Genomic DNA, 137,361 nt, shown 5'->3' on the forward strand with positions numbered 1-137,361 from the left:
TCCGCTTTGTCACACTTCAGCCCGCTATGGGGTAACCATTTTTTCGCTCCAGGCAGGGCAGACCATGGTTTTAGGAAATGGGCTGAAAAAGGTTTAAAGACAATAGATCTTATGGGATCAGAGGTGTGTTTTTAATGTCCTTTAAAGAGCTGATTGCCAGGTATGATATCCCAAGTAAACATTGTTTTAAATATCTGCAGGTGAGAAACTTTATTAGATTATCTCAAAATCAGTGTGTGTCAATTCCCCCGTTGTCCACTTTGGAAATCGAAATGAAGAAGGATCCCTTTGAAAAAGGAATGATCTCCAAACTATATAGCATGTTAGCAGAGGGATCCTCCGAGTCTTCCTTATGGAAACTTAAAGCTTGGAGAGAAGATTTACAGGAGAACTTGTCCTCCGAGGTTGGGAAGAGGTGTGTGTCGAAGCACAAACACAAACTACCAATATACGCCTCAAAGTACTGCAATATAACGGGCTGATGAGGACATATGTGACACCAGAAAAACTTAACAAGTATAATGGTGCCATATCAGATTTGTGTGTCAGATGTGGAGAGGAGAAGGGGATGTTCTGCCACTGTGTCTGGAAATGCAATATAGTTCAACAATTCTGGAGGGAGATTAAACAAGCTTTGGAGGCTATTTTTGGTATAAAATTAGCTCTTGACCCTAAACTGTTCATTTTAGGTCTATATCCTGATAGACATCATATGTCCAGAAAAATAATCACTGCCATGGATTTATGTTTACTACTTGCAAAAAGGGTCATAGCACTTTCATGGAAGAGTACTAGTAAACCAAAATTGTTGTTTTGTTTTGGGGTTTCCCCCCTGGTGTTTATTTTTATTTTTTATCTTTTTGTTCTCTCTTCTTTTCTTATACACTCTGTACTTCCCATTAAGTGCTGTTCTGAGACATCCATAAATACCTGACTTGCAAGGAAACGACATGCTGAATGTTGGACAATAATTTAGTTGCCCCTGATGTTTCCTTTGATATGAAAGCATGCTTGTTTCTGTATACTATGGGAAGTTTTTATTTTTTGAAAACCCAATAAAGATAATGTTGGAAAAAATATAATTTTAATATTTCCTTAATAATATTTCCTTAAATATTATTGCACTAAATGTAGGCAGCTAATTACTCAGCATTGACAGTTAGTCACCCAGTAGATTGGTTTGCTCAGCAAATCGTTCTTTAAATATAATTTTATTAATAAAATGTTTTATCTTATGTTGTATTGTGAATGGTGGTTTGAATGTTGTACTTGTACTCGTCGTCTTCTGCCTCATCCGGGACCGGGTCGCGAGGGCAGCAGATTCAGTAGAGACACCCAGTTGTCCCTCTCTCCAGACACCTACTCCAGGTTCTCCAGGGGGAGTCCAAGATGTTTCCAGGCCAGCCTAGAGACATAGTCCCTCCAGCATGTCCTGGGCCACCCCCTGGACCTCCAACCGGTATGACGTGCCAGGAACACCTCCGGAGGAAGGCGTCCAGGAGGCCTCCTCAACTGTATTTATGGGAGGCCCTTGATTTAGATTTACTCAGTAAGGAAGACTTAGAATCATAAAAGTAATTTTCTTTCTGTTAAGCATTATGAACCAACTATTAAAACCGGCAAATTTGTCTCTAAATCAGACTAACAGCAATCAATTTCCAAGTACAATATCATTTTAATATTAACATCAGGTAAAATTAAAAAATGACCGGTTGAAAAAACTCAAAAATGTTAAAAGAAACATACATGTCTTCTTTTTAATGAAGGAGCCATGATTCTATGGCTTAACATATCTTGGCTAAGTCAACATATATATTTTTTACGGTTGATTCTAAAGATCTTTATTGGGATCAAGTTGTTTCAAATTTCTTTTGGCATTCAAGCAATGTAAAAGAAAAACAGATCAAACTGATCAAACAAAAATAAACTCCACATTAAATACACTTGTGAAATTACTTTTTGTATAACTCAACCCCTATTTTGAAAGAACAGCATAGGTTAACAAAAAAAAGAATTTGCTCAATTTTGCGAAAATCAATTATATTAAGGTTTAAAATTTAAAAGGAAGAAAAAAATATAAACACCTCAACTTTACACGTTATGAAATTGTCATTTGGTTTGAAATTTTAAATAATGGTTGAAAACAGCTACCAGCACATCCGCAACAGCCTCCATACTTGTGGAAGTTTATTTTTGGTTCATGCACCACGATGCAGGATGCCACATTTTCGGTCTGGACAACAAAGAGAAGGGTCTGCTGTGAAACCTTTATCTTAATGCTGTAGGGAAAGTCTAAGAAATAAATCAGTTGGATACCATGGAGACTGAATGAGGGCAGGTGGGTTGACATTGCTGTCTGGGGAGTAGCACTGGATTCTTGTTTAGACATCAGTAGATATGACAGGTGCTGCTCCCCTACCAGGCAGGACAAGGAATAAAGTGTCTATCATTGCATTTAAACATTTACTTTTTGCAATGGAATGATTACTTTCTTGAATCGGTTTAATGTGAAACAGAATCAGTCATGGATTAGTTATCGCTAAAAAATGTAAACTATATACAGGGGTTGGACAAAGAAACTTAAACACCTGGTTTTAGACCACAATAATTTATTAGTATGATGTAGGGCCTCCTTTTGCGGCCAATACAGCGTCAATTCGTCTTGGGAATGACATATACAAGTCCTCCACAGTAGTCAGAGGGATTTTAAACCATTCTTCTTGCAGGATAGTGGCCAGGTCACTACGTGATACTGGTGGAGGAAAACGTTTCCTGACTCGCTCCTCCAAAACACCCCAAAGTGGCTCAATAATATTTAGATCTGGTGACTGTGCAGGCCATGGGAGATGTTCAACTTCACTTTCATGTTCATCAAACCAATCTTTCACCAGTCTTGCTGTTTGTATTGGTGCATTGTCATGCTGATACAGGGCACCACCTTCAGGATACAATGTTTGAACCATTGGATGCACATGGTCCTCAAGAATGGTTCGGTAGTCCTTGGCAGTGACGTGCCCATCTAGCACAAGTATTGGGCCAAGGGAATGCCATGATATGGCAGCCCAAACCATCACTGATCCACCCCCATGCTTCACTCTGGGCATGCATCAGTCTGGGTGGTACGCTTCTTTGGGGCTTCTCCACACCGTAACTCTCCCTGATGTGGGGAAAACAGTAAAGGTGGACTCATCAGAAAACAATACATGTTTCACATTGTCCACAGCCCAAGATTTGACATTACCCTGGATACCGTTGCTCTTGATACATCACAAAGACTTGCTGTCTTGGTCACAGATGCGCCAGCAAGACGTGCACCAACTATTTGTGCTCTTTTGAACTCTGGTATGTCACCCATAATGTTGTGTGCATTTCAATATTTTGAGCAAAACTGTGCTCTTACCCTGCTAATTTAACCTTCCCACTCTGCTCTTACTGGTGCAATGTGCAATCAATGAAGACTGGCTACCAGGCTGGTCCAATTTAGCCACGAAACCTCCCACACTAAAATGACAAGTGTTTCAGTTTTATTGTCCAACCCCTGTATATCTAGATTGTTTACCTGTTTTTAAAACTCAGTGGACTCTCTCTGACATCTTAAGTACTCATTTAGAGGAATAGTACTACTGATTTTGCATTGGGTTTGTAGCGAGACATAGCTCTCATGTTACTCCAAGTTCAGTTTTTATTGATTAATCAGTACCTTGTGATGTCTCTTGTCTTTTTTATGTAAAGTTTCTGGATGTTGGTGGTTCCGCATCTGGGAGTGTGGCCTTTTTGTGGTGCAGGCGGTGGCCTTTCAGTGGCATTTTTCCGTTTGCTGTGCTGGTGTCTTTCCGTTGGGCACAGCGGTGGGCTCCGGTGGCTCTTTTGACTGGTTGTGGGAGCAGTCCAGTGCCAGGCTGGGGGATGGGGCTGTAGGGGGCAGTTGGGAATGGGCGGTCTCTTGGTTCTGCACCATGATTCTGGGGGTGTTTGGCCATGTTGGTTGTGCGGCCTTTTTTGCGCAGTGTATTGTTGCTGCGGGTGTTTTGCTAGGCCTGCTGGTCAGCTATTTTTGTCAGATATTTTGCCGCACTCCTGGATGCCTCTACATGCTTCTAGCTGGTTCCTCTTTGCTGGGGTTCAGCAGCTTTTTTGGTCGGTGGGCTTTGGCGGGGGTCTTTCGCAGCTGCCGCTGAGTGTGGGCCTGATACTGTGTGGGTGTGTCTTCATTTGCTTTTCAGGGATGGGGCTTTCTTATGCGGGTGTGCCCTTGTCGGGATGGGATTCTTGTCATCTGTATTAGGGTGCATGTGTTCGATATCTATGTCCTGGTTGGGGGTGGCTCTGTGGGGAAATCCATGTTGGGGTTAATGGGGTTGAGATTGGAGTTCATTGATGGGTGGGTCTGTTTCGTCCTGGGGTGGCTCTGGTTGGCTGCCTAGTTTGGACCGGGTGGTCCTCCCCCTTTTTTTTGTGGCCCTGTCTCTGGATGGGGTCAGGGGTTGTTGGGGGCCGGGGTCAGAGCGGGGGGTCGGGTCCTGGGCCGCATCCCTAGTCTGCAGCTCCCAGGAGCTTTTGCACTGTGGATGCTGGGTGGTTCCCCCTCTGCTCTTCTATGGAGGGGTGCGAGGTAGTCCCGGTGGTGGTCCTCCCTTGGCTCTGAGGGGCCATTGGATGTTTGTGGCTCTGATCTCCTCTATGTCTGCCTCGGGTATTGGGGCACAGGTCTGTGGCTCCTCACACCCACTATTGAATATTCTTATGGAGAAACCTTATGTACAAATCACACATACTGTACATCCACAGGTGTTTGGATTCAGGTGTTTACAGATAGATAGATATATCTTCTGTCTTTCTCTCTTTCTCTTAACTTATTACTCCACCTCTCTCACTTTCTTTCTTCTATTGAGACCTTTCGTTTCCATCTCCACATCCATTGCATTTGAGATAATCCCAAAGCAATTTCTAATGAAGTCTTTTATATATATATCAAGTGGAGCATTATAGATAAAACAATAATGCTCCACTTGTGAAAGTAAATCTGTTGCCAAATCTTTTACCATGTTACATATTCTTCTCTTAACCACTCAGCCGTGCACCACATCTGGAAGCCTGGTCCTTGTGGCTGATTCGGACAGTTGTTTGCATTGAGACTGCCCCCTCAGCAAAGCTGGAGGACAAGGGGTCATAATCATGACCCATAAGGGGTGAAAAGCCCAATTCAGGTCCAAATAAGGCACTTTTTTCTGTTCTAAGTTGTTCTGATACTGAAAACTGACCAGTCAAATCTCAAATCTTAAATCATCTGTTTTTCTTTTTTCTCCTTCCTTCTTAGGTTGAAGAAATATTAGAACGATCACGCCCTAAAGTCCCTTTCTTTAGACCTCTTAGATACTGATAAACTGCTTGATAAGTTTTAGATTTCTAACCAGTTAATTATTAGTTTTTAACTGTTGATTTGCCAGGTTGTTGTGTCTGTCTCTGAAGGTTAGAAATGGTACTACTTCTTCTTTTTTGTCAATTAATAGAAATAAGTACACATATGTACATTAATAATGTTTGTTTCAGTAAGTGGTTAGCTCGCCTTTGTCTAGCCCCTGTGTGTTGATCAGTCTTTTGTGGATTCTAAATAAATTTTAATCTACATTTGGTGAATATGTGCTTTTTTTTTTCTACAGTGCAGCTTTTGTGCCATCTTTGAAACATACATTAGAAGGGAATATTTTTGTGTTATTTAATATTACCTAACATCCTCCAGGCTCCTCAGATGAACTTGAAACAATCACGACAGCAACAACACTCCTTCCCCCAGACAGTGAATATATTTAGGTATCTTTCTGGTACCTTCACTTTTGCTTCTTATTTTTGTGGGTAATATCTGCAAACATTTTGAGGGCACTAGGACCCAGTGGAGGCTGTATCTCTGGTCCTGTTTCTCACAGCCTCCTGCTCTATCTCTGCGGTCACTGTGTGTGAATGCAGAGAGGCAGAGAGTGAGCTGGTGTCTTCTCTGCAAGCATTTACATCAGTTGCATTTCAGAAGAATCCCTGCCACCACAGCCGTGCAGTCGTCCAGGGACCAGGATGCTCAAGGCACATGAAAGGATGGGAAAAGAGGCTGCTTTACACCATGGGAAGAGCCTCAACAGTGTTCACAAGGTACAGTGATTGATTTCCAGTATGAAGCTCAGCAGTGGGAGCAAAATCATTTTCATCCTTAAAGACAGAAGCAGCAGCAGCAGACGGCTGCATCAGGGAAATATTCTGGTTCAGGTACACAGTGCTCTCTTTCCTGCTCTGTTCCCGTCACTGTCTCTGATTCTCCACATATTCTCCTGTATGCTTCCTCCCTTCCCATCTAATCTGCTGATTAGACTGCAACAGATGCATCTTCATTAACCACGATTTGATATTTAAAGATATTTAAATAATGTTGGCCTTCCTTTACTATGTTTATTTTTTAACATTGATTACCATACAAATGAGTAAGCGGTGAGACTGGGACTCAGCTGAACTAGGAGTGATATACAGGCAATGCTCTGGGAAGACAGTGAATCTGAGCGTATAAGAGAGGTTAGGGCTGGATTTCTTTACCCATTTGTTGTACTGTCATTTCAGACAGGATACAGAGCATCCCAGGCTTTACTTATATCCCTAACAGACAAAATGTAAAACAGGAGAGCAGCTCTCAACCATGTATGTTTGTTGTCTGTGCAAACATCCTCAGCATGCTTTAGACTAAATTTACTTACATTAAGTGTCCATAGTGGCCGACATCCTATTCTGGTAGTACATTTACATCAGGACATTTAGACCTAGAAGCTGTTCTGGGGCTTCTGTAATCAGTGGCTATATTTCATTGTGAGAGGTCATATATATGAGGCTTAAGTTATACAACAAGAACAGGAGTAGATATGGAGGAAGGAGGCTATCGCCAGTTTGGTTGCAGGATTAGTTTTGCTGAATTAGCTTGCATTCATGCATTCAGAGGATGTATGCTTGAAAACTGCATACATCACCTCACAGTGTTCAACCACTGTGAATTTATCTAAATTGTTTTCCATAAAGTTTTCCATTAAGCTTAATTTCCATTTAAGAGGATTAGCATCAACATGTTTGCACATATAGTTTATAGGGCTTAGGATTTTCCAGTCCTTGTTGCTAAAAAGGGGCTAAAGTTGTTTCACATACAGGGCCTCACAAAAGTACCCATGTTCCTTGAACTTTTTCATACTTCGTCAGGATACAATCCCAAACTATCATATATTTTATTGGGAATTTATGTGACAGACCAACTCAAAGGATAGCATAATTGTGAAATGGAAGGAAAATTATGCATCTCTTTTAAATTAATAAAATAAAGAAATGTGGCATGCATATGTAATGATAAGTCAGGCATGAAACCAAGGAACACAGCAGACAGGTCAGGGATAAAGCTGTGGAGAGGTTGAAAGCTTTGAACACCTCATAGTGAACTGTTCAGTTATTCACCTGCAAACATAAACATATGACACAACTGCCAAATTATCAAGACATGGCTGTCCATTTAAACTGACAGGCTGGAGGACAGAAGAAGCCCCGGGCAACTCTGTAGGATCTGGAGAGATCCACAGTTCTGGAGGGAGAATGTCTTAGCTGCACTGAGACAGCTGCACTTTCCAAATATAGGGAAAATGGACAAACTTTTAAATCTCTATGTGCAACACTGACAGAGAACTGCCCCAAAAGACTTCAGATTATTTGCAAAATATTTGACAATCATGTGTTCTTCTGCTTCCACTTCACAATGGCGCACTACTTTGTGTTGGTCAATCACACAAAATCCCAATAAGAAACAGATTTTAGTTGTAAAATGACTAAATGTAAAAAAGGTTTAAGGGGTAAGAATACATTAGCAAGGCTGTACAGATTTAAGGATAATACAACTATTATCTCTAATAATATAGGGCAGGTAAAGGCGAGGGCTAATGCATTCATCAAGAGTTGTAATTGTTTATTGTCAAAAACAAACTAAAAACATGTATTTAACAGTTGTATATTTATATCTATTTGGTTGATTATATTTGCTATTAAATAATTTTTTATCACACGTTTTCTGGTCTCCTTCCTGTGTTTAGTATGTATAGTAAGGGTTTCTAATATTATCATGCCTGAATAAGTTTGTATGTTTATTTGTCAGTGTTACATTACAAATAGAGTGAATTTGTTCAGCTCCTCGTCCTTTATGTGTGTCTAATTTATTAGATTTTTCTCAGATCATTTCTTGTTTCTTTTTATGTTTGTCTCACTTTAATCTTTGCAAAAGAATACATTTTCATTGATTGATCAATTGATTATAAACATAAAAAACCATACATTTAAACTAAGACTTACCATTTCTCCTCTGTTCTTCCATTTTTCTGTTAGCGCAATATGTGACTGATGGCCAACTAGAAGAATTAATGAACCTTTTGAAAATCCCAGCCTTATCTTCTGGATGTACAAGACAACATTTGACCTAACTTTCAAACCTCTTGTTTTCTGTACGCACTCCTTGGCTTTGAAGGATGGGTGATGGGCCTGTGACTGACCCCGCCCGCCTGCCCTGTCCTACCCTTCAATGGAGCCGACGTGGAACTCCTCCCACACGCCTCCACAGCCCACATCCAACTTGTCTGCCTCCTCGCTGCCTGAAGGCTGGGCTCTGTCCCAGGCACTAGCCCTCCTAGCAATGCTGCTCATGGATCTGCTGGCTGTGGTGGGCAATGTGGCTGTCATGGCAGTCATTGCCAAGGCCCCGCAGCTCCACAAGTTTGCCTTTGTCTTCCACCTGTGCGTGGTGGACCTCCTGGCAGCCCTGGTGCTGATGCCGCTCGGTATGCTCTCCAGCCGGGCCTTCTTTGGGGAGGCTCTATGCCGGAGCTACGTCTTTCTTAGTGTGTGCCTAGTTAGTGCCGCCATTCTCTCCATCTCCGTCATCAACGTGGAGCGATACTACTACATCATACATCCCATGCGTTATGAGGTGAAGATGACAATTGGTCTGGTGGCTTCGGTGCTGGTGGGAATATGGGTCAAAGCTCTCGCCATGTCTGCTCTGCCGCTGCTTGCTTGGTTCCTGCAAGGTGGAAGAACTCCTCTTCTGGAGAGCAGTGCAGTTGGGGGAGGAGGTGAAGGGGCCATCCCACCTCCCCCCACAGCTCAGGGTCACAGGCGCTGCTCCTTGCACTGGACTGGGGGAGGGTCAAACCGCTTAGCCTTCATGGTCTTGTTCACTCTGGTGTATTTCCTCTGTCCTCTGTTGGTTATTTTAGTTGTCTACTGCAACATGTTCAAAGTGGCTCGGGTGGCTGCCATGCACCACGGGCCGCTTCCTACTTGGATGGACACACCGCGACGGCAGCGATCAGAGTCGCTCAGCAGCAGATCCACCATGGTCACCAGTTCTGGGACGGGAACTGGCACTGACAGAGCTACTCCACATCGACCCTTTGGGGGAGGAAAGGCTGCAGCTGTGTTGGCGGCTGTAGGTGGGCAGTTCCTGTGCTGCTGGCTGCCCTACTTCACTTTCCACCTGTACTCAGCACTGGCTGCCAGTCCACCCGCTGCACTGGCCTCTCTGGAGGAGGTGGTTACCTGGATTGGCTACTTCTGCTTCACCTCCAACCCCTTTTTCTATGGGTGCCTGAACAGACAGATCCGGGAGGAGCTCGGCAAGCATCTGCCTTGCCTGTTTCGCAGAGCAGGGGTCGAAATGGAGGACAGACTGCCGAGTCGTGATGGGTCCATAGAGGAGAATTTTCTTCAGTTTCTTCAGGGCACTGCCTGCAACCTGGACCCTCAAAACTCTCGCAGCACTTCTAGCCCTAAGGGGGGAGATGCCTGCTGTCCTGTTGCTCAGTGCCAACCTACTGAGGTAGCACAACCAATTCCCATTGATTTCCGCATCCCTGGACAGATTGCAGAAGAGACTTCGGAGTTTATTGAGATTGAACAGGCAAAAAACAACCACATATATACAGAAAATTAGGTTTTTTGTAGTTGTCGCTGAAAACTGAAAGCAAAGATGTAAAGGGTTTCAGGAAATTCTCCTTTTTCTACTTTTGCTGAAAGGTTTTCACCATAATTTTTAGCTTTTAGTGACAAACTTACAGTGCCTTACAAAAGTATAAATACCAATTTAACATATTTCATGTTTTCTTGCGTTATAACAGGAAACTTTGCATGCTATCTATCACGATTGCCCCACAAAGTGGTTTGTGAAATGGAAGTGAAAGGATCTAGATTTTTAAAAGTTTTTTACAAATAAAAATAAGAAAAGTTAAGTACCCATTTATATTCCTTTACTCTCATCCTTTACCCCCAAATAAAATGCAGCGCAACCTATTGCCTCCAGAAGTCACCTAATTAAACCTAAACAAATAGAGTACCCGTGTGTATAATTTGATATTTGTATAAATCCAGGTCTTCTGGGAAGGCCTGTTAAAGAGCAAACAGCAACATGAAGACCAAGGAACACAGTAGAAAGGTCGTTATGGAGACGTTCAAAGCAGGGTTAGGTTATAGAACAATATCCCGAGCTTTCAACACCTCATGGAGAACTTTTCAAACAATCATTCACAAATGCAAAGAGTTTGTGAAGCAAACCTACCAATACATGGACAGATTTCTTAAAATTACCGTTATATTTTAAGGCATTGCTCAGTTCTTTTAGCATTTTTGGCCAATGGTATTAGGAGCCACAGTGGAAGGGCTAAAGAGCCACATGTGGCTCCAGAGCCACAGGTTGCAGACCCCTGACCAAATAGAGACAAGCAGCCAAGAGGAACATGGTAACTCTGGAGGAGGTGCAGCAATCCGCAGCTATGGTGGTAGAATCTGTCAACATGAAAGCTCTTAGTGATGCCCTTAAAAACGTTTATGGTGGAGATAAAAAAGAACGTCAACAGAGATCTTATTTGTTGTTTGCCACAAGCCATATGAAGGACACAGCAAACAAGTGGAAGAAGATGTTCTGATCACTTCAGAATTGAACCTTTTGGCTCATATGCAAAGTGGAATGTACAGAGGAAAACTAACACTGGATGTCACCCTGAACACACCATCCCAAAAGGGAAAAAATGGTGGTGCAAGCATCAAGCTGTGGGAATATTTTCAGCAGTGATAGGGAAGGTGGTCAGAGTAAATGGAGCGAGCTTATTCAAGCATAGTCAAAATCTAAAACTGGAAACACCCTAAAATGACTCTAAGCAGTGGTGCAAAAATTTACTCATTTAGGAAAGCTGAATACAAAAGTGTGTCACATGTGAAAACAATGTATCATTTTCCTTCCACTTCACAATAATGCACTACTTTGTGTTGGTCTGTCACATAAAATTCCAGTATAATAAACTAAATCTTGTTGTAACGTGACAAAATGTAACAAGGTTAAAGAGGTATAAATAGTTTTGTAAGACATTGTAAGGGATTTGATTTTAAACTGCTCCTTAGGAAAGGGAAATTCCTATAAAAGTATCGGATCTGCTGCATTTTGGCTTTAAATTCAACAGCTTAGCTCAGTAAAGTAAAAAAAAAAACTTACAGAGTTCACTTTGAAAAAACCCTTTAAACAATTTAAAGTTATAAGTTGTAACAGTTATTAGTGTTCTGATGACATGATGATCATTCGAAACTCTGCAGGCTTTTAAATAAAACACCTTTTTATATTTAGGGAACATGTTTGTCATTTCAGGGGGCAACTATGATGTGTTATTAGATATATAGTGTGTAATAATAATAAAAAACCCACCTCCAAATGCACACATCTTAAAGTCTACTAGGTCCTTGTTTAAAAAAATGTTTTATTTTTGTACATTTGAGCAAGACAGCAATAAAATATAAAAGGTTCTGATAGGTCATTGAGCTTTTTTTCATTAATTGACAATGTCAGTCCTTCAACCCAATCTGGTGCTCTAATTGACGAGATAGAGATGATTTTTTTCGTTTTTTAAATAGGCCCTTCTTTAATTTTCTAAAAAAAAAAAGCAGGTGAGATCCAAAGTGACTCCATTTAGATTAAAAGACAACTTATCTTCAGGGTTATCAAACTCTCTGCCATAAAGTGTATTTACCAGGATATCTGGATATGAATTTTTAAAGCAGTATTACCCAAAGGCACGGCATCACATTCAAATAGGGTTCTGTTTCTTGCATTGTTTAATGTGATAAGCTGTGTTTATTTTTTTGCAAGACTGTAGGTTTATGTTGTGTATGCCACTCAGTGAGTGCAGTTTTTTGTATCGTGAATCTCAGCTTTTGACATTAAACTGATGATGAGCAGGACAGTGTTTTTCATTGTTCTCTTTCCTTTCAACAGAAAATATGTAAACTTTATTTTGACAACCCTTCTCATCAGGGGCTTTCACAGTACCTCAGTGCAGGAAAAAAACTTTTTTTTATAGTTCAGTGTGTTCTGTCAGGTAAAATTTCTGCACCCTGAGTTAATGTTCAGCAAGCCACAGAGCATCTGCTTTTTAAAGCATTCCTTAGGACTAAGGGTGCAGTCTTTAAGTTTCTCAACCTGACAATGTGTTGAACTGGTATTTTATAGCAAACTGTTAAGAATAGGTATGATAAAATATATGTTGACATGACTGACTGACGGAAGTCATCTTTCTTACATGCCGTGGAAACAGGGTTTAAATAGTATTTTCTCAAGGGGTGTTTTAATGATGTTTTAATGAAACTTTCTTTTCATCATGACTAAATAATATCCCAAACTGTGAATGATGTGTTATAAGGTTTGCCTTTGTTCAGAAATCCTTTTTTATGCTGTGACAAAGAAAAAAAAAGAATAACTTCCATTGTTCTGCAATGGTATGAATGTGTTCAGGGGAGAAGGCCAAACCTAGAGTGGAAGAAAGTGTTGTAATAAAGACTTTATATGTTTGTAAAACAATTTGGATTCACTCTCATAATTCTTACATGTTTTTGTGCCACAATCTGCCTAACGTTTTGGTGTTACTGTACAGAGAATGAAAACATTTTCCACACTTAAAGGTTTCTTCTTTTTTCCATTTTGTCATCACACTTAAATGCTCTAGATAGTCAACAAATGTTGCAATATGAGAAGAAGATAACCTGGGTAAACAAAAGAGCAGATATCAACAAAAAGACTTAATATTGTGGCCCACTCGATTCTGCAGGATTGTTCTACTTTAGTCATACTGGGAGGTTTTCAAGCATGAATTTAAGAGCATACCACATGATATCCATTAGATTTAGGTCCAGACTTTATTTTTTGAGCCAATCAAAGGAGAATTTGCTGATGTGTTTCAGATCATTGTCATGCTACATCACCCGAGTGCATTCTTACTAAAGGTAATGAACTGTTGGCTGGACATTCTCCTTCGGTATTTTTCCATCAATTCCTGCAAGTTGTCCAAGTCCTGAAGCAGCAAAGCAGCTTCAGACCATCACACTACCACCACCATGTTTGACTGTAGGTATGATGCTCTATTTCTTAAGCTAATACAAAAAGTATTAGTTTCAAGCCAGATATAACAAAATGCTTCAATCAGAATTGGTATTTGAACAGTGTTCCTCATCATGCTGTTCACATTTTGACATCATGAGACCAAGACATCACATCACAACTGATCAACAGTACCTCGCCGCTGCATGGCTTCCAACAGGATGTTCTCAGATTGAAATGGCTACTCAGCATAGAGTTACACAGAGTGTCATAATCAGGTTACAACAGAGATGCAGGAGACTGGAAGAGTTACAGAAAGGCATAGAAGTGAACGTCCTTTGGCCACATCCCTCACTGATGACCGTTTTATTGTGAGCAGTGCCCTGCAGAACCGGATGATGAATGCCACTCAACTCCAGGCACATTTAAGGGAGGTGAGAGGCAAAGAAGTACCACGTCAGACCATTCGAAACCATTTACATCAGAGTGGTCTGCGTAACTGACAATCTGCAAGGGTACCTGACCACACCACCAGGCACAGACATCATTGTCTTGCATGGACCAGGGAGCATTTACACTGGACATGGGAGCAGTGGGCTTCTGTGCAGTTCTCTGATGAAAGTGGGTTCACGTTGAGCAGAAATGATGATCGCCAATGATGTTGGAGACATCAAGGAGAGCTTTGTGCATCAGCCACTGTTTTCACCAGCCAAGCCTTTGGTGGTGGTGTTACAGTGTGGGCAGGTGTGTCTAGTCAACAGAACTGCGCTACCCTTTGTGAATGGTACAGTGGCAAACCCATACTACCTGAATAACATTAGTCCAGTCATTGTTCCCCTGTTGTGGTATACCCACCTCTGTTGCTGGCTTTTATTTAAATTATTTTTTTGAGATGAGGAAATCATCATTGTATGCGTTTACTTAAATGCCTTACTTTGATGATATGATATCACTGTAGAGTGATCTTTTTACATTTTCAATAAATTTTACCCGAAATCCAAAGATCCCTAACTTTTTGTGAGTAGTGTTATAGGGAATTTCTTGAATCTGCAGGTCAGGCAGTAATCAGACCTGGGTGTGGGTGAACTGAGTTTATCAAATGTGGTTAATCCCACTTAATGATTTAACAAAGGGGGATGATTACTTTCTCAAATTAGGTCAGGTTGGTTTGGATAGCTTATTTTCCCTTGATAAATAATGTCATCATTTGAAAACTGCTTTTTAGATTTACTCAAGGTGTCTTTGTCTGATATTAAAGTTTTATCAATGATTTAAAACATTTAGGAGTTACAAAGCAGCAAAACATCATAAATCTATGAAGATTGGAAAACACTATATTTACATTGACACTGACTTGTTTGCGGGCCCTCAATCTCTGGGCTTCACATAGATATCCCAAAGAAAAGAGACCTGGTGGGAGGACTCAGTTCAAACAATTTGACCTTAAGGTAACATTTAAACTTGAAAGGGCAAAGCAGTGCTGTGACCTTCATCAGAAAAAAATAAATAAAAAAATGTGGAGATGCTCCGTCTAATCAAATCCATCATGCCAGTATCTCATTTGGAAGATGCTGGTGCGTGACAGGCCTCACACCTCAGTGATGGACCTCAGTCAAACCGCCCCCAGCTTCAGCATGCTCTACCATCCCCATGGCAATTATTACCTAGTGACATTTCTCAGCACTGTGGTGGGTGCGAGGAGGAGCAGGCTCATTTGGGAACCTAGTGAAACTCACTTTGGTATGACTTCTTAAAATGTGTTGTGAAAAAACAAAACAGTGATGGCTTTTACTTTATGATGTTATCACAATTTGAAGACTGTGTCTTTCAATTTTTTACTATGAACATTTTCTTTTTCATTTTAGCTGCTTTGTTGACCAATTTTAGACAAATGTTTTTATAGGCACATCAACTTGACTTATGAATCATTTAGACAGACCGTTAAGCTCAAAGGGTCAGCAAGTGTTGGGTCTACACCTATAAGACATACAGCAAAGAAAGAATTTTCAATTGGATTTTCTAACATAATTCTTAAATAATTTGTTCCTGTTTCCTTTATTAAGTTAAAAACAAATACCAATAATTAAACAGTTTGACAAAAGCTATTAGCTGAAAAATTGGCTTGTGGTAAATAATCAACTGAGCGATAATGTGTGTCATATCTATTCTAGATGCTTTTTTACTGTCTCTTCAAGACCCAACATTCAGATGCTTTTTATCTGCTGTGCTCATTGTGGTTCCCTAGATTCACAAAGTTGTAAATATGGCTATTTAACCTTTCCTAGACTGAAAGATGCCAAGGACTTCGTTTTCCATCTGTTCTTGAGTCTTTTCAAGATTCTAGATCAGGGCATGAAGTGTTGCTTTCTGGGGTGCAAGTCAATTAATTTTAGATCTGAAACTTCTTTTGTCATCAGTTTGTGCACTGTCCTCTTTTCTGCAAGCACAAACAGCATTAAAGGCTGTCATGTTAAAAAACTTGAGAGGAAATGTGCTGAGTGCTAAATAAATCTTAAAAGAGATTTCAGAAATCCAGAAAAACTTCTGACTAAAACATTTCAAAGGATTATAAAAAAGTCAGATTCTTTGAAAGCAAAGTAAAGAAAAATTAACAGTATTGGCTATTAGGTTTAATGCAACCAAAACCAAGATTTGAGTCCATGTATTAAAATCAGTTTTCAGGACTGATTGCTTTGTGTTTTCAGAGAATCAAGATCGTGGAGCAAGCCACAGGAGAAAAAATTGCAAAGTCACAGGTGATCAACATAAAGTTCAGAGAGGCTGAAAGAGCATATCTGAGGAAGATTTTTTGTTCTTAATAAACTCAGAACAGCAACAAGCATGGGCAAAGGAGTGGAAATCTCTGAAGCGTAAATTGCCCTCTGTGCCTTTTTACAGACAAAAAATCTAACATAAACAAATAACAGTTTGAAGAAAATTCCTGGTACCACAAATATTGTCAGCTATAAATCACTCCGGGACTTTAATTGGAACTGTGTGCTTTGGTCAGATGAGACTAGGACGAGAAACCCCCCAGGTAGGGGGGATTAGAAACAAAGAAGGAATATGTGGAAAACTACCTGTTAAACATGGTGGAGGATCTGTGATGCTGCAGGCCTTTTTCTTTTCCCAAAGTCCTGTGAATCATCTTAGAGTACATGGTATCATGAACTCTTGGAGGTACCAGGAGACTCTTCTGGCGTCAGAAAATCAGTCGTCGTTGGCTTTTTCAGCAATGTATTATGCAAAGTATGTGAACAAATCAGCACAGAATGATTATTCAGACACAAAATCAACTTACTTCCATGGCAAACTCAGGTCCCATACATAAATCCTACAGGAAACCTGTGAGGTGAGCTGAAGAGAAGAGAGGAAAAAAGAGGACCTATGACTCTGGGTGATCTTGTGCAAAAACATCTCTCTGTATTCTCCAATCTTGAGAAATGTTTCAAGAGACAACTAAGTGCTGTCCTGTGGGGCTTACCAACAACGTGGCACCCATGAATGGAAATTTTGCAATGTGGGACTTTTTTCTCTTTTTTCCACCAGGGGATGCTAACAAGTATAATGTGGCTGTTAATATGTGCATTAAAACAGCTGGAGGCAAACAAAATTAGAGAAACTCTGTTCATGTGGAAACTGATCCTCGCCCAAAAAAGTAGTTACAAGTAATGATGCGTCTTTCCAACCTTAGCTTAGCCATTGTAAAATTAAACTGCTGAAAGTCTTATCTGTTGAGTAAATCTCACTATTAGCGGAGATGTTGGACTTCAGTCTTTAAAGCCCTGAGTCAGGCCTTTACTTTATGACAGTCCTCCAGGTGAACTTTGATAATCAGGAGCAGCAAAATCATGATGATGATGCAAAATGTACAGCATTAAGCTTATTATATGATGTTAACCTATAGTGAGTGGTGTTTTTTTTATTTATATGGGCAATATGGGCAGTTGCCCAGGGCGGCAATAGAAAGGGAAGTATACAAATATCAGATTTAAAAAAAATTACTTATCTGTCAATTGTGTCCTGAACACGTTTTCTAGCACTTCTATGCAAATTTGGTAAGTGGGAAGTTGGCACCCCTGTGTTTTGAGTGAATGTCACCTGCTTGCTGCTGAGAATAGAGAGACTAGCTTACATGCTTTGTGTATGTTTGTGCTACATTTCATCCAACCCCAAAGTCAGATAATTTCCTGCATCTTAACTGGTTGGTGGGCAGCAGAAGTTGGAGCTTGTTCAGGGTGTCATTGGTAGGGATGGGTACCTTTCACATTTGAACTGATACGATACCGATACCTCGTACCTGGGAATCGATACCTCTACTCAACGGTACCAGTTTACGATACTTTTGTGTGTGTTTATGTGGTAATAAATGCTAATTTGTTTAATAATAAAATCTCAAATATTTTTTATTTAACATATTTATTTCTTAATATATAAAATTTAATGCAAATATCAAAACAACATCCAGCTGTTTGTATTGTAACATCTCAGTTGTTTCAAACATTTCTTCAAAATGACAACCCTTAACCTAATACAGTGTTTTGTTCGTAATAATGCACCAATTAAAACCCAGCCGTGTTGGCCATGTTGCTGGCTGCAGACGACGAGTCGCTAACAGATGCAGGTGTGCTAACGGTGCTGAATGCAGGATTTGTAGCTGTAGATCTGAGGCTGATGAAAACTGTGCACTCTTCAGCCTTGAGAAAAATCTTGTGCTAAACCAGGTGCCAGATTAAAAGTATTCCCGCCGCTGGCCTTGCACTTTGCGTCACAAATATTGCAGCGAGCGTAATTTGAATTGCATTGTAAATAGTGGACCATACTTTAGACTGTAACAGCTGCTACTGATGTCATTACGTTCTTGTGCGTGCAATGCTGTGTTCATGTCAGGCTTGGAAAATCGCCTGCTCTTCCACTTCCTCAGTGTCACAATAATGCGTTTAGATATCGAAACATGGTACCGTTTCATTTTATGTGAATCGGTACTCGGTAGTACCGACGGAATTCGATCAGTACCTCAAAAAGTACCGAATTTGGTACCTATCCCTAGTCATTGAAATAAAAACTGGCAATGCAATTAAGATTTTTTTTTTTTATGTAATGCACAATAGTCTCTCACCCGATTACAAATCTTACCGTGTAATATTTTAGAGCTAAATTACCCGACAATAAAAAACAGATAAATTAAATAAAAAAAATTTTTTATGTTCTGTCATCCTCTGCGTAAGCAAACTTTGTGTTACTGTTACTTCAGTGCTTACATTTAGGTGGATGTTTTCAGCATCAGGTTTACAATGAGCATAAAAAAATAGGGACAGCGTTTTTTAAGCAATAGCTATCCTCATCCAAACTCACAAAGCTAATACTTCAGATGTGTTTATTTCACATTTTCTTGTTCATCTACATTTGTTTTGTTAAAAAACAAAATACATAAAAAAACACCTTTAAGGCATGCAGAAGAAACAGTGGTTCACTTCTCATCAGAAGCCAATAATGAAAATCAAGTAAATAATAAAAAAAACGTGGCAGTGAATGAAAACAGGCAATGTTAAATTTGATAACCTTAATATTTATAACATTAATTTTTACCTTTTTTTTAAATATATTTTAATTACCTCCAAATTCACCGAATCTAATTTTCACAGAGGCGAAATTAATCACGTTGGTTTTTACGGCACTCAATCTTACCATGTTCATTATTTCACACCTTCAATTCATTTCAAATTATTTTTGTTACTTTGACCCTTCATACACAATGTGATGAAAAAAGTTTTCATGTTAAAACCCTTGAAGTACCCCGCCTCTCGCCCATAGACTGCTGGAGATGGGCACCAGCTTCCCTGCGACCCACTATGGAATAAGCGGTAGAAAATGACTGACTGACTCTTGAAGTGTACAGAAAAAACTGCGCCCTCTACAGTCACGGTATGGTAAGTTAGGAGGATTAGGTGCTGAAAATTTGTTTTCACCTGTTTTTAACCACAGTTTAGTACTTTCAAAATTAAATAACTATTTTTTATTATTAGTTTCTGACGGGAGTATAGTAAATTAGTCTTTTAAAAAAAAATTAAAATAAATTATTAGAGTAGTTTAAATCACCCCGCCTAAAGTTTTGAACCAAATTACTAGAGCTTGCATCAAAAGTGCCTTAAATTGTAAAACTCCTGCGTGAAGATTTTTCATACTGCGGTGTAGCCTATATTACTATTAAAAAAATAAAATAAAAAATATGAACTAGTGACATGTGGGAATATTTCTAAAATGTCGCTTTTAAATAAGCAAAGAGCAGTTTTAGTTTAATTTTCTTCGACATTAATCAGTTGTGGGGTGGATGTGGGCGTGCATATATTGGGGTTTTGTAGTTACTGTTACTGTAGATAAGACCTTATCTGAGTTGGCAGGACGGTCTGTGTTTGAGGGTGTGTTTAAATCAACCTTTGAACCTCTAAGAGACAACCCGGGGCGGCCCCTTTAAAAACTCTTCATTCTTTCACTGAAAGGAAGCTGAAGTTCCATCCTAACTAAAACGGGGGAAAAAAACAAACAAAACAAAAGCAAAAAAAAAAAAAAGAAAACACGAATCTGCTGCGCTAAGGTGAAAAAGGACTTCTGGTACCTGCTTATTAGCTTGTTCGACTTAACGTTAGTGACGTATTTGTTCTTTGTGGGTCATTTTGGATGATAGTAAAAGGAGGTAATGTTTAAAACTACAGTTCCCAGGCGTCAGAGCAGTGAAAGTTAATGTGTTTGAGGATAGGAAACAAAGTTTAAGTTAAGCTAGCGAGTGTGACGTCAATGTTAGCTTAATGGAAAAAGGCATTTAAGGAAAAACGGTCCAGTTTCTGGAGTATTCAGCTAGCTAGCAATCAGCTAGACTCTATATGTTCAGTTACAATCCGTACAGATAACTATATTAATATTAACACGTCCAAGATGTGTATTTTTTTCTGTTTCTCGTGTTTTCAGGACATTTCCTATTTATTTGAGCCTCTTTGGTCCTCCTTCGCCCTCAGCCAACCTCAACAATGTCAGACGGTACGTCAACAGCCACACATCCTGTCAATAATGTTTAATAAACCACACAACTCAGAGCAAATACATTGTCTTTTTATGCTCCGCTAATGTTCAGAATTTTGCATTCCCCTTTTTTTTTACACGTTTATACATGTTTAGTTAGTTATAGTTCATGACATATTTATCAGGATACTCAGAACTTACAGCCCAGGAAGATAACTCATCATGTTACTAATTAACTAAAGAACACAGGAAAACATGTTAGATTTTCCAGACTTTTTCACTTCTACTTTCTATAGGTCAAATGTCAAAAAATGTAATAGTTTTCACAATGATTTATGTTAAAGTTAAATTCTGTATCTTTGATTTGCCATATCACACCTTGATTTTAACACTTTAGCCATTAGTATTTTGCTTTGATGACTTACTGACTGAATGCTTAATTATTCAAAAGTCAGATTTTGCCGGTTTCACTGTTTAGGGTATAGACAACTGCAAATTCATTTATAACTAGACCAGTACTGACACTGGGTTTAAAAACCCCAACCAAAGCACTAAAACTGCTATTGTTTGGAAGGAAATATAAGTACCAATATTAAAAAATTGAGATTGAAAGAATTAAAATTTTGTTTGTACTGTAGGACATTTCATTGCTTCTTTGACAAGTCTAGATTCTGGATGTAGAAATGAAGCTTATCATAGTTTGTCCAGATGCCACAAACACAGTAAATGACTAACTCTCTTTGAAAATCAGAAACAAATTTTAGCATTGTGTTGTTTAATCATTTGTGCAACCTTCAGAAAAAACTGGATTTAAGCAGATTCACATTAGTATTTTGTACTCAAATGACCAGAATGTGTGTATATATATATTGCAATAATGTACTAATACATTAGTAATGTAAGTGTCTGCTTCATATTAGAGCAGACACAATTATTACAGCACATCATTACATGCATTAAAACTGCAGTTGATCCTGAAATTATTCATATTCCTGACAGATTTGGATTGAAAATTATTTTCATTCAACCTGTTGGTTATATTTCATGTAGAGAACAAAAAAATACAAGCACTTTTTTGCAAAACGCTCGTGCTTGATGTAAAAGGAGTATCATTACAAAAACAATTCTGTTTTTATTTACATTTATGCCCTTCTCAGTAATCAGTGGAAAAGTTTTTAATGCCAATTCAGCAGTCAATTCTCCTCTTATAATTGCTGACCAGCTTTTTGCATGTTTCCACTGGTATTTTAGCTATTTATCTTTTGTTATGAGCTCCAAATCATAGAGGTAAGAAGGCCTATTTGCCATCACCCTAATTGTTAGCTCCTTTAAAAGAATCTCTATCAGACTCAACATTACTTCCAGTCATAAGAAACATGTTAGTAAAATTAAAAGATTGCTTTAAGCCTAAATCTGCCAGGGGTTTAAAGGGCTTAACTCTGTCCATAGGTGCATTGTGTCAAATACTTCAAAACTTACATGCACTGGACTTGTTGAACTTTGATTTCTAAAATAATCTAAAACTCTTACAAACAGGCCTAGTTCAGTTAACAGCCAGTAACAACTGGCAGAAACAGGATTAATAATACCTCAAGGCTATTTAAAAAAAAAAAAAATTAAAATGGCTTCCATTTGGCAAGGTTCAAGCGTTTTCACATTTCAAAAATACTTGTGGAGAGGCAATTTGCAGAAAGAAAGCAAACAGTTTTTTTCCCTCTGCTTGCTTTTGGCCTCTGCAAATAACGCATTGAATTTCACTGGCTGTGCTCTAAAAGAGTTAAAAAGAAGATTCATTAACATGCAGTGATACACACAGTGGTTTCATTCTTAGCAAAAGATTGTGTGCTCACAAATCTGATCCAAGCAAAGAAAGAGCCAGTGGAGGTTCTTGGTGATAAAACTCTTCCAAGTTCCTGTAAATGTGAGTATTTTCTTATTCACTGATATAATTGCACACTTGGATGTATTTGTTTCCTTTTTTATTTTAAATTAAAGCAGGTCTGTGGATTTTGTCTGTTTTTGCTGCTGCACCAGTTGATGAGTGTTGTCTCTGAAAACTAGGTCAGAGTTTAGAAAGGCAGGAGACACCCAAAAATATTTATTTTAGTCTTGACATTATAAATGATTTATTCTTCACCTTGGTCAGACAATAAACCACTAATGTTCATTAGAATCTGGTTTTCTGAAGCTGTTTAATCATTTTATGTTTAACTTTTGTTCATAGAAGTCTATTTGAAATCCACTTAAAATAGTTTATTGGCTGCCTTTTACACATTAATATGGTTGAAAGCATTTGGGTTCGGTTCTAGATGGATCACACGTTGCTGTATTAGTAAATCTCTGCTATGTCTAATTTATATTGCAGCTTCAGAGTTTATATAAAAGTGGATGTCTGAATCTGTGTTAACAGCTTTGCGACTGTGCAAACACAATTTGAACGCTTGGGCTGCTGATGAACAGAGCGTTAAAATAGGTATCATTGCATCTGCTTTCATGCATCAGTGTACAGTAAAAGCCCCCATCCTGGCTGATTTATCCATATTGGAAGCAAGTTGAAGACAAGACAAGTTTGGTTAATGTTTATTATTTTTAGGAGATTTTCTAAGTAAAATTTACTGGAATGCATGTGCTAATGCACAACCAAATACGTTCTCCTGGCTGCATTATGTTTTATACCACTAGATGGGGATCTTTACTGTTTTTCTTTTTATGTCTTGTGCCCCAGATTCTTACGTTAATGATATCATCAAACATTTTTAAGAGCACAGTAATCCCATCGTCACGGAATAGTTTGCATATGTAAAAGTCATCTGTCTTAAGCAACACGTTTTTGAGTGTGCTGTTAAGATTACAGATGATATAATCAGAGGCTGTCATGCGTGGTTTGTTGTTGTGTGAATGACAACTTTATAGTTTATATGATGTTTTTCATTTGTAAACAACAGAGAAATGAGAAAACGCTGTATAGAAATACATTGAAAGAATTCTATTGGGTATAACTGGATTTAAAATAGAGCTGTTTGTGTTTTTGTATAGTGTCCTGAGGTGGAATTATGTAATTACAATGAACTGATTTGATTGATCAGTGAAGTTTGCTTTGTTTTTTGCTCTGACATGCTCTGATTACCCTTTTAAACTAGGAGTTTGATAATTTATGTTTTGTGCCTAGAAAGTTGTGCATGTACTGTAACTTGTCACAGGTTGGGTTACTGTCCCCCTCTGTGCATTGGCTGTCACTATTTATAAAACGCCCTGTCAGGAGGGCCTGTGCTGTGTGTGTTTCGGCTGCCCGTCTCCCCTCAGAATTTTCCAGCAGGAAAGAGATACAGGCCTCACCAGTTAGCTTACTTACTAAGCCGGTTTCTAAGCTTATCCTGTCTGTTCTGTTTGTTTTGTTTGGCTTTTTTTCATCTCCTGCTGTTCATCTCAATCTCCTCTTTAACCCTGGGCTAAATAGGCGCATTGTTATGAGAGCTAGTGGATCTAACTTCTAAGTTTAGACAAGTGGAAACACTTTTGTCCTCTGCTCACCTTGGGTCTGAGCTGCTGGGGTACACTTGGTCACCAGGATTGGTGGCTGTCATGCTAGCAGCACACCATCTTTCACAATGGCCTCTTCTGTGGTTGTATTTCACCACGTTGGCTACTGGAAGCTCATTCCCTGGTTGCTAAGGCAACCAAGAAGGATGGTCCCCCGCAGGATCGGGGAAATCCTTGGGCGGCCTTTTAGTGCATTGCTGTGCTGCACGCCTGCTGACCTGCTCCTTGCTGAAAGGAGGAGGAGCCAACTTTGCAGTAGAGCTGTTACCAGCCGAGCATGGGTCCTGCTACTGCACTGCCCCATCATGAGACAGAGCTCCAGCGTCACAGCGAGCGCTCTCCTCTGCTGGTCAGTTCACAGCTCAGACTCACTCTGCTCCGGTAGTAACCTGAGCTCAGGCGTTAGGATGTCATCTTCCACCTCAAACAGCGATGAACAAGGGAAGGCTAAATCTAAATCTCAGATCCCCAAGAGAGGGAGCCTGCAGAGCAACACCAGCCCTGGTGAGTGTTTATAAAAGTGGGGTCCCATAGAGAGAGATCAGGAAGTATCAGTTGTTACTCTGAGCTGGAGTCAGACAGTTACACAGATGCATGTGTGTGTGTGTGTGTGTGTGTGTGTGTGTGTGTGTGTTGGCATGTAGGATTTCATGCTGTACAGTTTAAAAAATGAGTTTACAAATATAGGATTCCCCTTCATAGCTTAGTGTTAGTTGTTGAATTTAAGGTTAAAACAGTAGTTAAGGTGATTTGTTTTGACTGATGCTGCATGTTTAATATTCAAGATGCATGTGTCTCTGCAAAGGACTGCTGCAGGTCATCGATTGCAAAGACTATCTGAACATAATTTGATATAAAACAGAATATGGATCAATCAATAGGTGCTTGTAATATGACTGATTGATCAGTGTTTATAATAACAGTTTAACAGTTGAATTTATTTTATAGCTATAGTTTGTTGTGCAAAATGGTTGTGTAAAAATTGTTAGATTTTAGTTTAGTTTTGGTCAAATGGTTTCTATTTTAATTACCTAAAATAATCTATCAGTCTCTGAAATTTTTGCTTGAAATATCGTATATCAACTTATTACTTGTTAGCAATTTGAGAAATTGTTTTACAATTTTAGCCAACTAGCCTTACTTTTATTATATTAGTTGTTGTTGGGGCTTGTAGGTCACTCTTGAAAAGCGAAGTTGTACCTTACTTCTGATACTGGCTTTTAGGATGTACAGGTGTTTCTCACTTCAGATTAAGAACCAAGTGAAAATCAACAAGGCTGAACATGTCACACGAAAAAATGAAAAAAAAAAATAGACAAAGGTAGGTAGCAAAGCGGAATAATTCAAACAACATATTTAGAACTACCAAATTTGAGAAGTTGATCAGGGTTTTTTTTATTCAGATGGGCAAAACCTGTATCTGGATCAGTTTTTTGGGGGTCTTACATACTATGTGAGTTCCAGAACATCAGAATCAGCTTTATTGCCAAGTTCGTACATACAAACAAGGAATTTGACTCCGGTACACTTTGCTCTCTTGTTCTGTTTTTGCATTACAGAATATACATATTTACAATGTACAATATACACATATCTAACAGAAAAGGTGCATTTGCAACATCTGTATGCTGTTGTTCTGTACTCTATTGAATGTTCATCAGAGAAACAGCCTGGGGGAAGAAACTGTCTCTGTGGCGGCTGGTTTTAGTAAACAGTGCTCTGTAGCGGCGGCCTGAAGGTAAAACTCTAAACAGTTTATGTGCAGGGTGTGTGGGGTCTGCAGAGATTTTAGCAGCTCTTTTCCTGACCCTAGACCTGTATAAGTCCTGGATGGAGGGAAGGTCAGCTCTGATTATTCTTTCTGCAGTCCTGATTATTCGTTGCAGTCTGGACCTGTCCTGTTTTGTGGATGAGCCAAACCACACTGAGATGGATGAAGACAGGACAGACTGAATGATGGCAGTGTAGAAGATGACCAACAGCTCCTGTGGAAGGTTGAACTTCTTGAGTTGCCTCAGGAAGTACAGTCTCTGCTGGGTCTTCTTTCAAACAGTGTCTATGTGTGAAGACCATCTCAGGTCCTCAGAGATGGTGGTTCCTAAGAACCTGAAGTGGTCCACGACCGATACAGCGTTGTTGAGGATGGTGAGGGGGGTGTATGGGGGTGGTGTTCTCCGAAAGTCCACCACCATTTCCACAGTCTTGAGTGGGTTCAGTTCAAGGTAGTTCTGACCGCACCAGTGTACCAGCCGATCCACCTGCTGTCTGTATGCAGACTCATCACCGTCCTGGATCAGACCAATGACAGTGGTGTCGTCTGCAAACTTAAGGAGTTTCACGGACGAGTCCGATGAGGTGCAGTCATTTGTGTACAGAGAGAAGAGGAGTGGGGATAGAACACACCCCTGGGGGGCACCAGTACTTATTGATCTGGATCGGGAGAAGATGCTCCCCAGTCTCACCTGCTGCTGTCGGTCCGTCAGGAAGTTGTTGATCCACTGACAGGTGGAGGCTGGGACGTTGAGCTGGGTGAGCTTCTGGTGGAGGATGTCTGGTATGATGGTGTTGAAGGCCGAGCTGAAGTCTACAAACAGGATCCTGGCGTACGTCCCTGGATGGTCGAGGTGTTGCAGGATGAAGTGTAGACCTAAGTTAACAGCATCATCTGCCGACCTGTTTGCTCGGTAACCAAACTGCAGGGGGTCCAGCAGGGGGCCTGTGATGTCCTTCAGGTGCTTCAACACCAGCCGCTCAAAGGATTTCATGACCACAGACGTCAGGGCTACAGGCCTGTAGTCATTTAATCCTAGGATGGTGGGTTTCTTGGGAACCGGGATGATGGTGGATTGTTTGAGGCAGGAGAGGAGCTCACATTTCTCCAGTGATTTGTTGAAGATCCTTGTGAAGATCGGAGCAAGTTGATGTGCACAGGCTTTCAGGCATGATGGGGAGACATTATCAGGTCCTCCAGCTTTCTTTGTTTTCATGCGCTGAAAGAGCCTGTTTACCTCTTCCTCGGAGATCTTTAGTGCAGGCAGAGGATCTGAAGGTAGGGGGTTGGTAGCTTTGTGGGAAGAACTTATTCTTGAATGGGATGTGGAGGAGATGATTTGAGGTGTGAATGGCTTCTTGTCATGTCTGCAGTAGAAGCCATTCAGACGGTTGGCCAGTCGAGGATTCGGTTCAAGATGGGTGGAGGGGCCCTTGTAGGCAGTCAGGTTTCTCAGACCAGTCCATACAGGTGAAGTGTTACCAGTAGAAAGGCTGTTCTTAAGCTTCTCAGTGTAGTTTCTCTTAGCTGCTTTAATCTCATTTGTTAGTTTGTTCCTGGCCTGCTTGTACCGCGCCCAATCTCCACTGCTGTGAGGTTCTTCCTTGTCCCTGCGCAGATTCCTGAGATGTGGAGTAAACCATGGCACAATTGTTCCCAAAGGTGCAGAAGGTCTTGGTCTGCACACACATGTCCTCACAGAAACTGATGTATGATGTCACCACATCAGTTAGTTGGTTTAAGTCAGTGGCTGAAGTTTCAAAAACAGTCCAGTCTGTGCATTCAAAGCAGGCCTGTAGCATCTGCTTTGATTCCTCAGTCCACTTCTTAACAGTGTGAACCTTGGGTTTGGAAGCTCTTAGTCTCTGTCTGTAGGTTGGGATGAGGTGGATAAGAGAATGATCTGAAAAACCCAGAGCAGCCCTGGTAACAGCATGATATGAGTCCTTTAAAGCTGTGTAATAATGGCCCAGTGTGTTTTTGTCTCTGGTGGGACACTTAATATGCTGTCTGTATTTGGGGAGTTCATTGGAGAGGTTTGTGCTGTTAAAATCTCCCAGTATTATGATGAAAGAGTCCCACGTCTGTAATCAGCTCAGCGAGATGTTTTTCAGCGGTAGAAGTGCAGCAATGCGGTGGAAAATATGAGCCAATTATTATAAACGAGGAAAACTCTCTCGGTGAATAAAACGGTTTACAGTTTATGGAAAATGCCTCCAGATCAGGGCCACATGTTTTTCCCAGCACTTTTACGTCTCTGCACCAACTTTCATTTGTATAAAAGCAGATTCCGCCTCCTCGCTTCTTCCCCGATAGCTCCACGCTGCGATCCGCTCTGAGCAACTGGAAGTCCGGCATCAGCAGTGCGCGGTCCGGGATGTTTTCACTCAGCCATGTCTCGGTAAAGCAGAGAATCGCTGATCCGCGGAGGTCCGTGTGTTTACCGGTGAGAAGAAGCAGCTAGTCCATCTTGTTACTTAGAGAGCGGACATTTGCCAGGTGGATTGAAGGCAGTGGTGTGCGAAGTCCTCTTTTGCGGAGCTTTACCAGCGCGCCAGCAGGTTTCCCCTCCGACTCTTTCGGCGCAGGATCCCATATATAGCCGCAGCTCCGCTTGCCAGGAGCTCAGTGAACCTCGGATCAATGAAAGATGGTGAAAAAAACCCAAGAGAGGACTCTGATGTTGAGAAGTTCCACAGGATTGTGGCCCGACACCACAGAACTGTGGCTCGAAAAACATAAAAACACACAAAATACAAAAACAAAGAGAGAGCGAAGCTCCGAGGCTGCCATCGTCGGCGCCATCTTGTTTGAACATAGCTGCTTCCTTAGCTTATGGGAGACGGAGTCTTCATCAGGTCCTGATTAGCCAATCAGAAGCAAACTTTGTAATCACGCAGCCTCGCCACCCTAGGCAACCAGTAAAAAAATTTGATTCTTCCGGGATTTTTTAAAACATTTTTTAGACTCAGTGAGAGACCAGGAAGGTAAACAAGCATTGCAGACAAAATACAATCTCCTGGCTGAGGCTATTTCACATTTAAGCTTTCAAACCTGTAACCATTCAATTGAATGAAAAGACAACCTTACATCATAGATTATTTCAAATGCTTTCTGACTTAGCAAAATAAGAGGGTCAAATAAACATTAATAGACTCAGGAGACCATAAATGTGGGATAAGAAGTAGCTATGGCTAATCTAAAAAGTCTGCTATGGATATTTTAAAGGGACTTAGTAAAATTAGTTCTAGTGGACAAAATGTCAGATCTGTGTTTTTGGTCATTTCAGTGTTTTCACAATTTGCATTCATATCTATTTGTTGAATATATTTATTTTGTCCATTTCAACCAACAGTAATGATTAGAAGGCTGTGTATGTTTTGTAAAGTCCAACTATTATGTGATATTTTAACATTTGAATTTTTGCCTTTCCTTATACATTAACAGTCTACTGGGCATTGGGTTTACTGGTCATTAGAACAGTTGGATTAAATTCTATGGCAAATCGTTTCTTTGAGAAAGATTATTCTGTCTCTTACAGATGTAAGGACCTCATTGGGGTGTGATTGTTGCAATGGGTTTCAAATGTTAGAATTAGAACAGTTTAATTTGTGCTATGACAGGTTTTTAATTATGTTTTACCTCTCCGGCAAGATTCCAAGGAGAGACATGCTACATTTTAACATTGATGTTTTTCTACGCTCGACTCACACATTAAGATTTCCGACTTAATGCGAGAGCTTGCATGAGATAGAATACAAGCCAATAATAAAGCATTGTAGCTCAAATATTATGCTTGTGCTATAAACTACCTGGCCTTTTTGGCTTATTTTTATTAGCATAAAGTTTCTCCTTGTGGCTAATATGATATACTACAGATGATTACTTCAAAGACCCTTTCATGTAAATATTAATTTGGCTTGAAGCTTGGTGATGCCTTTCCGCTGGGCAGATTGACTGTTTGGAGGGATGCAACTGAATATCTGAAGCAGTAACTCTCTCCGACAGACATTTTACAATATTTGCTGAGGAAGCCTGAGGTTGGTGCAGTAATAAATAACTTAGAAGTCTCTCCACCAATGCAGTCATTTAAGTCCTCTCAATTAGCCGCTTGGCTGGGTCCTGTGCTTCTCCCAGTCTGTTTTGAGCACCAGATGTAGGCCACTTCTATCAGGCCACATCAGCCTGCTTGCATTCTGACAGCAAATTACTTTTGTAAACAACTGTTGTAAGAGCAAAATTGAGTTGTAAACAAGTCATGATCCCCGAGTCATCAACATCTGCATTGTTTTACTCATAAGGCATTTAGTTCTGCTGTGTTACATTTTTCATGTGTCTTGTAAAAGAGGCTTATATTCATCTACAGACATGGACAATTCTTCTAATACTTAAGCAGTTGCAGGTTCATATGCGTCCTTAAGAAGGCGGTGGTGAGTCTCACATTAAATCATCCTAAAATATTATTAGTAAGTGAGACAGTATGTTTTTGCCATAAAGCTTTCTGAGCATTTACTGGCTGAGTGTGTACATGTCTTGCAGCTGCATTGTCTTTCCTGTTTACCTAAATGGTCGATTTCCAATCAGCATGACGGAGACACTGATGGACAACTTCTCGTTTCTTAGTAAAAAAGTGTTTTTCAAGTAGAATAACTGCACCTGTGATCAGAATGAGAAGTACACATGAGAATGGAAAATGGCAGAAAACAGCCAAATATTACTCAAGATCTATGGTGTTCATTGGTAAAAGTGACAGTAATCAGTTTGTGTAAATCTTTAAGATACTTTAACACTAGAGGGAGACATCTGGCATGAAAGTGTTAAACAAGTAGCTGGTTGTCGGCGTCTCAACTCTCTGCCCGTCCTGCAGTTGGACATGAGCAACGACCAAATCGTTCTGTGTTTGGGTGGAAAATTCCAGGGCTTTCTTCTGCTAATAATAGCTCGGTTGCATCCCATGTAACATGTCTGTTCTGGAAAAGGGATTTTGTAGAGCTGGGAATCAAGGACATGAAATCTCTCACACCACCAACAGCTGGACTTTTTGTTCCTGAGCGCCACTAGTTAGCAGAGCACTACCCTGGGATCCTCTCAAAACAAAGACAAGCACTCTACACACAAACTCACAGCCGGCAGACTCAACATCAAGATGAACAACAGCGCCACATGATTATGATAGGTTGTATTTCACTGATTAGGTACAGTTAAGTACTCTGCTGTGGTCTGTCTCTTCTCCCAGCGTTGCTCCCAGCAGAGATCCTCTTTCATTTAATCCACCTCGTTTGATCAGAGAGGAACCAACGTCAGCTGATGTTTGGTCTCTGGCTTACTTTTTCTTATCTTCTGATCTCAGCAAGTCTATTGTCTACCACATTCGTCTAAAGTGACTGATCTGTACATTTGAATTTTCCGTTGTTTAGTACAGCGCTCTTTGGGGTATGAAGTGACTCTATCCACCACAAGATGTTTTGTACTGACCATGCGTGGTTTCAAAATGTAGTTTTGTAACTCCGATAAATCCATCACTTAAATCCATCACTTTTTACAAATTATACCTTTAATGTGTGGTAGTCATTTCTTTTCAGCCACATTAACTCTGATTCCCCCTAAAAGAATCAGGTGCAACCAGTCGCCTTCAAAGGTCACCTAATTTGTAAATAAAGTTAATATTTTCTTAGTTTGATCAGGGGTCATAATCCGTTGTATCTGATTTCAAGAATCTGTTGTCTCAAATGGAGATTACAACCAGAATCAATGTCACTGGGGTATAATGCAAAGTCTTTTTTAATTACCGTATTTTCCGCACTATAAGGCGCACCGGATTATAAGGCGCACCTTCAATGAATGGCCTATTTTAGAACTGTTTTCATATATAGGGCGCACCGGATTATAAGGCGCATAGAATAGAAGCTACTGCAGTCAAACGTTTGACTGGGGTTGCGTTATGCATCCACTAGATGGAGCTGTGCTAAAGAGAATGTCAACAAAACAGTCAGATAAGTCAGTCAAACTTTATTAATACACTACAAACCAGCGTTCTGATAACTCCATTCACTCTCATGGTAAGGTCTCCTCTACATAGAATTCTATTGAATAGAGCCAACCGCACGTTAGGAATGCATTGGAGTCTATGAAGATGAAGTTGAAATCAAACGTTAGTTAAAACGTGAAAGGGAACTTTTCCCTGATTCAGTAAACACGTAAAAGAAACAATTTGATGCACTAAATCAAACGTTAGTACTGTTAACCTTTCCTGTTTCTGTCCCCTGACCGTAGTCTGATGACACAGGGGAGACGCTTTCTCCAGGGCCGAAGTTACTAGTTTCCTCGGGGTTAACTTCCTCACTCATACGTTGCTGAGTTGAGCATGAAGAAACAGCATCAAAACACTGAGTTGTTGACGAGATTCGGGGTTCTTTTTAATGACTTTGCAGCACGTAAAAACACAGGGCTTACAGACTCATACACCGCTGCTCCGGTCGCCGTCTCTACCCACCCCACACACACAATAATACCGACGTCACTCCTTCACTCTTGATTCTCAGCTACGGCGGCACACAGCGCCACCTCTGTCCGGAGGAGTAATAACAACATCTTCCATACACACACATGAAACATACACCCCACACACTGAGCTTCTAATCACATATAGTTCAGGCAATTCCTGCAACAGTACATTCAAACGTTATACACACACAAGTGGTGTTGGACTAGGAGTAAGCACAGTACAGGTGTTTACCGCTATTACTTCGGCGACGCCCCTGACTACGGTAGCCTTAATGCTGCAAGCGGTGCGGCTTTGTAGTTTACCAGTCGTACTGAAACATTTTGACAGAGCGCCGTGTACAACCAGTATGGATCAACCAATTAACCAATTGATCCATATATAAGGCGCTCCGGATTACAAGGCGCACTGTCATTTTTTGAAAAAATTAAAGGTTTTTAAGTACGCCTTATAGTGCGGAAAATACGGTAATACAAATGAATTATATTAAAGATTAAAGCATTTTATCATTATTAATCTCAAAAATGTTTCAATAAAACTTACCTATGAAGAAAATTAAACTGAACCAAATGAATTTAGGAGTTTAGGAAATGGCACTGGTACAGGGGGTACAAAACAACAAAGGTGTAAACTAACCTGGAACCAGCATAGTTTTATGATTTTGAAATTAAACAAATAATGAACACATAAAAAAAGAATATAGAGAAGCATTTTACCTCATATTGTTTTTGGATGTAATCCTTACTGGGGTTTTGTCTCAGAGATGGGATACTGACCTTTTGCCGCATAAGCATCCTACAAGTATAAGTTACAAGTGCAGTGTTAAATGGTGACGGTCTCAAGTGGCAGAGTAGCTCTGCTATATTCAGACATGATGAGAGCTAAACTGACAGAGTTGACAGTAACAATGGTCAGAATGATAGCAGATACTTGGTATGGGACAGTGAGAGTCATCTATTTTTTCTCATTGAATGTGTGCCTATTATTGCATATTATCATGAATTTAATATAATGAAAGTTGTCCAAACTATTCTGGATGCTGGGAAGTCATTTGTTTGTGAATGCTTGTCCTATTTCTCATGGGAATTCGGCTCCTGGCGTGAAGGTTAGTCTCGTTGAGCAGTGCCACTAGTGTCACTAACAGGGATGCCAGCGTCTTGAAGAAGGGGAGGAACAGTGGTATAGAGTTTCTCCCTGGAGCTGTTGATTGGTGTCTGGGGAAAAGGTGTGCTGACAAGTAATATTAGTGAGTCATGTAGAGGTCACAAATAAAAACATATCTCACTGTGTTGTTGGGTAATGGCATCAAAAAAATTCAACTGGACTTTTAATTTATAAAAATCTCAAGGTTGTGGTTGAAATTGCTAGATTTTCTTTTTATTGTAGTCTAAATGTATTTAAAATCTATTCTTTAAAATACGTTTATCATAAATGGTTTTAAAATATAGATGGCGCAGTTGGTAGCACTGTTGCCTTGCAGCAAGAAGGTCCTGGGTTCGACTCCTGGCTGGGGGTCTTTCTGCATTTGTTTCCTGGTACTCTAACTTTCTCCCACAGTCCAAAAACATAACTGTTAGGTTCTCTCTAATTTGCCCTTAGCTGTGAATGAGTGTGTGCATGGCAGTATGATTGTTGAATGATGCGATATCAGACAATACCAGCTACAATTAACCCTCTTTCTCTGTCCCCCACTATCATGTCCTCATCAGGTTTGGACATCAAGGCCAATGAGAGTCCATTCAACTAGTCATAAATATATTATTAGCATGCACAGATTAAATGCCTGGGAATTAAAAATGTAAGAAGTCATTTTTGCTGTAGCTGTATAAGCCCTGCCTATTAACACTGATGAGAACTTCTGATGTATAACATACATCTCTGGGCTAGCTTGACCTAAAGTGCCTCAGTCTTTTTGTCATCGTTTCCTGTATGGTTGGCTTTCTGTGTAATGGTATTGCGCAAAAAACAGTTTATTTCCTGTATTCAGGACCTGTTGATGTTTTTGTGTGCCTTTCTTGTTACTTGCGTTTTTATCTTTTGTGTGTCTTTTGTTTCTGGATTTGAACAGTGGCTTGGACAAATTCTGTTTTCCATTTTGGTCCTGTTTGGTTTAAATGCTGCTTTCAATGCCACTGACACAGTATTTTATGTACAACCGCTTGGACATATGGTTGAGATTAGAGGGCTTGCCTTGAGCTAATTTAGATAATATTTGAAAGATTGATTTTAGTACATGTACATAATAATTTATCTGTACCAATGTCAATGTGTGGTGTTCCACAGGGTTCTAGGCCTGGTCCTATTCACTTTTTATATGCTTCCTCCTGGAAACATTATTAGACAACATCATATGATAGTTCACTCTTATGCTGATGATACTCAGTTCTACTTGTCTATAAACAATATATTACAAGCTTGTCTGAAAGATATGAAGTCTTAGATGTCCTGCAATTTGTTTCACATCTTAACATATCAAAATGGAGATATGTATATATTTGGTAGTATAAAACTCAGAGAGTAACTTTCTAATTCTATTCTTTCTCTGAACAGTATTACTTTAGTCCCAAATGTTATAGTGATAATCCTCTGTTATTTTTTTTACCAGGACCCATCTTTTAAGTCTTATATGTTAAAAAGTCTGAAGTACAACATTCATTTTCACAAAACATACATTTTAGATAGAGCATTTATTTGACTCATTAATTGTTGCAGTCATAGTTTTAAAATGCTTTATGTATCTTTTACATATTTTGAGTTATATGTGTTTTAAATGTATTGTAATTATCCTGCATTGGCAAATTAATTTATTAATTGTGTTGCTGTGGACCATCTTAATTTGTTGAACGCTTTGTCTTTTAAGCACTTTGAAAAGTCTAATAAATAAAAGCTGACGTGAGTTAAAACAAAGTACTTGGACCTTCCTTGTCATGTGAGAGAAGAAAGAAGCAGCTTTCCGGACAACTTGTGATTAAAGGGGAAACACGGGAGGAAGTATGTAAACTAGCTAACCTCCATGTAAACGTGATTGCACATGAAGCCTCATGAGATTTTCTAAAGAATAGTCATACCTTATGACAAATTTCACAGAGCTGCCATGTGAAAAGGAGAGATATTTTAGACCTTAACAAACCTCAGTTAAAAATCAAAAAGTAATTAGCTGAAATAAATAACATCAAATGCAGTTTTATGTGCAAGATTGGACTCGTGAGATAATTGAAGTCTTGTGTTCATGAAGAAGAGGTGGGAGGAGGAGAAGTGGGAGTGGCTACTTATCCCGGGGCACCCCTCCATTTTACAGCACAATAGAGCTTGATGCAGTCCGCCCCACTCCGTCCCCTTTTTTGCCACGTGGTATGCACCAACCAAGTACTTAAATCCGGGAGCTTGAAGGCTGTGCAGTTCATGCACTGAAAACCGGTGCAATCCAGGAAGCAGCTGTGACACAGAATCAGGGGAAAGAGAAGGGGGGGGGGGAAACTGCCTCAGCAGCCCTCAGAAGGTGGTTACAGCAGGAGAAGCAGCAGAACAGACAAAAGGAGGAGAGCTGTGTGATCCGGTGTCAGAGCAACATTGTGTTCCCAAAGAGTGTACGCTCTCTGTTTGCTGTCATTCTCGCTCTCTCTTCCACTGTACCAGCGGGGGAGGGTACATCGGCCGTCCCAGGCCTAGTTACATGTCCCAGCATCCCGCAAGAGCTCAAACAAGGCCACTGCGTCCATAACGGAGACTGAGTGCAGGACAAGACAGGCAGATAAAGGTACTGTAGCATACAATGAACAATCATAAACAGTACCTTTAAAATGAAGAGCTTGTCTTTGTGAATTTGATGTTAGCAGGAGTTTTAGCAGTTTAGTGTGAGGCATGGATGTTTATCACTTTAAAAATACTGCACAAGCAACCTACATATTATTGATCCTTGTATAAAGTGCAGTTGGCAAATATTTGGGGCATACAGTCCTATTTGTTGTTTGCTTCAGGGCTACAGGCAAATAGATTGCTACCTGAAATTCCTGAGAGTAACCCTTTAGAAAATAATTATTTAAAACCTGTTCATTAGGATCATTATGTATCTAACCTGAAAGACAGACTGCAGTGGTGTATCCACTGCTTTAGCTGCAGCTGAAACTTGCATCTTTATTAACACTGTGCCCCTCAGCCAGCCTGTAGGAATCATAGGGTACTGCCAAGCTCTCACTATTACTCACCTGAATACACTAACCTTCCTAATGCCTCTAATGGTGGTGTGTTAATCAGCTGCCACCTGCCGTGTTTGTTAGGTTATCTGATTTAAACAAAGCAAAGCCCAAATGGCCAATTAGCTTATTAGTTTTCCTTTCTATTTGTCCTAAAATATTTCTGGTTGTTTTATCTGAATGATGAAAACCGACAATGTGTTTATGAGGTGGATGCAAAGTCGAGGTTTATTCTCAGCGGCGGTTGCTAAGGAACACCTGAAGCAAGTGTCGTCATTCTGCCTCTCAGTACTAAAGTCTGAAAAGACTTGCAAAACTTTTACTGGAGTCTCTCTCACCACTCCAAGGAAGTAAACCAAATCAAATGGGCTGAAATCAGTAAGAATCAGCTTTGCTCAAACTATGCTCAACAATTTACAGGTTACATTATACCAGAAAATACCCTCACTGCAGTGTTTTTAAAACTTGAAACGAGCCAAAATGTTGGATTATTTGCCTAAAACAGCTTGAAACTATTACTACCCTAATCTTGTTTTAAATTTCTATTTGACCTTTACATAGGGAAAATTGATGTAAGCAAGTGTAATGTTTTAAACCGTCAGTCAGTCAGTCAGTAATTTTTCTACCGCTTATTCCATAGTGGGTCGCGGGGAAGCTGGTGCCTATCTCCAGCAGTCTATGGGCGAGAGGCAGGGTACACCCTGGACAAGTCGCCAGTCCATCGCAGGGCAACACACAAACAACCATGCACACACTCATTCATACACCTAAGGGCAATTTAGAGAGACCAATTAACCTAACAGGCATGTCTTTGGACTGTGGGAGGAAGCCGGAGTACCCGGTGAGAACCCACGCATGCACGGGGAGAACATGCAAACTCCATGCAGAAAGACCCCCGGTTGGGAATCAAACCCAGGACCTTCTTGCTGCAAGGCAACAGTGCTACCAACTGCGCCACCGTGTTTTAAACCGCTCTAAAAAAATATTTTTAAGTGCTTTGAGTTTGATTTTTGGAGGATTCTGAATGTACAACATTTTGGATCTTGCATCTCCAGAGGAAAAGGATTGCACTGGTCCTTGTAGAGCAGAAGCAGCTCCACAGAAACTTAATGAGCATGTAGGTGGTGTGCAGAATCACAGTAATGTGACACTAGGATGGGCAGCTTTGTCAATGTTACCTGCTTGTATAAGGGATGAGCTCATGATTGTGTCATGATGATGAATGGTTGTGGTATTTCCTTCTAAAATAAGCAGACACACTCACAGTAAACATCACGCTCGGAGCAAAACAAGAGGCTGGGTTGTCAAATCGTGGGTCTGTGCAGATTCACAGAAATTCAAAAATGGAAGATTAAATATTATGTAAAATGATTATAGAAGGTGCTGTTTTGATACATCTGTCATACTATCATTAAAAATTCTGCAACAAGAAGCCTTAAGTTGTAAATTATTTTGAGATTATCCAATATAGTCTCAGTTTTTCATTATATTTAAAACCAACTTATGTCGAGTTTTTCCAAGGTTTAGACTCTTTCTAATTATGTTTTTCTGTCAGTTTTTTATTAAAGTTTTCTGTATAGAAAAGGTATGGTTTGTATTGGATACGTTAGAGTCCTGAAATAAATATATATTTAATTAGCTGTTTTCTGTGTTGGAAATTCTGAGGAAATTACATGACTACTATGTTGGGTTTTACTAGTTAATAGTGTTAACTTCGAGGCACGGTGGTGGCACAGGAGTTAAGCGCTTGTCCCATGTATGGAGGCCTTGTTCCTTGACGCAACTGTCACGGGTTTGAGTCCCAGCCCGTTGATGTTTGCTGCACGTCTCCCCCTCTCTCCACCCCATTTCCTGTCAGCTCACTTTGTCAAAAGACTCCCTGCCATTAGTGTCTCAATTTAGAAACTTCATTTATGCTGCACATAGGTCTCACTAATACAGAATCTATGCAAGAGTTACTTAAATGCAGCGATAACCCAATAATATTATTCAATCTCATGCTATCCTATGCATATGCTCTGTCTACACTGTTGAAGATTTACTCCCATCGACATATTCATTGGTGGTTCCAACAGCAGGGAATCCTGCCCCATTTTCTGATTAATTCAGCTAACAATTATTTGACCACTTGGGGCACCCAGACTGTGTATAGAGCGTTTACCTTTCATCCTTAAATAATCAGGTATTTTTTAAGTATAGAAAAATAGAATACATAAGATGAAAACCAAATTAACATACCCTGTCTTGACCCTCCCTGTAGTACATTGTAAATTTTACACTCTTCATTCCAATACACATGCACTGTACAAAATAGGGATGCATCATAAAATATATATACTTCATAGACCTGACTTGAAGTTTAATAAAATGTGCTTCAGTTCTTCTAGTTTAGACCGACGTAACATTTTTAGATACACCAACATATATAGGTTAAGAATATGTGTGGCAGCTGCTTTGGATTCCACTTCAGTACACTATGTTAGCGCTGTAATGGATATTGAGTTTGTTATTATGTCCCTTCTGCATGCAATATTAAAGTGCCGCACTGTATTAATATAATGTGGACAATGGAGATACCCTCTGCTCAATCCTAACTCTACCACTTTATAAGTAGACAGCAGATGGCAGGGACTAATTGTCGCTGCCTAGGCACAGCACCAATAATGGCTCCAATTATAGAGAAGCAAAAGCACACCACTCCTAAACCCAGAGATTTGAGTGAATTATAGTGGTTGCTCATTAAACAATGGTGCTCCTGTCTTTTAAAATGAACAGCTGGGTTCAAAAACGACACACTTAACAGAGTGTGCCAACGCGTTGCTCTCCTTTATGTTTAGTTCAGTTTGGAGTGTAGATGGAGATGGAAATTTTTCTCTGGCATGTCTATCCTTGTTTCAGAAAGTACATGTGGGTAAAAGTGATTAACTGTCAAGTAGTCATACCTGGGTGTGAAATATGTTTTTTGTACTGCAGTCTTTTTTCAAGCTGCTCATTTTATAAGCATGTTGACTGTATCATGTTTGCAGACACTTAAACTAGAGCTTTATTTTTCATCAATAACATTCTTTTTTTTTGCATCTGTTTTGCTTCCAGGTTGATTTTTGGTTCTTCTTAGTTGTATGTCCAACTCTTGATTGAAAGAAATAAGCTAATATGTTCTAGAAACTGAAAGTTAAGAACAAAGGGAGTTTTTAGCCAAAGATTGTGTAACACTAAGAGCGCTGTGATTCCATTTGCAACCAGTTTCAGTTTCACATAACATTTCATTAAACAAGCCATTGCTCTTAAATTATAAGATGTAAACTTTTGTGTGTTTTGTTTTGTCACCTGAGACTAATCTGTGGTGACTGAGCCAAGGGTGACTCTGCTAAAATAACTTTTCTCTAACTAAAACTCGACACGCTGCAATCTTTGGCAACCTAAACGGCAATTTCTCTCTATTTATACCCTTGGCAGTTTATATTTGTCCCTTATGGTTTCTCTTAATTAGCTGTCTGCTGGCTGTCAACAGACAATAATCCCTGTAAACAGTTATGTTGCTACTGTTTAACTTTCCAATTCAGTAGTAGAAATGTATCAGAAAGACTTAAGCTGCATTTTGTAAACTTCGTCAAAATGCAAAGAACACAAACATCATTTCTCTTATCCTGTGCTAACTCAAAATACTTATCATATAATCATCATCTTAAATATTCCTGTTTTAAATGTGTTTTTATTTTAATATGTTTTATATACTAAAAATAAAAACCTACACAAAGATTTGGATAACTGGCAAGATTACTCTGCAAACAGACAGCAGACAGTGGTCATTTTTTGGCCACACAGCAACATTAGTGGTAAATTTCAAATGCATTCCTGTATTTCTTCAAAATCTGAAAACTAGATTATGATGCAAAATTTTACAAAATGAAATGAAAACTATCTTTTTACTTTTTACCGGGCGTATTCCATAGTGAACTCTTTGAATACCGACAGATTTTTAAATTATGTTGGATGATGATACGTTTTAGAAACTTGCAGTTGCTTCCACATTTACTACACAGGAGATGACAAGCAAGTAATCTCCTGTGAAGGTCAGGGAGAAACATGTGGAGAAGTCTGTATTTTTTTCTGATGTCGTAGCTCTTCCTGTGTTTACTTCAGACCTCTGTGGTGTATCTGGACCCAAGACCCTCAAGCCCCAGAGATCCCTCCCAGGGACGCCAGTTTCTCTTTCCCAGCCCCCAGTCAACCTGCGAGCATCCATGGAGGAAAAGTACAAAGAGCTTGCTGAGGTGAGAACTAAATAAAACCCAAATACAAACATTAAGATTATAACCAAATTTTAAATACCTAATTATATATTTGTTTAAAACAGAGCAGGTTTAGTTTACGTTTATGTAAAATAGGTACTTTTAATTTTTGAATTTTGGTTACACTGCCTTTAAAAATGCTTAATAAGAAAAAAACAACACATTTGCCCTGTTAAGGTGATGGAGAAATATTTTTTTAAATTGACCCTTGTATGCTTTCATATTTTGTCATGTTAAAGCGTGATATTTCAGTGTATTTTATTGGGATTTTAGCTGATAGACCCACACAAGAAAGTTGATAACTGAACTAGAATTACAGCTGCTTGTCTTTTGGAGTTTGTGTCTACCATCTATGCACATCAGCAGACGGAAACATTTACCCATTCTTCTTTGCAAAACAGCTCAAGATCAGTCAGATTGGATGGAGATTGTTAACTTTTCAGTCTTGCCGTAGATTTCCATTGGAGGTCTGAACTTTGACTAGGCCATTTTGACACAGGGATACGGTTTAATCTGAACCATTTCTTAATATCTCTGGCTGTATGTTTAGTGTTGATTTTCTGCTGGAAGGTTAAACGCAGTCCTGTTCTCAAGGTCCGGGACTCGAACCCGGGACAGCCGCATCGAGCACTACAGGTCCTTCTCAAAATATTAGCATATTGTGATAAAGTTCATTATTTTCCATAATGTCATGATGAAAATTTAACATTCATATATTTTAGATTAATTGCACACTAACTGAAATATTTCAGGTCTTTTATTGTCTTAATACGGATGATTTTGGCATACAGCTCATGAAAACCCAAAATTCCTATCTCACAAAATTAGCATATCATTAAAAGGGTCTCTAAACGAGCTATGAACCTAATCATCTGAATCAACGAGTTAACTCTAAACACCTGCAAAAGATTCCTGAGGCCTTTAAAACTCCCAGCCTGGTTCATCACTCAAAACCCCAATCATGGGTAAGACTGCCGACCTGACTGCTGTCCAGAAGGCCACTATTGACACCCTCAAGCAAGAGGGTAAGACACAGAAAGACATTTCTGAACAAATAGGCTGTTCCCAGAGTGCTGTATCAAGGCACCTCAGTGGGAAGTCTGTGGGAAGGAAAAAGTGTGGCAGAAAACGCTGCACAACGAGAAGAGGTGACCGGACCCTGAGGAAGATTGTGGAGAAGGGCCAATTCCAGACCTTGGGGGACCTGCGGAAGCAGTGGACTGAGTCTGGAGTAGAAACATCCAGAGCCACCGTGCACAGGCGTGTGCAGGAAATGGGCTACAGGTGCCGCATTCCCCAGGTCAAGCCACTTTTGAACCAGAAACAGCGGCAGAAGCGCCTGACCTGGGCTACAGAGAAGCAGCACTGGACTGTTGCTCAGTGGTCCAAAGTACTTTTTTCGGATGAAAGCAAATTCTGCATGTCATTCGGAAATCAAGGTGCCAGAGTCTGGAGGAAGACTGGGGAGAAGGAAATGCCAAAATGCCAGACGTCCAGTGTCAAGTACCCACAGTCAGTGATGGTGTGGGGTGCCGTGTCAGCTGCTGGTGTTGGTCCACTGTGTTTTATCAAGGGCAGGGTCAATGCAGCTAGCTATCAGGAGATTTTGGAGCACTTCATGCTTCCATCTGCTGAAAAGCTTTATGGAGATGAAGATTTCACTTTTCAGCACGACCTGGCACCTGCTCACAGTGCCAAAACCACTGGTAAATGGTTTACTGACCATGGTATCACTGTGCTCAATTGGCCTGCCAACTCTCCTGACCTGAACCCCATAGAGAATCTGTGGGATATTGTGAAGAGAACGTTGAGAGACTCAAGACCCAACACTCTGGATGAGCTAAAGGCCGCTATCGAAGCATCCTGGGCCTCCATAAGACCTCAGCAGTGCCACAGGCTGATTGCCTCCATGCCACGCCGCATTGAAGCAGTCATTTCTGCCAAAGGATTCCCGACCAAGTATTGAGTACATAACTGTACATGATTATTTGAAGGCTGACGTTTTTTGTATTAAAAACACTTTTCTTTTATTGGTCAGATGAAATATGCTAATTTTGTGAGATAGGAATTTTGGGTTTTCATGAGCTGTATGCCAAAATCATCCGTATTAAGACAATAAAAGACCTGAAATATTTCAGTTAGTGTGCAATGAATCTAAAATATATGAATGTTAAATTTTCATCATGACATTATGGAAAATAATGAACTTTATCACAATATGCTAATATTTTGAGAAGGACCTGTATAGCCTCTGGTCGCGCGCCTAACTCCTACACCACCAGTGCCGCAACTCTGATCAGCTTTCTTGCTAGAGAAAAAAAACACATTCCCACAGCATGATAGCACCACCTCCAGGTTTTATCATAGGAACAGTGTATTCTCATAGCATTGTGCGTGTAGACCAAGTAAGTCATTCGTGGTTCTATCTGACTAATATCCTCCACATGTTTCCTATGTCCCCTACGTTGCTTGTGATGAACACCAAACTGGCACCTCATATGGCTTTGTTTTAACAATGGCTTTCATCTTGTCACCCTTCCATAAAGACCAGATTGTGAGGTCCCTGACAAATAATTGTCCTGTTGTTTGATTCTCCTATTTGAGCTGTGCTTGATTATATTTAGGGGTATCAGAGCGAAGAGGACTAAATGCAAATGTACTCTCCACTTTTCAAATTTTTTTTGTAGAACATGTTCATGACATGTATTCTTTTCCTTACCCTTCACAAATTATTGGTCTATCATGTAAAATAACCAGAAATTACATTGAAGTTTGTGATTGCTACACGAGAAAATATGAAAAGATTCCAGGAGTATTAATCTGTAAATGTAACAGATGGCACAGTGTTTGTGTAAGCCCTGCTATCTTTCACATGCCACTGCCTGCATTGATATTTACATGGTCTTCTGTTTATGATGCCATAAATTTTCTAACCTTCTACGTTCGAACCAGGAGCTGTTCACACGCAGCATGACAGAGAGCGAGATGCGAAGTGCCCCCTATGAGTTCCCAGAGGACAGTCCCATCGAGCAGCTGGAGGAACGACGGCACCGCCTAGAGAGGCAAATCAGTCAGGACATTAAGTGAGGAAATGCAACTGTTTACATTACCCCAGACAATCAGATCCAGCTGCCCTCTCTTGCTGTGCCTTCCTCTTATACACAGTGTTGCTCTCACCTATGCACACTTTCTTGTCAGCTTTTCAATGTGCTAGTTTTGTGGGCTAACTAATCCCAGCAATCGGCTCACTGATGTAGCCTGCATTTGACACCTGTTCTAGTGGTACACCTTATACTTTACAAACGCCAAGGAGGAGGTTGGTTCTGTCTTAGCTGCCTGGGACAATGCTGACTGCACTTCTAAGCTAATCATAGTGGAAGGGGGGTTATCTTACATGTCCCTGTTTACCAATCAGGGTTTACCATCACTAACTGGTGTTAAAATTCTTTGTGTTGATATGAATGTGCAGCTGTGGGATTGAGAGTGCTTGTTGGAGTGGGCGCCTGTGCTTGTATTCAGTGTCTCTCCCTTTGTTTGCTTAATTTCTTCTCACTACCTCTGGTGCCCATCTTCCCCTGCCTTGCCCACACTATCCTGCGCCTCTGCATATTACCCCAAGGCTTGAGCCAGAGATCTTACTGCGTGCCAAACAGGACTTCATGAAAATCGACAGTGCTGCAGACCTTGAGTGAGTGAGCTCTGCCTCAGTATGCATGTTTTTTATCAGAAGATTATTTCTTTGTTTGTGACTTTATTCATCTGTTTGGCTCACTTGTACTCAGAAATCTGCATACTAACTGCTATTATTTTTTCAAATCACTATATACTCACAGATTCCTATACTATATTATTTAGCTGCTCTGTTTTGGTGTAAGTAAGATTTGTAGAACCCACTGTGGACATTGCCAGCCCATTGAATTGGACTATATCTTCCCCCCTGCTGGTGATTTAATAGATGTACAAATGGGTTCCTTTATAAAAATGGCTAATGCTAACTAGTTCAATTTGTCATTTACAAAATCATTTGTTGGTACCCCTGGTAAAGATGTGTCAAAAGGCTTAAACGAAATGCATCTTTTATAGCAGCAGGACAATATTCACAGTGAAAAATTTTGAAAAATCCAACTTTTAGATTGAGTACATTGGTTTAGGTAGGAAAAATAATTGTTTTTATTTAAACAGACAATCACAGGGTTGGAGGGTGCAGAGAGAGATAAATGGACTGAATTAATGTGGTGCTTTTCTAGTCATACTGACCACTCAAAGCACTTTCATGGAGCCACATTCACCTAGCCACACTCACAAACTCGCACTCATTCATAGACAGATATGTAGAGATTTTGGGGTGGATGCCTTGCCCAGGGGCTCATCGACATGTGGCAGGGGAGGAAGCTGGAATCAACCACAGCTTTCCAATTACTAGATGACCAGTCTTCCTATTGAGCCACAGTTGCTCACAGATCTTTGACCTTTCTACTGTGCGCAATCTCTTTAGATCAGTGGTTCTCATCGGTCAAGCTTCGGGACCCAAACCCAGCAAATCTTTCAGCTTCCCTATTTTATTGAATGAAAAACTGGTGCAGTTTAAACCAGAGATGGTAAAAAAATTAACAAAAATAACTACTTGGAAGAAAACTAAAGCCACCAGCAGGACATGTTGATAGACAGGAAAATATTACCTTTTACTCTCCATTAGCTGTATTGTAATGACAACTAAAACGCATCTGAAACTTCAATCTTTTCATAACGGACACAACGGTGCTTTTAAGCACAAAAGTAAAAATAAAAGACAAAAGATTGGTTTATGAAAGACTCCAAATATGTAGCTTTAGCTTAGTACTAAATGGATAAAAGACAGCAGTCATTTTAGTCACTTTATTAAGCACTTTTTTTATCATAACGCTGATAATAATCAGTAAGAAAAGTTTTTAACTAACCAAGTCAGTGTTTTATACAAAATACATAATAAATAACAAAAAGTCCAAATAGAATTAAAAAAGAGAATCCATTACTTAAACATTCTGCCTCACATTTGCTTTTTGCTATGCTTAATGTAAATAAACTTTGTGGGTCTTCATCTGGGGTGTGAAACACCGGCTGTCAGCTTGCGTTACAGGGCATTATTGCCACCTACTGTTAAGGAGGAACTCTGATGATTTACTTTTCTTTTTTGCCCTGGCAAAGGCTGGGTAAGGGGTGCGCCAGTCAGAACATTGAACGTGTATTGTGACCTTATAACACCTGACAGTGTTAGCTATTAAAAAAACTGGTATAGGCCAAAATCGGAATCGGCAGGTCAGGCTTTTTAAAGATCGGTTATCAGCCAGAAAACTGCAATCGTTGCAACCCTAGTCCTGGGTCCTCTTGTATGCTTTCTTCCCTTCAGCGCACCCCACATGTTTTCTATAGGCTTTAGGTCTGGGGTCTAAGATGAATCTAGAAAAAGGTTGATTTTGTGTCTGGTGAACACATTTCTGTGTTGATTTGGCCACAATGTCTGCAGCTGGAAGACCCATCTCGACCCATTTTCAGTTTTCTCTTAGAGGGTACCAATTTGAAAATCTCTTTGTCTTTTAAAGTGTTCTGGATGCATTTTAACAAGGCTCCCAGGGCCTTTGGCCTTTGAAAGAGAAACAGGCTCACAGCATCATAGATTCTCCACCATACTTCATATTATGCATGAGGTGCTTTCCCACATGATCATCCTTTGTTTTCTGCCTAAAAGTAAGGTATAAATTTAAAAAAATGCTTCAGTTATGTTATTTTAATGAAATTATCAGCGATAACAACAATTGTGGTCCACTGATTTTGTTAAAAGCTAATACTTCTTACTTTTCCTCACTGAATAACTGTACTCTAATTAAAGGTTGGATTTATTAACAGTTCTTATATGTGAGATTATACTACTGTAAAAAAAGAAACATTTTTAAAGGGATTTTAAAGGTTTATGAGGTTTGCTTTAATATATAGTTTTTTATTGTAATTATATTAGTTTCAGATTTCATTTTGTTGTGCTTTGGAATGTAAAAATACTTTATAGCTAAGAGATGTGTCTTTATATCATCACTGAAGTTTGCATCCAGAAGGCTACGTGTTTACTCATCACATAACTCCTGTATCCAGGGCTTTAGCCTGGCCCTTGTCTCACATTTTATCGGACTCAGTCTCCAATAGGGCAAATGGTATAAAACATATAAATGTACAAAATCACTCTGTGACATCTTATTTAAAAAGAAAAAAATCATAGTATGCTCATACTGTTCATGAAGTATAGCCACAAACACCAGAAACGCACAACACTGAAGCACATGATAGATGGAGTGGATAAATCTTTTAAGTTTTTATAGGCATTATGTTTTACAAAGCAAATCTATTGTATTCCTTAAAGATGTAGCTTTGGAAAGAGGAAAAGGCAACTTTCCCAAGTGACAACATCAGAGGAATAACTGGGTGAGCAGATCCCCAGACAACAGGATTCATTGCTTCTGGTATGCGGTAGTCAGTAACTGCCAAAAAATGCCCAAAGAAGGACAGCTTGAGTGAAAGCATCCCCAGGTGGTTAAATCCTGCGTTGCCGGGTAGCTGCAGACTGGTTCCCAAGCTGGTCTATTTCATTGCTGAAAGACTAGTGTTCAGAGTGCTGGATCCCAGATCAATGTGAGGGAAAGTGTGATTTTGATTTACCATGTTTCGTTTTCTATAAACTGAACAATCGTGTTTTTCTGTATTAATTAGCTAAAAAAAAGGAGGTCGCAGGATGAAATGTGAGGAAAGAGGATCCAATGGCATCTATAAGGCATGGTTCTGGGTTTAAAATGTTTGATCCTGGGACTTCAAAACATCATCATTGACCTCAAGCACTCACTCGTGCAGTGAACCCATATTCCCTAATGCCAGGGGCCTTTTTCAAGAGGATAAAGCATTTTGCAGCACTGCATAAGATATTTAGTAATATCTGATCAATAACTGATCACAAACTGATTCAGCTGCTTTGGAAAAACTACTCAGTTCAAAGTAGGCCTCATCCCACCACTCACTGGACTACAACGATCAGCTGCTGGGATATCCCCATGATGAAAAGTTTAGCGGATCAGATCTGCTTTTGTGCCACAAGAAGAGTAACTCATCAAGAAGAAAGTCTTAGTGTTTTGCCCATTTTTTCAGTGTATGTCAGGCTCCGAAAAGACCCATGCTTTGGATCACCAAAACCCTGTCAGACAAGTTTTCTACTGGTCTGAAGTCAGTAAAGTAAATTTTTCAACATACATAGATATAAACTAGTTGGGTACTATGGTTGCACAATATTAGAAAATGATGTCACGGTGGATATTGCAATGATATCAGCTGAGACAAATGCACATGTTCCTCACATTTTCAGCACTCTCTGTAGCCCTTGAGCATCTTGGACACTATGATCTGAGACATGGTGTAGGCATCCACTGCAGTGTAACTCCAACAGGCTGAAAGTCTTAGCATGCAAAATGCATATCCACATCACATTGATATTTTTATGTTTGCAATATATTCTGCAGCACTTGCTTGTGTACATAGCAAAATAGACTATCATTTATTGGCTAAAAATGTCCTGAAATATAGCAGTGACCAGTACATTTCCCTTCTTTTAATAACTAACATACACACAACCGCTTATATCAAAGTTTTTTTTCTTTCTTCCACTTCAACTCTTGCTGGTTTTTGTCTCCGTGCGATCTGTTCCCTTCTTTTATTTTATTTGAAGCTGTGCTCTCTGTGTGCATCAGGTCAATGAAGGAGAAAAGCGTGGACACGGTTGATATGGGCTTTAAGGAGCGGCAAATGCCGATGGAAAAAGAGTACCAGCGCGTCTCAATATCTGGAGAAGAAAAATGCGGGGTGAGAAGCTCAGATCACAACATTGTATAAAAACAATTAATGCTCGCGCAAAGGCAACAATTCAGTCATATTCATTTTTATTTCTGTGTTTGTGCTTCCAGGTGCCGTTCACTGACCTGGTAGATGCTGCCAAATGTGTGGTGAAGGCCTTATTAATCCGGGAGAAATACATCTATCGTTCCATGCAGACCTTTTGTAAGACCACAGCTCACGCCCTGCAGGACCTTGGGACGAACTCTCTGGAGCTGGGAGTTTATGATGACATACTAGAGACCCCTGTAGATGCAGGTACACCATGTACACATCCAGTTCCTGCTCTTCAAGCTGATAGCAACACATATTTTTATATGGTTTTAGCCTAATTATTTATTTAAAAGCTACTTTTGTCAATTCGCAAGTTGGTAAATGTAATACATTTTTAAGTTAAATATAAGTAGGAGCCCAGTGTTAATATAAAGGTAACATTATAAACATTTTACCATTCAGAGGTTTCACTACTACAAAAACGGTTCTGTTCTTCTGGATTGCTGATTAGTAATCCTAAAATCTTAAGGCAACTGGACCTCTCTTCTACTGGTTCTTCGTTCATCCAAATGGTTCCTTCAGTTCTGATCATGATCCAGTCCCAGGTTCATATCTTGTTGTAGTGACAGCCACACTAATAACTAGTTTTAAAGCACCTGTCTTCCCTGACCAAAATGTACACACAATAAGTGAGTAACAACAATCAACCCTTTAGATGGAGAGTGTAGATGGCTGAGAAATGAGAGGGAAAGGCTGGACTCTGTGTTAGGCTGTCTCTACTTAGATACCTGTCACTGTTGTTCATTTCAAAATACTTTTCAAGCCATTCACTCTTCAACCTCTTTTCTCCCAGATGCCCCTGTTCACCCACCCGTCTCCGAGACACACCCATACGACAATCAGGACCCCAAGAATATGCCAGCAGATACAGGATATGGTTGTAAGATGGTTGATGGGGTCATACACGTCTTCAACAAGAAAACAAACATGGACAAGTACGCATTTATATTTACACTTAGATTTATGATATTAACTGTTGTCATGAATTCTTTTTGACTGCATAGGACTGTGAAAAAGTATTTGCCCCCTTGTGGATTTTGTCTGTTTTTGCTTTTTGGTCAAGCAAAGGCAGATCTCGGGTCAAGGATCAAAATCAAATCTTTATCTTTGATTTGAGCAACTCATTTATCATTTGTGGCCAGAGAAACCGCAAAAAATCCAGATGATTTGTTTTTTACTCATTCAAAAGTAAAAGAAAAATTGTCATTTCACAGTGCGATTTTTGTTTTTTTACAAACAAAATAAAGATATTACAGATCCCACATCGGTCCTTAAAGAATCAGTTGTTAGTGAGGGATAATCTCGTTCAGATTTGACAAGTCTCTGTGTTTTATATTTTGAAATAGAGCTTTAAAGCAGCCCTGTACTACTGAATTGAGATCCAGCTTCAGAACTATATTGTTGCAAGAGTTGTGTAAGATACAAATAATAAACCCAAACAATACAAATGTTTTGTAGTCAGATTTCCAGAAAATTACAAAAACTACCAGAAAATGTAGAAATTTGAGTCTGGAAATGAATGAAACCCTGCTAATTGAGATAAAAATTAATAAACATAAATTAGGAGTAATGTGAATGTTGGACAAATACAACATTTAACTTAAAGTTGTTTTACTCTTTTAGAAGCACAGAACTCGACCTACCGTATCCTGACCTGAAGGAGTACATAGCAGACATGAATGTAATGATGTCCCTCATTATCAACGGTCCAGTGTGAGTGTTATTTTAATCTATGCGGTCAACGGATTGATTTATTGTTCTTCTCTTTACATAGTTCAAATGAAACCTGTCTGTTCTGTGCGTTGCTTCCAGGAAATCTTTTTGCTACCGCCGCCTGCAGTACCTGAGCTCCAAATTTCAGATGCACATCTTGCTGAATGAGATGAAGGAGCTGGCAGCTCAGAAGAAGGTTCCTCACAGAGACTTCTACAACATCAGAAAGGCAAGAGCTGCTGCGAAAATATTTTCCCTCTCCTCTAGTATTGATATAAATGGATCTCATAGAGGAATATGTATGTAAATTATATGCATAGTTTTTACTTATCAAAAATAAATGCATTTTTGTGAGTTATAGTGCTTGTTTAAGGGGAGATTTTATTTTCCACTGCCGGCATTTTAAACTAAATATAACTGCGCTGTGTTATACCGACGATCGTATTGGAATGTTTATAACTTTTGAATCTGTCTATATGATTAGGTTGGTCGAATTATTTAACTGTATATGAATCGGATCTAGTTGTGATTTAAAGTGGCAAGAGATAAAAATTTGTTGTGAATTTTTGCTATGTAAATAAACAAAATTTGATTTAACTGAAATGAATTTAAATGTTTTTCCACACTATGCCTCCAGGTGGACACACACATACATGCATCATCCTGCATGAACCAGAAGCATCTTCTGCGATTTATCAAGAAAGCCATGAAGAAATACCCCGACGAGATTGTTCACGTTGAGCGGGGACACGGTCAGACCCTCCGAGATGTTTTTGAGACCATGAACTTGACAGCGTACGACCTGAGTGTAGACACACTCGACATGCACGCGGTGAGCTATCAAGTGTTTTTATGGGTGATGGAATAGAGACAAAACATGCTCCCTGTGACTTATTTACAATTATTAAACATTTTTTTTCTATATTTCTCTGCTTTAAAAGGATCGAAACACATTTCATCGGTTTGATAAGTTCAACTCCAAATACAACCCCATTGGAGAGTCTATCCTCAGGGAGATCTTCATCAAGACGGACAATTATGTGGAAGGAAAATACTTTGCTCATATAGTTAAGGTGGGAAGTGGTTCAGGTATAAAATACCCCCTTTTCCATTGTCTGTAGAAAGCAACAGGCTTTGTAAAGCCCAGGTCGCATTTCGATATAAATTTACCCAGGTAATTTCACTTTCAGGGGTCATACTCTGGAGATGGTCTTTTCAGCTTTCCCCGGGTTTTGTTAAAGGGGTAGGTTGTGTGTGGCGAGGCTTGGTGCCAGCAGCTGCAGTAATGGCAGAGGTTACTACACAAATTAATCATTTTTATACAATTAATTTGTCACAAAAAGTAGTTTTAAGATGTTTTTAAGGGAGAAGGTGGACCTTAAAACTTCATCTGTGCATTCAGTTTATCAAGAATAAGCCTACATTGAAATTTTGTTTATGAGTTTTTGGAACAGCGGAGCTCCGCTTGCAGGCTGGTCTGGCTGCTATAAGCTAAGCTAACGGGTGGCTAACTGGGACTTCCCCACTAACCGCTGCCTGATCTCGGACAGGACTCTGGGATTTTCCGCTACCTGTTATCTGTTCGTGACGACTGAAAGTGAATAAAAAGCGTTTAGTAGGTATGTGGGGAATAATTGCAAGTATCAGAAAATAAAACAGAATATTTTTCGCCAGACATTGGTGACATCTTAAGTTATTGTTGGCACTAATTCTAAACTATTTCACCACAATTCTGTAAGACAAATGTGTTAAAGCAGTACTTTAAAACGTTCTATGTTCATAAAAAATATAGGATTCCTCTATGCATCTTTTACTATATATAAATGTTTGCTTATGATTAGACAGTCAAGGTATCAATTCCCTGCAATTCTGGACTGATTGTCAGTTTTTTTTTAATTCTAATAAATACATTTTAAGTTAAACCATTTTCTTTAGTTATCTGATATGAGTTTACCTGATGTTCCTAAAAGAAAAATACGTGTGTTAATCACTGTTTAGTAGTTATTGTAAATAAACCATGCAGTTGTAAAGCAACAACTCTGCCCAGATGCATGTTGGTAAAATATTTCATGTAAAATATTCCTGCTTATAGATCCAGTGCAGCATAAGGAATAATTGAAGGATTTAATCAACTGTATAACTCTAAAGCTGCTCATCCTCTATTATTTATCAGTTGACACAAAAATATATGTATAAGCTTTTAAATGGAGTAATGCCATCTGCTGGAATGAAGGTGTATTGCAGTTTTTTCACAACCTCCCCATACGCCATTAGGCTGATTGAAATAAATTGTCCGTGGCCTCTCTAGGCAATGGAAAAAGAACATACGAGATTCCCTGGGATTTCTATTACCCGGGTAAAACAAACCCTGGGGCTTTAAATCCTTGAGCGTTCAGTGGAAAAGGGGCGATAGTCTACTCTAACAGGATTCCTGAACACAAACTTAAACCTGCTGTCCTTATTTTTCCAGGAGGTGATGTTTGACTTGGAGGAGAGTAAATACCAGAACTCTGAGTTAAGACTGTCCATCTATGGTCGCTCCAGAGACGAATGGGACAAGCTGGCAGAGTGGGCTGTCAAACATAGAGTGTACTCTGATAATGTGCGCTGGCTTATCCAGGTGCCGCGTCTGTTGTAAGTGTTTCTGCTAATTTGTTATACCTTGAAGCTGAGATGCAAGTAATTTCTTCTGCTTATGAAACTCAAGAAAACATGTACACGATGGTGAAAGTGTTAAAAGTTGTAAAACACGTATTATTGGTAAGGTTCCTACAAAGATTGAAAAATCATCTTAAGATTTAATAAAAACAGACTGTGGCCCAGAGGAACCAAGCTGTAAAGCAACGTGAACAAACTGCCTTAGGGGTCATGGATTAAGACTTACGTGGCAGTTTGTCTGATTAGGAAGAGGAAGTCATGGGAGAAGGTGTCTGAAAGTTGAGGCTTGAAGACCTAATAAAACCCTCAACGTACCACTTCATCCTTTTGTGTGTTGCCAGTTCTGTTAGAAAAGTATTTTTGGTCAAGAAAACAACAAACCATAGATAGACACCCTTCACAGTTCAGCAAAAATTGTCATCATCCATATCCGGCACTGCTATTGTTGTGTCAAAAAAGTTCAATTGAGGTTAATTGTATTTAACTATGTTTAATGCTTTTTTTCTATCTCAGAAACAAAACAGAATCATAATCTGATCATCGCAATGCTTTTATAAATTTCTTTTTTAGTGATGTGTACCACACAAAGAAGCAGCTGGCTAACTTCCAGGAGATGTTGGAGAATGTCTTCATGCCTCTATTTGAGGTCACCATAGATCCTGCCAGTCATCCTGAGCTGCATCTCTTCCTGGAGCATGTGAGTGTGGCCTGAGTCTTGATCTAAACTAACTCGATGATCCACACCTGACGACTCCGGCTGTTTTTGCGTGTTGATAGGTGGTGGGCTTTGACAGCGTGGATGACGAGTCCAAGCCTGAACAACACATTTTTAACCTGGACAGCCCACTGCCCGCTGAATGGACAGAGGAGGACAACCCACCCTACTCCTACTATCTCTACTACACCTACGCCAACATGACTGTGCTGAACCACCTGCGAAGGTAGCAGAACAATAGCGTACAAAACGTTTTGCTTTGAATCAATAATTTAAACCTAATAATTCTCAGATCTGTGAGTCTATATTTGTGTGTGACACAGACGTCGAGGGTTTCATACATTCGTTCTGCGACCTCACTGTGGTGAAGCGGGTCCGATCCATCACCTGGTGTCAGGGTTCATGTTGTCAGAGAATATTTCCCACGGACTGCTGCTCAGAAAGGTCAGGATGGCTCTCATAACCACTGCTATAAAAATATTACTCCTGACCATTCTTAAATGATGTATTTGTACCAATTAAAAAGTATCGATCAGCTAGTTTGACATTAGCCACAGGTCTGATGTGTTTTGTTCTTTGCAACTAATGTTGCAAAAATAAAAATTTAAGAATAAATAGTTGAGCTATTTAAAAGGTATGCACTTACTACGCCACCTTGAACCATTTATAGAGTATTATAGAGTTTTTGTGCTTCTGCTCTTAGTCTGTTTTCCCTAAATATCGGGTAAATAAGTAAATACAACTACTGTTGTGATCTCCATCACCCAGTTCAGACAGGTTGACTAACATGGACCCTGAAGGTTATCTAATTTTTCTTGCAAAAGTATTCATACCCCTTGCACTTTTTCAAATTTCAATGTACTTCTTTGGAACTGTATGTGATAGAGCAAAACAAATCAGCACATAATTGTTCTAATTTGTGGATGGAAAAAAGGCTGCCACAGACATTCTGGTATCCTTAAGCAGAGTTACGCTAGATCAAGGAGACTAATACTTTCACTCTTAGAGAGTTTTTCTAACAAATAAATTATAAATATCTAATTCTATAATGGATTGTAAATTGTTTCCTAAATTTTGTATTTTGAATTTACAGAGTTAACGTTATTCATGCCCCTGGCAGATTTAGGTGTGAAGTAATGTGAATTTTACTTATTGACCGAAAGAAATATTAACATTTTGAAGTGGCCCGGTCAGAGTCCCGACCTGAATCTGATAGAAAACTTGTGGAGGGAGCTAAAGATTAGGGAGATGGCATAGAGGCCTTCCAACTTCAAAGGCCAAAGATAAATCATCAAAATACATACTGGCCAACCAGAAGGGCTTTATTGCTTTAATGCCAGTAAAGGTTTTTCTGTTGATTATTGAAAAGGGTATAAATAACTTTCAGCATGCTACTTTAAAGATGTCACTTTATTGTTCCCGGGGGCACTGTTATCAACACACAGCTGTACTTTTTGCCATCTTTGTCTCATTCTTCATTCCATTTTTAGGCCCCTGTGCTTCAGTATCTTTACTACCTGGCTCAGGTTGGCATTGCCATGTCACCGCTCAGCAACAACAGCCTGTTCCTTAGTTACCACCGCAACCCGCTGATGGAGTATTTGTCCAGAGGTCTCATAATCTCTCTGTCCACCGATGATCCCCTTCAGTTCCACTTCACCAAGGTCCGTTGGACCACACACGTATCACACTCACGCAGTTAAAAGGGAAAACTGTCATTTTTCTTTCCTGTTAAGTGGATGTAAAATATATTATAATGTGGATTTCTATATTTTATTTCCAGGAGCCACTGATGGAAGAGTACAGCATCGCGGCTCAGGTGTGGAAATTGAGCTCATGTGACATGTGTGAGCTGGCTAGAAACAGTGTCCTGATGAGTGGATTTTCACACAAGGTGAAGTGGTTTATCATTCACTTATTAATGGTAATAAAGAAGGTGATAAACAGTTTATCTGGTGCATCACTTGGGGATGCGTGGTGCAGCTTTTCCAGGAGTTTGATTCTTTTAGTGTCAGAAATGATCATACATGAGGGTGGTGTTGCAGTGCTCTACAATATATCTAAAGGACAGGACACTTCTGCATGTAGAGTGCTTTACAAAAGTATTTATACTCCTTTTAGTTTTTCACATTTTCACACTAAAACCACAAACTTCAATCCGTTTTATTGGGGTTTTAGGAGACAAAGTTCTGAATAACTGCAAATTGAAGGGAAAGTAATATGTGATGTTTAGTGTTCTTAGCAATTAATAAAAAAATGTGTGTTATGAATTTGTATTTAATTACATGTACTCTATTACCCCTAAATAAAATTTTTATGCAACCGAGTATTCACTTAATTAGTAAATGTTGTGCAGTTATGTGCAATTTAATTTCATTATAAATCCAAATGTTGTCTGAAGGCCTCAGAGGTTTGTTGGTGAACATTAGTGAACAAACAGCCTCATGAAGACCAAGGAACCCAGCAGACAGGTAAGGGTGGAAGCTGTATTTAAGTTTAAAGCAGGGTTGGGTTATTAAACAATATCCCAAGCTTTGAATGCCTCATGGAGCTTTGTTCAGTCCATCTTCTGAAAATGGATTGAGAATGGCACAACTGAAAACTTACCAAGACGTGGCCATCCACAAAACTGACAGTGCCGAGCAAGGAGAGCCTTAATCAGAGAAGCAGCCTAGAGGTCCATGGTATTTCTGGGGGGCTGCAGACATCCACAGCTCCAATTAGAGAATGTTTTAACAAGAAAACTATTAGTTTTGTGCTTCACAAATCTGCCATCATGGACAGAATGCCATAAGAAGTCCTATAGTTTGTCAGAAGTCATGTAGGGGACTCAGCAAACATCGAAAAAGATCTTGTGGTCAGATAAGATCAAAATCGTATCACATGCAAAACTGTCTGTACTCCAAATATTTCCAATTAATGTTTTTTTTTTTCAACCATAGGTCAAGAGCTACTGGCTTGGCCCCAGTTACTATAAAGAAGGTCCTGAGAGCAACGACATCCGCCGCACCAACGTTCCCGATATCCGTGTTGCATACCGCTTTGAGACGCTCACCGAGGAGCTCAACCTCATCACCCATGCCGTGCGCACAGACGAGCTGGACAGTATCGATGAAGAGGAAACGCTAACCATGGGTCCCGTCTTGGGAGGGCGCTGAAACCACAGCCTCCACGCACCTACCCCGCCTATTTCCATTAGTCCCCTCGACTCTGCTGCCCACTCAGCATACCGCTGAAAACATGTGATGTGAGAGAAAAATCTGCTGCTCTTTACACACCACTGTAGACGTTTGCTGCACTGCTATAGCTGTGTAGCCAATAAACAGCCAAGGTTTCAGTGCTGCCATTATTTTAATTTAGTCAATGTTCAATTTTGTTTGGGTGCAAGAAAATCTAATTGTATGTTTTAAGTTTCCCAATTTTTTTAAACCTTTAGCTTAGTCTCTGTTGCTCTAGCACACGTTTGTTTTTTTTTATTATTGTAATTGAACACAAGATAAACTGTGCTCTGATTATAGATGCAGAGTAGCCATATTTGCAAACCGGGATCCGTGTCAGAGGTTGGTCAATCCTTGAAGAGCAACAAACTCGACAACGTTTTGTGTGCGATGCTTGCTGTAGCTTAAGATCCATTGTTTGTCAAGTTGCACTGTCATAGTCAATCTTGTGGGATTCCAAAAAGCTCAAAAAGTAATATATGAGAAAGAAACATTCCTAAAAGAAGTCATTTATTTGTCATGTTATAGTTTTAATGTAGCACAGATATAAAGAGCACAAAGAAATGTGAATGAATGCTAACTGTTAGCATTGTTGGAGCTCGGTCACATCGGTTTAGTTCGTTGCATGCACCAAGCTCTTCATAAGCACCAAAATAAGACCTTCGCCGTTCCTTTCCATTAGTACTTAGAAGCAGTGCATGTCCAGTTTGTTCTTTCTGTCTCCTTCTTAGTGAATCTCCACCCCAGGCCTGCAGATGGAGCTGAAACCAGCCTGCAGAACGCTCAGTGTGAAGAAGCTTTTCACCTTGGCCTTGATCTCTAGTTCAGCTCAAGTACTTTCCTGCATGCCCGCATGGCAACTTGTTTACATTCGACTGTCATGTAAAGCATCCTAACTCTGCATGGTGAAAACGAGCAGACCGTGCTGGGACATGGTGAAGGTTCTGTAGCCTTATGGTCTCATAGTTATATATCACTCCACATGATCCTGCCTCTCAGCAAACTGTGAGATTCTGGGTTTTTGTAGCGAAAAGTAGAGGAACCAATCAGACAATGTCCGTAGTTTGCAGATGTGTGTGCGTTTCCTCTCTAGGTGAACAAGATAAAAGAAGAGAAACCGTTTTTGTTTTGCACGACTATAGCAGACTAATGAAGGCTGTGCTGAAGTTGTCTACTGATCTCAGAGGACTTTGTGTTAAAGTTCATGTTTTTTAAAGCTGAAATAGAAGAAAGACCATTTCGTAATTCTCAGTATATTGATGTTAAGGAGAACTTTTTCATTACGGTTTTATTATTGTTTTTCTTTAATATTAAGTAATGAAACAGTATTTTCGTGCTTGCTCTTGTTTAGTATCATGTCAGCTAATTATCCACCAATATATACATTTTATGTTTTAGTGACTTACAGTTTCAATGCCAGTAAGACACCAAAGCACATATATAAGTATGCATAAGTTTAGCTGAGTTAAATTGTCCTGATATCGTTGGGTGCAAAGATTTCTTCACCTCTTTATTTGTTTTCTGTCTTGTATTTCTGCCTTTCACTTTAGTTCAGCTTGGCTTATTACTAGTTTAGATGTTTAATAATGATTATGTTCTGTACTTTTTGGAAATGTAGTTTGCCTTTAAAAGATTAGGAGCATATTTTTTAATGTGCTCCCTGTTGTACCGTACCGGCCATATCCTTTGACGCCTGCGGTAAGGATGCATGAAAAGTGTTAAAACAAATTCATGTTTTGTTGCAGGAGCATAACATCACCCTGAAAAATTAACGTTTAATTTGAATGCATTTCATATCCAGTGGTAAAAAACACTTCATGTTCAGCAAAGGTTTTCAACAAAATCACCAATTTGTAATATTATTGGTTCCCCTGATGTCAGTAATCTGTACACCACCTTTTGCCAACAGGACAGGGTTGTAACCTTTTGTACAGAGAGAAGGATGTTTGGCTGTTGCTCTTTAGACAAGCTGCGTAGAACGTCTTGTGCTCGATCTTCTGTAGGATTTCGGCCTGTGGACTGAGATGAGGGTAGGAGAAACACGATTTTGTGTCAGCTGAACCATTTGAGTGTTGATTTGGCCACGTTTTGGATCATTATCCTGTTGAACCCCCCAATGATGACCCATTCTTAGTTTAATGGTAGAGTCCACCTGATTTGTATCAAAAATTTCTAAGAGCAAATGATGTCATGTACTCTAACAAGGTTCCCAGCGCCTTGGAAGAGAAACAAGCCCACAGCATCATAGATCCTCCACCAAAACTAACAGTGGCCATGAGGTGCTTTACGCCAAACCCATCTGGTGTGTTTGTTGCTGAAATCTTGCCCAAGGGTCCAGTTAAAGTCTCAGTAGAATTTTGCAAGCTCCACATTTTTACGTTTGTACAGGTAGGAAGGAAAATACTTTTTTTCTGGTGTCACTACTAAATAATCAGTTCCCGTGGAAATGGTGTCTAATGCTTGTTGGAGACTTGGTGACCCCCCCCCCCCCAAGATGCAACTCTTTGCAGCCAGGATCAATATGGGTTCTGATCCAGCCCAGTTGACATGAGAAATGGGCCTCTGTGTCAAGTCAAAGATATGCTTCAGGGAAACAGAACTTCATATATTAGTAATTAAAACACCATAGAAACTCTGATCACTTAAAAAAAAAAAGTATAAATTAACCAAATGCTTCAGTTACGTTTATTTTAAAGCGGTTGTTGAGGTGTCAACAGTGGTGCCACGGCTAATTTTGTTAAAAGTAATTATTTCTTTTTTTCCCTCACTGAGTAAATTCACTCAAATGAAAGGTTGGATTTTTCTTCATTGTTTTACTGAGGGTTTAGGCTGCTGCAATGAAAGACGAATTCATTGTGAGACTTTTTAGACATCTTTACCAGGGGTGGTCATAAATGTGGCCGGTGTTGCAACCTGAACCGATCAGACTTTTTCACATTCAGCTTCCACCCACTCATCTCTCCCCCTCATGAGATCACTCTGTGTTTATTGTCTTTATCGTGTCCACTTCATTGTTCATCCTACCTCACAAACACAAACTTGTAATATTTGTGCTTCTTTTTTGGGTGACTGATATTGTCCACAGGATGAAAATAACTAATAGTAGCCAAAAAACTCACAATTAACTCACAATTAATTCGTGAAATACAATTATTGAAGGATTATTATGAATAGTAAGATATTTGCTCCAGTAAATGGAGAGAAAAGCATTGTGATGCTATCGTCTCCTCAACACTGTGATTTATGTGAAGCACAAAAATTTAGTAATTATTCCTGGTAAAATCTTTATAATTTACTGTTTGCATTCATAATTTTGTCAGTATTTAGCTTAATTGCTTGCTGTCTTGAAAATATGTTTTGGTTTATCTAAATCTAGTTTTTCTGAATAATCACCTTTTTTTTAAAAAAACATTTAGTTCTGTATTCTGCCTAATTTGACTCCTGTTCATCTCTAGCCTTGTTATTGCTTGAGACGGACTGCCAGCACCTTAGACTGATGAGGTTTGTCTGTGATGATTGTATAAAAAATGAACAATAAAGCATGTTAATTCACACATGTTCCAGATTCTTACTTTAATTTATAAGTTACACAAAGATCACAAACAAAACAAGGTAGACTTCAGTGATTATTTGCAGTTTTGCTGCAGTATAAGCTTGTTATTAAGTTATACAACTTCATACACAGTTTATCATATAAGGTTTTAATGGGATTACATTCTGACTTAAAAATAGTAGTGATATATATATATATATATATATATATATATAATTCACACATGTGCCAGATTCACAAAGTGACTTCAGTGTGTTTACATGTCAATATAAACCTTTATTATTCTGCCGATTGCCTCTTATTAACTTACATTTTACAGTATCTAATAAGTTTTCGTCTTCTTTGCTGGTTGTGACGAGTCTTTAACTTGCATCCTGGGTGTTAAAAAGAACAGTTGTCAGTGCCAATAGAAGCAGTAAAGAATATGATGGGAAGTTAAATCTTATTGAACAGATCTGACACTTACTGCCTAGGTGGATTTGACTGCCTGTAACTGTAGGTAGACACGTCCTCCTTCCTCTGGGCACACCGACTTCAGCTCTTCTCGGCTCATCCCTAGCAGCATGGAGCCGCTCAGGACGCCCAGGCAGCGCACAGTGCTGCCAATAAAGTAACACTGAAGTTAGTTAACTATTTTGCAAAGAAGAAAAGGCAAAACATTCAGTCTCTAAATGTGCAAACCCAAAGGATCTGCAGATGTAACTGCAGCAAAGGGTGGATCTACAGAGTATTGATTTAGGGGGTCTGAATATAAATCTGAATACACTACAAATTTCAAATGTTGCAAACCCTGTATACCTTTGATTCCGCTTTTGAAATTACACACTTTGTGTTCCCCTATCACAAAAAAATTACATGGAAGCTGTGGGTGTAAACTGAAAACTGTTCACTGTTGCAAGTTTCCTAAAATCATTTTCAGTTCTGCATTTTGAAAGTAATTCTTACACTTTTTATAAAACTGAAGGTGAGAAGGTTGTCAAACATTTTATTTGTTAAAGGCAAAAAAAACTTCACTTGTTGCATTTCTAGAACTAGAGCTGCTGTTTGGACCATTCTAAAAATGCTGTCTGGACTGCAAAGATTCATCATTATTACATTTCTATTTAAAATCCGTTTATAGGGCTCTGTGGACAAATCTGTATGGTATAAACAACATTTAGTTGTTTGCTTAAAAAATAAATAAAAATAGCTATTTTAATAATAAAGGACAGCATTATTTACTTTTGAAAACTATTCAAAACACAAACTGGGTGTTATGTAATATCGGTAAATGAATCTGTGACCTGCTCTGTATTATAATGACTATAAATCACTTATGCATTGATAAGAGCAAATCATGTTTTATATCAAGTTTGTAAACTAGTGATAACTTCAGTTTGAACCAAGCTAAATGTTCCTGATAAATGATGTAAAGCATCCATTATTGAGAGATCAGTATTAACTAGGAATTAGAAGTTGCTCTTGCTTACATTTGGTTGAATTCCATGTGTTCGAGCCAGGCTTTCACCTCTGCTGGTTTAGATTTCCTTGTCAGGACAGGAGATGCTTGAATTTCCTTAATAAAAATACAAGAAGAGCAAGTCCTGATTTGATTTCTTTGTGTGCAGAGAGTTTTCTCTTCCTATCATTTCATATTTTCTGAGCAGTGACCACCTCATAAGACTGACTGTCACCATCGTCCAGGACGTTGTGTGGTACGTAACCTTCCTCCCCTCTGTTGTTCCTCACTTTCCACCACTGCTTCGACTTGTCCAGGAGCTGCAGACACACAAAGCCAAAGCGCGTAAAGAAGGATTGGTTGGACTTTTTATGAAAATGTCATTATTTTGGAAATAAGGGAAACAGATACTCACCTCAACTACTTCTCCTTTAGTGACAGTGAGTTCTCTTTGGTTTCTGGATATGAAGTCATACATGACACACATGTCGCATAATTTTACCTCAACAGGGCTGGAAGACAAAGAAAGAAGGAAAACCTTAGAGCAGTGAGAATTAAACCTTTACAAAGTATGATCTACAGTCATATTCAATAAATTAGAACATGCGCTCTAATGAGGCTCATTTGTCAGATTAAAAGTACCTTTTGAAAGCAACAATCTTTAAGCAGATATTAAACAAACTTTACATTAAGCTCAAATTTCTGTATTTTAAAAATTTTTTTTATAGGTCTAATAAAATATTCTAATCTTAAACATATCGTTTTCATTACCTTAAGCTGAAAATCATCCTAACTGACAGAAATAAAGGCTTGAAAACATCAGTTTTTGTGTAATTAATCTATATAAAGTGTTTCATTTAGTGAATTAAGTTACAGAAATAAATGAACCCTTCAATAGTATTCTAATTTATTGAATATGACTAGGTACTTACCGTGGTTTTTGTCGTTCTTCTGGTCTTTTCCACTTGGCATAACTCTGCCCAGGAAATGTCAAACATGAAAAGTTATTTTTGTTTATTTATCTTGACCAAAACAAAGCATCTTGGATTAAAAAATACGCCTAACCGACTGCTGTGTGTTTTGTCCAGCTGATTTTGGAGGCTGATGGCTTGGTAAAGGCCATGGACTCTCCTGTCTGCTCTCTGGTGCTCTTGGTGGAGGCTCTGCGGTCACTTCAGGGGGCTGCCAACCGTCAAAGAACTGCAGGGTGTACGTCGGGATGTCCTCATCCTCCTCTGGCCATTTGGTACTAGTGGATATAAATATAAAACATCCTAAATCTGCTGTTGTAGTGTTTCCTATCTTGCCTTGTACAGCGTATGCATTTTGAAAACAAAATGTGTTGCATGGGTATAAAGAGCCTTTCATTTTAATGACAATGGAAGACATGATGCCATAGGTAAAATAAAGCTACCACATGCTAACACTGTAGTGTACACAATTAGCCTGCCACAGATTTTTTGGGAGTTGCAAAACTCACACCTCATGTGCTTCACTGATACATAACGAAACCCACAACAATGGTCCAATAATAACATATCTTAATCCTACATTAAGCCTTGCAGACACTTTACTCACTTGGGGATGTGGGACGGTTAATACTTAAAGCGAAAGGTAAGGGATGCATTCTAGTTTAATTAATTCAGATGATGAATATTTGACCACCTGTGGGCATTCATAGAGCTAGAAAACCTAATTACCAGGTAGTCACTTGATCTTATATGAAATAAAAAGGCATGGAAAAGTAACTTACCCTATCCCGATGCAGCAGAATACTGTGAATTACACACCATTAATTCATGTACATGTTACATGTCAGAATGGGAGCGTATCAAAAGTGAGACACATATTTCAAAAATGTAACACTTGATGTTCCACAAAATCTCCCATGTTTCCTCAACTTTAGACCCACTTGGCACGTTTTGCAAAACACCTACATGGCAAGATGGGAAATTTTGGCAGCAGCTTGTAAAAATGGAAGACATTTTGTGGAGATTATAGTGTAGTGTCAGACTAAGTGGTGATATTGGATCATTGCTGTTATATTTTTGTCATAGTTGCACTGATTCTGGAGCAGTGGCACTTATTTTTAGTAAATATGATGTATGCAGTAATTGCAACACTCCAAATGTGTACATTACAGTGTTAACTGCATAGGAGGGACATGTGACAGCATTGTTCCTCATTGCATCTTGTCTTCCAACATCATTTAAATGAAAAGCTCATAGGCAATAGTAGGATAGTATAGTAGGAACCTGGGGATGTTCCAGGGGTCTCCTAGAGACTGCCACAGCTCGTCCTCCTCTGAGGATGCCTCTTCACTTAGGAGACGGATACACTGAGGAGTGAGCAGCGGGGCAATGATGGACTGAGGCAGTGCTTCCGAGCAGTGAGAGCATACCTGGTGAAGAAAGAACAGACTGTGCAGCACAACTGAGATTTAAACTATTAGGCTGAATACTACAGGTCCTTCTCAAACAATTAGCATATTGTGATAAAGTTCATTATTTTCCATAATGTCATGATGAAAATTTAACATTCATATATTTTAGATTCATTGCACACTAACTGAAATATTTCAGGTCTTTTATTGTCTTAATACGGATGATTTTGGCATACAGCTCATGAAAACCCAAAATTCCTATCTCACAAAATTAGCATATCATTAAAAGGGTCTCTAAACGAGCTATGAACCTAATCATCTGAATCAACGAGTTAACTCTAAACACCTGCAAAAGATTCCTGAGGCCTTTAAAACTCCCAGCCTGGTTCATCACTCAAAACCCCAATCATGGGTAAGACTGCCGACCTGACTGCTGTCCAGAAGGCCACTATTGACACCCTCAAGCAAGAGGGTAAGACACAGAAAGAAATTTCTGAACGAATAGCCTGTTCCCAGAGTGCTGTATCAAGGCACCTCAGTGGGAAGGAAAAGGTGTGGCAGAAAACGCTGCACAACGAGAAGAGGTGACCGGACCCTGAGGAAGATTGTGAAGAAGGGCCGATTCCAGACCTTGGGGGACCTGCGGAAGCAGTGGACTGAGTCTGGAGTAGAAACATCCAGAGCCACCGTGCACAGGCGTGTGCAGGAAATGGGCTACAGGTGCCGCATTCCCCAGACCTGGGCTACAGAGAAGCAGCACTGGACTGTTGCTCAGTGGTCCAAAGTACTTTTTTCGGATGAAAGCAAATTCTGCATGTCATTCGGAAATCAAGGTGCCAGAGTCTGGAAGAAGACTGGGGAGAAGGAAATGCCAAAATGCCAGAAGTCCAGTGTCAAGTACCCACAGTCAGTGATGGTCTGGGGTACCGTGTCAGCTGCTGGTGTTGGTCCACTGTGTTTTATCAAGGGCAGGGTCAATGCAGCTAGCTATCAGGAGATTTTGGAGCACTTCATGCTTCCATCTGCTGAAAAACTTTATGGAGATGAAGATTTCGTTTTTCAGCACGACCTGGCACCTGCTCACAGTGCCAAAACCACTGGTAAATGGTTTACTGACCATGGTATCACTGTGCTCAATTGGCCTGCCAACTCTCCTGACCTGAACCCCATAGAGAATCTGTGGGATATTGTGAAGAGAACGTTGAGAGACTCAAGACCCAACACTCTGGATGAGCTAAAGGCCGCTATCGAAGCATCCTGGGCCTCCATAAGACCTCAGCAGTGCCACAGGCTGATTGCCTCCATGCCACGCCGCATTGAAGCAGTCATTTCTACAAATGGATTCCCAACCAAGTATTGATTGCATAACTGTACATGATTATTTGAAGGTTGACGTTTTTTGTATTAAAAACACTTTTCTTTTATTGGTTGGATGAAATATGCTAATTTTGTGAGATAGGAATTTTGGGTTTTCATGAGCTGTATGCCAAAATCATCCGTATTAAGACAATAAAAGACCTGAAATATTTCAGTTAGTGTGCAATGAATCTAAAATATATGAATGTTAAATTTTCATCATGACATTATGGAAAATAATGAACTTTATCACAATATGCTAATATTTTGAGAAGGACCTGTAATTGACCCTTTGGTCTTCCTTTTGCTAAAAATTGCAGACACCCTACTGCTAACAGTTGGAGTAGGTTGTCCCAAATGTTTCCACTGAGTAGGGGGAAGGAAAGAGGAGATTTTCAGCAGCATGCTTGGACACTAAGGGGTTTAAGCTGCACTCCAAAAAACACACAAAAATGTAACCATTTTCCCAGTCAATTAATAAAAAAAATGATGCTCCATTAAAAGAAAGGAAATATCTTAATGTTTTGGGTCAATTTCTTTCCTTTTTCTTGCTTCAGAAAATGTTTTTTCCATTCTCAATAAGAACGGGATATGGCTTACTCTTCTTTTCAAAAACACTTGCTTCATTTATTCAGATGAGTGCACCCAAGTCAGCTTTCGGCTAAGTCACTGGATGTCTGTGGTCCTATTTACTACGAAATTAAAAATGAAAGCAAAGTCATGGTTCATAATGGACAAATACTCAGTGTTGTAACCAAAATTTTACATTTTAGGAATATTTCGATATATCTGCATGTTTTCTGAAAATCCTGCTAGAGTTAATATTTCACCCTACCAAAAAATATCTACCTGCTGTTGGGAAATTTTACACCATGTTTGTATTTTGGTTACGAACAAGCCACTAAAAATAATTTTCGCTCCCCTGGGCCATGATTTGGACACCCCTGTTTTATACTATCTCCAGTATCACTGTCAGTAGCAGCAACAAAAAATGAAAAAATAAAGTTTTTCTCAATTTAGTATGTTGTACCATCAGCACATCCAGTTTTATGCATAACTTTGTATTTTTTTAAATCTAATTATTAGTCCTTATCAAACAGAAAAGGAAACAGGATAAAATTGTGAAGTATGTCTCTGTTTAAAAGAAATTGTCAAAAGATACATTAAAAAGCATAAAACCCACTCTTATGTCTAGCTTGATATATTCTGATGTTTAAACCCGAATAATAAAGCATGTTTAAAGAATAACATACTAAGAGTCAGCCTTTTTGGAAAATCTATAACATGTTGCATAATTTTCTGATAAAACATTGGTAAAATATCAAAAGATGAAGATAAGCTGATTCAATAATATAAAACACTTTTTTAAATTACATTTTCATTTATTTCAGGGGAAAAGCTGTCAACCCCAACTTGGTTGCATGTATGAATGTAATCGCCCCCCTTCTAAATCTCATATTGTTGTCAACCGCAGTTTTTTGAAAGTGAAGTTTAATTTCACGTGCCACATTGCTTGATGCCAATTCTGTAAAATCAAGAAATCACTTAAATAAAACCAGTCTAACAGCATGAAGTAGGCTAAAAGTTCTCAAGCAAAACAGAATGCTCCGTACTAAAGAAATTCAAAAACAGATGTGATCCGAAGTTATTGACATTTACTCTGGAGAGAGTTACAAAACCATTTTTAAGGTTTTCGGACTCCAGAGAACAACAGTGAGAGCCATCAACCACAAGTGGGGAAAACATGAAACAGTTGTGGACTTTCCCTGGAGTGGCTGGCCTACCATACATTCTCCACGAGAGCATCAACAACTCATACCGCAGGTCACAAAAGAGCCAAGATCAACAAGTAAAGCCCCGCAGGGCTCTCTTGCCTCAGTCAAAGCTGGTGTTCATGATTCAACAATAGAAACGATGCAGAAATGGCATCAGTGGACATGTTTGAGGACAAAAACCACTGCTGACTAAGAAGAACAAAAGGTCCTGGCTCATCCTGATGATCCCCAAGAGTTTTTGGAAATGATTCTGTGGTGTGAACACACAAAACTGGAACTTTGTAAAAGGTATTTGTCACATCTGATGTAAAACTAAAATCATTTCAGCAAAAGAACATCGCACTGACAGTCAATAATGGCTAGATAGTGTGATGGTCTAGGGCTACTTTGACCATCAAGACCTGGATGGTTTGCTATGATTGATGGATTAGTTCTCCCCTCTACCAAATATTCCTGAAGAATAATCTTCAGTTGTTGGCATTAACCTCAAGTTTACTTGGTTATGCAGAAGGACAATGATCAAAAACACATCAGATTAGGAGTTTAGGAATATAAAGTCACTTACGAATGCTAATGTAGAGAACAAAGAGTGGACAAAGTCAGAAGCAGCGGGATTATTGATCTTTCCGTTAAGCTCTCCCTGTCAAACGTAACACAAGTGTACATTAGAGCATAAGGAGAATGCACACACACATCAGAGATAGTATCTACATGTTAATAAAGACACAAACCAGAAGGTTGAAGCCAGATTTGATTTTATGGAGGCAGTCTGTAAACTCCTGCTCAGGCGGCATCCCATCCACACCTAAATAGATCAAAGAACATACAGTGTTGTGTAGATATACACTCACCGGCCACTTTATTAGGTACACCTTGCTAGTACCGGGTTGGACCCCTTTTTGCCTTCAAAACCGCCTTAATCCTTTGTGGCATAGATTCAACAAGGTACTGGAAACATTCCTCAGAGAGTTTGGTCCATATTGACATGATAGCATCACACAGATGCTGCAGATTTCTCGGCTGCACATCCATGATGCGAATCTCCCGTTCCACCACATCCAAAAGGTGCTCTATTGGATTGAGATCTGGTGACTGTGGAGGCCATTTGAGTACAGTTAACTCATTGTCATGTTCAAGAAACCAGTCTAAGATGATTCCTGCTTTATGACATGGCGCGTTATCCTGCTGGAAGTAACCATCAGAAGATGGGTACACTGTGGTCATAAAGGGATGAACATGGTTAGCAACAATACTCAGGTAGGTTGTGGCATTGACACGATGCTCAATTGGTACTAAGGGGCCCAAAGTGTGCCAAGAAAATATCCCCCACACCATTACACCATCAGCCTGAACCGTTGATACAAGGCAGGATGGATCCATGCGTTCATGTTGCTGACACCAAATTCTGACCCTACCATCTGAATGTTGCAGCAGAAATCGAGACTCATCAAACCAGGCAACGTTTTCCCAATCTTCTATTGTCCAATTTTGGTGAGCCTGTGTGAATTGTAGCCTCAGTTTCCTGATCTTAGCTGACAGGAGTGGCACCCGGTGTGGTTTTCTGCTGCTGTAGCCCATCCGCCTCAAGGTTTGATGTGTTGTACGTTCAGAGATGCTCTTCTGCATGCCTTGGTTGTAACGAGTGGTTATTTGAGTTACTGTTGCCTTTCTATCAGCTCGGACCAGTCTGGCCATTCTCCTCTGACCTCTGGCATCAACAAGGCATTTGCGCCCACAGAACTGCTGCTCACTGGATATTTTCTCTTTTTCGGACCATTCTCTGTAAACCCTAGAGATGGTAGTGCATGAAAATCCCAGTAGATCAACAATTTCTGATACTCAGACCAGCCCGTCTGGCACCAACAACCATGCCACGTTCAAAGTCACTTAAATCAACTTTCTTCCCCATTTTGATGCTCGGTTTGAACTGCAGCAGATCGTCTTGACCATGTCTATATGGCTAAATGCATTGAGTTGCTGCCATGTTATTGGCTGTCATGTGATTGCGTTAACGAGCAGTTGGAGAGGTGTATCTAATAAAGTGGCCGGTGAGTATACAGGTTCTTCTCAAGAAATTAGCATATTGTGATAAAGTTCATTATTTTCCATAATGTCATGATGAAAATTTAACATTCATATATTTTAGATTCATTCACACTAACTGAAATATTTCAGGTCTTTTATTGTCTTAATACGGATGATTTTGGCATACAGCTCATGAAAACCCAAAATTCCTATCTCACAAAATTAGCATATCATTAAAAGGGTCTCTAAACGAGCTATGAACCTAATCATCTGAATCAACGAGTTAACTCTAAACACCTGCAAAAGATTCCTGAGGCCTTTAAAACTCCCAGCCTGGTTCATCACTCAAAACCCCAATCATGGGTAAGACTGCCGACCTGACTGCTGTCCGGAAGGCCACTATTGACACCCTCAAGCAAGAGGGTAAGACACAGAAAGAAATTTCTGAACTAATAGGCTGTTCCCAGAGTGCTGTATCAAGGCACCTCAGTGGGAAGTCTGTGGGAAGGAAAAAGTGTGGCAGAAAACGCTGCACAACGAGAAGAGGTGACCGGACCCTGAGGAAGATTGTGGAGAAGGGCCGATTCCAGACCTTGGGGGACCTGCGGAAGCAGTGGACTGAGTCTGGAGTAGAAACATCCAGAGCCACCGTGCACAGATGTGTGCAGGAAATGGGCTACAGGTGCCGCATTCCCCAGGTCAAGCCACTTTTGAACCAGAAACAGCGGCAGAAGCGCCTGACCTGGGCTACAGAGAAGCAGCACTGGACTGTTACTCAGTGGTCCAAAGTACTTTTTTCGGATGAAAGCAAATTCTGCATGTCATTCGGAAATCAAGGTGCCAGAGTCTGGAGGAAGACTGGGGAGAAGGAAATGCCAAAATGCCAGAAGTCCAGTGTCAAGTACCCACAGTCAGTGATGGTCTGGGGTGCCGTGTCAGCTGCTGGTGTTGGTCCACTGTGTTTTATCAAGGGCAGGGTCAATGCAGCTAGCTATCAGGAGATTTTGGAGCACTTCATGCTTCCATCTGCTGAAAAGCTTTATGGAGATGAAGATTTCATTTTTCAACACGACCTGGCACCTGCTCACAGTGCCAAAACCACTGGTAAATGGTTTACTGACCATGGTATCACTGTGCTCAATTGGCCTGCCAACTCTCCTGACCTGAACCCCATAGAGAATCTGTGGGATATTGTGAAGAGAACGTTGAGAGACTCAAGACCCAACACTCTGGATGAGCTAAAGGCCGCTATCGAAGCATCCTGGGCCTCCATAAGACCTCAGCAGTGCCACAGGCTGATTGCCTCCATGCCACGCCGCATTGAAGCAGTCATTTCTACAAAAGGATTCCCGACCAAGTATTGAGTGCATAACTGTACATGATTATTTGAAGGTTGACGTTTTTTGTATTAAAAACACTTTTCTTTTATTGGTCGGATGAAATATGCTAATTTTGTGAGATAGGAATTTTGGGTTTTCATGAGCTGTATGCCAAAATCATCCGTATTAAGACAATAAAAGACCTGAAATATTTCAGTTAGTGTGCAATGAATCTAAAATATATGAATATTAAATTTTCATCATTACATTATAGAAAATAATGAACTTTATCACAATATGCTAATTGTTTGAGAAGGACCTGTATAAGAACACATGTTCTGTTTTACCTGAAAGGCTTTAAGTTAAACTACCTTTTCCTTTTTTCTTTTTCTTCTTTTTATTTCCATTTTTGGCATCTATTGCTGCTATTTTTCCCATGAAGATCTCGATGTCAGTTATGATATGATTTAAAATGTCCTGGAGGCAAATAAAATAAAATCATCAGTCTTATTTGTATACGTTACATGATTTTATATTTTATTTTTCTCAATTTAAAGAAATTAAAAACTAACATTTATTTGAAGGAAACTCACCACATTCCTGTTCAGTTCTGTGTATGGCCGAGAGGGAAGTAAAGGAGCTGTAGGCATTGGTGGCTTGACATCCTCTCCCTCCCTGTACCTACGCAGATGCAGTTCAGGCTCAGGAAAATTGTCCTCAGCTTGATGAAGAAACAGGAACATTAAAATAAACTATGAAAACTTCGGAGGGAACAAAAGGGCTGAACATAGATACACACAATACAGATTTCTATTTTTTGTGTGATTAAATGTTAAAAGGTAATCAAAGAGAATACATGTTTTTTTGGTGGTGGTCACTATTAGGATAAAAACCAAGTTATTTCAGAGCAGATTTGAAAAATAAAAGTAAACAAAGCCACATATTCTTGCTGATTTGATTAAGAATGCATTGTAACCTCTGTTGTTAGAGATGCACTACCTTTTACTGGATTGTATTTGTTATTGAAGATATCCTAATTTTAAACTGAAATGCTGTTTGTTTTTTAGCAGGAGCATTCTGGTCCTAAAATCTGGTCTCACCGTTGTCAGCTGCAGTCCACGGTGGCACAGAGTTGCGTACAGGTTTCTGCTCTGCAGGCTTATAGGACTCTCTCACTCTTTCAGGCCCACCATCAACATGGCCATTGCTGCTTAAACACAGAACAAAAGATGTTATAAATTATAATAAACAAAACCATGCACATGTGCACCAGGACTCTGTCTTACCTGAAGTGTGAACCCTCATTTTTCTGCGACAGAGCTCGTGTTAAATCCTTTTTAACATAATCAGCCTGGAAACAACAGAAAACATTTAGATCTCATGTCCTTCTCTTCTCAGACACTAACAGCCACCAAAGCTGTGTGCTCACCCTGACATCGTCACACTGGAACAGGAAGACGGTGGTGACGTTTTTTGTCCTGTGCCGGATGGACATGATGAGCAGAGAGTCAAACACCTGAGAGTCCAGCAAGGCCTCCATCCCCTTCACTTCACTAGGAGAAAATGACTCCAGCTCCTCCTGACAATGCACAATAAACTGCTATTAGAGTGGTTAAAACCACAACATGATTTGGAGAAAACCTAAGGTAGCACTGAGGCACATGTTCTACGTCTACCATTGGTTTTCTTGTAAAGGAAAACCAATACATGGGGCAGTGTGTGAACAGACCAAAGTGATGCAAGCACTTTTCACTGCTTTTTTTCACTAAGAGGTTTTTGGTCTTAGCAGAACATAGGGGATCACACCAATCTGGCTTTACTTTCTCATCTGTGTAGAGGGTGGTGGATGTAGTTTACCTTGGTTTCAAAGTCTATGAGCAGCAGATTGGTACCTCGAACCTCCAGCATCATGTCCTGACCCCAAATACGACTAGTATGATCCACAACCTTCAGACGCTCCACACAGTCTTTGATGTTTTTGAGATCCTTCCCGTTTAGGTCACAAGTAAACAAGTGCTGCAACATATGAACCATGAATTAATCATTAAAGGCTTAAAATGACTCGTTAATTTCAGTGTTGATGAGGTAATACCTCTACTTTGTACTCTGTTTTTTCCATTGTCTTGTTCACTGACGCTGCATACTGCAGCCTCTGCACTGTGGAGCCATAAAGCAGAACTATGAGAGATTATTAATCAACAAATAGGTGTGATCACTTGCTCACAGCAGTACTGATTACTCACAGTAAAGTGACTTTGCACTGGGTCTCGAGATGTTTGATATTTGGGATGAAGTCTCATCCGCGGTGGAAAAGCCACTGTGTCAAAGACAAACAACACAAGACCAAAGCTGATGTTTGGAAAGCAGTGAAAAAGAGGGATATCAGAAAATTATATAATAAAATACATACTTGGACTGAATGGAAATGTAGCTGCTGGTCTCAGAGCCATACGGGCTGTTGCTCCTGAACATCCTGTCCTAACACAGCTGGTGGATCATATACCAAACCGTGAACGTCACAGGTGTGTGCTGGCTCAAACGCACACTGAAATAAACCCATAAATTGATCTTTCCAAGAGGTGTACTTTCATTACGCAACACTGACTAACGTCAGATAATATCACCCTTTGTTCATTTTGGAATCAAAAACACAAATTTAAACCCAAAATTCAGGTAAAAGGTGTTCTGTCGTTATTGCCTGGCTACACAAAGCAATGATCAAACAAACAATGACAAATTTATGTTGCTGGTTTTGTTCAATTAGAGGTTTTCCTTACTGTTATATTTAAACAAAACGCAGGTATTGTTTCTAATTACCTGAAAACACCAGGATAATACAAGAAAAACACAACTTTGATATTTGAAGAATATTTTACTTCCTAAATATTGCTCCTGATGTGAGTATATTAGAGAAGGTAATAAAGCATTTTAAGTGCTTTCATGTCTTAAATGACATCCGGTAAGCCTTCAGACTATTTAGACAAAAAAAGACCAGTTCTCTTCATGCTATTACAATCAGGCTTCCTACCTTTAATGTTCGCCAGCTGAATCTTGGTGTTTTCCTCTTGTAATAGCTACGGTAGTTTAGTAGCAGCGCTACAGCTTCGGTTCACATTTTAATCCTTCACTTCGACAGTGTGGAGTCAAAGCTTACTTATGAAGGAAGGGGACAAAGTTCACTGCCGGTAGCAATATGCGTGCAATAGCAACCCATCTCAGATGAGGGTGTGAGCTTTGGTGTGGCATCACAAAGGTTGACAGATACCGAGGAGACTATCTCCTATAAGGAGTAATGACTCTTTTAAATCTCTAAAGAGGGACGTCAGCCACTTTTTTTTGCAAAATTATGTTAATTTAGAATATTGGAAGGTCTTTGTTTAAGGTCTTGCTACCTGTGTTTTTGTGTTTTTGTTTTTCTGCCATTCAGGTATGGATTTCCTGGTGTGCTTCAGATCATTGTCACAAACTGAAGGCCAGACAGTCTCCTTTAGGACTTTCTGCTAGAGAGCAGAATTTATCCATTCATCAATTACAGCAAGTATTGGAGACTATAAAGAGCAAGATATGTTGCTGTTTGAGATCTATTAGCCTACTTCGTGTTGTCAAACAGGATCTATTTATATGAGATCTTCATTCTGACAGTAATCAGGCCTGGATGTGGCTGTTGAAACTGAACTCATCTCGACACAAAAATGTGGTTAATCGGTTAAATCATCATTTACACGACCAGGTTGGTTTGGATATCTCTTTTGGATATTTGGATATTTGGATATTTCTTTAATAAATGAAATTATAATTTGAAAACTACCTTTTCTCAGGTTATCACTGATTTTACGGTATTAAAATGCATTTGATGACTTTTAACATGTAGCTATGAAAAGCAAGCAAATGTAGAGGAAATCTGTAAGGGGGCAAATACTTTTTCACAGATACAGATCTTAAAAAAAAGTATTTGTGACTAATAGTTTAGTTGTATTTTGTTGCTCTTATTTGTGGCTGTGTGTCATAAAAGGAAGCATTTATAGTGGACAGAACCAGGAAATTATTAAACCGTGTAGCACTCTATATATTATTGTACTCAGTATATTCTTTGTTAACCATCTAACCTAGACTCAGCATCTCTCCACCTTCGGCTTTTATCTTCAGAGTTGATAAAACATTAACCAGGAAGGTTACATCTGTGTTGTAACAAACACAGCTAACAGCAGGGCCATATTTAGCCCAGAGGACCGAGCAAACGCATTACATACAGAGGGAGCCTGAAGCTAAATAGACCTGATAAATAAATAAAAAAAATTATCTTTACAGCCATCATTTCTGGGAAGTTGTGGTGAAACATTTATGTGCCATTTAAAAAACACTGGGTAAATTGAGTCATTTTTCACTCAACAAATTTCAAAAACCGAAAGCCGCCACTGAAGCATTGTTCCGGGTGAGTCACGCCATTGTTAAAAACAATAAGTCCTTCCAAGACGGAGAGATGGTAAAATAAGCATTTGTTGAAGCAGCTGACTCATTGTTCCGAGACTTTAAAAATAAGGCAGAGATTATTATCTTCAATCAAAGCTCTGCAGCTGTCAAGACATACAGTTACACGCCACTGTGAAGCCATGGCTGAGGATTTAACCCAGCAAATGTGGAAGGACATCAGAGATTGTGAGTGTTTCTCCCTGCAGTTGAACAAATCTACAGATGTGAGTGACACAGCCCAGATGTGCATTTTCATTCGTATGGTGTTTAGTGATCTTAGTGTAAAAGAAGAGCTATTGACAGCACTTCCCATGAAAGAACAGACGTGAGGAGAGGACATTTTTCAGACGTTTAAAAACTTTATCGAGAAAACTCAGCACCCAGTGTACAAATTGGTGTCTATCACCACAGATGGAGCAACAGCAATGGTTGGACGTGTGAATGGATTTATTTCAAAGTGCAGGCAGGACAATGCGTTCCCAGACTTCTTGAATTACCATTGCGTTATCCACCAACAAGCGTTATGCGCTAAAATGCACAACATGAAAGAGATCATGGATGTGGCAACGAAGATTGCCTATTCTATTCGAGCCAGATCTCCTCAAAGACAGTTATTTCGTGCACATCTGGAGAAGGCGGACTGCAACCACTCTGAGTTGTTGCTACATACTGATGTGAGATGGCTTAGTTGTAGGAAATTCCTCCAAAGATTTCAAGAACTCTGTCCGGAGATTAAAGAGTTTTTCCGTGTATCTGGACATGCAGAATACAAGCAACTAAATGATGGTCTATGGCTGGTGGACTTGGCATTTTTAACTGATCTGACAAACTTGTTGAATGACCTTAACCTTGAGCTGCAAGGAAAAGACAAAACAATAACCAATATGATTACCTCAGTTAACGCTTTCAAACGAAAGATGCAACATTTAGCCTCAAAGCTGCAGTGCCATGATTTGGAAAATTTCCAGAACCTGTTGTCAGAGCTGGAGACGCAAGGAAAGGCCCGTGAGCAGCTTGACAGTGCACGCTACTTTAAGCAGATGAACAATTGTCTGTCAGTTTGACAAACGCTTTCAAGACTTTTCTTTGCTCGAGCCAGTCGCTACATTCATGTGCTATCCTTTTCAGGAAGATGCTGAGGTTGATTCACTCGCATCAAACATTGCAGCACTGTTTCACTTTAACTCTTCAAGAAGTGGAAGATGAGATTTTGACTCTACAAACTGACATTGAACTGAAGTTGAGAGCTCATGGACAGTTCTGGAACTTACTCACAGAGGAAAAGTACCCCAACATGAGGAAATGTGCTACCTCTTTGACGGCATTATTTGGCTCCACTTATTTATGTGAGTCAGCCTTTTCCTACATGAAGATCCAAGTCCAAATACCGTTCCACCATGACTGATGAACATTTGGAAATATGCTTGAGGCTGGCTGTCAGCAGCTACTATCTGGACTATGCATCCCTGGCTGATTCAATTCAGTGCAAGTCATCAAAGTAAACTGAGGTAATTATAAAAAATGTAAATAATTTTGTATTATGTGCGTTGTGCAATATTGGCTTATTCAGTAATGCAAGGTACATCAACATACATTGTACATAGAAAGAATCCTTAATAAATTTGAAAATAGTTATATGTTTTGCATTTTTGTAGTGGGTAAGTTGATCATTTTGACTTGGTTGTTTTATAAGTAGCTCGCATGCTGAAAAAGTGTGAGCAACCCTTGTCTAAACGTTGCTGATTATTGCCTAAGTTGGTTCCAAGACTAACTTAACTTCATTTCCAGATTCTTCAAGATAATCCTTGGTTCTCAAACATAAATAACATTACATGGTAATGTTGCATCACTCTTTTTGTCATGGTTCTCAATCATCTTTTTAATCAACTTGTTTATATTGTACATAGCCCATTAGTCTTCGTTATTCTTTCATTCTGCTTGGTAGTTTAGTTGGATTGTTTTAGCATAGTAAAGAGTTTGTTGATTGAAATGTTTGACTTTGAGTTGACTTATTTTTGTTAATAAATTCTTGTATTTTAAGAAATTGTGTGAATTCATTCCATGTGTGTACAGAGTTTATGCTGTTCAATAATGTCAGAGCTCGGCTCACACCTTTCTATTTTGTCCTAATACCATCGCCTTACTGGGCTGGTATTCACAAGACAACCCTTAACAGACCGAAATATTATTTGATCAAATATAAAAATATTAATATTAAATATTAAATAATATTCTCAGATTCATAATCACAACAGTGTGTGTGTGAACTTGCTAGGGTGGTCATTTCTTAGTAGATTTAACATTTTCCACCTGGTAAGAAATATTCTCGGTGTAGAATGAATGACCCTATCTTGTTTGGATTTTGCCTTCATTTACAGACTAATCTACTTAAAACAAATTACTAAACTACTAACCAGGCCCACTAATATGCCCCTTAGGTTAAATATGGCTAAAGAACCCATAACATACGCCTACCAGACAGTTTCAAGAGTTTAAGGAAGGTTCAAAATAAAAATTCTATTCAAAAACACCACAAAGTAAGTAAGACAACCTTCCTGGGTAAATATACATAAAGCGAGAAAGCCTCAATGCAGACATGGTTGGCTGCCTGATTTGGAATGCTCCTCTAAACCTAAAACCACAATTAAATAAATGACCCAAAACAGGGCAGCTGTTAAATCTCAACTCAGCCACACTGTAGTGACTTCATCATTTAGCAACCTGGTTATGTATTAAACTGTTTTTGGTAGTCAGGAGGAGAAAATTAGTCTGCAGCTTCTGATCTTTCAGTGTTTGTTCATACAATCAGCACTGGACGTGAAGGCACGTGACATACATTAATCTCCATAATCTTGTGTCCATACAAGCTGATCAGTTGACCATCTACTAATCAGGTCATTTTCATTAGAAGCAACTATAGCAGCTACTTACACTGTTTTATTATCACAAAGTGGAAGTGCTTGGTCAAAACACCAACTCCCCCGCTAAGTGGTGGGCCTCATACAATTACAAAGTGGGTCAGAAGATGCTCATAGCGCGCAGAGACACAAACTCTCTGCAGAGTCAATAGCTGCAGACTTCCTGGTTTCATGGGAGCTTCAGATTATCTGAAGAACAGTGAGTGGAGAGTATCATGGTATGGGTTTCCATAATGCAAAACATTAGATGCAGTGGTTGTGGTGTAAAGCAGGCCGCCACTGGACTCCAGAGCTGAAATCATGCATCTCCATCTAACAATCCGATGCACGAGTTAGGGTTTGGTAGTGCCTGACTGTATTGTATCAAGTCTAAAGTTTGGATTAGAGGAGATAATGGGGCGGGGCTATGTTCCAGGAGTTGAGCTAAGTCCTTTAGTTCCAGTGAAAGGAACTCTATATGCTTCAGCATATCAAGACATTTTTAACAATTTCACTTTCCCAACTTTTTGGGGATGGCCTCTTCCTGTTCCAACATGTCTTGTCACCTGTACACAAAGCATGGTCCATAAAAGCATGCATGAGCAGGTTTGGTGTGGAACAACTTGATGGGCCTATACAGAGCCCTGACCTCAAGCCGATAGAACACCTTTGGCATGAATTAGCCCAGAGTCTGTGAGCCAGGCCTACTTGTCCAACATCAGTGTCTGACCTCACAAATGCACTTCTGGAAAAAATGGTCAATTATTCCAATAAACACACTCCTAGACCTTGTGGAAAGCCTCCCCAGAAGATATAAAACTGTTATAGCTGCAGAGAGAGGACTGACATCATACAGGTCCTTCTCAAAATATTAGCATATTGTGATAAAGTTCATTATTTTCCATAATGTCATGATGAAAATTTAACATTCATATATTTTAGATTCATTGCACACTAACTGAAATATTTCAGGTCTTTTATTGTCTTAATATGGATGATTTTGGCATACAGCTCATGAAAACCCAAAATTCCTATCTCACAAAATTAGCATATCATTAAAAGGGTCTCTAAACGAGCTATGAACCTAATCATCTGAATCAACGAGTTAACTCTAAACACCTGCAAAAGATTTCTGAGGCCTTTAAAACTGCCAGCCTGGTTCATCACTCAAAACCACAATCATGGGTAAGACTGCCGACCTGACTGCTGTCCAGAAGGCCACTATTGACACCCTCAAGCAAGAGGGTAAGACACAGAAAGAAATTTCTGAACGAATAGGCTGTTCCCAGAGTGCTGTATCAAGGCACCTCAGTGGGAAGTCTGTGGGAAGGAAAAAGTGTGGCAGAAAACGCTGCACAACGAGAAGAGGTGACCGGACCCTGAGGAACATTGTAGAGAAGGGCCGATTCCAGACCTTGGGGGACCTGCGGAAGCAGTGGACTGAGTCTGGAGTAGAAACATCCAGAGCCACCGTGCACAGGCGTGTGCAGGAAATGGGCTACAGGTGCCGCATTCCCCAGGTCAAGCCACTTTTGAACCAGAAACAGCGGCAGAAGCGCCTGACCTGGGCTACAGAGAAGCAGCACTGGACTGTTGCTCAGTGGTCCAAAGTACTTTTTTCGGATGAAAGCAAATTCTGCATGTCATTCAGAAATCAAGGTGCCAGAGTCTGGAGGAAGACTGGGGAGAAGGAAATGCCAAAATGCCAGAAGTCCAGTGTCAAGTACCCACAGTCAGTGATGGTCTGGGGTGCCGTGTCAGCTGCTGGTGTTGGTCTACTGTGTTTTATCAAGGGCAGGGTCAATGCAGCTAGCTATCAGGAGATTTTGGAGCACTTCATGCTTCCATCTGCTGAAAAGCTTTATGGAGATGAAGATTTCATTTTTCAGCACGACCTGGCACCTGCTCACAGTGCCAAAACCACTGGTAAATGGTTTACTGACCATGGTATCACTGTGCTCAATTGGCCTGCCAACTCTCCTGACCTGAACCCCATAGAGAATCTGTGGGATATTGTGAAGAGAACGTTGAGAGACTCAAGACCCAACACTCTGGATGAGCTAAAGGCCGCTATCGAAGCATCCTAGGCCTCCATAAGACCTCAGCAGTGCCACAGGCTGATTGCCTCCATGCCACGCCACATTGAAGCAGTCATTTCTGCAAAAGGATTCCCGACCAAGTATTGAGTGCATAACTGTACATGATTATTTGGAGGTTGACGTTTTTTGTATTAAAAACACTTTTCTTTTATTGGTCGGATGAAATATGCTAATTTTGTGAGATAGGAATTTTGGGTTTTCATGAGCTGTATGCCAAAATCATCCGTATTAAGACAATAAAAGACCTGAAATATTTCAGTTAGTGTGCAATGAATCTAAAATATATGAATGTTAAATTTTCATCATGACATTATGGAAAATAATGAACTTTATCACAATATGCTAATATTTTGAGAAGGACCTGTATTTAAGAACATCGATTAAAAATGGGATGGGATGGTCCTCAACTTCATGTTTGAAGGCAGACAAATCAGACGAATGCAAGGTTCTTCTTAATCTTTTTCATTAAACATAAAAAGTTAGAACTCACCATACTTACCTGTTACATTTTACTATTTATAGTGTATTAAAATTTATATATTTTTTTTTACACTTGTGATATATTTCTAGACTTTGATTTGCAGATAAACATAACTGGATGAAAATAAAATGTATACTTTTTTTTAAAGTAAATGTTAATTTTGCTTAAGAAATTATCTCAAAAAACAGAAAATACTTTAAACTTTGGAGTTGTTGCTCTGCTAGTGTTTATTTTTAGAAACTTGGATACTAAATTATCTTTGCTTAATCAGCCACCTCTCTTCAGAGGCTCAATCAAATGTCAGACGTGCTGTAAAAAGAAATAAAGCTATAAAACAAATAGCAAAATTAATGCAAGAAAATAATCAAATTACATGGAAACTGAAGGAGTGTCCACAGTTTTAAAATTCATAAAAAAAAATATTTGACCTTGGTGTCCTTTACTGCCATAACGTCTTGGCTTTGTCTTTGATCAATAAATATGTGGAGCCTGTGGTGTGTTTAAAATACTTTAAAACCAGAGGGTGTACTTTCTTTCTACCATGACTATCATAGCACCTGTACAACTCTGCTTTGCTTTCATCTGTTCTGGGGTTGCCTCTGGGTAGAAACACATTACATCATGTTGTGCTGAAACCAGCAGGGTCATATGTGTTACTTTAACAAACATTAGGCTGTTGACTTTACAGTTTACCTTCTGGAGTACCAGACGGCCGTCTGCAACAGAAACTTATGCAACAGCAGCTCTCCACAGAAGCAATAAAAGTAAATCATGGTTAAAGTCTATATTTTCTCCACTGTACATGTGTCATTGTTCGTGCCAGATTAAAAGTAACATACCAATCATAAAAAAGGTGTTCAAAGGCATTTTTATTGATAACATAAACATGCAATCACAGGGTAAATACATTCAGCAAACCAGAAAACATTTCAGCAACCCAAAGTGCAAAGAAATTAAACAGAAACAAAACAGGAATAATGTATCTGAATGTTGTTAAAATATTGCCTGGATACAATCTGTAGCTAAACCAAAATGTACAAGTACAAAAATATTCAATATTTTATACGGAGAAAAAATGTCTGAAGATGAGCAGCTGATCAAATTCAAATGTGACAAAAGAAAATGTTTCAACTTTTTTTTAAAAGGCTGATATTATTGGATCTCAGCAGGGGTCACTGGATCATATATTCATGCATGCACTGTAGAAGAATCCATTTTTATGCCTGCATTAACTCACATTTATTTTTATTTACTACACAGAAATCTCTTGCTAGATGTATTCTTCTATATTGTGTAAAGTTAAATGATAGAAAAGTCAACAAGATCCATTTTATAACAGACAGCCTCTCAGGAAGTCATGCGATCACATACTGGATATCTGTAACTGATTAACTATAACTATTCCTCTGCAGCAAGACGGACTTTGCCCCAATTATCTGTAGCTTCTGCCCACAGACTCATGCAGGATTTTGGGCATGGATTTTACATTTCAAGAACTACCGCATAGCAAAATTTTACAAACAAGAAAAAGGCTTAAAAGCATACAAATCCTACAGTATATTGTGCACACTTCTAAACAGGATTACACATAAGTACTTCTTTGCTAACATAGGGGCAAACCCATGCAATGGTGAGTAATATAGAGATGTTTATATGTTACAGTTGGTTCACAGTTTCACTGAGTCTGCAGAGCCTAGGCAATGTTCAGGCCTGAGTTAGGGGGCAGAGCCCACCCTTCCTGGCCTTGGTGGTTCTGTATTAGGCAGTACAACTGCTTTAGGTGGGTCACTATATTGTCTTTTATGTCTGGAATTGAAATCTGCAGGCGGACGCTGCTGCTGTCAAATGAAAGGTTGTTATCCCCGGAAAATATCTCGCTTATCATTCGAGCCACCACAGGAATGACCTGAGAGAAAGAACAAGAAGAGTATGAGAACAAAAGACAGGATGCTGTTAATCTCAATGATCCACTGGTTTAAATGACCAAAATATGAATTTACCTTTTCATCCATCTAGTAACTTTATAATGTTGATATATTTCACTGTTTTTAAATAAATATTATGAGCATGATTGTTGTATGGTAGTCAAACCAATGAGCCAATGAGACTGGTTACTAGATTAAGGGCTAATAGTACAAACAGGTCTTTCTTACTGCAGCATCTTTAACATAAGTCTGTTTTGGATAAAAACATGTTCATGTTTCCTAGTGTTCAAGTGTCCCAACATGTACATGTTAGGCCACTTGCCTCAAACATATTAAAACTATAGCTTAATATTCTACACAAAATGATGCCAAAAAGTAGTACAAAATTCGACTATTAATTTGAGTTTTTGGTCAAATTCAAAATCCCACATTTCTATTATTTTCTTTTTTAGGTTGATCAGTGTCGAGGAACTTTTAAATACTAAACCATGACTTTCTGTTTCCCCTGGTGTATACAGGTCCTTCTCAAAATATTAGCATATTGTGATAAAGTTCATTATTTTCCATAATGTCATGATGAAAATTTAACATTCATATATTTTAGATTCATTGCACACTAACTGAAATATTTCAGGTCTTTTATTGTCTTAATACGGATGATTTTGGCATACAGCTCATGAAAACCCAAAATTCCTATCTCACAAAATTAGCATATCATTAAAAGGGTCTCTAAACGAGCTATGAACCTAATCATCTGAATCAACGAGTTAACTCTAAACACCTGCAAAAGATTCCTGAGGCCTTTAAAACTCCCAGCCTGGTTCATCACTCAAAACCCCAATCATGGGTAAGACTGCCGACCTGACTGCTGTCCAGAAGGCCACTATTGACACCCTCAAGCAAGAGGGTAAGACACAGAAAGACATTTCTGAACGAATAGGCTGTTCCCAGAGTGCTGTATCAAGGCACCTCAGTGGGAAGTCTGTGGGAAGGAAAAAGTGTGGCAGAAAACGCTGCACAACGAGAAGAGGTGACCGGACCCTGAGGAAGATTGTGGAGAAGGGCCGATTCCAGACCTTGGGGGACCTGCGGAAGCAGTGGACTGAGTCTGGAGTAGAAACATCCAGAGCCACCGTGCAAAGGCGTGTGCAGGAAATGGGCTACAGGTGCCGCATTCCCCAGGTCAAGCCACTTTTGAACCAGAAACAGCGGCAGAAGCGCCTGACCTGGGCTACAGAGAAGCAGCACTGGACTGTTGCTCAGTGGTCCAAAGTACTTTTTTCGGATGAAAGCAAATTCTGCATGTCATTCGGAAATCAAGGTGCCAGAGTCTGGAGGAAGACTGGGGAGAAGGAAATGCCAAAATGCCAGAAGTCCAGTGTCAAGTACCCACAGTCAGTGATGGTCTGGGGTGCCGTGTCAGCTGCTGGTGTTGGTCCACTGTGTTTTATCAAGGGCAGGGTCAATGCAGCTAGCTATCAGGAGATTTTGGAGCACTTCATGCTTCCATCTGCTGAAAAGCTTTATGGAGATGAAGATTTTGTTTTTCAGCACGACCTGGCACCTGCTCACAGTGCCAAAACCACTGGTAAATGGTTTACTGACCATGGTATCACTGTGCTCAATTGGCCTGCCAACTCTCCTGACCTGAACCCCATAGAGAATCTGTGGGATATTGTGAAGAGAACGTTGAGAGACTCAAGACCCAACACTCTGGATGAGCTAAAGGCCGCTATCGAAGCATCCTGGGCCTCCATAAGACCTCAGCAGTGCCACAGGCTGATTGCCTCCATGCCACGCCGCATTGAAGCAGTCATTTCTGCAAAAGGATTCCCGACCAAGTATTGAGTGCATAACTGTACATGATTATTTGAAGGTTGACGTTTTTTGTATTAAAAACACTTTTCTTTTATTGGTCGGATGAAATATGCTAATTTTGTGAGATAGGAATTTTGGGTTTTCATGAGCTGTATGCCACAATCATCCGTATTAAGACAATAAAAGACCTGAAATATTTCAGTTAGTGTGCAATGAATCTAAAATATATGAATGTTAAATTTTCATCATGACATTATGGAAAATAATGAACCTTATCACAATATGCTAATATTTTTTGAGAAGGACCTGGAAATGTGTAACACAGAAGCATATTTAACCTAGCAATTGCTTGAGAACACCCCAATACAGTAAGGCGGATGCGTATTTATTTTCATAAGTCAGAACAACGCAACAAGGAAGTAGCTGCTTTACAAAATTTGCCCATATCTAAAGTCCGAGCAATGATTAAAAGGTTTTAAACTACCTTAACTGTAGCAAACCAGGCTGGGTGAGGAGGATGATGCAGAAAGTAAAACGCACTGCTAGAGCTGCAGAAAACAATGAGTCATCATGTCACTAATTCTTCTTCACAATCATTAGATGCCGACTACATGCCAACAAGAAAGCCTTTTCTGTCCTTCCATCACAAACATAAACCTGGAGTTTTCTCATTTATATCTGTGCTTTAGTGTGATAAGATTACAACTGAGCTTTTTGGCAACAATCACTCCAGGTGGTTCAGGTGTAAAAAAAATATTTGGAAAAGCACCTCATGTCTACTACTGGCAAGTAAGGTGGAGGATCTATGATGCTGTGGGCATGTTTTTTCTTACAAAAGCCCTATATGCTTGTTAGAGTGTATGGCATCATTAACTCTTTGAAATGTCAGGAGATTTTAGATCAAATCTGGCAGTTTCTACCAGAAAAGGCAAAAATGGGTCATAAATAAATCTTTTAGCAGGATACTGATCCAAAACATCTGGCCAAGTTAACACGGAAATGTTCACCAAACACAATAATCAATCATTTTTCTTTCACTGATTTTTTTCTCCCACTATAAATCCAGAACTGTATTCAAATTAACGCTTGGATTGGAGGTTATGCTACTGCCAACATAAAGTTTTATTACTGGGCTCTAATGGAGGACAACAATCCCATAGTTAAAATATCTGCTAAACACGGTCCAGAATAGCTGCATATGTGGGTACTTAGCACTGATTGAATGGAAATGAGCAGTTATATTGTTTGTTAACAAGAAACAAATATGGTGATAAAAATGGCAATTTATTGTGATAATAATAAACTGATAATGTCTGTAAAACCAAAACTGATCAAAAACTGGATGGATGGCAATGTTTGAGAAGGGAAAAACTAACAAAATATGAAGGTAAAATAAGTTCAAACAACAAAAGGTAACAGCATTAACACTCAACTGAACAAATAGGGCAGGCCTTTCAACGCCTGGAGGAAGAATAAACTTGTAATAATCCATAAAAGTTTCTGCTTGCTGGATGCTCTCTCTCTTGGTACTGCTGTCAGCTACAGGAACATGCCCCGCTGTTACCATAAATATATTAGTGTTAGAATTAGAACAGGATCCCCAACATAAAATGTAGGAGAGTACAGGTTGGGGGTTATTCATATAGGTTTGATTTGTACTCTGAAAAATAAATTGTTTAGTTTGAAGTCAGAAAACAGAGAAGAATGTCGGCAAAGATGAAAATCTCAGACCTCCGAGGCACCCAGAGTTTGATATCCAAGATGGTCGCTGCATGTTTAAAACATATGAAAACTTGCAGGAATAAAATATTTATTGGCACTTCTGACTCTGTATCTTTTTAAACCAGTATCAATTGATGTGCAGTCTATCAGGTGTTTGAATGCATAAAATGGAGATGGAATAGCAGCCTGATCACTGAAAACAATTAGTACAATCTCCTGGTTTTTTGACTTCAAACTAGAAAACTCAATCCCAGATTAGAGATCTGACCCCCCAAACAAACCCGACATGAAAATCCCATACAGGAAGAACTGCTGCTAAACTTCATCCTGAATAACAAACTCCTGCCTCCATCATGAAGAACAGCAACAGAACTGTGGCTGGAGGGGAACGAGAAATCCTGCATTCCCACCTGGACCATGATGAGTTTTCGCTCCCTGGGTCTTCCATCTGGCCACTCCTCCCCAAAGCAGAGGTTGATTTCAAACTGAGGAGGGCCGGTTGTCTGGCCACGCTGTTGAGCTACCACACCTGCATATCAAGTAAATAAATGAACAACCGCTCTATAATTATGATTATGTTCAGAAATTCTCATCACAGGGTTCCTACACATTTTCATGTCCAAATTCAATGCTTTTCCAGACTCAAACATCTAGAGTTTTTCCACTCTTTTGTAGACCATATATATATTTATGTGACTATGAATTAATAGAAAACGGATAGATGGATGATAAAAAAAACATGAATGGGCTGACAAACATACAGATGGATAGATGGATGATATACAAACAGATTTGTGGATGGGCGGAAAAATAAACTGAAATAAAAATCATGGAACGATCGATGCAACTTGAACTGTGAAATACTTGAAAGAAATTCAATAAAACCTCCACACTTTTCCAGACTGTCTTGTTATCAAAATTCCTCATGGTAGGCACAGGCTGTGGGGAAACATAGTGCTCCTTTCTACTTGTCTGCTAATAAAAATATTGTTTTTAACCTCAGAAAACAAGAGTTCAAATAATGAACCCAAGTCTGGATCAACTTTTTAAAATGTGTTATGTTGGTTGAGGTACCATCTCTACTTGCCGTTTTATTCAGGATATATAAAAATATAAATAGTACTTGCCGCTGAGAAACGACTCCAGACAAAAGAGTTTGACCTTCTTCTGCCGCTCTATGAGATTTGGCGCATTCGGGTTTGGAGCACAGGGGCCAGACCAGTACACCTTACACTGGCAGAGGCGGATTGCGTAGATATCATGGCCGCTGACCTCCAGGATCAGACCTCGATCCATCACATCCAGCAGCCGATTGGTGAAGATTCTCTGCTTGTCATTGGTGATGTGCTCTGTGGTCGGGAAGCGTAACTGGGCCAGGTTCACGGGGCCGAACAGCTCCTCCTGGTTAACCATGGGTCCGAGGTCCCCGTAGAACAGCCTGCAGCCCTGCGGGTTACTCACAGTCACGGTGGGACACATCTCCTTCCCTCTGTACAGAAACTGGACCTCTAGGTCTGTCACTGGGTCAGGGAACAGGAGAAACTTCAGAAAGTCTTAACGTATAAACTTCAGCTTAAAAGGGACAGTTAACTCTAAAACACAGAAATACATTTTTACTGTACCAACATGCCTCAAATATATGCTTGATAAGACGTATAAAGCAATCTGCTCATTTTGAAAAGGTCCTTATGTCTGTCAACAAAAGGCAACAAGAATTTGCTCCAGTTATATTTTTTCTTTTTAGGCCTAATGCTGGTGCTAAGGGAAACCCAAACTCTCAATGTTCGAGTTCTTTTTAAACAGAGCTTCGAGCTGGGACTTATGTGCCACTTATGCAAAGACATTATGTTCAACAGTGCAGAGGTTTCACGCTGACCCACGGTGATACGCCTCTTACTTCAGAATATTCAGAAATACTCTGTTGACAGCACCGTCTTGAAAGAATAGTTATAAATCTAAAGCTGTTAATATGTTACCTGCCGTAGATAAATCTCTTGGTGTCTTCATTTAGATTAACTGATCCAAGGGGCTGAAGCTAACTGCTAGTCGGAGAGGCACCAAGACCAAAGTAGACTTTTTACTGTCCTGACAAGCAGTCATAGTGGTACATAAACCTCGTCCTGAATGCCCACTGCAAATGACAGATAAAAAGGTCCATACAATAACATTTGCATTGACCACTAAGACGCCTTTGAAACTGGACTTGTTTTAAGATTGTAATGGCCTCCTGGATCAACTAGTCTGGGTTTACAGTGCTGGGAAAAGTATTTGCTGTGTGACAAACTTTTCTGGTTTTTGCTTTTTTGTCACACTTAAAGCATCAAGTGTCACATCAAACTACTCATTTTGTTTAATTTGTTTTTGTTAAAATTATTTTTGAGCTTGTTTAAGGCCTGAGCATTGCAATCTGCTTGAAGTGCATACTTTGACAGGGCCACTGTCTCTTATCTACCTTTAGCTACTCAGAAGTGGACTTGCTAGTGCATTTGGGGTCATTGTCATGCTGTCTAATCCAAGTCTGGTTGAAACTCCTCAGGTTATCTTCTGATATTAAAATTAGTTTGATGACCTGAAATATAAGTGTCACAGAAAAAAAAAAGCAAAAGCAAGAAATCAATAAGGAGGCAAATACACTGCTGAAAAAAATAAAGGGAACACTTAAACAACACAATAAAACTCAAAGTAAATCAAACTTCTGTGAAATCAAACTGTCCTCTTAGGAAGCAACACTGATTGACAATTAATTTCACATGTTGTTGTTCAAATGAAATAGACAACAGGGGGAAATCTTTGGTGATTAGCAAAACACTCAATAAAGGAGTGGTTCTGCAGGTGGGGACCACAGAACACTTCTCAGTACCTCTGCTTTCTGGCTGATGTTTTGGTCACTTTTGAATGTTGGTGGTGCTTTCACACTCATGGTAGCATGAGACGGACTCTAAAACCCACACAAGTGGCTCAGGTAGAGCAGCTCATCCAGGATGGCACATCAATGTGAGCTGTGGCAAGAAGGTTTGCTGTGTCTGTCAGCGTAGCGTCCAGAGCCTGGAGGCACTACCAGGAGACAGGCCAGTACACCAGGAGACATGGAGGAGGTCGTAGGAGGGCAACAACCCAGCAGCAGGACTGCTACCTCCGCCTTTGTGCAAGGAGGAACAGGAGGAGCACTGCCAGAGCCCTGCAAAATGACCTCCAGCAGGCCACAAATGTGCATGTGTCTGCACAAATGGTTAGAAACCGACTCCATGAGGATGGTATGAGGACCCGACGTCCACAAATGGGGGTTGTGCTCACAGCCCAACACCGTGCAGGACACTTGTCATTTGCCAGAGAACACCAGGATTGGTAAATTTGCCACTGGCGCCCTGTGCTCTTCACAGATGTCTCGCTCCATCCACCAACGTCACGTTGCACCACAGACTGTCCAGGAGTTGGTGGATGCTTTAGTCCAGGTCTGGGAGGAGATCCCTCAGGAGACCATCCACCGTCTCATCAGGAGCATGCCCAGGCGTTGTAGGGAGGTCATACAGGTACATGGAGGCCACACACAATACTGAGCCTCATTTTGACTTGTTTTAAGGACATTACATCAAAGTTGGATCAGCCTGTAGTTTTTCCACTTTAATTTTGTGTGTGACTCCAAATCCAGGCCTCCATTGATTAATACATTTGATTTCCATTGATGATTTTTGTGTGATTTTGTTAAACACATTCAACTTTGTACAGAACAAAGTATTCCATGAGAATATTTCATTCAGATCAGGAATGTGTTATTTGAGTCTTCCCTTTATTTTTTTGAGCAGTGTACTTGTTCACAGCACTATATAGAGTATTAAATGAGATACCAAGAAAGTCATTGACTGCACCCAAGACATAATTTGCTTTGGCTTTAAACAGAACCTCATTTCAACTGAACTATTCCTACAAGAAGGTTGTTTATTTTTAAAGTGGGGCTCTAAGGAGTTCTCATTTTGCAGTATACAACCGTCAGAGGGGTCATTGTTTGGAAACTGAGGAGTCAACCTTGCTGCTCCCTTGAGCAAGGATCTTTGAACTACAGAACCCATAAACAAGTTTCTATATGACAACTGTGGGTACATGTATCTGTGCACAGCTGTAAATATCCATGTTTAACAGCTGGTTTCCCACAGGGCTCTACACTGGGCCCAGCTTCCTGTAGTAAGTCTCATAATGACTTACCTTCTGTGTGTGAACAAGAAGATGATGTAGCAAGGTAAACATGATTATGTATGATGATTTAAAATGTAGATGCATAAAAATACCTACTGGGGCTTCCCCAGGTAACAAGAACTATCTAAAATTCAAGAGTGCTTCGTAATTTACCAACAGTATCAACTATCTGTTTTAGAGAAAGTGATCCAGAAAAACTTCAACATTTCATGTCTTAAGTGGCTCACTTTGCTGAAAATAAAAACAAGTCAGACATTTTTTGCAGAATTCTGCAGCTAAATTAAAAAAAAAAACCTGAACTGCACTAATTCTTGACGAGGAAAAAATGCTGCGACTACTGCCCATTTGCTTGTGTTGCATTTTGTGACAAAACGCTGATTTCTGTAAGGAGCTAAAAATTGTTCACACTAACTTGGAAGGGAGCTGATCCACATTTCTGGAGAGGCAAAGAAGGCTTCAGCAAGAGGAGGGGGCTGCAGGATGGGGTTAGGCAGAGGGGCAGGGGGCAGTTCATCCAGGTTCGTGGCGGGCATCTCTACATCTGTGGGCTCCTCTTTGGGCCAGATTTTGCCAGGCTCCTCTTTGGGCCAGACCTCGTTCGAAGGTGGACAGCTGGGAGGCTGCATGGATGAATCTGACCCCACTGGAGACCACATAATGAGTGGAGAAGGACTGGTTCCTAGAGGATGAAAGAGAAATTATTTATTCCATTCCAACAGTTTACTATAAATCTTTGCAAAATATATAAGGATGTAAACAATCACCATTGGATGGATATGGAGGAAGAGACTCTGGTGTGTCTGGAATATCTTCCTCTCCACAATCCTCATCATACGGAGTCTGAGATCCTGCATCCGAAGGAGCTGTCAGGGCGAGAAAAAAATATTCAAAATGGAAAACAATGCAAATCTCTAAAACACCTGAAGAACCCTGCGCTTACTTTGGTTACTGGTAGACTGCGGGATGTCGCAGACGTCGTATATCTTTTCAGGATTTATGGGGGTTTCCTTGGTGCCATCATAGATGAGTTTAAATTCCCGGCTTTTGTTCAGGGCGCATCGAAGTTGGGCTTTCCACTTGGCAGGATCAGGTTCATCAACTCCCTCCTGAAACTTCCCGGTTTCCACAGCCCACGCCTGAAGGGAACAGTCAGAAACACGGAATCAATTACACTGCGCCACCCCATATATCTCTGAACCTTTTATTTATTGAGCTGGTGTTGCATTGATCTGAACATGTGGCGAAAAAAAATAAGAGATGTTCAGCAGAAATGTTTTGATTAAAATGCATATAATTTCAATATTTACATAAATAACAGAGATGTGATCAAGAAACATCATGTCTGATCATTTTTATTTGGTTATCTTCTGAGCTCAGAAAAGCTTTAGAGAGGAAACCAAACCTTGAAAGCATGAAAATGTTTTAAAGGAGTACTTGAATACACACAATAATAATTAAGTGACTGATGTTGATGAGAAATACACACATTTATTTAAATTCATCACTGGCTCTACTGACATCACAAAGCATCACAGCTAAAAAAAAATGATGTTATTTTCCATTCTCTTATCCATTGTCCATTAATTTGATGTATTGATTTTTTGGGGGGATTTTTTCTTTTTACTGACCCCAATTTTCAAAAAAATTAAATTAAATAAAAAAGCCAAAGAGACTATTTTTTTGATCAAATGTAATTCTGTCATAAAGTCAGATTAATGTTTAGTTTGTGTTTTAGAGCTAAGTGCTGCCCTTTTAAATTGTTTTTAATTTTCAATAACCTGTATGAGATTCTCACTGTATGATAACTTTTAATAAGAATTACCACAGCAAAACTGTATTAACAATAGCAATCTAACTGCGTTAATTAAAACAGACACGTGCCTAATACTGTTATTACAGTGATAATGTTATTACATTTATTCGTTATATCTATGATCTGCCAAATTTTGAAGTTTTAACATGCTTATTGCACCGCATACCATACCTATGTGGTCACTTTGCTATTTATAGAGTGACACCGGAAGTATAACAAGCTAGTATTAACTTTTTAGTCAGTCAGGCTTTCTGCTCAGGTTACCAGTCTGCATTAATAGCCAACTGTAGTTTTAATAAAGCTCCTGCAGAAAGTTTTGAAAGTGAGTGAATGCTGAAGATCTTGGTGTGGCACACCAGAACAGTTTTACTATGGTATGGTAAGGTAAGTTTATTTATATAGCGCTTTTCAGTAACGAGACACTCAAAGCGCTGTACATACAATTACAATACAATCACAAAGAACACAGAAAAACAAATCAAATGCTAAGACATCTAAAAATCTATGAATCCTTCTGAGAAATCTAAAAATCTCTGGCCAACATTACAATGATACAGATAACATTAATAATCCTTTGGGTTTTACTGGTAAGAGCTGGTTCTAAACCAATCTTTCTAAAGAGGTAATTATATCATTAAGTCCTCTATGTAGGGGAAAGCATCTTGTGCTAAGAAGTCTCATCATTCCACTGAATTCTAACTAGTGAAGCTGAGTCACTGGTACAAGACAGCTTTAATCCACATTTTCAGGTGCTAATAATATATTGCTTTTACTGGTGCTGAAGTTGAACTAAGTAATCTCATTAAGAAAGCTGGGTCATTGGTGTAAGAGCAGCTAAAGTCCAAGTTACTAATAATGTTTGGTTTTTGCTGGTAAAATCTATGAAAAGTAATGAAATCACACATTTAGGTAAAGTAAGATAGGAGGGGGAAAAAAATCATATTTCAGACTCTATTCTGAAACAGTACAAAAAAAACCTCAGCAGGGGTAAGCAACACACACATAAGTAAAATTCAGCAGTGGAATCTTGAGGGTGCGAATATATATAAGTCTGAGTGTATTTGCAAGAATTAGACTGTCAACACTGATAGAAGCGCCATTGTCCTTGAGAAGAGAGGTGGAAGTTTTATCAATCGGCCACATAGTCCTATCAGCACACAGCTGGTAGGGGAGTGCTGGGGAAGAGCGTCGTGTTTATATAACATCCAGGAGATATTTTGTCGATAGCTAGTTAGCAGAAGTTGCCAAGGCCACATTGGGGCACTAGATTTAGAAAAACAATAAATGTTGTGGTTCAGGCAGTTGTGAGTTTCCAACTACCTTAAGAGTTTTACTGGTATGTCTTAATTGCGAATCCAAATAGCCAAATTTCTGGTACTTTCCACAGATCTCAAGCGTACAACTTCTCCAAGATTATATCCTTTAACCTCTGAGTCCAACCGCTGCCAGGCTGCGATTCTGTTCAAGAATCGTGTCCAGCTTGTGATTCTGCTCTCTTAACATTTCAGTCTGAGTGTTGATCGCTCTACAGACTTCATCCAACATCGCAGGAAGCTTTGGAACACTTTGAACAGCTCCCCACGTTTTGCAAATCACTCAATAAGCCAGGTAACCACCAACTCCAAAAAGTAGAAATCCTGTTATCAAAGTCCAAATATGTACACATTTTCTACGTCCGCGACCAACATCATAGTCAGGCACTCAATCTTCCACTGCTGCCAAGAATCCATTGTGTATCCAGAGAAGAACGTCCCGCCTGGACAAGAGGGTCTCCTTTACCCTGTCTTCCCGTAGGAAAAAAAAAAATTTAACCAATTACGTTGAGAGACCAGCTGACCAAATCCATAATTTACAAGTTTGGAGGATATGCTCTGAGGAAAATACAGAGAAAAGCAGAAGCAGGGAGGGAGGGAGAGAAAATGCATGTGTCTTCCACCGAGAGCAAGAGAAAAGTCTTACAAATGGTCTTACAATATATAAAGGGGCAGATACTCAAATATGGCACTCTATCATAACACAATTGCAACAAAAGAAATGATTAATTTATAACAAATTTAAAAAAAAAAAACTTTTGCAGCTGCTTGAAAATCATTGTCATTCATGCAAAATGCCACTCATATTAGATTGTTTAGCCATGAGTGGCAAATTTGTAGAGTTGCCTTTGCATCAGCTGTCCTTCTGCCACTGTAAGAATGATGGGAGGTGGTCCTTTAGTTCACACACAATTACTGTTCATGTTTGCCTAACCAGAAATATTTCCAAACACCCCAAATTGTCCTTTATATCTGAGGGAAAAGTGTAGGAGCCTTCTTACAGCCAGCTAACTGGCAGTCACAGCAATGGGTGGGGGAGGGGCATTCAACCAACCAACAAACTTGCTTGAAACTATAACTTTTTTCTGGATTACTAAACAAGTTCTGTCAAATGCAGAAAACAAAACTGCGATAAAAAAAAAAAGATGAAGCATGATATAAAAGAGAAATCGTTGATGTGGGCTTAACTGGAAGTGAGCCCCCAGATGAAATCCTCTCAGGGCCTCCTTCCAACGCATTTTCGCCCCACATATTGCTGAGACAATCTAAAAGACATTAACCTTAAATATGGTGTCCTCATCCTCGTGTTGAGGCGTGTGTCTGGTGGCGTGTTTCCAGGGGATGCGGAAGCGCATGCCCTCCCTGTCGAGCCAAACCAGACCCGGGTACCGTCCACTGTCCACCTGGGCAACCAGCCACGGCTTGAGGCGAACGCGTCGAGGGGTGACCGCCATCCTGTCCGACTTAATACAAAATAAATAAAACAGTTTGAAAACGCACACATACAGATATAAACCAGCCAGTCCACCCTGTTATGTGTGTAACTTTCCAAACTGGCAAAACAATAATCAATGCAACAACACAGTTCACCGAAATCCGGCAAATCCGGATTTTCCAAACGTTTGGAAGCGGTCCGGCTTCACTGTGACAGGCGGAGTGGCCTATCACCGTGCCACGGATTTATTTCTAAATCATTTATAAATATGTAAACAAGCAGCAGTAAGCGCAGCAAAACCTGGCAGGAAAAAAAAGAACGAGACGCGTTTAATAAGAACGAGAAAACATACCTGTGCTGAAGCAGGAAGTTGAAGCAAAACCTTCCCTGTCGGGGAGCTGGGAAGAAGGTCGTCTCTTTCCTTTGTGCGGGACCAAGCTTCCCACAGACCTACTCCAGGCAAGGTCAACTCACACGAAGCAGGACGATGAAAAACAACACCTAGAGAAAAGTTTATCTCAGAGAACTCCGAGGAGCCGATATGTGTAATTTTTCACTCGGCTCGGCCCTCTACCCCCCTTCTCCTCCTCCTCCTCCTCCTCCTCCTCCTCCCTCCCTCCTCACCGAAACTCAGGTAACAGGCGTGACGTCACACCGCGGACACACCTTTTCTGAGCACCTCGGTGCTGGTCTGTCACGATGTGCAAAGTTGACAGAATGCAGATGTGCATTTACAGAAATATGTACTCTACCTTAGGCACTTACCAAATTATTTCTTAATTATTAAAAGGTAACAACTGGCAGGACCTTTATATGAAAACACAATTATCCTCCACATTATTCATACCCCTGGCAGATTTAGGTTTAAAATAATTTACATCCAACCGAGAAGTTGGTTTCTTCAAAAAATAAGCCTAGATTTTAATAAGAGTTATGTATCTTTAAAAGGGCATGTCAAAAATTATTTATATTTAAACCCTTCTCCATGATCCAAAAGTTCATGCCAGTGATATTACATCATGAAAGTCAGGCATTTAAGTCGAAGCTTGCAAAGGGGATTTCATCATCTCAAATAAGTTACTGAAACAAAAGCTGACAACAGGGGTGGGTATACCACAACAAAAGATGTTAATGTTTCAATAACCCCTTGAGCATCAATTATACAACCAAATAATGACATCTCATGCTGTTCACAATTCGATCTATTGTCTGCTCAGGCTGCTCATCCCACTCTTCTTGAAGGGTGGCCCTCAGAAATGCATTGGTCGATTCATAGATCAATCACCTATTGTGAATTTTGCCGTTAAGCTCCTAGAGAACAGCAAGTTGTACAAAAAGTACTGAACCACTGAACAGTTGTTTGAAGTGTAAACAGTATAATGATTATAATTGAAAACTTGGGTTATTTCAGACATTCAATTTAAAAGGGAAACTCATGATATATGGATTCATTACACGTGGAGTAATGCCTTTTGACTATGGATCTTTTTCTGCTGCACTTTTTCCTTCCTCTTAACCTTCCCTCAATATGTTTGGATGCAGCCCGCTTCTTCAGCAGTCATTTATTTTGTCACTGACTGTCTGCTGTCAAGGAAAGTTAAGTCAGAGTCTTACTCATGATCCTGTAGGCCATAACAGGAACATCACATGTCTGTATACAATATATATTTCTCTATTTTTCCCGATAGTTTCAGTTGCTAAAATTTTCTGAGAAATTACATTTTGGGCATTCATTAGATATGAGCTATAATCATTAGTAATACACACATACATTTGACTTGGAACTAATATCGAATAAAAACGTATATAATTGTATGTGAATCTGTCTATATGATTAGAATGCTTTGTCCTGATTTGATTTTATCTCTCTTGAGATGACTTGAGAAATTTGTTTGTCTTGTGAAGTGCCTTGACATGACATTTGTTACAAAATACTGCTATATCAACAAACTGAACTGACTAAAATTATGATCAGAATTTCTAAAATTACCATCAGTGTTTGTGTGGAATGTCTTCATAGGAGTACACGAGTATAACTTTCTGAGGCCATAACAACTATGAAGTTACACAAATGACAAGCAATGCTTGGAGCGAACCATGGAAATGACATTAACATTGACAAATGTAACAAAAAAAGTAATAATAATAATAAAACAAATGAGGAACATGGACACAAAGAACATTATGCATGTTCTTTGTGTCCATGTAACTGTATTATTGCACCTGCTGCTCCGTATACATGCTGTATGTGTTTGCATGGAGGAACTGTACACCTCCAGGACCCTGAAGCGGGCAGGGAAGATTCTGGCTGATTCCTCCCACCCCGGTCACAGACTCTTTGAGACTCTCCCCTCTGGCAGGAGGCTGCGGTCCATCCGGACCAAAACCTCACGCCACAAGAACAGTTTTTTCCCATCTGCCACCAGCCTGGTTAACAAAGCCCGGAAACCACCTTGACATTCTCCCTTTCCCCCACACCCCCCCCTTTTTTTGCTGACAGGACACCTGTAAACTGTAACTCTATGCGTTACATTAACGCTCAACTTGGACTCCTGCTTTACTTGCACTGCCATACTTGCACAATGATCACCTGCACTGTTGTATTGCTCTTGCATCTTATACTGCTCTATATTTACTCTCACTCACTTAAAACTGTGCACATATATTTATATTATATTGTAGATATGTTTATACTGTTTAATTTGTATTGTATTGCACCGACTACGCCAAAACAAATTCCTTGTATGTCCAAAAACGTACTTGGCAATAAAGCTTTTCTGATTCTGATTCTGATTCTGATGTGTTTATATGTCATTGTGCACAGAAACAGAAGTCCCTTGTAATTAAATTATACTTGAATTTTTGTCAATTTTCAGTTTGTTTCTAGTTAAATAATTAGAGGACAACATTGCTCGTTGTTGATTTGGCTTGCCTGACAGAGACAATGGGATTTTCCACTGCAAATGAAAGCAAAGAAAGGTTTTTGAATTGGCACATGGCTGATGGATAACTGGTAAAGTAAAATGAGGCAAACCAGGCTGACAATAACCCAAACCACACCTTGAAACCTTCCAGAGCCTGCCCCTTGTGTCTGTGTATTTTGCATGTTTTAGTTTCTGTTTTATGAGTATAATGTGCTTGTTGCCATGTGTCTGTGATGCTAATGATTGTTTTTGTGTATTTTGAGATGGTGATTGATGTCGGAAAGCCCATAAGGGGTGAGTGTGTGGGTTGTAATGGATCAAAGTGAATCATCTTTGTGTCAGCTGCCTACATCTTCTCAGATGATTTGCATTTCTTCCTGTTAGATTGAACCAGGTTAGAGATAACCTACTTGGTTCAGAAAGGGCTTTAAAAACTAACAAGTGCGTATTATGACCATGTTGGCATCCTGTGACCCCCAAAATAACAGTGCCAGAGACTGGTGACCCCCTGTTGACAACCTGGTGACCCCCTAAAAACAAATAGAATGATTTCACTCTATATAGAATGAAATAACCATATGTATTTTTAAATTAATTTAAAAAATAAAATTTTATTATTTAATTTTATCATTTAAAATGTATATTTGATTATTTAATAGTGTATTAAATAATGGTACATAAAAACTTTTTATGGAACTTTTTTTTTTTCATGATTTATTTATTTGATTTTGTCCCTTCTGGCCCTCCATAGAACTCACCTTAACCGATGTTTGTTTTTCAATGTTCTTTGCTAAGCATTTTGGGTTAGGTACAGCCCTACAGTTATTTAATTTTGAAGCATCCAGATTAGGGTTCCAACAGTTTTCAGGTTCCATGGAAAATGAACTGAAGGAAGAGAATTCAATTCAATTCCGTTCAGTTCAGTTCAGTTCAGTTCAATTCAATTCAATTCAAAAATACTTTATTCACCCCAAAGGGAAATTAAATGTTGTTGTAGCTCATATTATGAAGGTTTCCTCAAAGAGCCGTCGTAGATGCTGATGGCTGTGGGCAGGAAGGATCTCCTGTAGCGCTCCGTCTTACAGCAGATCTGAAGAAGCATCTGACTGAAGACACTCTGTTATACAACAGTCTCAGAAGAAGATGCTCAGGGTTCTCCATAATGTTCTTCATTTTATGAAGAATCCTCCTTTGCACAATGATCTCCAGAGGTTCCAGAGGAGTCCTCAAAACAGAGCCAGCCTTCTTTATCAGCTTGTTGAGCTTTTTTAAGTCTCTGGCTCTGATGCCGCTTCCCCAGCAGATGATGGCAGAAGAGATCACACTCTCCACAACAGGCTTGATATGCATCTTGCTGCAAACACCAAAGGATCTAAGCTTCCTCAATAAGTACAGTTTGCTCTGTCCCTTCTTGTAGACAGCTTCACAGTTGCTTTTGAGATATTAATTAGCTGCTCCCGGTTGTAAAAAAAAATTTAAACAAATTGCCCCATTGCCATGGTGACGCATCATGACAAATGTCCAAAGGTAAAAAAAGCATCAACAAAAATCCTTCCAGCTACACAGCATGCGATACCAGAGAGGATAATCAACCCAAAAAAAATCTATTTTATCCACCACAAGAGGAATTTGACTTCTTAAAAAGAATACATCAGAATCAAAAGTAACAGAGCCACTCCAACTTGCTGCCACCTTCAGCGACAAATTCTAGAATAGAATAGAATAGAATTCTAGAAGCATTTATCTCCAATACCTCAGGTTCAACAAAGCCATAAAAACTTCGGAAAACTTTAAGTTTTGGATATGAGCCATATGAACTGTTGTCCAGGGCAGTATTAGAAGGAAGGGCGCACAACAATATATTAATAAACATGAATTACTTTTCAGTCAGTTGTACCCTGAACATGTTTTCTATTGGTTCAAGAGGGTGTAGGCAAATCATGTGTTGAATTAGGAAATCAGTCTGTTTTTACTCAAACATAGCTTACATGGGGTGAGGCACAGTTTATCCCATCACCACCTTCCCTAATAAATATCTCAAAGGTATTTTTAGAATTTGTCATATTGTTTAGACAACAATATAATAAACAGTTCCCATGTGTGACCTAACTCAGAAGAATTTTGTGGCCCACTTTCCTGACTTTTTTCCAAACACATCATTGACTTATCTGTAGTCTGAAGAAACTTATGCACTGATAACTGAGGTAATATACTGCAGGTGAGATTTAAATGCTGCAGGTTTGTTGTGCAGAATTTAAATATTATTTACAGAAAACCATACTGTGTGCTGTGGAGGCCAGAGGACCTCCACCCTGGAGCTGATCTGCCCATCTCTGTTAAAAGACAAGACCGGAGAATTTGCTTGTTAAGAAATTAAAAATTTTGGGAAATTGGGTACTGATCCATAAAACTAAGTAATGCTTGTGTCTGACAAGAGCTTCATTTATATTTAGTCACAGCCTGTAAAATATTAATTAAAGCATGTCTTAAATTTCTGAATGTTGAAGTTCTGCCTTTTTTCAATATCTTACAGAATAAATTATTATTTTTTTGTGTATAGCATTCTTTATTTTTAATCTATGTTGTTATTGTATATGCAGATAAATTCAGATTTGCATTCAAAGTTTTGCGTTCAGCAGAGCAGCTGTTTACTTTTAAGTAGCAAACACCAAATATTCTGGAGGCACAGGAAACGTAACCGAATAACTACAGGTGGAGCCACATACCTGTGATTTTTTTTCTTTTGTTAAAAAAAATCTGCAAAGTGATTGAATGAGTTTTAAATACCTTGTAGATGCCTTTATTGCTGTCCACGCCTGAGTGACTCAAAAGCAAACAACTAAACAAATACTTGATGAAGGTTTGAAAGTGGTCTAATCAAAGTTAGAAGTAAGTTCATCCTGGAATGCTGTAGCATTACCACAGACATTCATGCTAAAAAACCCTCTGATGTGGCAGAATATATAGAAGAATGGTCCAAAATTCACCCTTAGGGATAAAAGATTAATTCTCTGTTAGGGCAAATCTTGATGATTCGCTGTCATAACCAGTTAGGTTGGACAGTTTTATTTTACGCTAAATAATGAAATAATAATTTTGGAAACTGCATTTTCTATCTACCCAGGTAATCTTTAATGATAATAACATTTGTTTGATGATGTGAGACGATGGAAAACTTTTTACAGCAGTAAAAAAGTCAATAATTTATAGTTAAACTTCTGTCTGCTTTGTTTTGATCTGTAGCTGGTATTCTTCCTACTGAACCCAATTCTTAATTTTATTTATTTAAATAAATGTATCTATTTATTCTGTTTTTGTAAAAAAAAAAAAAAAAAAAAAATAATTACAAAATTATATTTTATAAACTACAAATAACAAAAATAATTTTTAAATAAATGCCACTATTTCTGCTTACAGCTCTTGCTAAAACAAACAAATATACAAGAGGGAAAAAGTTGAAAATAATCAGATACTGCAGACAGGACAACAAAAAGCATATGGAGCTTAAAAATTCCCTCAAAAAAGCCCAGTAAATCATACCTGAAGAAGAAGACCCCTGTGGTAAACAAATATAAAATCAACAAAATACAATGAAAGTAGAAATGACTCAAGACTTTTGCACAGGAGTATAGAACATGAATCTAGAAATTTGTTAGTTACTCTTCATAGTTTTATGTAAAGTGGTTCGCCAAGGCTTGACTGAAACACTCGCCAGTAGATGTCAGCATAATGTCAGGTATGTTCCTGAGCTGAGGTCATGTAAGTCCATTTTATTTTTTCCCACAGGCTTGTTTACTTCAATAAAAATGTTGCTTTAAACATGCATTAATAGAATAAACAGTGTCATTAGTAGGACATGCAGCATGGGCAAAATAAAGCAAGGGTTTATCTTTTTACCAAATTATTGATTGATCAAATAATACCAATATAGTTACTAGAAAAAATGCATTGATGGTTCAAACTCTACTTTAATGATAACTAATAAGAAAACTTAATTTCAGCCCAGAAGGCATACACTTGAAGCCATTTCACATCCAGATATCAAGAAGCTTCTCCTGAATTGTTTCTGGCAGCAAATTAGTTTTTCAGTATTTTATCCTTCATCTTATACAAACATCATTACATCATCACTCTGTGCATGTAATTCATCTCTTACAGCATGGTTACGAACAAGCTAAAAACAGTACTGTAAGTTCATAATCCAAATAATCATGCCATCTCAAAGCTTTTGCACATTGTCTTGGTTCACAGCCAACCGTTTAATCTGATAAGTTTCCATTGAAACGTTTTTAAATTGTACTAACTGCAAAAAAGTAAGCAGAATCGTTACTTGTTTAAGTAAGCTCTCAGATTTTATTGTGATACTGATAAGCATTCATGTTTATGTAGGAGGGTGCTTTTCTAATTTCTATATTTTTATCTTTATACTTTAAAAATTGCTGTACAAATGTACTGATATTTTGTAACTTCACAGCAACATACTTCAGTGTTCTTTATTGGGATTTTATGAGATAGATCAACACAGGGTAGCACATAGTTTTGAATTGTAACGGAAATATCTCTGCATTTTTAAAACCTTGCATGTATTTGTTTTGACCCCTCTTTGCTCTGATACCCCTAAATAAAGTCCAGTGCAATCAACTGAGCATGTACAAGAAAAACGCTGCAAAGACATGGCTGGACACCTAAATTAACAGGCTAGACAAGGAGAGTGTTAATCAGATAAGCAGCCAAGAGGACCATGATGCATGTAAAATGAAGTGAGGTGGAAAATAAAAACTGAACATCTTCCTGAACTCACCAGCCCCACTGTGAAACATGGTGGTAGCACTGTCATGGTGTGGAAATGCTTTTCTTCAGCAGAGACAGAACAGCTTCCTGGAAATGATGAAAGGATGGACAGAGATATGGAATGGTTTAAGGTGAAAGCATATTCATATGTAGCAATGGCCCAGTCAAAGTTCAGGCCTAAATCCAATTGAGAATATGAGGCACAACTTGAAATTGACGAGTTATCTTTTTGCAAAAACCATGAATCCTTCCACTTCATAACTGTGCATTACTTTGTGTTGGTCACTTAAAATCCCTGGACATAAACTCTTTTTAAGGGTCTGTATATCAAAGTAGGTGTGGACAGGCAGAAGTGTAGTCTGTTTCCCAGGTGTTGTGCTTTATTTTATTTAAGAAAAAATCAGGAGATAAAGCTATTATAGGCCAAAGAGTCTACACACCATTACATGGCAGGTTCCTTCACAATTATTGAAAATACACTTTGAGATTTACTTTATTAACATTTCTTTCAGAATAGCCAGCTAAATCTTTTCATGCTTTTTGTTTACTAGGGAGAGTGCAAATTACTCAATCGTGTTAGCCATCCAGGCTAATTAATATTTGAATTTTCTAAGATGGACCAAGAAGCAAAACAGTGCAACAAAACAGAAACAAACACAGGACAGTGATATTCTGCATTGCCAGGCAGGTAATGAAACAATCAACTTTGAATCAAACATTTACCAGACGATGATTGTACAAACAAGCATAAATCTATGTAAAGCTATAAATGACAAACCAGTGAAAGACATAACTGGACTATATAGGCAGACTGGGAACTGCGCAACACTGAAAAACTGACAGCGTTTCAAATAACAGTGACTGCAAGTACAAAAACACAACTCTGCACAACGTTGACCCTTGAAATGAAATGTACACATGCAACAAACTGTAGCTGAACCTCCGCACATTCCTCTGCACAATAAATTTGGTTTTATGATTTAATTTCTATTTTCATCCTGCATCTCATCATCATGGAATGTAAAACTTCATCTAATTTCCTTATTTCATTTTACACTGCAGTGCAAAATGTTCAAACCGGTTGATTTTCCATTTCACCAGCTGCCCTCAGAAGTAACCTAATTAGTCAATAAAGTCCACCTTTGTAATTTAATCTCAGTTTAAATCCAACTGTTCTGTGAAGGCCTCGGAGGTTTATTAGAGAACATCAGAGGACAAACAGCATCATGAACACCAAGGATCACAGCAGGCAGGTCAGGAAGAAAGTTGCAGAGAGGTTCAAAGCAGGGTTAGGACAAGAAGGTAAAATATTAATTGGATAAGAAGCCATGAGACACATTGTAACTCTGGAGGAGCTGAAGAGATCCACAGTTTAGATGGGAGAATATGTCCACAGGACATATACATATACAGCCAGAGCCACAATAGGATGGTTTAGATCAAGGATGTCCAAGTTAAGTTCTCAAAATATTCTGCATGTTTTAGATGCCTCTGATTAAAATGGATGAATTAGCTCCTTAGAATTTTATCCAGTTGGGTAGGAGCCAGCTAAAGACCTATTCATGTGATTCAGATGTGTTGAATCAGGGAAAGATCTAAAACAAGCCGGACCGTGGTTACTAAAGCCAGACTATGGACACCACTGGTTTAAATAATAGCACATTCACATGTTAGATTAGCACACCCACAGTCCAGGCCTATATCCAATTGAGAATCTGTGGCAAAACTTGGAAGCTGATGCTCAAAGACACTGTCCATCCAATCTGACTGAGCTTGAACTGTTTTGCATAGAAGGCATAGAGACATATGCCAAAAGACTTGAAGCTGTAATTGCACTGAAAGGTGGTTTTTCAAAATATGGACTCAGAGGGGCTACATTCCAAAGCTTGACACACTTTTCAGTCCTGCTGTGCATAACATCTATGCACTTGTTCGTAGAGGCCTAAAAAACAATCAAAGGGACTCTTTAAAGGTTGTTGTTGACAACTTTATACTCATACTATGTTCAGACTTGGTCGAGAGTTGCAATATTTGTTACTTGCACTATGACAGAACAGAGGGCTGACAAGCAGAAGCTGCCATATATCAAAAAAATATGAGAAAATGTTTATCAAAGATTATAGGAAATTAAACTGTGACACAAGATCATGTATTAAAGGTGAGTAGATGTGTAAGCAGAAACTAAAACGCCAGTGGTACAGTGTCCTTTGCACTATAAAGCAGGTTGTACACTAACAATTCCTGCAGAGCATTCCTTGCATTTTATTCCAAACAGCACTACTTATTCCCACGAAAGATGGAGAAACTGGATGGACCAGTAGGGTTTGTCTGCTGGACAGCTATGTTCAGGTGCGACAGAAAAACCTGAAAGACAAACTGTGACTGTATAGTCAAAGGAGGACACAATGGATACATTGATGTGTCATACAAAGTATGGCATATCAGAACTTCAGTCATATTCTGTGGTCAAATGTGTGATTTTTCATCCGATTCTTAGGGTCAATTGAGGGCGAGTGAATGTGCTCTAAATTTCAAAAGTCTAGAAAATCATGTGTGACCATAAAATATGTACAGTACTATACTAGAGTTTGAGTTTATTTTAGAAGCAGTTGCTATAGAAACTGAATAAAAAATATATATGGCGATCCAGTCCTTGCAAAAACTGCACAACTCACTATTGTTTTCAGTTTTGTCTTTGTAGTAAGCAGTATAGTTAAAGTGTCCTATTCAAGTCATCAGGCACAGCTATGGCAGCAGACTGAAGATATGGTTTTATTTGATATAATCTCTGCTATTGATGTTATTCAGGGTCATATCACTGACCTGAGTTTTAATGTTTTAGCAAATCCGGTCCTGTTGGAAATGAAAGGAAACTTATTTTGGGGTTCCTCAAGGCTCTGTATTGGGCCCAGTTCTATTCTTGGCAGCATGATATTTATGGATCAGATTTTCTTATCATCTTTTACTTCCTTGAAATTAATCAAGTCCAGCTGTGCTATAGAGCAGATTGATTTTAAATGTCTTGTTTATTCGTATCTACTACCTGTTGTACAGATTTAGCAACAGCAGGGCAACAGCAAAGACAACAGCAAAGAAAAAAAACTAAAACAAATAAATATTTCCCTCAAATAAATAGGTTGCAAGAGAAAGAAAATGTAAAAGTAAATATTGTTCTATATTATCCAGCATCCATCCTCATGTCCCTCTGGCAATTTGGTGAAAGGTGGGCTGCATTCTGGAAAGGTCATCATTCCACCACGAAGCAGACACAGAAACACCCACCATGCGTACAAACTTACTTGAGGTAGATTTAGAGGCACTAGCTCACTCAACATGACAAGTGTCCTTATACATATTGAACTATTTGTCTTTTTTCACATTTCAACTTCAAACTTCAATCTTTTAATGAGATTTCAGTGATAGATCAACAAAAAGTATTGGTTTGTTAAAGAACATTAGATAACAAACAGCATCATGAAGACCAATTAACACATCAGGCAGGTTAGGGATAAAGTTATGGAGAAGTTTAAAGTTATCTTATAAAACCAAGCTTTGAAAATCTCATAAAGCATTGTTCAACCCTGCATTCAGTAATGGACAATGTATGAACCTACTAAGATGTGGCCATCCACCTCAACTAGGAATAAGCTGCACTGGTCAGATTTGATCAAATCTGAAATTTTCATCCTACATCCAAAGTGCCTTTTGAGGAGGAAAAGAAACATTTGGCACATCACCCTATAGTTACACTCTACCCACAGTGAAACATGGCAGTGGTAGCATTATGCAGCAGGAAATGGGAAGCTGGCCAGAGTTGATGGAAAGAGGGATGGAGCTAAATGCAGGACAATCCTTGAAGAAAACCTATTAGAGGATGTAAAACCTTCACTGGGGTGGAGGTTCGCCTTCAAACAGGACAATGACCCTAAACAAACAACCACAGCTATAACGGAATGGTTTGGATCAAAGCGCATTCATGTGTAAATGGCCCAGACAAGATCCAGAAGTAAATCCAATTGAGAATCTGTGGCAAGGCTTGAAAATTGACATTCACAGGCGTTCTCCATCCGGTCTGACTGAGATTGTGCTATTTTACAGAGGGATGAGCAAATATGTTATCTAGAGATGTGAATAGCTGGTAGAGACTCACCCCAAAAGACTTTTGCTGTAATTGGAAAACTGAATTAGATGCACACTTTTCAGATTTTGATTCATAGCAAATGCTTAAAACCATGTAATCTTGTTCCACTGCACAGGTACGCACCAGTTTGTGTTGGTCAATCACATAAAATCCCAAGAAAACATGGTGCAGGGCATAGTAAGTAGGTCAAAATGATAAATGTCGCACCAATCAGTGAGCTTAAGTTTTAAAGTTCAGTTGTTTACTTGAGTGGAGTTATTATATGAATTACAGTTTTACTCTACATTCATAAAGATAAGAGCAAAATAAGCAGTTCATTTCCGTCCATCTTGTTTCCTAATGATAAGCAAAAACCAGTTTATCCTTTATTTATTTTTATTTAAAGCTGATTTGAAATGGTAACCTGTATAATTGAAACCCTGATTTTCCTCCTATCTAATTCTGCGAAGCTCTGCTTTGAACTGAATACTTTTCACTGACTCATTTCACCGCAATCAAAACTGCGCAGCGCAACAGAGAGCGGCTTTGAAGAGGCTCATTCATCCTGCAGGTGAGGTTTGGGCTGGAATGCGACTGAAAAGCAGAGCCGGGGCCTCACCTGTCGCTGCCTACAGAAACAGGGAGGAGCAGCGTCAAAAAAAGGGACAGTAGGCGGAGTTTGCTCCATTTTATCCGACTGTCCTGAAAGGTTTACTAGAAGTAGGCTCACCTGTAGCGCAGACTCGGACCTGCTCCAGCTGCTGACAGCAAGGAGCAGCTGTTCTGACTTTGCTTTGACTCGGATTTACCTCAACATGAGCAACTGATCCCAGCTGAAGGTTTAACAAAAGTCCTATCTGCGCGTAAAACTTGTCAACGTTAACAATGAAGAAGGGACTGCATTTTTTGGGCCGGAAGAACCAATCTCTTTATGACACCAACATTAAAATCCCGGACAGGGGTGAGTAAGAGAAAACAAATTCAGTCTCATGATCCATTTACTGAATGTTAACATGACCTTTGGACTTGATGTTGACATGGAACAGTGTCAAAGGCTCTTACGCACATATTATACCAGCTGATAAAAACCTATATGTGGGTCTTAAATGACAGTTATCACTATTTTGTGTACAATTACTTTGTCAAGAATGCTGAATCCATGAAATCAGGCTGACTTTGCTTTTCAGCTTCTAACCTGACCTCAATTGTTCATCAAAATACCGATGTTGTTACAAATCAGGATTATGGACCTCATGGCTAAAATTGGTTCTTTACATACATACATGCAGACAAAAAATATTATGTAACTGTCCTGTCTTTTCGCATGACAGAAGTGAAATATTTCATTAGTATTTAATTTCTTACGTTTGCTACTGTAGTAATAATATGCGCTAATAAAACACTATGTCAATGGCTTTACCTATTAGTTACAAAAAAGAAACAGTAGAATGCGTTTACATGCAAATGTTTTCAAAGTTTGAGCCTATAAAGCCAAATGTATTGTTTTTTATACGTTTTTGATAGCTGACAGGTATCAAAAATTGCAGTGTATACATTTTCATAAAAAACAAATATATTGTTAACAGTTTCCTTAAACAAACCCAACTGCTTCAAGTGAATATGTAGCCAAGTACACTATATTGCCAAAGGTAGTGGGTCCCACCACCAACTTAATGAATTCTGGTGTTCTAATTACTTGGCTGTAGGTGTATAAGGTTTGGTGTGGAGAAACTTGACTGACCTGCACAGAGTCCTGACCTCAACCTTCTTGAATGCCTTTGGGATGAATTAAAGTAGAAGCTGTAATTCTGGTTTTCTCATCCAACTATGAACACATTCCTAAACCTTGTGGAAGATGTTTACAGACTAGTCAAAGTTGCTATTGCTGGCAACAATGGGTCCATCAACAAATTGGACGTTGTAGATTAAGAATAGGATGTCATCAAAGTTCATATACATTTAAAAGCAGACAGACAAAAACTTTTGGCAATATAGTGTATAAAAATGTATATTTTTGCATATAATAACTGCATTACTACAAAAGCCCAATGTTTTAATTATTATACAAAATAATGTGGCGTATACCTTTTTATACAAACACTTTGTAGACCTCTATCTCCTTAGCAAAATTGCTATGTGGCTAAGTATATTTTACCCATAAATTTATGATAAAAAATGCTAAATCTATGAAAAAACTGTAATATGCTTTAAATAGTTGTTTAAAATATATGCTTTACTTATGGTTATTACATACCTGTGAAAGCCAAATGCATCAATTGCGACGCAAATTAATGTAGCCTAACCTTTTTGATATGAGTATTTCTCAGACCTTTGACTCTTTAGAAAAGTCTTGTTGAAAAAAAACTTGTTTTGAAAAAACATGTTGCTAAATATGAACAATGCACAGAAATTTTTTTTTATGTGGTTTTAAAAATGGTTAAACGGATTGAGAAATTCAGACGATGAAATGAACAACAAAAATGTTAGTAATCAGTTTGTTCTTTTTAAATCAGAAGTTCTCACTATTATTTCTTTGATTAAATTAGGGAGCACCGATTGATCAGCCGGCTGATTGATCGGCTCCGATTTCTTTAATTTTGGGTGATTGCTGATCAGCCGATACTTACATGTGAAACCAACTTATCCACCAATCTTATGTACCTCCGCAAAGGTCTGAAAATCACCCACTGTCCCCTTTTGCTCTGAAGGTGAGTGCAGGCCGACCCAAAGACCCCCCCACCAGGTCACGTCTGCATGTGCGCAGTTCACAACTGTTGACCACATAATATTGGAACATTGAAGGTGTGTTGTGACCTTATGACACCTGACAGTGTCAGTTATAAAGAAAATCAGTATTGGCCATAATCAGAATTGGTGGGTCAGGCTTTTTAAAGATCGGTAATTGGTGATTGGCCAGAGAACTGCAATTGGTGTAGCCCTACTTTAAATCATAAAAAATTTGCTGGTATTTAGTTGGATCCATAAATCTCTAGTCCATAAAATGTGTTCTTGGTTTCTGACTGCAACCTAAGCCGTGAATATGATCCATCCGTTCCTCTGCATTGAGCAAAAACTGGATATTTTCCTACTAAAAATACCTGTGCTCGATGCAATGGAGGTTTTACTATGAATCCAATAGTTTTTTTCTTTATTGTGTGTATTTTTGAAGTGCAAACTTCAAAGATTTTTTGTAGGAATACAGGAAAGGGTTTACTTATGAATCTCTTAGTTGAAAGTATTATTGGCCGAGGTGTGGTAGCTCAACATAATAGAGTTTGTTGAGTCTTGCTTAATGTCTTCTGCAGGTATGAAGTGGTTATAATGTGACTTCCTAACCATTTTACAAGAAGTTCTCTCAGAAGGTTCACTAGATCTTTCAAACTTGCTTTGAAGATTAATGCAGTTTAATAAAATCTGACTTTTTCAGCCAAGGGCTACTTACTACTTGCTAATACAGCATGTTCCTGTATTAGTGTCAGCAGTTAATGTAACGTTTAGAGATCAAGACAGCTGCTTTTAGCTGCTAAATTCAAATACAATAAAAATGTGCATAACAAAAATTCTGAACCCACTTTAAAACAGACTAAACCAGCTTTGAGCTTTATGGAGGTCAGTTCTTCTACTTAGAAAATGTTTAAACAGCTTTGCATGAAATAATGAAGAGTTTAATTGGTTGAGCAAATTAGCTGTTGCATCATTAACCTGAACTTGAGAAAAAAATAGAAATTTAATGCAAAATATCAGAGAAAAACAACGCTCACAGTTTTAGACCAACTAAAATCTAAGCCAATATCAATAAGGAATTGTTAGATTGAATGTAAGTTTCTCATTAACCTCGGCATCAAGAAGCACAACAATTGCTATACAAAAGGTACAACACGAGAGTGAGAACATTTGTCTATTCAAATCAGGATGGGGCACATTAAGGAAATTAAAGATTTGGTTAGACTGGTTTAACACCACAGTGTTTTCATTCCACAGCTGTTCCCACATTCTGCACTGACTTTATCATATTCTTTGGTGTAAAACAGAAGAAAAATCATCAGAATGTTGTGCTTATGGTGTCCCAAAACAGAGGGAAACGTGAGGAGAGACACAGTGCTTTTCTGTGCCTGTAATATCTTCAGTTGCCTTTTGTTTGCTTAAGTGAGCAAAGAGCAAAGAGTTGAAAGAACATACAAGCTAAAGGGCTTTCAGTGAAAAGAATCTGTCCTCAGTCATGTATCAGACAAACAACGTCACGAGGAAATGTTTCAAAGTTTTTGTTTTTCTGCAGCACACTCACTGCTTATATTTAATTTATTTTAAGAATGCTCTGTGCAAGAACCAATACATCCTAAGTTGGCCAGACATGGTCTTTTTTGTTTCTGGTTCTATGTGTCACTGCTTTATAAAGCCACTGTCGCTCAAAACGATTGCCTAAGCGCTGCAATGTTTGCTGTGCAAACAAGGGTGAGGTACCATCACTTAAGCAAAACAGCTCAGTGATGCAAATCTTTTTAAATCAGCTTCTTTGAAATCAGTTTGCAGTGTCTCACCACAAGCTGAATCTGAAAGGATCAACATTTCTGTGCCGTTTTCTGTATGTTGTGGCTGAACTTTTACTTAACTATAGTGGTGACGTGTAATTAAAAGCAGTAATCTGAGCTTCTAGTGTGTGTCGCTTATTATGTTGTTAACAACAATGCACACGTCACATAGTCGGGTTGACTAATAGCCACTTAAATGTCACTTTGGTGCACGTTGCATCTCATTACAGGCACGTGTATGGTTCTGGAGACACTCTCCAATCTCTGTTTCTTCTTTAAGGCCAAATTATCTGGATTAAAAGTTTGAGAATTAGCAAATATTATATCAAAATTTGCTCTGGATACTTCCTAAAGGATAACAATATAAACCTAAAATAAAATCTGTTCGTGTCTCTTTAGACAGCGTTGAGTTGGTGCTGGACTCAGAGTGTGCAGTCTTCGAATCGGGAACTGCCAACGTGAGGGCCAGACCCACTGTCAAGCATCACACTGTGAGTATTAATTTAATTAAATGCATTCATTTCCTACTTCAGAATATAAAATAGCACCAACATCTGATCGGCAATTAGGTTTATTTAACTTGCTTTTGGAAGCTTCTTTGCAAGACTGACAACAGCAGAATTGAAAAATGCTGATAGCATTTTAAAAAGTTTTGCCCAGCATTCCAACAGTTGCAATTTAAGAATTTAAGCTCAATTCTTTCAGTGATGGTCCTCGAGTGGAGCTGCAGACTAACTTTCCATGTTGATATTGCAAGGAGGCGTGATAAGGATGACACTTTTCTTGGAATGAAAAGCAATATTACGATAGAAGGCATTATTCAGAGTAGGTAATTATATTGCTTTAGAGTCTGTTCTGCAGGATAAAAATGCATTGTAGGTCAACGTTAAAGCTGCAACATTAAAGATACCATCCAGTTGTTTATTTTTATTTCGCCAACAAATTTTCACTGACAAAAAAAAAAATAGCTGGGTAAAGATTTTTGGAAGGATTTCACAAAATACAAAGTTTGTAAAAGGCAAACTGAGGGGAAAAACAGTTCATGACATGTTGTTGTGCTAGTGTCAAAATGAAATCTTTGATTGATTTTACAGAAAGGTTTAACTAGTAGCTTTAACTATGATTTGGAATAAAGAAAATATTCTATCAGAGTTAATTAAAAGGCAAAAAGGTACATTACCTCACACAAGCCTATAAAGTTTTTTATGTTGCAGTTATATCCCGCTATAATGATATGCAGTTACTAATTGGTTGTCAGATTTTACTTTAAAACTGCCAAATAGTTAAGAAAATAATAAAACGTTGTCTGACTTGGCAACATTATAACTTAACTACAGGATCTCTAAGTCTTTCTGTTGTTTAGTGTTACTGTTTTGCAAGTTTATCCATCACACCATATTGTATCGCAAAACTGGCTCACTATTTATGCGCAAATGTAAATTTTTTTTACGGATTTTACAGACATTAATCTCAATTTAGGTGTACATTAACAACGCATATGACTGGCAGGCCTCCCATTACCTCGTCATGGAGGAAATGAAGAGCTTGTCTGCGCTCTGGTTCACACACCTCGCCCTTTTGTTTGAGTGTTTCTCTGGCATGTGAATGTGGCACACCCTTCAGCACATGGGCAGGGCGGCTCTGAGCGCTGCGACGGCTGAAAGTGAGTCATTGAGGACTGAGCGAGCAGCCGAAATCAAACTGTATTGCATACGCCCTCAGATGATCAGGGAGGCTTTATACTTTTAAAAGATCGTCTATGTGAGAGGGATTATTAGCACAGAGAGAGTCATGCAGGGTGTGATTTCAAGAAGATGTCCAACTTCTTTGACAACATTGATAGACGGATGGATTTTGATATGTAGTGGACCAGACGACCTTTTCACCAATGCGCCATATGACTCATATTATTATAATTAAACAGAAAAGCAACAAATATTCCAACTGATAGGAAGTAAGGCAGGCATCTCTCTAAAGATAATAAAACCATTTAAAAGAAGTTTCAGTTTCAAAAGGTATTTTATTTACATTTCATTTAAAAAAAATAGCATGTGAAAAAATTAATTATACCTTTCTCAGTAATCAAGGGAAGAAGCTTTATTGGTATGAAAGCAATCAAATCCGTCTTATATCTACAGACCAGCTTTTATCACATTTCCACCAACATTTTGATGATTTATCTGTCAGCTCCAAATGTCAGAGTTTTGGGGCTTACTGAAAGAGATTAAGGGCTTTTCCATGTTAATACATGGGAAACAAGCATTACAGTAATCTAAAGAAAATAAAATAAAAGAATGAATAACTATTTTCAGTTCCTGTTATGACACAAGTTTGAAGTTTTTTCTCAATTGATAAAAAAACATGTTTTGGACCAGTCTTCTTGAATGAAACAGACGAAAAGTCTATTCACCTTCTTTCAGCCTGCTGAGCAGCAGTGCACAGCATTGGGTAGGACTGGGGCAACTGCTGTGTTACTATATCCTTCAGACTGAACAATATCTAAAACATTTATATATTACTATTTTGAACACCTGCTAAATTTAGCAGTAGAGTCTATTATATTATACGTTTTACAGTTGCTGTTTGTACAGTGACATGAGTATAATAAGATGATATTATCTAGTTAATAAATCAATAAGTGAGGCTGCAGTTGATTGCTGAAAAGACATGCTGTTTGTATCTTGCCAGCTGTAGATTTAAAACAGCATTACCTTATTAAGCCTGAAGAGTGGTGCTCTTTTAGTACGTACATCAAGGGTCCCCATGCTTTCACAACTGGAAATATTTCCAAAAACCTGAATTTGTCATTCTTTTAATTTAGGGAGGAAGTGTTGTTGCCGTCTTTCAGCCAGCTGGCAGTGTGCAGCAACATGTGGGAGATTATGCTCCATACAGCTCGTCACTCCAGCACTGTCTCTGGCATCCAATTTAAAAGGCCTTTAAACAGTCAGAACAGTATGATTTAAAGAAAACTCCCAAAAACCTTGGCATAACAATAACAAATCCATGGCTATTTACAACTAATGCATGCAAACAAAGTTTCATATATCACATATGTTTTTTCAGCAAGATATGCAAAAACAAGCAAGAAACACAGCTAAAAAAAACACGCAGAGCAATGCTGGAGTGATTTACAATGTCAGAGCTCAAGGATCTCTGTTGTGTCAACACAGTCTGTGTTTGGTCTTGGTGGCATTTGTTCTGCCAAGTGAACGTCACTCCCCTTTGCACCATTTTTTCACCTCTCATACATACACACAGACTCAAACACTTATGTATCCATGAGCTTCCTAACCAAGCCTTCTTTGACAACAGGCAGTGTTATGAATTATAGGTGGATCCTCTGATTCAGTCCATGTTCCTCATAAGCAAAGAATGTGAAACCATGTCCCTCTGCCTATGATTACATTATTGTGACAAACCTAGCAGAATACGCCATGCATTTTGCACGAGGCAGTGCAGGAAACTCTGTGTTTGTTTATTAGATACCATACAATGTATGAAAGGTCATAAAACTCACATGACTGACAATTCTATGTTGGTTAAATAATGCATCATATTTTCCATGCTGCAACACTCTGGCCATGTAGTAGTTAAGAACTGGTTTGTTCACCTTCAACAGCAGACTTGCCAACTAAACAACTAAAGAAAAGTTTGCCTGTAGAACAGGATGTACAGTTTCTAGGCTGATGACTGCTGTTCTTGTGCTGTGTGTGCTTCTTATGTCAGTGAGCTGAGTAATCTTATGGTGTTTGGTTTCTCCATCACAGCCCTCATTTGAAACTTTCCAAGGATTTGCTGTCCCAACTCCAAAAGTCCCTGAACTTCCCCCTGCCAATGGCCCAAAGATCAATGGGACAGGTGAGTGTCAAACAACACCTTGTGTGTACTTAAGGCTTAAACTGGCAAGGTAAAAACTGTATTTTTCAGACTTTGTTAGACCAGGTTAATTTGTGTTGCTTCTACTTGGTCTCAGTTAATGGATCACAAGGTTAAGAATAAAGGAAAAATCCAGGGCATGTAAATTTTTGTCCAGGCCGTTACTCAATAACGCTCCAGAAAAAGTCCAAACGGTCATAACAGATGGAGAGCAAATTTACATAATGGGAGTGTTTTCCTACATTTCAGATTAGTGGTTAGCAATGTGCAATAAAATTGACAGTTTCAATATAATATTGTGGAATCTATCTCAGATTTTCTTATTCTTTCATCTGTCTCATTGTTTCTTCTTTTTAAGATGCAATGTTGTGCAAAACCACAAATTTAAATGTGTTTAATTTGGATTTTATATAATAGACCATTGCAAAGATTTTTTTTTTACAAAAAAATATCTGAAAAATATGCTATACATTTGTGTCCTTTGGGGTATGTCTGCCAGCATTGTAGATCTAAAGACTAAAATCTTTTGCAAAATGTAGAGATTCTGACACATGAATATGCATAATAATTATAATTTTCCATTATAGTTCTGCTTGGATATTTAGAGTCATTATCCTGCTGGAAGGTTAACCTCTGACCCAGCATTAGGTCTTGCTGCTTTTCTTTAGGATTGCCTTGTATTTTCATTCATGGATTTTCCCTCCAATTTTGACCAGCTTCCCTGTATCCCACATTATGCTACTGCCACCAACCAACAATAATTTATCTGCAATCAGGCATAGCTAAGATGGAGCACTGCATTTATGTAGCACTTCATGTGTACTATTTTTAAACTTTTTAAACTTTCTTCAATGTTATTTTCATTGGGTGGTTAAGTTTTTTTTATGAACTATATGGAATACGTTAATTTTTGTTGTGCATATGTACAATGATGATGAAGGCTATGAAACGAAATGAAATGTGTAACAATGGGGATAGGGTTTTTGTGTTTTCCTCAGTGTTTTCCTGTATGTAGGCCAAAGGTTGCATTTTTGTCTCTTATGACCAGAGCACCGTCATCCACATGTTTACTCTGTCGTCTTCATTTGGCAAACTGCTATCAAGACTTTTTATGGCTTTTTATCAAAAAATTTGGTTCTCTTTTGGTCACTCTTCCATGAAGGTGAACTTTGAGGAGTGCACAACTAATAGTTCTCCTGCCTGCACTGGTGCATGTCTGCAGCTCCTCCAATGTTACAATAGGCCTATGGCTGTTTCTCCAAGTAATGCTCTATTTGCCTGACTTATCTGTTTAGGTGAATAGCCGTACTGAATAATTGTACTGTGCACTTCCCATTTTCAGATGATGGATTGAACGGTGCCACATGAGATGTTCAAAGCTTGGGATATGGTTTTAAATCTAATCCTGCGTTAGTTCTCCACAACTGTATCCCTGACCTGTCTGGTGTGTTCCTTGGTCTTCATGGTTATGTTTATTTATTGTTGTTTTCCAAACCAACCTTTGAGAACTTCACAGAACAGCTGTATTTATATTAAGTTTAAATTACTCTCTATTTTTGATTGCAGTGACTTCTGAAGGAAACTGGTTTCACTAGGTTTTATTTAGGGGTATTAGAGAAACGGGGGTGAATAGATATAAAATCTGCTAAAATTGAAAATTGTACTTGTAAATGCTGATGTTTATCACGAGGTGTCACACAGGACTCACAGCTAGGTCCAGTTCTCTTCATGATGTAATGACTGAGGTGGTATTCTAAACAAGTTTCTGATACTTTAATGTATGCAGATGATATTTTTTATTTTTAATCACGAAAAACACAAGACATTGCAGGAAGATTGAATGATTTTATAGCAAAGACTGGCTCAGTGGATGCCGTTTGTACGTAAATGTATTAACAACAGTTCGTAATTTTCTTTTCTAAATGCCACAGAGCCAATTGAAACAATTATATTTTTAATTTAAGGGTTTTAAAGCTCATAAGGAATGCTTGTACCACTGTGAAGGTCAGTTTAGGAAACTTAACATTTATCAAAGATTCACTTTTGAGTGGGGCATCATTTGCCAATTTGATCATCTTTCTCACATTAGTTATTGTTTGAGAAATTGGTCTAACACAAACCCTACAACTATAAACCTTTTGCAATCATTATACAAACAAGCTCTCACAATATATTTTCTGTATAAATTATTTAGCGTCCATCATTTCCATATTTTAAACAAATATACTCCACTCAGTTGAGAAATTAAAAAATGTCATAATGTATAGGAACGTTAGCGTTATCTATAGTATTCTACGTTGCCTTGCTCCTACCCCTCTGTTGGATTTTGTTCATTTCAACTTAGGTTTAAGCTGAACTACGCGAGGAGCTGATAGAAAGAGATTGTATTTGGTTAAATAGTTTTTGATTCTTTTAAGGCATCACATTAGTGAAATTCTGTACCATGATCTGTCAGACTGTCTTCATCTTGACATTGGTCTGCAATATTGTCTAATTGTCTACTTTTCTGACATGTAATTGTTGTGATCATATAATGGTTTTAAATATGCACTACCAGTCGAAGGTTTTAAATACACTTTCTCACTTAATGGGTCTCTTTATTTTCATGAATATTTAAATTGTAGATTCTCACCAAAGGCAACAAAACTATGACTGAACACACATGGAATTATGTAGTAAAGAAAAAATGTGAAATAACTCTAAACATTTTTATTTTAGATTCTTCAAAATAGCCACCATTTGCTTTGATTAATGCTTTGCTCTCTTGCCATTCTCTCCACAAGCTTCATGAGATGTTCACCTGAAATGGTTTTCCAAAGAGTCTTGAAAGAACTTCCCAGAGGTTCATTGAGAGACGGCCAAAGGTTAATAATTCAGTCATCACAGCAAAGGGTGGCTACTTTAAGGAATCTGAAATATAACATATTTAAATTTCTTTTACAATTTTTTATTTGCTACATAATTCCATATGTGTTCATTCAGTGTTTTGATGCCTTCAGTGAGAATCTACGTACAGTGTAAATGGGCATGAAGAAAACCATTAAATGAGAAAGGCGTTCTAAAACTTTTGACCTGTAGTGTACATGCCGGATTCTTATTTAGATCAGGCACAGGACTACCAGTGAAAATTAGCCTGTAAAGATTTACAATTAACTTGCAATTTGTTTATAAATTTGTTTAAAATTTTTTTTTTGAAAATCAAATTTAAAAAAGGAAAACAGTGTAACATTTTTTTCCTTGTTACTAAAAGAATTTGTTACTTTTGCCCCTTTTCCACCGGCTCATTTTAGCTGGCGCGGCTCCGCTCCACTAGGTTTTGCTGTACTCGTTACGGCATCATCTGGGTTTCCACCGTCCCGCCGACGGCTGAAGCTTTTGCGGCTGAAGCCCCACCTCCAGCCATGAGTGTAGATTGGTGTGCTGCTATTAACATTACTGTGTGACATTGTCACATTAAAGTCTGCGTGAAATGATAAAAAATAAATAGAAAGTAAAAACATAAATAAACCAAATAAATAAATACTAATAACGTTTGTATTAAAGTTTATTCAAGAATGTCTTTTTTTTTCACGTTTTTTATGTCTAAAACGATCCACTGGGATAATTATCTGGACCACAGCCCAGCCAGAAGTTATAAATTAAGGCTCAGGGGTTCTGATGTTAGGGGGTGTGGCAGGACAGAGCAGAGAGGAGAGACGCTGCTGTCTGGATGTCCAAAGTTTGCCTGAAGAAGTTACAATTTTGGGCTTTATGAAGAGGTTTTTGTCTTATCCATGGCGATAACAAGGACAAGGACTTAAAAGTGCAAAACCGCAGACTTTTGACATTTGAAGTTAGTTTTAGGTTGAATATTGCATATTTGTGCTCCGTCAGTATTGATGTTTGGTGTAGAGTAGAAGCATGTGATAAAACTTCACTTTTCTGTCTACACCTTCCAGTCGGTGAAAGTTAGTCCTCAAGGGCCACTCTCCTGCTTGTTTCAAATATTGTCGTAGTTCAATACACCTGAATCAAATGGATGGTTTACTGAAAGGCCTCTGCGAAACTTCATAACATGCTAAAGCAGTGTCAGCAATTTCAATATGCTGTGCAGGAGCAGAAACATATTGTGTGCCTCGTAGCATTATTGCCAAGTCATATTTGAACGTTTTTGGAAAAGAACACAATTCTTAGCAAGTACATTATATTTTCATTGATGTCTAACGATATCTAAAACATGTTGGCCACTGACCTTTGAGGACTGTAGTTGGACACTCTTGGTTTGCAGTTCAAGAATGTTAAATACTCTTCTTCTGTTAAATACTGTTAAATAGTCTATGCTGTATGTTAATGTCACATTTCTTGTCATTCACAGATACTGGAGATTCGTCATCCATTGGATCTTTTGTATCAGCAGCAGGACATGTTGAAGGGAAGATCTTTGTTCCTCCTCCTCCACCTTCAGTGGCCCCTCCACCCCCTCCAGTGGATTTCATCCCTCCTCCACCAGACTTCATGGGTGACTTAAACACCTTAGACCCTGTGGTCCTCCAGCCTCCATCTATGTCCGCTCCAAAGCCACCATCGATGGTGGAGGAGGATTTGTCTCTCTTAAAACCACCGCCGATGGCCCCTCCAAAACCTCCGTCTGCCTGCTCTTCCGGATCTGGGTCATCGGTACTCCCCTTTGTTCCACCACCATCCATAGTGCCGGAACGTCCAAATTTTGCACCACCCCAGCCCCCTATGGAAAAGCAGCCCAAGAGTCATAAGATCCCACCTCCAAAACCCATTAGAATGTCCTCTGTGTCCACTACTGAGCTGCCGCAAAATTCTCCTGCATCACTGCCCCTTGTGCACATGCCATCATTGTACACCTTCAATCCCCAAAACAAATCAAAGGTTTATGATCCTCCAAAGACCACAGTTCAGAGTGGGTATGATAATCAGAAGGCAAAACCACAGCAGATGTTAGCCTTGCAAGAATCAGGGTCAGTTAACTCTGCTCCTGTGGTGGGGGCAGTGAATGGAAAAGCCCCTACAGCTGCTCAGCTAACTAAACCAGAGCCCAAGCCTGTAGAAAAACTGAAGGAGGCATTAGAAGTAACCAAACAGTCTCAATTACCTGAGGTCCACAAAGAAACTAAAACAGAGGTTAAAACTGAGGTTAAAACAGGGGCTCCAACAGAGGCCATAGCAAAGGCTAAAGTTGACACCGTTCCTGCTCCATCTGATATAACCAAATCCCTCCAGCCTCTACCATTACAGAAAACGACTAACGATCAATTCAGAGAACAACAAGAGAACAACAAGAAGACACTAGAAGTATCCTCTGGTCAAGGCCGCAGTTTCAGTCCTCTTTTGGATCGTAAACTGTACAACCTGAAGGCTAAAGAAACCAAACCCTCTTCAACATCCCCGCTGGCTCTCCTGAAGGCAGCTAAGGAAAGAGAGAAAAATAGAATTACTCAATCTTTGTCCCGCGAATGCAGCACCAACAGGAGTGAACCAACAAATCCTAATTCATTCACTGCCATCCCAAAGTCTGTTGTCTCAGCTGTACCTAGTCAAAAAAGTCTACAGGAGAATGCAAGTGTTAGGCCTGCAGAACCTAAAACAACGATTCAGGCTCCAGAAAAACCCATAGGTTCAACTGCACTGGCCAAAGATCAGAAACTATCAAGTGATCCAGTTTTAAGTAAATTTACAGCAGTTTCATCTCCAACTATGAGCAGCCTGGGTGACCAGAAGCAAAGAGCAGAGGAGAAGTTCTTAAAGTCCCAGGATGTACAGAATAATATTCCTAAAGAGGAGGTGAATTTGCCAATGCTCCCTCCACCGCCAGAGTTTGACGACTTTGATCAAATACCAGAGCCATCCATCTGTCCCCCTGATCCCCCCGCAACAAAAGTACCAACACCACTTGTAGTCACAAAGTCTCTAGATCAAGCCCTAGCTTCAGCCCCAGCTCCAGTTAGAGTCTCAGCCAGAGCTCCAGCTCCATCTTCAGCTCCTTCAACGTCAAAGCTCCCACCATCTGACGTACTTGTCAAACCAAAGACTAAAGTCCAGACTAAATCCAGTCAAGCTCCCACTCAACTACCATCCAATCTTTCACCCAAGCAGGCCACCCTCCTTAGCATTTTACAAAAAAAGATGTTGGAAATGGACCAAAAAATGGCCCCAGGTAACGAGTCAGAGCACAGTTTTGATGACTGGGGTACCGCCTTGTCTGATGAAGACAACAAGGTGCCAGTAGCACCGCAATCCAAACCGGTCACCAAATATCCCCCTGCCCCCACCAGCAAAACAGCATCTTTAGACATGAGAGCATTGGAGAACAAAGTGGCCAAGAAATACCATCAGAGTGTACAAGTGAAAAGTCCCCCCAGGTGAGTATATCAGGGCTAAGAAGTGAGACATTATATCTTTGTAAGTCTAGCGTTTGATCTCTGCAATCATTAATAATGTGTTCTTCTTCACAGAAATGGGATACATTCAAGACATCAGTATGGCAGGACGTTCACCATCAGGCCTGGAACCAAAGACCCCATAACTCTTGTTAATAAAGGGGACTCCTAAGGGTCTTTGGATGTTGAACAAACCTGTTGTATATACGATGGCATATGCCAAGGCCCGTTCCAAACATGGATATTTAGTAAAACTGAGAATTTATTTTTGTCTGCACCTCCTGTTCCCACACAAACCAAGTTTTGGTTGAAAAACAAAAACAGTTTTCTAAATGGAGATTAAGAAAAGCTAAATTTTTGGGGTATGTGTGTGGACTGGGTATTCAGAGATTATGAAAAAACTGACTCAGAGGTCCACTTTGTCCATGCCCACCCTGGCTTTCTTTGCTAGAAACTTCACCAACAATGGAGCAGTTTTTTCTGGGTTTTCGTACATCTGAATGTTTTTATTAAATTTCAAATGCAGGCAGAAGAAGTTACAATTAGCGTAGCACTGCTTTAGCTATGCTCAGGATCTTCTTTTACATTTTCATGCAGTAAACATCAGCGTTGTCACCACCTGTGGGTGCAGCATAGGTATTACAGCTTTTTTGAGTGCAATTGTTTTTCTTCTTTTTTTTAAAAAAAACAAAGAAACTAATATAAGTAAAAAATATCCACTGTAAAGTAGCTGGGGCCTGAATAGTATGTAATTTTACATTAGCAGTAATTTGTGGAATGACACAAATGATTAGCTATATTGTTACAAGTGCTTTCGTTATTAATTAGGAAGCCTTTGCTTTCAGTTTCAAGATGTTTGTCCTGTTTTTAAAATGTAACGTTTTTTTTCAAATTTTCACAGTAACATTGATAATTTGAAGTATAGGGTGCAGTGTTTTTTGTCTTTTTAATCATATATTTTAATTAGAGATGCACGAATTAATCTGCCAGTTTTTCCTTGATCGGCTCTGATTGGTTATTATTGATTGCCCCATTCTCTTGAAATGCTTCAAGAACTCCCACTATTTCCATCTATAAACACATCAACCAAAAGCATCGAATTTGATGCACTTTTTAAGCTTAATAAAAATCTGGTAATTGTTGGGGAAATATGATTGGTTCATAAATGGGTATAATCTTGTTATTTTGGGGGTAATCTTGCAAGATCAAAGAACCTGCGTGTTAGTTTTTCTCTTTTTCATGTGTTATAGTGCCAAATCAGTCAAAATCAGGACTTGCTGGTCAGACCTCAGAGAGATCAGGAAATCGGTATCAGGCAGCAAAAGGCATGACCTGTGCATCTTTAATTTTTTTATCAATCTCAAATTTATATAATTCCTTTTATGTATCAACATCCTGTAGTTGATAAAGACTTATGTAGTTCTCTCAAATATTGGATGTAAAATATGATACTATATAAAGTAAGTGTATAAGCTGGAATTACACACACTGTGCCCATAACATTCATCCACTGTTACATGTACATAAGTCCACCAGAACAAAGCAGAATGTCAGTTTAGGTTACCAGTTGCATGTTTTTTTTATATTTATTAATTTTAGGAATATTTTACTATCTCGAAAGTTTTCCTATGTGTGTAAATTATAAAGCTTTTATGAATATGTCTTTGTTTTTATTGTTTTTGTTCTATTTGGAAATATGTATTTATTGATATAGCGGTATTGCTATATCCCTATCAAAACCTCATTCAAGACATCGTCCTATATTATTTTTATGTATTACAATAACAGCTCCTAATAGGACTTTTTTTGCTTAGACTATAGATGCAAACCTGAAAAGTCATTATAAGCAAGTGAAAAACAAAACTAACAGAAGATTTTAGTCAATCCATCCATTTCCTATACCCACTTCTTCCATACTGGGTTGCAGAGGAGCTGGTGCCTATCTCCAGCAGTTTATGGGCAAGAGGCAGGATACACCCTGGACAGGTTGCCAGTCCATCACAGGGAAACACAGAGACACACAACCACGCATACACTAATTCATACCTAAGGGAAATTTAGGGTTAGGAGTTAAGGATTTAATCCAATTAACCTAACAGTCATGTTTTTGGACTGTGGGAGGAAGTCAGAATACCCGAGAGAACCCACCCATGCAAGGGGAGAACATGCAAACTCCCAGGCTGCGGGTTGAACCCAGGACCTTCTTGCTGTAAGGCAACAGTGCTGCCAACAGCGCCACTATGCAGCCCTGCATAATGCAACACAAACTGTACTAGAAAAAAAAAACGTCATCATAAAAAGGTCAGTCAGTCAGTCATTTTCTACCGCTTATTCCATAGTGGGTCGCGGGGGAGCTGGTGCCTATCTCCAGCAGTCTACGGGCGAGAGGCAGGGTACACCCTGGACACGTCGCCAGTCCATCACAGGGCAACACACAAACAACCAAGCACACACTCATTCATACACCTAAGGGCAATTTAGAGTTACCAATTAACCTAACAGGCATGTCTTTGGATTGTGGGAGGAAGTCAGAATACCCGAGAGAACCCACCCATGCAAGGGGAGAACATGCAAACTCCCAGGCTGCGGGTTGAACCCAGGACCTTCTTGCTGTAAGGCAACAGTGCTGCCAACAGCGCCACTATGCAGCCCTGCATAATGCAACACAAACTGTACTAGAAAAAAAAACCGTCATCATAAAAAGGTGTGGTGCAGTAATAGGAAGCAGACCTTAGGGTGTTATGTTGTTAAGCATAACAATAGCAGCAGGCAATAAGAAACTCCGTGTTCCTTAGTCTTCACTGCAGGCATTTCATATCAACAGCCTCAGGATAGAAGCTGAAAGTCTTTCCGTATGTACTAACCAAACAAAGGTTGCCTTCCTCTGCAAGTGTCTGTTTTAAAAGTTCAAAACTGGACCTGATTACTCCCTTAAATCCTGCAAGCCACTTTAACCAGGCTTCTAACCCTGGTTTATTGTCCGGAGACAAGCAGAAATCAATCAGCAAAGACAACACAGTGTATAGCCCAATTTTTAGAGCAAACATTTGTAAAATCACTCGACACATAAAGTTTACAGTTAGAGCAGTTTAAAAATTCATATGTTGAGATGATCTTTGTTCTGTTTTACTTTTATCATGTATATGAACTACTGGCATTCTACTTAGTCATGATAAAAAAAATTATCTTTCGATCCCTGGGTTTTATGTATCAATAAAAATGCTGCAGCAAATGGTTCTAAGAATTGCTGCTTCTATTGGAGGTAAGAAGGAAAATAGCAGCCAGCTCCAGTGTGGAGAAACCAAAGAAAGCGTAGTTTTATAGAGTGGACTAAAATTCCTCCACAACATGACACTGCTCATAGAAAATGCAACTACTTCAAACATGTGTGCTTAGTTTCAGATCTCATAGAAAATATTAATCATGGAGGTGAACTACAACAGGCTGAAATAAGAGAGGTTGGCTGAAAAAATCAAGTTGCTGCAATAGCATAGTCAAAGTCCAGATCTCCACCTGGTTGAAATTATTTAGTTGAAGCTTAATAGCAATGTGGAGAAATTAATATAGTCATATTCAGTAAATTAGAAAATTAAAAAGTTCGTTTATTTCAGTAACTCCATCACTAAGTGATGCACATTATATAGATTAACAAACCGATGTTTTCAAGCCTTTATGTTCTGCTTACAGTTAATGAAAATCCATTTGAAATTAAAACATCAAATACCTGCTTGAAGTTTATTTTGAAAATGTACTTTTGAGCTGACAAACTCAAAAGTACATCCGAACTTATTTTATAATTTGTTGAATAGAAACATATCTGCGAACCTCAATGAAGTGAAGCAGTTTAATAAAGAGTGGATAAAAATCCACATGACAGAAAAGGCAGCTACTTTTAGTTGTTGCTGCTGAAGGTGGGTTCTTTTAAAACACAGCGGTTTTGGCTTCATCTTTGTTTGATAAATAACACCTATGTACAATCTTGTGCTTTTCTTTGTATGCTTGGAAGTTAGAGTAGATATCCTGATATATAAAACTCTGGACTTAGAGGAGGTTCTTCCTTTTTACTGAGACCTTCAGCTCTGTAGAAAATGTGTATAATCACATGATGAAGACTACCCAGATTCATCTGGGTAAAGGGCCTGAGTCTGATCAGACTTTGTGAATCTTTAAGAAAACCACAGGGACAAACTTGTTCCGCCACCTGTTTTTGTTACCATTGTGTAGCTGCGGTCTCTCTCCATTACTGCATGTGAGTACAAATTATAATGGAATGCAAGGCAAACAATTATTTTTAAACTGTCCTGTATCTTCAGAACATTTCAAAAAAGTACACAAAAGAATGGAAAATCGGTTCAAAAGCTTCATGTTTCCTTTATTGTAAAAGTATGAAATACAAATCTGGAGAGTTACACAACATAATAGATTACAAGACAGAGAAGAAGAGACTAACACCAAATAATGAGCATATATCTACATAGCTGAGTAAGCCGGACATTTCAATTCACTTCTCCTAAATAAGATATATCAAACCATCCAGATACACAGTGACATCACCCATGGGTGAAACAGGTGACCATATCAAGCTTAAGATGAGGAGCCTGCAGATTCAGCAGCTGGAGTTATGGTGTGGTGAAGCACGAGGTGATCCCAGCCGACAGTGGTGAGACAGCTGGAATCACCGTGAAGCCAGCACACACCTTTGACAAAGTCCTGGTGTTGCTGATCTCTGAATCTGCAGAAAAAAAACAATATGCAGCTTGTTAATTTTCTGATGCAGAAAACAGTTATTATAGGAACTGAAAAGACTCACATTTCTTGCAGTTCAGAGGTCATAACAGCGAGGGAGCAGTCGTCACTAACGGAGGCTAGCAAAGAGGCACTAGAATGGATGAAAAACGGTTGATTTATATGAATCAGAGGAAACAAACTCACAAAAAACTACTACATTTAGGCACAATAAATTTTTACCCATTTGTGGAGAAGCCAAGGCTGTTAACTCTGCGGCTGTGTATTTTTTCCACCCGGGCCGGTTCAGTTCCCAGGAAATCTTTCACTGTCACATTGCCCAACTCGTCGCCTAAACCAAAACAAGTATGGTGTTAAAAAAACAGAGGGAGTGAAAATTGACCCTCTGTCAGTCATTATTCTGCTGATGGGGCCTTACCAAAAGCAACAGTGCTTCTTTGCTGGGGGTGCCAAGCAGCAGTGGTGGGAGAACAGCTGGGAAACTCAACATCTGCAACAAAACACAGGAAGTAAAGAGTATCACCTCACATTGCCAAAACCAACCAATCACATCGTCCTAAACTGATTGTCCCGTTAAGGACAACATGCTTACCTATTCTTGAGGCTGGTTTATCTGGCTTCCTCCTGTCCCACATCAACACACGGCCATCCTGAGGGAATGGAGACAACACTGAAAACTCCTCAACTTAAAGGGTTCAGTATTACAGCTGTCCATATTGAATAAATAAAACAGTTGGTACTTAAAATATGTTGTTACAAAGCTGCTCAAAGTTTGTACTCCTAGAAATCCTAGAAGTTTCATCCATTTGATTAACTACTGGATTAAAGGAGCATATTCTTTATCTAGATAAGAACCTTTATGAACAGATTTTGAATGGAAAGCTGACTTTTGATGAACACTGGACTTTTGCGCATTTGTCAAACTTACAAAATAAACGAAACAGAACTTTATGCAAACAAAATGAGACGCATTTTAACCCGTTTAAGAATCATTTGGTACCTTAAAAACTTCCTTCATGGGGCGTGTGCTTAGCTACTGTTTGCAAAGGCAGCCAGAGAAACTGAGCGGTCAGTCATTAAGACAATGGCACCGCAAAACATTCAAGGACCCTTGGAAAAACAACATAACTTAAAAAGTTTTATAAATATTTAATATACAGTTTTTATACTGTAAAGATAATGAACTTCAATAAATTTTACTTCTATTTCTAAGTTTTCAAACAAAGAAAACTGCAAAAATGTTACAATTAGGGGAAAAATATGAATAGAAAAAGGCCAACTGAGAGCTTTGCATCTTTAGAGAAGGAAGCCCACTCTTGAAAATAAAGCACAGAATTTGCACCCCAGCAACATAAAAAGTAGAGCTGTATGATATCAGGAAAATATTTATCTGTGATACTATTGCTAAAAATTGAGACATTGTTTATCACAATTTTTCTGCCACTTTTTGATATAAAAAGTATGAGTCTTAGCATCTCAGCTGCTAAAGATACTCATCAGGTGAGGGAATTAAGGGCAGTTATTGTCCATCCTACTGTCGAAATATATTGTTGATAAGCCTAGTGTGATTGTCTGACACTTTTAATGTGATATCCTACCAAATATTGTGTACAAGAGGTCCTTTGGGAGGGTAATATTGCAATCTGGAATTTGACATATTGTGCAGCTCGAATAAAAAGGCTAAACAAGACAACATCTCTTTTCTTCTGTTGGTTTAATTCTCATGTGGAATTTCACAAGCCTCATTATATCTTTATGTATAAACTATTTGTTCATTTCAGCGTAATTTTGGGTCAACAGTATAAAGAGCCACTGTGGAGGGCCTTAAGAGCCAAATGTGACTATAGAGACACAGGTTTCTGGCCCACCTGAATTAGACTAATAACTCAGTTATTCTGGCATTAATATATTCCACTTAGAAGTTGAATTTTCCTCCTAATTAGGCTGAATTCACCTAATTCTTTCCTGACTGGCTTTGATCCATGATTGGGCAATTCAAATACTGAGACTTTTTCCTATTTACCGAAAGGATCAATATTTGGTCGATGAAACATCACCCAACAGCATGTACTTTGATGCAGTTTTTAAAGTTAAGTAAAATAAAAGTTGTGAACTTGTGCTTTGATGCATAAGTGGGGAAAGTATTTTAATTTTTTTGGTATTGGATATTAAAACTGCAGAGACATTGTTTTTTCTTATGAATATCAGAATCTGTGTTGGACCTTAAAAGAAAACCAAAAGTTTGTATTATTCGTAAAAGGCCTGATTGATGCATTTAACTACATCATCCAAGCTCATCAAGAATGTCAAAGCAAGACTGAGGAAATGCTGCAGTAACAAGGGCACCGTTTTGCTGGGAACACATCCAGGAAGTTAATAGAATAGTAATAAGAGCAGCCACTAAATAAAATATTAAATACTTTCACATTGACACACTGCTATGAATAAAACCACAACATTGAAAAGAATCCTACCTGGCCACAGGAGACGAAGAGAGACTCATCTGTAGGGCTGCAGGCAACACAATTAACAGGCTGTGTGTGAACTGTAAGCAGAAAGATGAAGACGTCTTATTTATTTATTTCAAACAGTAGCTGAAATTTACTTTAACTGTCTAAACTTGTCTGAATCTATAATGATATTGTAGGACATATGTGCCATGTATGTGCATTCAGTGCATTTATTCATAATATCTAAATAAATAAAATGGAAACTTCGTCGCCACGGCCCACCCTACGCCTCCCCAGGAGCCATAGGCCTCCCGATGGGAGCCTCACACATCAAGACCCTACCAATGTGTGGTGTTAAATATAACATGAAGGAGGCAATTAGTACCAAGACACTGGCACGAATCCTGTCCACACCAATACAGCGCCGACAGAGGCCAGGGACCCCCAGACATCTCCACAGATGCCAGGAAGGGTGAAATTCCTTTTACTCTCAGAACTCTTCCATTTTGAATTATTTTTTAATAAATATTGACCATGTGGAACATGCTGCATGTTTTTGTACGATTGAGGTAAGAATTAAATATTTTAAGGACCTAGCAAAGGCCAGATTATTTTTACTATGCCCTGCAGCATAAACTCCTAGAACTGAGAGGGTGTACTTTCTTTTTACCATAACTGCTTTAAAACAGTTGACAGTCTACTTAATATTGTTTGCTTTTGATGAAGTGAGTTTTTAGATCATCTCCTACCACTGTAGGTGGTGACAACTGTTTCCTGACTGAGGTCCCAGACTTTTATTCTGTAAACAAAATAAAAAATAACAACATTAAGAGTCTAAAGGACATACAATCTAAAAAGTTTAAAAGACAGGAAAAAAAATTGGTGCATAGAGAACATGTAAAACAGCACAGAAAATCAGTAACATTGATAACAAATCGAAAATAAAGGTTTCTCCTAATGATCAACTGTGTCATTTGATGGTATACTTTAGAATAGCTGCACCTTCTATGGACAGACCCACTTGATTTCATACGTGTAAATACAGTGGCAACCTAGCATGTGGTCATACCTCTTAAATTTTTTTTTTTTTTTTTATATATATATATATATATTCGATCACATTACAACCACAAAAATGTTTTATTGGGATTTTATGTGGCAGACCAACAGAAAAAGCGTAGATGAAATGGAGCCAAGATGATACTTGTTTTTCAAAATTGATAAAAGGACCCTAAATAAAATCATGTGAAACAACTATCCTTCCAAAGTCACCTATTTCGTAAATGGATTGTTATTTAATCTTAATATTCATCCTGCTGTTTTTCGAAGGCCTCAGAGGTTTGTTAGAGAACATCAGTGAACAAACAGCAACATGAAGACCAAGGAACACAGCAGTGAGGTTGTGGGGAAGTTTAAAGAAAGGTGAGATAAAAAAAAAAACAATATCCCAAGCTTGGGACATCTGTCAGGGCTCTGTTCAATCCATTATCTAAATAATGGGAAGAGTATGGCACAAATGCAAACCTACCAAAGCATGGTCTTCCATTAAAAGCTAAAAGGCTGGACAGCATTAATTAGCGAAGCAGCAAGGAGGCCCATGGTAAATCTAAAGCTACACACAGAGGTTGGACAATGAAACTGAAACACCTGTCATTTTAGTGTGGGAGGTTTCATGGCTAAATTGGACCAGCCTGGTAGCCAGTCCTCATTGATTGCACATTGCACCAGTAAGAGCAGAGTGTGAAGGTTCAATTAGCAGGGTAAGAGCACAGTTTTGCTCAAAATATTGAAATGCACACATTATGGGTGACATACCAATGTTCAAAAGAGGACAAATTGTTGGTGCACGTCTTGCTGGTGCATCTATGACCAAGACAGCAACTCTTTGTGATGTATCAAGAGCCACGGTATCCAGGATAATGTCAGCATACCACCAAGAAGGACGAACCACATCCAACAGGATTAACTGTGGACGCAAGAGGAAGCTGTCTGAAAGGGATGTTCAGGTGCTAACCTGGATTGTATCAAAAAACATAAAACCACGAATGCCCAAATCACGGCAGAATTAAATGTGCACCTCAACTCTCCTGTTTCCACCAGAACTGTCCGTCAGGAGCTCCACAGGGTCAATATACACGACCGGGCTGCTATAGCCAAACCTTTGGTCACTCATGCCAATGCCAAACATCGGTTTCAATGGTGCAAGGAGCGCAAATCTTGGGCTGTGGACAATGTGAAACATGTATTGTTCTCTAATGAGTTCACCTTTACCGTTTTCCCCACATCCGGGAGAGAAGCCCCAAAGAAGCGTACCACCCAGACTGTTGCATGCCCAGAGCGAAGCATGGGGGTGGATCAGTGATGGTTTGGGCTGCCATATCATGGCATTCCCTTGGCCCAATACTTGTGCTAGATGGGCGCGTCACTGCCAAGGACTACCGAACCATTCTTGAGGACCATGTGCATCCAATGGTTCAAACATTGTATCCTGAAGGCGGTGCCGTGTATCAGTATGACAATGCACCAATACACACAGCAAGACTGGTGAAAGATTGGTTTGATGAACATGAAAGTGAAGTTGAACATCTCCCATGGCCTGCACAGTCACCAGATCTAAATATTATTGAGCCACTTTGGGGTGTTTTGGAGGAGCGAGTCAGGAAACGTTTTCCTCCACCAGTATCACGTAGTGACCTGGCCACTATCCTGCAAGAAGAATGGCTTAAAATCCCTCTGACCACTGTGCAGGACTTGTATATGTCATTCTCAAGACGAATTGATGCTGTATTGGCCGCAAAAGGAGGCCCTACACCATACTAATAAATTATTGTGGTCTAAAACCAGGTGTTTCAGTTTCATTGTCCAACCCCTGTAAATCCACAGCTAAGGTGAGAAAAAAAATAATCAGTTGACAGGATGACCATCAGCCATGTTCTCCGAAAATCTGGCAAATATGAAATAAGGAAACTTATTGTTTAAAGCAAGCCATATGACTTGAAAACAGAAATTTGGAGTTATTTTAATAGGAATGGGCAAAAATAAAAGTCTCTAGACGAACAAAGCTGGTACAGGCATTCCACAAAACCTTGCAGCTGTAATGACAGAAAATAGCGGCTCTACAATGTGTTCAGGGAGCTGAAGACAAATAAAGGCCACATTTATAAGATGTTTTGTGTAGAAAACGAACAATTAAAAACATCTATATTTTACTTCTACTTCAAAATTAGGCTTTACTTTGTATTGGTCTATCACATAAAATCTTTTCAAGTGTGTTTTTAACGTGACAAATGTTGAAAAGTACATAAATACCTTTGCAGGCCCCTGTCTTGTGTGTACTACATTTATGGCATATTGCTGTGCTTCCCTCTGAATGCATCACTCATTTATGTGTGTGATGGAGTCTAACCGGCAGTCCATGCTGCCAGTGACAGCACCGCTCGCTCCTGTGACGGGGCTCACTGTGGTGACAATGTGGTCATGCTCATATTTGGTGAAGCGATTCACCAACAGGCGCTCATCCTCCGCCAGTTCCCAAAGCTCCAGGGCACCTGCACAGCAAAACAAATCCAGGTTCATCCTGGTCTCAGGACACTGTGCTCCAGCAAGGTTCTGTGAGGCTATGCCTTACCTGAATCTGAAGCAACAGCCACTCCCTTTTCAGCCACCCACTTGACATCTGTGAGCCCAGCCTCAGTCTGCACACCGGCTTTGCAGAAGCCCTCGCTGGGGGCTTGCTCTGGTTCGCTGTAGATCCAAACGGATCCTTGCCAGTTTCTGCCAGAAAGGCTGGAGGCTCCCAGCAACAGGGTGCCATCTGTAAATAAGGCAAACAAGTAAAAATATATCTTGACATAGACCTGACGTGCATTCCGATTAACCAACTCTACGCACATTTTATGAACACAACTGTTCTTTGAAAATCTTGGCATACTGTAGATAAGCAAAATATCTAATATGAGGATTCCAAGGCAGTGCAATTATAAACATTGAGATCCAGCAGCATCACGTGTTTCTCCTCCAGTGACCCCCGGCTAGCTGCTCCTTACCAGCTCGGTACTGAGCCGCGCACAGGTGCTTCTCCATGCAGGCAGGAGCATTAGGAGGCATCTTCCACGGGTTTTCCTTAATCATGCTGGTGTCCACTGTACTTTTCATTCAAACAGCAGCCCTGGAATCTTCACTCTCTGCAACCGAGGTGCCTTTCCAGCAGAGCAGCTTCTACATTAGCTAGCTAGCACTAAAGAAAATACCTCGCCCCTTCTGTCTCTGGATATACTTAACGGCGTTATACAAACCACGCTGGACTAAAACGACAGTAATGGCCCAGTTTTATAAAATATGGTTCTTAAAATTACCCTCCTGCAAATGAATGATAAAATGGACGAAACACATGGGACCGGCGAACACAAACTTCCTGCTTCTTCTACGTTTATCCTTGTTGGATTTTTGGAACTATTGACGAGTTAGTGCCATCTGCTGGTAGTATAAAGTAAAATAAAATAAAATATTTTTTTTGGGGAATAACCAAACAATTGATTGTTCAAATTGGTCATTTAACATAAAGCAAAATAAAATAAATAATTTGGACAATCGGAATCCCTACGCTTTTTTTTTTTGCCTTTGAATTATGTCAGATGAAAACTTAATTTAATTTACCACAATGAAGTTTTTTCTTTTGCACTGAAAAGTGTCGACAGTCTTTGTTTCCAGGTTTAGAAACTAAGGCTAAAGAAACAAGGAAAAAAGGCTTTACTGAAAGTCATGAAAATCTGCTTAGTACATGACCTCTCCAACCTTCAAGAAATGTTGCCTGAGGGTGCACTTGCATTTTTACATTTTAAAGTTTAGGACACTTTCCTAGAACTTTCCTAGAACTATTATTTACTCCAAAACAAACCCTGCAAAAATTTTCCAACAAGTTGATTTTCTGGTTTTCCTGCATGTTTAATTTTTGCTGGACTTTGGAACAAATAAAATTTTCTTGCATCCTTAAAAACAGCATACAACAGGGTGGGAGTGTTAGGATATGAGACATTTTCAAACAGTTTTTTTTTAAATCAGAATCAGAATCAGAATCAGCTTTATTGCCAAGTTCGTGCATACAAACAAGGAATTTGACTCCGGTACACTTTGCTCTTTTGTTCTGTTTTTGCATTACAGAATATACAAATTTACAATTTACAATGTACAATATACACATATCTAATAGAAAAGGTGCATTTGCAACATCTGTATGCTGTTGTTCTGTACTTTATTGAATGTTCATCAGAGAAACAGCCTGGGGGAAGAAACTGTCTCTGTGGCGGCTGGTTTTAGTAAACAGTGCTCTGTAGCGGCGGCCTGAAGGTAAAGCTCTGAACAGTTTATGTTCAGGGTGTGTGGGGTCTGCAGAGATTTTGGCAACTCTTTTCCTGACCCTAGACCTGTATAAGTCCTGGATGGATGGAAGGTCAGCTCTGATTATTCTCTCTGCATTCCTGATTATTCGTTGCAGTCTGGACCTGTCCTGTTTTGTGGATGAGCCAAACCACACTGAGATGGATGAAGACAGGACAGATTGAATGATGGCAGTGTAGAAGATGACCAACAGCTCCTGTGGAAGGTTGAACTTCTTGAGTTGCCTCAGGAAGTACAGTCTCTGCTGGGTCTTCTTTCAAACAGTGTCTATGTGTGAAGACCATCTCAGGTCCTCAGAGATGGTGGTTCCTAAGAACCTGAAGTGGTCCACGGCCGATACAGTGTTGTTGAGGATGATGAGGGGGGTGTATGGGGGTGGTGTTCTCCGAAAGTCCACCACCATTTCCACAGTCTTGAGTGGGTTCAGTTCAAGGTAGTTCTGACCGCACCAGTGTACCAGCCGATCCACCTGCTGTCTGTATGCAGACTCATCACCGTCCTGGATCAGTCCAATGACAGTGGTGTCGTCTGCAAACTTCAGGAGTTTCACGGACGAGTCCGATGAGGTGCAGTCATTTGTGTACAGAGAGAAGAGGAGTGGGGACAGAACACACCCCTGGGGGGCACCAGTACTTATTGATCTGGATCGGGAGAAGATGCTCCCCAGTCTCACCTGCTGCTGTCGGTCTGTCAGGAAGCTGTTGATCCACTGACAGGTGGAGGCTGGGACGTTGAGCTGGGTGAGCTTCTGGTGGAGGATGTCTGGTATGATGGTGTTGAAGGCCGAGCTGAAGTCTACAAACAGGATCCTGGCGTACGTCCCTGGATGGTCGAGGTGTTGCAGGATGAAGTGTAGACCTAAGTTAACAGCATCATCTGCCGACCTGTTTGCTCGGTAAGCAAACTGCAGGGGGTCCAACAGGGGGCCTGTGATGTCTTTCAGGTGCTTCAACACCAGCCGCTCAAAGGATTTCATGACCACAGACGTCAGGGCTACAGGCCTGTAATCATTTAATCCTAGGATGGTGGGTTTCTTGGGAACCGGGATGATGGTGGATCGTTTGAGGCAGGAGGGGACCTCACATTTCTCCAGTGATTTGTTGAAGATCCTTGTGAAGATCGGAGCGAGTTGATGTGCACAAGCTTTCAGACATGATGGGGAGACGTTATCAGGTCCTCCAGCTTTCTTTGTTTTCATGCGCTGAAAGAGCCTGTTTACATCTTCATCGGAGATCTTTAGTGCAGGCAGAGGATCTGATGGTTCAGGGTTGGTTGCTATCCTAGGCTACATTTACTTTCTGTCTCACTGAATTCACAATTTAAAAGCAGCATATTTTTTTGTGGTTCACAAATACTTCCGTAGGAACAATAATCAAATGCTGTCTCATTAATATTGAAAATCATCTGGAGGTCCAAACTAAAACTCATCTAATTTGTAATGCTTACATTATGCAGCGAACTTGCAGAACTTTGACACGTTAAAGAATATTGTTTTAATTATAGTCATGGTAACAGTCAGAAAGAGGATTACATTTTTTTAAAACAAGCAGCACATTATTTTTTTTTCTTTTATTTAAGTGCTCTTAGATTCTTGACCAGGAACATGAAAGTGTTTAGCAATCAAACAAAAGGGAATAATAGACGAATAAAGTACACTGACACTGAATGTCTCAAGACGGGATCTGAGCTGCAGTGGAAATTTACAGGGTCCACACACAGGTGTTTACATTACATTAATGACCCAGTTGTAGAACAAATAAAAGGAAAATACATTTTAACCAGAGGCAGTAGGTCATGATACCTGCAAACATTTAAAATAGAAAAAAATGAAGGTTAAAGCACAATTTAACCTGTAGTGTGGTCTGATAGTGTAAAGAAGATTGAGGTCAGAGGTTGCATGGTATCCAATTGGATTGTGTATCTATTTGAACAAGGACCAAAGGTTTTCACCGTGAGGCTATTGTTGGGTTTTGTAATTTATTGGGCAGCATTTATTTTACATTGCTTTACATTTTTTGCTGAATGACTAGACTCAGTTTATTTCTATGCAAACAAATAGCCTTGTCTAGGTTAAACAGTTGACTTTATAACAAAAACCCATTTTATTCCATTACTCATTACCTGATCAGTGAACTTCGTTTGAGTAATACTCATGAGCACAAAAAACTAGCACAGGGTACAGCTGAAATTGGAAAAGTTACTACAAAAATAGAAATACCTGCTTAAAAATAGTCTTCTAGTGTTAGCAGCGCTTACCTTTAAAGAAACGGATATGACAATTCTAGATCATGTATAACTTTAAGAGGACAGATTTGTTTGTACTGACAAAATTGCTTCAGGATGTCCAAGTCTGCCCAGGAACCGGGACCATTTGATTCTGAGGAGGGAATTGCAGTATTGTGTTGCCACCAGTGCAAAATTTCTTCAACATGGGGAAGCAAGTAAATATGAGTGCATTGGTCAGTTATCAAGGAAGACAAGAATCGATCACCATCAGCAGAGATTTTGCCCAGAAGTTAATATATAGCAATTGTTGACTCACTGCATAAATGTTATAGTAGGTTGTAAAAGTATTCATATCTCTTGAAGTTTTTCACATTACACCCAGAAACGTCAGTGTACTTTATTGGAATTTTATGTGATAGACCCACACAAAGTAGCTCAAAACTGAAACGTAGATAGGTGTGAGGTGTACCTCCCTTTACATCATTAAATAAATTCCAATGCAATTTAGTGGAATCTAGAGATGCCTAAATAGAGTGCACTTGTGAGCAATTTATTTTCAAAATAAAAACTGTGCTGTGAATGCAGATTATGTTGTTAGAAAACAGTCAACAAACAGCATAATGAAGACCAAAGGACCCAGCTGACAGTCCATGTCTGAGGTTGTGAAGCTTAATACAAGATTGGGTTGTAAAAGCTTTGAACAACTCAGGCAGCACTGCACAATCCAAATTGGAGTGAGGCACAACTGCACACCAACCAAGACAAGGTGATCATCCTAAACCGGTAAGAAGAACCATAATTAGAGAAACGTCCTCTATTGGTAACGGGAGGAGCAGCAGAGATCTACCGCTCAAACTGGAGAACTTTTCCAACAGGACAACTTTAAAACACTACACAAATCCTGCATG

General features: G+C 39.2%; 6 protein-coding genes across 16 annotated transcripts; 3 read left to right on the forward strand and 3 right to left on the reverse strand.

Annotated features, from left to right (window-relative positions):
* The first annotated feature begins 5,829 nt into the window (after positions 1-5,829).
* On the forward strand, positions 5,830-12,898 carry LOC124856275 (G-protein coupled receptor 61-like). Of its 3 annotated transcripts, none has more exons than XM_047346578.1 (2): positions 5,830-6,255; positions 8,389-12,898. In XM_047346578.1, the coding sequence occupies exon 2, from the start codon at positions 8,582-8,584 to the stop codon at positions 9,989-9,991; it is 1,410 nt and encodes a 469-aa protein (XP_047202534.1). In that variant the 5' UTR covers positions 5,830-6,255; positions 8,389-8,581; the 3' UTR covers positions 9,992-12,898. The 3 variants fall into 3 exon arrangements, with proteins under 3 accessions (XP_047202534.1, XP_047202535.1, XP_047202536.1); XM_047346579.1 differs by having other exon boundaries at positions 5,830-6,141; XM_047346580.1 differs by having other exon boundaries at positions 5,830-6,141; positions 8,528-12,898.
* A 6,951-nt stretch (positions 12,899-19,849) lies between these two features.
* LOC124856509 (AMP deaminase 2-like) lies at positions 19,850-60,543 on the forward strand. Of its 8 annotated transcripts, none has more exons than XM_047346998.1 (19): positions 19,850-20,108; positions 20,381-20,449; positions 40,581-40,711; positions 43,682-43,812; positions 44,349-44,417; positions 48,490-48,601; positions 48,703-48,889; positions 49,479-49,620; positions 50,309-50,398; positions 50,498-50,627; positions 51,036-51,230; positions 51,340-51,471; positions 52,869-53,032; positions 53,627-53,753; positions 53,834-53,997; positions 54,095-54,215; positions 55,262-55,435; positions 55,555-55,665; positions 56,714-60,543. In XM_047346998.1, the coding sequence occupies exons 2-19, from the start codon at positions 20,440-20,442 to the stop codon at positions 56,927-56,929; spliced, it is 2,406 nt and encodes an 801-aa protein (XP_047202954.1). In that variant the 5' UTR covers positions 19,850-20,108; positions 20,381-20,439; the 3' UTR covers positions 56,930-60,543. The 8 variants fall into 8 exon arrangements, with proteins under 8 accessions (XP_047202954.1, XP_047202955.1, XP_047202956.1 ...); XM_047346999.1 differs by having other exon boundaries at positions 19,850-20,056; XM_047347000.1 differs by having other exon boundaries at positions 19,850-20,026.
* eps8l3a (EPS8-like 3a) lies at positions 60,534-74,017 on the reverse strand. The gene is made up of 20 exons (XM_047347002.1): positions 73,867-74,017; positions 73,249-73,325; positions 73,082-73,155; positions 72,931-72,995; positions 72,696-72,854; positions 72,268-72,417; positions 72,125-72,189; positions 71,939-72,045; positions 71,432-71,559; positions 71,210-71,315; positions 68,226-68,299; positions 68,060-68,134; positions 64,236-64,381; positions 63,046-63,229; positions 62,913-62,956; positions 62,396-62,492; positions 62,196-62,300; positions 62,012-62,097; positions 61,009-61,141; positions 60,534-60,916 (listed from the first exon to the last, which is right to left on the reverse strand). The coding sequence occupies exons 2-19, from the start codon at positions 73,308-73,310 to the stop codon at positions 61,012-61,014; spliced, it is 1,857 nt and encodes a 618-aa protein (XP_047202958.1). The 5' UTR covers positions 73,311-73,325; positions 73,867-74,017; the 3' UTR covers positions 60,534-60,916; positions 61,009-61,011.
* Positions 74,018-81,634: 7,617 nt separating this feature from the next.
* Positions 81,635-95,591, reverse strand: irf6 (interferon regulatory factor 6). The gene is made up of 8 exons (XM_047348561.1): positions 95,355-95,591; positions 94,848-95,030; positions 91,382-91,577; positions 91,206-91,304; positions 90,854-91,120; positions 87,378-87,770; positions 86,661-86,779; positions 81,635-82,691 (listed from the first exon to the last, which is right to left on the reverse strand). The coding sequence occupies exons 2-8, from the start codon at positions 95,019-95,021 to the stop codon at positions 82,479-82,481; spliced, it is 1,461 nt and encodes a 486-aa protein (XP_047204517.1). The 5' UTR covers positions 95,022-95,030; positions 95,355-95,591; the 3' UTR covers positions 81,635-82,478.
* An 11,977-nt stretch (positions 95,592-107,568) lies between these two features.
* On the forward strand, positions 107,569-123,293 carry LOC124856340 (uncharacterized protein C6orf132 homolog). Of its 2 annotated transcripts, XM_047346683.1 has the most exons (5): positions 107,569-107,798; positions 111,766-111,857; positions 115,137-115,227; positions 119,600-121,616; positions 121,710-123,293. In XM_047346683.1, the coding sequence occupies exons 1-5, from the start codon at positions 107,723-107,725 to the stop codon at positions 121,804-121,806; spliced, it is 2,373 nt and encodes a 790-aa protein (XP_047202639.1). In that variant the 5' UTR covers positions 107,569-107,722; the 3' UTR covers positions 121,807-123,293. The 2 variants fall into 2 exon arrangements, with proteins under 2 accessions (XP_047202639.1, XP_047202640.1); XM_047346684.1 differs by lacking the exon at positions 111,766-111,857.
* Positions 123,294-125,981: 2,688 nt separating this feature from the next.
* wdr77 (WD repeat domain 77) lies at positions 125,982-133,269 on the reverse strand. Its single transcript, XM_047346703.1, has 10 exons — positions 132,877-133,269; positions 132,459-132,644; positions 132,237-132,378; positions 129,580-129,629; positions 128,855-128,925; positions 126,973-127,030; positions 126,799-126,870; positions 126,603-126,711; positions 126,445-126,513; positions 125,982-126,366 (listed from the first exon to the last, which is right to left on the reverse strand). Exons 1-10 carry the CDS (start codon positions 132,983-132,985, stop codon positions 126,219-126,221), a joined length of 1,014 nt encoding a protein of 337 aa, XP_047202659.1. The 5' UTR covers positions 132,986-133,269; the 3' UTR covers positions 125,982-126,218.
* Positions 133,270-137,361: the final 4,092 nt, after the last annotated feature.

Source organism: Girardinichthys multiradiatus, chromosome 20, assembly GCF_021462225.1.
Source record: "Girardinichthys multiradiatus isolate DD_20200921_A chromosome 20, DD_fGirMul_XY1, whole genome shotgun sequence".
In the NCBI taxonomy this organism is placed as follows: domain Eukaryota; kingdom Metazoa; phylum Chordata; class Actinopteri; order Cyprinodontiformes; family Goodeidae; genus Girardinichthys; species Girardinichthys multiradiatus.

Excerpts from the sequence above, each read along its gene's own strand:
- LOC124856275 (XM_047346578.1), top strand. The coding sequence starts at position 8,582 with ATGGAGCCGACGTGGAACTCCTCCCACACGCCTCCACAGCCCACATCC.
- LOC124856509 (XM_047346993.1), top strand. The coding sequence starts at position 24,040 with ATGGCCTCTTCTGTGGTTGTATTTCACCACGTTGGCTACTGGAAGCTC. Across the intron at positions 49,621-50,308 it reads AAGAAAACAAACATGGACAA|AAGCACAGAACTCGACCTAC; the intron begins GTACGCATTTAT and ends TTACTCTTTTAG. Across the intron at positions 50,628-51,035 it reads ACTTCTACAACATCAGAAAG|GTGGACACACACATACATGC; the intron begins GCAAGAGCTGCT and ends CTATGCCTCCAG.
- eps8l3a (XM_047347002.1), bottom strand. The coding sequence starts at position 73,310 with ATGTTCAGGAGCAACAGCCCGTATGGCTCTGAGACCAGCAGCTACATT. Across the intron at positions 72,996-73,081 it reads CAGTGCAAAGTCACTTTACT|TGCAGAGGCTGCAGTATGCA; the intron begins GTGAGTAATCAG and ends ATGGCTCCACAG. Across the intron at positions 72,046-72,124 it reads AATGAGGGTTCACACTTCAG|CAATGGCCATGTTGATGGTG; the intron begins GTAAGACAGAGT and ends GTGTTTAAGCAG.
- irf6 (XM_047348561.1), bottom strand. The coding sequence starts at position 95,021 with ATGGCGGTCACCCCTCGACGCGTTCGCCTCAAGCCGTGGCTGGTTGCC. Across the intron at positions 91,305-91,381 it reads GCAGTCTACCAGTAACCAAA|CTCCTTCGGATGCAGGATCT; the intron begins GTAAGCGCAGGG and ends TCGCCCTGACAG. Across the intron at positions 86,780-87,377 it reads TCTGGAGTCGTTTCTCAGCG|GTGTGGTAGCTCAACAGCGT; the intron begins GCAAGTACTATT and ends CTTGATATGCAG.
- LOC124856340 (XM_047346683.1), top strand. The coding sequence starts at position 107,723 with ATGAAGAAGGGACTGCATTTTTTGGGCCGGAAGAACCAATCTCTTTAT. Across the intron at positions 111,858-115,136 it reads CCACTGTCAAGCATCACACT|CCCTCATTTGAAACTTTCCA; the intron begins GTGAGTATTAAT and ends TCTCCATCACAG. Across the intron at positions 115,228-119,599 it reads CCCAAAGATCAATGGGACAG|ATACTGGAGATTCGTCATCC; the intron begins GTGAGTGTCAAA and ends TGTCATTCACAG.
- wdr77 (XM_047346703.1), bottom strand. The coding sequence starts at position 132,985 with ATGAAAAGTACAGTGGACACCAGCATGATTAAGGAAAACCCGTGGAAG. Across the intron at positions 132,379-132,458 it reads GGCTGTTGCTTCAGATTCAG|GTGCCCTGGAGCTTTGGGAA; the intron begins GTAAGGCATAGC and ends TTTGCTGTGCAG. Across the intron at positions 126,367-126,444 it reads ACCTCTGAACTGCAAGAAAT|ATTCAGAGATCAGCAACACC; the intron begins GTGAGTCTTTTC and ends TTTTTTCTGCAG.